Below are 102,789 nucleotides of genomic sequence, written 5' to 3' on the forward strand. Positions count from 1 at the left end.
CCTCTCTCTCTCTGCCCTTCCCCTGCTAATGCTCTGTCTCTTTCTCTCAAAAATAAATAAATATAAAAAAGTTTTAAATAAAGAGTTTTATAGTTTTACTTCTTAAATTCAGGTCTTTGATCCATTTTTGGTTAATTTTTGTATGTGGTGCGTCAAAATTCCAGCAACAGCAGAAGTAAAACCAGTGAATCACCAGAGTACTAATTAGTAGAAGTTTATTGTGCACACACAAAAAGGAGAGTTCATGAACTGGGAATACTCAAACCAAATATGCAGTGAGGCTCAGAGGTATATTGTTATAAAGCAGCTTGTATAGTGAGGAGGCAGTGACTGTTTATTCTTTGCAGTGACTGGTTATAGTGTTAGAAAGTTTTTAAATTAGGGAACAGGTTAGTGGTTCCCTCATATAAACCTTGGGGAAGTGTTGCTTATGATTTTCAGAGGCATAAGCAAGAAATGACCCAGGTCAAGTTAGTCTTACTTGTCTTGAAAAATAAGCTAAATGAAGCTTTGCCTTTATGATTAAATTGGTTTTGTCTGTTCAGGGAATTTTCAAGTCTGGTCTCTATTTGTGCTTGAGTTTAAAAGTTGTAACATAGGTGGCTCAGTTGGTTAAGCATCTGACTTCAGTTCAGGTCATGATCTCACGGTTCATGGGTTCAAGCCCTGCATCGGGCTCTGTTGCTGACAGCTCAGAGCCTGGAGCCTGCTTTGGATTCTGTGTCTCCCTCTCTTTCTGCCCTTCCCCTGCTTGCTCACTCACTCTCTCAAAAATAAATAAAAACATTAAAAAAAATTTTTTTTAAGTTGTAATATAAAAGTCCCACTTCATGCTTTTGTACGTGGGTATCTAGTTTTCCCAGCATCATTTATTGATACTGTTCTTTCTTTCTTTTTTTTTTTAACTTTTTAAAAAATGTTTATTTATTTTTGAGAGAGAGCGAGAGAGAGGGGGATAGAGAGCAAAAGCCAGGAAGGGGAAGAGAGAGGGAGACACAGAATCCAAAGCGGGCTCCAGGCTCTGAGCTGTCAGCACGGAGCCCGATGTGGGGCTTGAACTCAAGAACTGTGAGATCATGACCTAAGCCTAAGTAGGACACTTACCTGACTGAGTCACCCAGGCGCCCCCAGACTGTTCTTTCTTTACTGAATGGTTGGGTCAGTCAATGACAATCAATTGACCATTGAATGTTCATTTCTGGGCTCTCAATTCTATTCCATTGGTCTGCATATTTATCCTTATGCCAGTACCACACTGTTTTGATTACTGTTGCTTCATAGTAAGTTTTAAAATCAAGAAGTATGAATCCTCCACTTTACTCTTTTTTTTTGCAAGTTTGTTTTGGCTATTGGTAGTTTCTTGAGATTTCATATGAATTTTAAGATGGATTTTTCTATCTCTGAAAAAAAAGCATCATTGGGATTTTTTCCATTGAGATTTTTTAAGTTTATTATTTTTTTAGCTTTTTAAGTTTTATTATTTTTTTTTACACCCAATGTGAGGCTCAAACTCATGACCCTGAGATCAAGAATCACGTGCTCTTGCAACTGAGCCAGCCAGGTGCCCCTCCATTGTGGTTCTGATATGAATTGCATTGAATCCGTAGATGGCTTTGGATAGTATTGGCGTCTTAACGATACTGGTACTTTCAATCCAGGAACTTGGGATCTTTTCCATTTACGTAAGGTTTTCTTAATTTCTTTCAGCAATGTTTTGTAGTTTTCAGTGTACATGTCTTTTACCTTCTTGATTACATTTATTCCTAAAACTTTAATTTTTTTTTTGATGCTATTGTAACTGGAATTATTTTCTCAATTTTGGGATTGTTTGGTGGTAGTGTATAGAAATACAACTAATTTTTGGGTGTTGATTTTTGTATTCTACGACTTTGCTGAATTCATTTATTAGATAACACTGAAAATTTTTTTTGGTGTGGATTCGTTAGTGTTTTCTACATATAGGATCATGCCATTTGTAAAGAGAGATAGTTTACCTTTTCACTTTGGATGCCTTTTATTTCTTATTCTTGCCTACTTGCTCTGGCTAGGGCTTCAAGTAATATACTGAATAGAAATGGCAAAGTGGGCATCCTTATCTTGTTCGTGATCTTAAGAGAAAAGCTTTCGATCTTTTATTATTGTGTGTAATGTTTTTCATATAACAGTTTTATCATGTTGAGGAACATTCCCTTATATTTTTAGTTTATTGTTTTTATTACTAACAGGTGTTGGATTTTGTTAACATCAAACTTTTTCTGCATCAATTGAGAAGACCATGTATTTTTCTCATTCATTCTATTAATGTCACATATAACATTGATTTCATATGTTACATTCCTGGGACAAATCTTACTTGGTTATGGTATATTATCCTTTTAATATGCTGCTAACTTTGGTTTGCTAGTATTTTGTTGAGGATTTTTCTGTCTATATTCACAAGGGACATAATTCTATAGTTTTCTTTTTTTGTAGTATCTTTGTCTGGCTTTGGTATCAGGGTGATGCTGACCTCATAGGATGAGTTAGGAAGTGTTCTTTTGAAGAGTTTGAGAAGTATTAGGATAAATTTTGCTTTAAATGTTTGGTAGAATTCACTAGTGAAGCCATGTGTTTTTGTTTTGTTTTGTTTTCTTTTCTTTGTTGGGGAGTTTTTTTTTCTTTTATTAGGTTTTTATTTAAATTCAAGTTAGTTAAAAAATTTTTTCAATGTTTATCTTTGAGAGAGAGAGTGACAATGAGTGGGTGACAGGCAGAGAGAGAGGGTGACACAGAATCTGAAGCAGACTACAGGCTCTGAGCTGTCAGCACAGACCCCGATGTGGGGCTCAAACCCCCAAACTGCAAGATCATGACCTCAGCTGAAGTTGGGCGCTTAACTGACTGAACCACCCAGGTGCCCCTATATTCAAGTTAGTTAATATACAGTGTAATATTAGCTTCAGGTGTAGAATTTAGTGATTCATCACTGCCATACAACACCTGGTGATCATCACAAGTGCCCTCTCTTTAATCCCCATCACCTTTTTAGCCCATCCCTCCACTCTATTGGGAGGTTTTGATTACTGATTCAATATCCTTGTTATAGATCTACTTAAATTTTCTATTTCTTCTTGAGTCAGTTCTGGTAGAGATTTTTGTTTCTAAGAATTTTCCCATTTCATCTAGATTATCCATTCTGTTGGCATACAGTCGTTCATGTTATTCCTTTATAGCCCTTTTTATTTTTGTAAAGTTGGTAGTAATGTCCCTTCTTTTATTTCTGATTTTAGTAACTTGAGTCTTCTCTTCTTTTTTCTTAGTCAAGGTGCCATGCACGTTTATCGTGTTATATTCAGAGACACATAAAATCTGACCGTCTCTCATTTGGTGATTAAAATTAATTAATTGGGTTTGGGTATTGTGAGACTGGCTCATAATATTTATTTATTTGTTTTTTAAATGTTTATTTATTTTTGAGAGAGACAGGGTGCAAGCAGGGGAGGGGCAGAGAGCAAGGGAGACACAGAATCTGAAGCAGGCTCCAGGCTCTGAACTGTCAGCACGTAGTTGAATGTGAACCTTCACAAGGGCTTGAACTTGTGAACCATGAGATCATGACCTGAGCCAAAGTCACATACTTAACTAACTGAGCCACTCAGGCGCCCCCTGATTGGCTCATTATAAAACTCTCCTTCAGCTTTCATCAAATTGTTTTGTCAGCTTTTGACAATAATTGCCTATCCATTATTTCACAAGAGAATGCTGAATTTTAAAGAGAATACATTTTAATAAACTCAAATATGCCAAGACAGGATAAAAGGTGCATTTTCAATGTCCAGCTTTGCAGTTCTGAAGCTGAGTGTGGTGGAAAGGAAACACATCCAAGAGTGAAGAACCTGGGGATCAGCCACATGCTGTAAGATCTTAGATAAGTCATTTGGCCTCTTTAAGCTTCAATCTGCAACAGCGGGACACTGAACATGATGACCTGTGAAAGCACTTCACAACTTTGACTCTCCAGAAGTCTATTCTTTTTCTTTAACATGTAATGGCAGTTATGACTGATTAGCCTAGCTTTTGGGACACCAAGCCCTCAGTTCCTCCCTGTAGCCTTCAGGCCCAATGTGGGGCTTGAACTCACCACCCTAAGAACAAGAATCACAGGCTCTACCAGCTGAGCCAGCCAGGCATCCCTCCAAGAATGTTTCTTGTTTCAAAGATTCACTTAAGATTGTGGTTCAATCTATTGCACTTCAGTGGTTATGCTTATCACATGAGACATCACTCCAGACAAGCTGCTCAGAGAGACCATCCTTTCCTTTTATCAAAGTGCTCAGCCCCCCAAACTTGGCCCACACTTGGGCTGTGTGGAGAGAAATTTCTCCCAGCCTCCCCAAGAACATCAAGTGTCTTCACATATTTTATCCCTTGGGCAAACTTGTCAGGAAAGGATCTTACAAGTCAGTCACCCTAAGGTATAACTGACCAAGAGACTTTCCCTTTCAGAGGCCTTTTCAGTTTAATAAGAGATACAAACTTCAGTAAAATATATATATATATATATATACACACACACACACACACATATATATATATATATATATATATGTATGCATTTATAATGATGAAATTTTAAGAAGAATTTTTTTTCCGTGGAGGAAGGCAACTTTCTATCTCCCTGAAATCACATGCTTTATCGTCCTTAAAGCAGCAGGCCTGACAATGGTTCTAACAACATTTCTTTTTTTTTTTAATGAAACAAACAATTTTTAAGTTTATTTATTTAAGTAATCTCTATATCCAGCATGGGGCTTGAACTCATGACCCTAACATCAAGAGCCACATAGTCTTCCAACTGAGTCAGCCAGGTGCCCAGGTGCCCAGGTGCCCATCTAACAACATTTCTTTTTTTCTTTAAAAATTTTTGTAATGTTTATTTATTTATTTTGAAAGAGAGAGAGAGAGCAAGGGAGAGAGAGCGAGCAAGCAGGCTCTGTGCTGTCAGTGCAGAGCCCAACTCGGGGCTCCATGTCACAGATCATGAGATCTTGACCTGAGCTGAAATCAAGAGTCAGATGCTTAACTGAGCCCCTCAAGTTCCCCAAACAACATTTCTTGATCCATTGTTCTTCCTGGTGTGCTACAGCATCTGGAAGCTGTACCCAGGAAAGACCCCCTCCTTGGGAATATCTCCAGTTGGGGTTCCTCACCATCCTCTTAGGCTGGTGAATCAGGCGAGAAGCTACCCTTGGAGGAGGTGATAGTGGGTGAGCGTCCTACGGTCAGGTCAATCAGGGAAAGAGTGTCCTAGGAAAACTGGGGTGGGATATCCAGCCTTGGGAATGAGGAACCTTTTCAGTAGGAAGGCATTAACTTTTGTCAAATTCAATCAGAAGGGAGAACCACAATCGAATGAGTATCATGTCTGTAAGTTTGAATGTAACTAGGAATGAATGGATGAAGGTAAGACATCCAGGATTGAGGCTGAGAATGGTGAGTCAATGTCAGTGGGCCCTTTCCCAAGGTGCCTGGAGTATTAACCAAGGCAGGCAAGGCAGCTTAAAGAAGCCACTCCAATCCGGAACCTCCACACTTTTGCTTATGCCAGTCCTATCATCTGGTCTGCTCATTTTCCTTTTTCTATGCCTTTCTCCATCCTAATTATTTGCTAACTCTCAGCTCCAATTCCAATCTTCGTGAAGTTTTTTCCTGCTCGGAATCTGGCTCTCACTGATTCTCACTGCCCTCCTTCTGCCCTTGTCACGTGGCTGTTATTCTCTAGTTGTGTTGGAAGGGTGCTCTCATGTCCGATCCCTCTTGGCATCTCCCGCACCTGTCCTGGTGCCCAGCACACGGTTGTGCGCAGTAGTGCTGACTGATCAACGGATCATCGACACAATGGAGTAGGCATTCTTTCTCAGCCATCTTCTTGCAAAGAAAGGACTCTCCTGAGGAAATTCCCTGGGACAAATGACAATGAAACGTGGACAGCTGGCTAGCCAGTGACTTGTTCCCTCTGAGCAAGCAGGGCCGGTGCTGGGTTTAATTTAGGCTGCTTTGCCTTTCATGCTTTAAAAGGACTTTCCCACGACAGACTCGGGACCTGCGGTTCTGTGCCATTAGCACCACCACTGAGAGATGGGTGGTGAGAGACGCAGCCAAGTGTGCCGGCCTCTGACCTGGTTCTGCTTTTGCGCTGGGCTTGGAGCTTTTTGTAGCAATGCGGTTTGCGGTTTCCTTCCCAGCGCAACAGATGGAGCGTGCCCGTGTGGCGTACAAAGTCTGGGCTTCGGGGTGGGGGTGTGGTTTGCATCTACAAGTGGGTGGACTTCGGCTGGTCGCACATGAGTATGCATATGGATGTGATGACTCTCTTTGGGGGATATCTCAGTATCTCAGTCTCTGTAGGTTGTGTGCACGTACCTCCGAGTGTGTGTGACTCTGAAGATGGGGTGTACTTATCTGCACGTGTGTGTGTTGTGTGCATGTTACACTTGTGTCCATCTGTGCCTGTGCCTATCTGGGAGAGCTCTCCCATTTCAGTTTCTGCCTTTCTGGGTAGGCACATCAGCGTGTCTCAGCTTCCAGGATGTGTGTTCACCCAAAGCTCTCCAACTGGTTTTCAAGAACGATGGCTCCTTTTTGTCCCCGGATCCTAATCATGGCGCCACATGAAATGGATTCCAATTGGCCCATTGGCTCCTCCTTCTCCTTCCTGAGAGGGGAATGAAGGAATGGAGGAGCTCCCCCCCCCCACCCTCCCCCCCGCCCTGTGCTCCTAACAAGGACTCTTTTCCTTCATAATGCCATTTCTTCTCGGTACTCTGTGGTTCTGATAGGGCGCCGGGACCCACAGAAGCATCATTGGGAATCATTTGGCATCATTCAGAATATTTTAATGGGGTCCAGATGCCACAAAGGGAAGACCTTTTTAGAAATCCAGGGCTGTCTTCCACTGCCCCCACCTCCCAGGAGAGAGCTGACATTCTTAGCACTGTTTACATTCTTTTCCTCCTTGCCTCTCTGTTCCCCACCCCTTCCAAGACCTCCTCACTTGGGGTTCACCGATAAACTGTGCCCCTATAATCAAAGCCCTCCTTCCTGCTCTGGAGGAGCCCAGCTCCACCCTGACTTGCCACAGCTCAGAATCCTGCCTTTCCTTCATCCACTCTCCTTGGCCACCCTCCTTCACCACTGCATTAACCCCTTCGTCTCCTTCAGGGCATCAGGGTGGAATTCAAAATCTAGGAAGCAGAGAAGGTCAATGTTAATGACTTGCTTCCAGTCTCCAGCCCTCCCTCCACCTCCACTCCCCTACCCTACACCCCAAACCCCTTTCCAGCAGAGAAGGTAGGACAAGCTGCCAGCCAAAGTCAGAGGCTGGAGATCCAGGTCACCTGGCTTCTCTTCCTGGCCTCACCGTGCCGTTTCCTTTGTGACCCTCAACAATCTCCTTGCTTCATCTGAATAGCACAATTTAGAAAATATACGTGATCATCCCAGCCTCCTCCCGCTGCTAATATCTTGTGGAACATCCACGAAGCAATATTTTCACAGAAGCCCAGGACTGCTGGGGTCAAGCTTAGGCATGTGAGAGGTAGCATGTGTGACCCAGGATTGAAGGCAGAGGATTAAAGTGTAACTACCTTACTAGCAGTGGGAAAATACTTGTCTGCTCATGGGGGGCTGGGTAGAAGGTACAGCGGTCCCTCTTCTAAGATGTCACCTTGATGTCCCCAAGAGACGCCCTCCTTGCTTTCTTTCTTTTCTCTGTAATGGGATAAAGCCACCCTATCCAATGTCTATGCCCAAAGCTGCCTACCACTGGCAGGACGGCTTTGGGGGAGCAAAGTGAAACCCAGCTCCCTCTTTGGGGCTGGGAGCTCTCTACCTCGCAGGCAGGGGATGGGTCCTCGTCACCGGTCTATCACTGGGGACTGGCACAAGAGAAAGTGTGCCGAACAGTGACTGAGAGGCTGGAAGACCAGGCTGCCACACCTCCACCACCGAGGTCCTCCTGCAAAGACTCAAGCTGCATGACAAGCCTGAGAATGTCTCCTTTCCTCCTGTTGCCCATTTATCATGAGAGGGGAAGACAGTCCCCTCCCGACTAGAAACAAAATGTCTTGCCTCCTCTTGGGATTAAAAAAAAAAAAAAAAAAAAAAAAAAAGTGCCGTTTTCTCCATCCATGCCTTCTTCAAAAACAAGAAACACTTTCCTTTCTCCCCTGCCACAGCCTCTCCACTGGCATCTGGATCTTGGCTACCCCCAGACTTGATTCTTCCGTGATGGGCTTTTGGCAATCTAAAAGGATTTGTGGGATTTGGCTTCTTTCCTCTTTCCAGCCAGGATAGCTCCTCGTTGCCGGCTCAATTGGAGGGGTCGAATCATGTGAGGCATTAGTTTCTTTGTTGGAGGAGAAACTATCCTGCTTGTGTTGCTTCTTTTCCTTCCAGGCACCAGCCACCCTTTCCCCGGGACCTGCTTCCTTGGGGAAAGTGGGGGTCGATGTGAGAGAAGGGTCTAGAGCATGTTCAGCTTGAGTACTAGCCTCTTAAGCCAGACATGCTCCAGCCTTGTTTGAGTTTTCCGTCCCAAGGAGTAAGGAGAGAGACCACAGATCCAAGAAGCATGGCAGATATGACCTCTTCCAAGCTGAGTCCTTCTCCTGATAGAGAAAGGAAGTGCAAAGAAATCAGGCAAAGCGGTATCCAGGGGTGCCTTGGAAGGCCAGGAGAGAAATGTATCTGTGGGCTGGTGGGCAGCCTCTCCTGCTCTCTCTCTCCCACAATGGATTGATCTCACCCCATCTCCCTGGGTGGTGGTGCCTCACTGATCCTCGAAGAAAGTCTTGTCTGCACTGCAGGTGGGGTGTGTGACCTTTCCCAGCCCCTGGGGGACAGCTTTATCAAGAGTCAAGGACCTTCATGATTATTTAAGGAGACTAAAACAAATATTTCTTTTTCTACTTCAGGAGGGAAAGAAATATGTCCTGGTCCCTTCTTCTGTTGATGGCCAGGAAGAAAGAGAAAAGGCACTGTTAGAAAACCCTGAATGTCTACCCTTTCTCTGCCTGTATAAGGTCTGTCCCAGGCTAGCGCTTAGGCACCAGAGGACCTTTTGTTTCCAAAGAATGGAGGCCCCTTCTCTGCCTCCCTTCAAGCTCCTTGCCTTGGTAAACATCAGATGGGTGTAGAGTTGGCCACGCCATGTTGTAGAATATAAGGAAAGTCTTAGGTTGGGGACTTCTTTTCAGTTCCAGAGGCAGGGCAGTGGTCTGTTCTGGGGCCTTGGTGGGAGTGAGGGGAGGTGCTCTGGAAAACGATCCGGCTCCTTGGATGCCTGTGCATCTGACAGGAATGAACCTTTACTGTATGATCATGGCCAAGACTCAGTTTCCCCTCTGGGCCTCGGCCTTTTAATTCTGTAAAATGTTGGTGTCAGATTTGACCTTTAAGACCCCTTAGCTCCGATTCTATGTCACCACCATCTTATCCCCCTGGACTAATTGGAGAAGATAGGCAGGGTAAAGAGAGGGAAGAAACTTCCACCTAGTTTGTGGTTCCTTCCAAGAACTTTAAAGCAAGATGGAGAGATTCTAAATCATAGCCTATAACACCTCTAACACATTGGATGAGGTATGAGGCTCTCAGTCACCTAAACTCCCCTAGGCTTCTTTCTACTCTCTCTCTCTCTCTCTCTCTCACACACACACACACACACACACACACACACACACATAGAGTTGTGATGCACATAAGACTGACCACAAAAGCAAGGGAGGGACAGACTCCCTCTCCCACTATTAGAATCTCTACCCACCAGGCAGTCTCTGCCTCTTCCGGTTCTACTGACCGCATATTCTAAATCACAGACCATCACACAACTGCCCTCTTACACAACAGGATAACTTTCACCCTTGGAGCCCCCAACACATAAACAGCAACCCGGGGGGCCTGAATTCAGCAGATTAAGAAGCCCACATTCACTGTCTGCTTCCAAGGGCACAGAACAAAGGTCATTTGGGGGCCCAGGGCTCTCCCTGGGCAATGTATGCTTCTGCCCAGACTTGGATGACCTTTACAGACCAGGCAGCACTAATTCTCCTGGGGCCAGTCATTAGGACGACTTCCCAGAGGAGCAGGTCACTTGCCTCCAACCTCCAGCTGGCTAGCAAAAATGATGGCAAGAAAAAAAAATGATGGCAAGAGTATATACATGGGTACATTGCCTGGGGAGGGTAATTTGGCAGTAAATTCTAAATTGCAAATGTAAATTTATAAATTATGATACGGGAATTCTATCTGCAGGAATTTATTCTTTTCTTAATTAATTTATTTATTTTTGAGAGAGAGACAGAGTACATGCAGAGGTGGGGCAGAGAGAGAGAGAGAGAGAGAGAGAATCTGAAGCAGGCCAGGCTCTGAGCTGTCAGCACAGAGCCTGTCGCAGGGCTTGAACTCGTGAACCGTGAGATCATGACCTGAGCCAAAGTTGGATGGTTAACCAACTGAGCCACCCAGGCGCCCCTGCAGGAATTTATTCGATAAATATACTTACACACATGTGAAATGACATGTTTCAAGTTATTCACTGCATTATCATCTTTTAGTAAAGATTGGAAGTAAATTAGATGTCCGTCAGTAGCCAATTGTTTTCATAGGTTACGGTATAGCTATATTATGGAATATTAAAAATGGGAAGCTATTATGTATTGGTATGGAAGGATTACAGATATACATCGTTAAGTTAAAATAAGCAAGGTGCAGGGCACCTGGGTGGCTCAGTCGGTTAAGCATCAGACTCATGGTTTCATGGGTTCGAGCCCCACATCGGGCTCTGCGCTGATGGTGCAGAGCCAGTCTGGGATTCTCTCTCTCTCTGCCCCTCCCTTGCTCACGCTGTCTCTGTCTCTCTCTAAATAAATAAATAAAGCTTAAAAAAAAAGCAGGGTGCTGAATAGTGGGGATATCCTACTGCCATTTGTGTAGAAAAGAAAGGACAAAAGCACATGTACTTGTATTGATTTATTTACATATAACATATCACTAAATGGATAAAAAGAGACTAATGGTGGGTACTTGTGAGGGTGCTGAAAACCAGGATAAAGGGAACTTTCTATTACATGAATTTTGAATATTTTGATGGTTGAATAAAGTTGAATGCATACCCGGGGCACCTGAGTGGCTCAGTCGGTTAAGCTCTGACTTTGGCTCAGGTCATGAGCTCGTGGATCCAGAGTCTGAGCCCCGAGAGGGGCTCTCTGCTGTCATCGTGGAACCTGCTTTGGATCCTCTGTCTCCCTCTCTCTCTGTCCCTTGCCCTCCCTCCCTCTCTCTTCTCAAAAATAAATAAACGCAAAAAAGATTAAGTTGAAAATCACAAAAGCAAGAAAAACAGAATAATCCCATGGACCAAAGTGGCAAAAGAAGGAGCCCTTCTGGCTGTCAGCCTCTTGGGCAGGGGGAGGCCAGACTAGGAATGAGAGCAGGAAGGGCCAGAGTAGAGGGAAGCATGCCAGGTGCTTCGGCAGTGCCCTGCTTACTCATAAAAGCCTTCACTAACAGGGCCTGGAATCTCTCTGCTCACACTCTTCTTTGGTTATTGCCCTAATCAGTCCCCAAACTCAAGCACACTCATGTGGCTTTGGAAAGCTTGTCTTTTTGGAAAATGTAAACATTATTACACACTTGTTCGGAATAAAGAAGTCACCCCCTAAAGCAATGACAGCCTTTGAAGTTGCTTGACTTCCTAGCCCCCTTCCCCCACCCTGGCCCCCAACTGATGTCCTGGAAAAAAATTGCTGAATGATATGTATTTGTTTTAGAGATTACTCTTTGAGAATCTTACGACACCCCTTTGAGATAACTGGCAACACTCTGGGGTGTTGCAAAACCCAACTGGGAAGTGGACATCCTGATGATCAGCAAGAGGGCACAGCCAAGACTCAAGGCCAAGTAGGGCCTGCCCACTTGGGCAGGACTGGGGGGTGGAGGGCAGAGGACAGGCTTTCCACCTCCACCTAGTGGGCATTTCCTTGGATCCAAAGGTACTTGGGGTCCAAAGGCTTGGGGTACTGCATGGGCGTGGAAGGCATTTGCTTGGGGGCCACTGACAAACCCTGCTTGTGGGTGAGCTGCTGGGTCCCTGGGAGACAAAACTGGTTCTTTCTCCTCAAGGATAATTTTAGGCCCTCACGCCCCCTCCAGTCTTTCTTACTCCCAACCCCGGGCTCAGCCTCCCAGAGGGATTGCTTAGACCATACAGCGTTCTTTCGAAATATAGAGCTGTTCAAAAGAGACATGTGAGGGTATGGCCCCGGAGGCATTTTCCATGATCATTTTTTCCCCTTTTGTCCCGTTGTTACCCCGGGTGGAAGCAAGACTGCTCCAGGATCAGGTTGTGATAGGATTTAATAAAGGTGTTATGTCGGGGCGCCTGACAGTACGGAGTGGGCTTGGGATTCACTCGCTCTCCCAAAATAAATAAATAAACATTAAAAAATAAAGGTAATTTTTAATTTTTTTTAATGTTTATTTTTGAGAGAGAGAGAGAGAGCGAGAGAGCAGGGGAGGTCCAGAGAGAGAGGGAGACACAGAATCCAAAGCAGGGCTCCAGGCTCTGAGCTGTCTGCACAGAGCCCAAGGCAGGGCTCAAACTCACCAACCTTGAGATCGTGACCTGAGCCGAAGTCCCATGCTTACCCGACTGAGCCACCTGGGTGCCCCCAATTTTAAAGAAATTTTAAAAGCAGGGACCCATCTAGAAATTCTCTAGGTGGAAAGGTGTGTGGAAGCGGCAAGGGACAATGGGGAAGATGGAGAGATGGAAACTTTCAGCATCTTAGGCTGTGTGAAGCCTAATCAAAATTCAAATGAGCAGGCAAGTATAAAGACTCCAGGAAAACATCAAATTTCCCTGCTAACTGAAAAGAACAGCAACAAGACAACGGAGAACTGGAGGGGCAGGGCAGGTGAATGAAATAGAAGGGAAAGGGGCCAAGTCTCATTGGCGCGAAGTCTTGGGAAAAGAGAGAAGATACTTTGACTTACAATATTTTAGAGAAGGACCCTCAAGTAGGTGCGGTGCTAGTGGGGATCATTTTGCTGGCCCTGGGAGGGTTCCCTTTTCCTCTGACAAGGTAAGGCGGTGGTGGTGATGTCTTCATGACCTTTCTGCTAGCGAAGCTGCAGGACCTTCCGGGGAAATTGGTGCGGCCTTCCAGGCAATCAGTGCCGACGGAGTGTTGCGCTGAGTGCCTGCGGTGGTCACGGCAGGAGTGGGCACATGGTGGCAGAGAAGTCCGGGTGTTGGCACTCCAGATAAGGTTACAAGAAAACTCAGACATCCATCTCATTTCTCTCCCCTCCCTCCAATTCCCTTCCTGGCGCCCAGCATAGAGACTGTTGGCCGCTGCCCCTTTAAGGGCCTCCACTCCTCCCCACCCCAAGCAGTGGCACCGGGGCGGGTAGTGGGGAGGGGGGGAGGTTGAGCGTTCTCGCCCCGGTCAACTAGGGAAAATGGCCCAGGCCCGGGAAATCGCTCCCACGCCCCGCTGTCCCCGCCCCCGAGCCGGGTGAGCTGGGAGACCCCTTCTCTCTTTCCCTCCCGCCCCACGCACGCCGCGGGAATGGCTCCGTGGCCTCACGGGAACGGCTCTCTGGCTTCGTGGCCGGATGCCCCCACCCTGACGCCCAATACTGCCAACACGAGTGGGCTGCCGGGGGTGCCGTGGGCGGTGGCATTGGCGGGGGCGCTGTTGGCGCTGGCCGTGCTGGCCACCGTGGGAGGCAACCTGCTGGTCATCGTGGCCATCGCTCGGACGCCGAGACTCCAGACCATGACCAACGTGTTCGTGACCTCGCTGGCCACAGCAGACCTGGTGGTGGGACTCCTGGTAGTGCCGCCGGGGGCCACCCTGGCGCTGACCGGCCACTGGCCCCTGGGCGCCACTGGTTGCGAGCTGTGGACCTCAGTGGACGTGCTGTGTGTGACGGCCAGCATTGAAACCCTGTGCGCCCTGGCCGTGGACCGCTACCTGGCAGTGACGAACCCGCTGCGCTACGGCGCCCTGGTCACCAAACGGCGCGCCCGGGCAGCCGTGGTACTGGTGTGGGTCGTGTCAGCGGCGGTGTCGTTTGCGCCTATCATGAGCAAATGGTGGCGCGTGGGAGCCGACGCCGAGGCGCAGCGCTGCCACTCCAATCCGCACTGCTGCGCTTTCGCCTCCAACATACCCTACGCGCTGCTCTCCTCCTCCGTCTCCTTCTACCTTCCGCTCTTTGTGATGCTCTTCGTCTACGCGCGCGTTTTCGTCGTGGCTACGCGCCAGCTGCGCCTGCTGCGCGGAGAGCTGGTCCGCTTCCCACCAGGGGAGTCTCCGCCGGCCGCGTCTCGCTCTCTGTCCCCCGCCCCGGCGGGGCCGTGCGCTTCTCCCGCAGGGGTGCCCTCCTACGGTCGGCGGCCCGCGCGCCTTCTGCCTCTCCGGGAACACCGAGCCCTGCGCACCTTGGGTCTCATCATGGGGACCTTCTCTCTCTGCTGGTTGCCCTTCTTTGTGGCCAACGTGGTGCGCGCCCTCGGGGGCCCCTCTCTGGTTCCCAGCCCGGCTTTCCTGGCCCTTAACTGGCTAGGCTATGCCAACTCCGCCTTTAACCCGCTCATCTACTGCCGCAGCCCCGACTTTCGCAGCGCCTTTCGCCGCCTGCTGTGCCGCTGCCGGCGGGAGGAGCGCCACGCAGCAGCCTCCCGGGCTGGAGAAACCTCGGATGCCCCTGCGGCGCTGACCAGGCCCGCAGAGTCGGGTAGGTAACCGAAGCGAAGGGGTTGGCGGCTCAGGACCTGGAAGCATTCGGTGTCTCATGTGGCCATTTCTCAGAGTTTGGGGTTCGGGAGGAGAAGGTGGGGTTGGGGAGGTCTCTGCAGCGAAAGAAGGGGGACAAGGAGGACGGAACCAAAAGGGAACCCAGGACACTTTTTTCTCCAGCATCCCACCCACCTGCCCCAGGGTTGAAGCAAAGAAAGGCGGAGGATTGTTCTTCACCCCAGGACCCAGTGCGGGAAGTGTGGCCAGGAAGTGCGGCTTTACCGTGGGCCTGCCTGGTCAGCTCTAGATTTTCTAGCCCAGTTCTTTGGCCTCGCATATTTCTTGCCTGCACTTGGGCTGGCTTTGACTTGCGGAGAAGAATAGAGCACCCCCCCCCCCCCCCCACCCCGGCCCTTAGCCTCAGCTGTGGTTTCTTTGAAAGGTTTGATGGCTGTGGAGGTGAGACTCTACTTCGGCTATGAAGGGTAAACAGGAGTAGGGGAATCTGTGAGCCCCAGTTCTTCTCCCTGGCAGGAACAAGGCTGGAGATGGGGGTGGGTATTTTGTGGCTGGGTGGAGCCCGGATGCTTTTGTGTGATTACATACATATTCTTCCCAGGGTCCCTGACTTTCACCCCTGCTCTTTAGTGCTTCTGTTCCCACCCTGTGCCCCTCACCCCAAGATATATTATCTCCATTTTTCAGGGCTTCCTGGGGGAATTTCTTAGGTCCTGAACGACAAGAAACAACTCTGTTCATCCAGAACTTTTGGAAAGCCTCTGGCCTCTGTTTAGAATGAGCCCTGTGGAGTTTCCCAGCTGGAAATCTCTGACCTCCAGAAACTGGTGACTTGGCCTTGGGGTGGGGAGGGGGGCCGACTGGGGAGGGAAAATCTTTAGCAGGTGGGTTTTCACTATCCTCTCTGCCTCTCTCTTTCTGAGAGAACTTTTCTAAGCCCTGAACTTCACCACTACCTCAGCAGCTGAAGTATCCAGCAGCCTGGAGCAGCCAGACTAGCTTTGGTGGGACACCTGTCACCTTGCTCACTTCTGTGCTGTGTGCTTAGGGCAGAGACAGCACTCCTCCTTCCATCCCTCCTGCTGCCTAGACCTGACGGACCACTCAGTGCTCCCCACGCTGGCTGCTTGCTCTGTGGCCTAAGCTGGGAGCAGGAAGCTAGCAAAGGTGCAGCTTTGGGGTTTTGTCCCTGACACATCGCTACGGATCTCTAAGCACCGGCCTCCCCCACTTTGGACACAGGACAGCTCTGATCTACCTCACAGCAGTGCCGGAAGGACTTCTTCAGGGTTTTTTTTTGGAGGGGGGTGGGGGGGGGGTGGTGGCTCCAGGATTCATAGGAGGCCGAACCATTAGAACAGATCCCTTCTTTTCCTTTTAGCATCAAATGAATAAATATTACTGAATGCGATTCCTCCATTGCCTTCTTTTCTCCATCCCGCACCACCCCCTTAATCCACTTACACCCTTCTTAGAGCTGGCTTTTGACAGATGCAGTAAATTAGGACTAGTCCTTGCCCCTTTCTTCCTAATCCTCATGAAACAAAAAATGAGAAGTCTGTTTGGGTAAAGGGGAGTGAGTTTAAGCCTTTGACACTCCTGTATCTCCACCTTTCCAAAATTCACGGAACCCAGTTGCAAGTGGGTAGCAAAGCCATGCTACCCAAAGACTTGAGTGTAGTGCTCATAGGAGGACAGAGTTTGCTGTGCTCAGGATCAGGGTCTATGGGCATATGTCAGCTCCCATGCTATAAGCCAGCAGTGAATTCCTAAGATCCCATTGCCCGCGGGAACCAGTTTTGTCTAGTGTTGTACGTGTATGTGTGTCTGGAGGCCCAGAGTGTTGTCTGTGTTGGGCAAATGTCTTTGGTTACAAATGTATTCTGATGCTTCCTTTCCATAACCTCTACCTTTCCTGGGCTGCAGAAATCAATGTTATCCTCTTGAAGTAAAACTGGAGTCCCAAGTTTGAGCCAGTTGATAAAGTTTTTTCCTTATTTCAATTCTTATGAACCTTATCAGCAGTTTCCTATGGAAAGGAAATTTCTGTGGCAACCACTGAATCATTTTGCGAGTTCTTACTTAAACTCCATAAGCAGAGACGATTGCCCAGGCTGAGGTACAGGATGACCAGGAAATCATCAAATATTTAATGTGCTGTGCGACAGCGGTGTGCGGTGCACAAGGTGGGTTTGGGGGCTCCGGAGTTATGAAATTTTGATCTGTCCTGAGGATAAGCCCAGTGGATTTCCACATATGGGTGTTCCCTGTGAATTTGACCTGGGCTATGCGGCTCCCTTTTCCCCAGGAGCCCATGTTTTATTTCTCAGGATGTTTGCATACCAAAGATGACTTTCTCCTTTTGAATCCAGAGCAGTGTGAGATCTCTGGGGTCCGAGGTGTGTGGGAGGTTTCTTGGCAAGGACTCAACTTTTGAATGCTTAGTGGAGAAAGAAGTCTTGCTTTGGCCTGGGATAAGTAAGAGGGCCTCCTCTCTCCATCTCTGGATATTTTTGCAACATCACTGAGGAAAGTTGTCCAGTCATTCCTGGGCAGGGAAGAAGGATGATTTTTGGGAGGGGGGCAGAGAGTGGGGCTCTGGCTTGGAGAAATGTCCTTGAACGTTATCCAAGAGCTCATACTGCGTGAGTCTTGCTCGACACACACCCATGTGCCAGCTGTCAGGCTCCTTTAGAGTGTTTAGACTTGCACTGGGCTGTGGACTCCATCTGCAAATTGTCACCAGTGCATCTGACAGATGGAGAGTCAGCCATTCTGGTCGTCTCTCCGGCAACTTGTGGCCAGGTGTCAGGCTGGGGGAGATTTACATCTTGGATGCTGAGCAGGCTGCTTTTGCTAACGGGGCCTGAGCAAACAACCATCCTCTGAAGCTAGAGAGGTGAAGACTTACAGACCGATGAGACCGAGCGAGCCTGTGGACCCCTGGCCTTCCTAGAACCTGTTAGCAGGAGCTGGGCATGCACAGAGATGACAGCGCGAAGGGGGCGGAACTTGGCAGAGACCGGATGAGGAGTGACTGGCTAGTCCAGAGGTGACTTGACCTTCTGCTTCAGGTGGAGCCTCGAAGGAGCAGGCAGAATCAGGGTAAGGAGGAGGTGGAGAGCAGGCTTTCCTGGGAGGCTCCCCGTGGTAGATTCTTCTGGGGAACAATGGTCAGCGCAGGCTGTGGTTGTCACGGGCAGTCACGGGGCTATCAATCCCCACCAGCTCCATTCCTCAAGCTCTTACAAACTGGGAGCAGCCTTGCTCCTTTCATTCTGGGGGCATAGGTGAAGGCCATGGAAATCATGCTCCTTTGTGTTTTGATCCTAAAACCCAATCATCTGGGCTCCCTCTCATGCTTCCTGGCTGCGTGCATATATTTGTGTTTGCATGTCTCTCCAGAGGAGCGGGAACCTGCAATGGGGAGCACAGCTAATGCCCTCCCCGACGCTGTGCAAAAAAGCCCTGGATGTGGTCCACTACGGGACAATGGGTTGAGGCAACTCAGTTAAATTAGCAGGAACTCCAGGAGGCCATCTAATCTTTCCTAGCTCGTCCTATTATGATACGAAGGAAAAGCAAAACGCTTTCCTCCGTTTCCTCATCTATAAAGTAAATGGAGACAGGTTTACTTTCTCTCCTCTCTAGGGCTAGCTCTCCTAAAGCTCTGTGCTGGCTGAGGTCGAGCATCGCAGCTTCAGACTTTCCTCCACCCAAGGCGTAAACGGTGCTGGGCGCCACCTGATGGCGATGGCAGGTCCAACAGGTGTGGGCTTCGCAGGGTGGGTCCGTTGGGACCTGCGGCAGGAAGGCAGTGTTCAGAAGGCCACAGACTATCAGGGCTGGAAGAGACCTTGCGAATGATTTAGTCCAACCCTTTGATAAAGCGGGTGAAGAAACTGACTTCTAGAGAGGTGAACTGTGAGTAGCCAAGATCACTTTAGTCAGAGAAAGGCAACACTGGTAGTGTAATGAGCACCAAACTTGGAGCTGGAGAAGCAAGAAAGGGAGGAGGAAGGAAATGGTCATTTACTGAGTGAGCATCAGTCAATAAGCCAACGCTGTAAGAGGCGATCTGCAAATGGTAGGTGAAGTGATACCAAACAAACAGTAGAGCCTCATAGAAACCAAATATCTTCTTTTCTTCTTCTTTTTTTAAAGTTATTTATTTATTTTGAAGTGTGTGTGTGGAGGGGGTGTGGGGACTGAGAGAGAGGGAGAGAATCCCAAGCAGACTCCGCACTGTCAGCACAGAGCCTGGCATGGGGCTCGAACTCACGGACCATGAGATCATGACCTGCACTGAAATCAAGAGTTGGATGCCTAACCGACTGAATCACCCAGGTGCCCCAAAATCAGATAGGTTCTAACCCAGCCTACGAGACTCTAAATTTCATTTTCCTCCCCTCCACACACACTGATAATCAGTTATGTGACACCGAGCAGGTTACTTGTATCTCTGACGTTTTGTTTGCCTGTGAGTCGAATGGAATTCCATTATTGTTCTACTCAGCCCACGCAGACTGGTTTTGAAGACCAACTAAGAGGTGACATATAAAGCAGGAAACCGAAGGAAAACCTTTGGAAACCGAAGGACTCCTCCAGTGTAAGTGGAGTCATTGGAGTAGGCAGCGAGGACTAGTCCCAGGCCTCCGGGGTTTTGATTTGCGGATGGTCCTGCCTCCGTAGACAGCCTAAATCTTGGACTTGTCTTTGGCCAGGGTGGCCACGTCCCACCTCATCTTTCTTCTGCAGGTTCATCCGTGCCTCGGATTGATGCCCCTGGTTTCATATCCATGTCACATGCACATCTCCCCCTCTGGCTCCTTTTTCACACTTAGACTCTCATCTGGCCTGTGTCTGACGTTTCGGTCCTAGTTTGGCTCACCCTTCCATTTCCCACACAGCATTTGTAATGAGCTAATTTTTTTTCTTTAATTTTAGAAAGAGAGGAGGGAGGAGAGGGGCAGATGGAGAGAGAGAGAGAGAGAGAGAGAGAGAGAGAGAGAGGATCCTGAGCAGGCTCACACTCAGCACGGAGCCCAATGAGGGGCTTGATGCCACGACCCTGAGATCACGACCTGAGCCAAAATCAAGGGCTGGATGTTCAACTGATGGAGTCACCCAGGCACCCCAGTGATGAGCTAAATTTTAAGGAGGGACAGAAGTTTAGAACACAGAGCACTTCTGGATGTCAGGGCTTTATGGTACATTATAGCAAAGGTTCATTAGAACAAGGCCACGAGAAACCAGAAAGGGAGACAGTCAATTAGTTTGCTAGGGCTGGCATAACAAATTATTTTCCTCATAGTTCTGGAGGCTAGAAGGAAAAAATCAAGTATTGGCAGGATCATGCTCTCTCTGAAAGCTCTAGGAGAGGAATCCTTGGCTGCCTCTTACACGTTCTCCTGGTTGCTGGCAATCTTTGGCATCACAAGGCTTGTAGCTGTGTGATTACAACTCTGGGGGCGCCTGGGTGGCTCAGTTGGTTAAGCGTCCGACTTCAGCTCAGGTCACAATCTCATGGTTCATGAGTTCGAGCTCCATGTCAGGCTCTGCGTTGACAGCTTGGAGCCTGGAGCTTGCTTCCGATTCTGTGTCTCCCTCTCTCTGCCCTTCCCCCGCTCGTGCTCTGTCTCTCTCTCTCTTTCAAAAATAAATATTAAAAAAAACCCCAAAAGCTCTGCTCGTCTTCACATGGCCTCTGCCTGTGTGTCTATGTCCACATTTATAACAACACCAGTCATTGCATTAGGGCCCAACTTAATTCAGTATGAGCTCATTTTAACTTGATTACATCTGCAAAGACCCTATTTCTAAATAGGGTCACACTCACAGGTTCTGGGGGATAGAACTTCAGTGATTCTTTAAGGGGGACACAGTTCAACCTACAACAGAGGGTATGGGAAGGAGGAATACTATACTCCTAGCTTTTTTGTATTCATCTTATTCCTGCTGTTTTTTTTTTTCATTTTTTAAAGTATATTTATTTATTTTTTAGACAGAAAGAACACACAGGGGAGGGGCAGAGAGAAAAGAAGAGAAAGAATCCCAAGGAGGCTCCACACCGTCAGCACAGAGCCCGATGTGGGACCATAGCCGAAGTCAGACACTTAACTTACTGAGCCACCCAGGCACCCCATTCTTACTGTTTTTTTAGTTTGTTTACTTTGAGAGACAGAGAGAGAAAAAGAGAGAGTGAGGGAGGGGCAGAGAGAGAGAGAGAGAGAGAGAGAGAGAGAAGTCCAAGCAGGTTCTGCACTGTCAGCACAGATAAGCCCTGAGATCATGACCTGAGCTGAAATCAAGAGTCGGACGCTTAACTGACTGAGCTACCCAGGAGCCCCATTATCCCTGCTGTTTTAAACCCACATTTTCAAGGTTCTTCTTCATGCTGTTATCAGTTTGAAGGGTGGTAGGCGTTTGATCTACTTATGGATTTCCATTTTGGGGACTTTCCTCCCTTCTCCACTGGCCCCAGATTTGGGAGGCCACTGAACAAGTCAGACCTTGTGTTGTCTCCTGTGGACAGAAGTTGCTCTCCCCTCTCCGGTTTCCTTTATTCCTTAGGTTTTAGGAAGAAACTGGAGTCTTAGCTTAAGTGGTAGAACCCTTAGCTGGGTACCGGGTCTTGCTGAAGATACCCTGGAGCCTCGCTTGCAGCTAGTAGCTAGGTCTGACTATGTGACGGTTTAGGTGTGCAGCTTCCAGGTCTGCCATTAAAGGAAAAGGACACATCCTTCACATCCAACTTCTACCTTTTCCACTGGCTGGAATGCAGGTGTGACGGTAGGAACTAAAGCAGCCACCTTAGGTCATGAGATGGCAACTATGTGTTGCAAATGGCAGAAGAACGTGGGTGTTCAATAATGTGGAGTCACCATTTCCACCATGGACTGCCTATGTTTAAGACCCTTAAGTGAAGGAGAAATAAACTCTGATCTTGTTTAAGCCACAGTTATTTTAGCCTCCCCACATTTTTTTTTTAACATTTATTTTTGAGACAGAGAGAGACAGAGCGTGAACAGGGGAGGGGCAGAGAGGGAGACTCAGAATCTGAAACAGGCTCCAGGCTCTGAGCAGTCAGCACAGAGCCCGACGCGGGGCTCGAACTCATGGACCACGAGATCATGACCTGAGCCGAAGTCGGACGCTTAACCAACCAAGCCACCCAGGCGCCCCTAGCCTCCCCACATTTTAAACAGTAGCTGAATCAAACAAATTCATCAATGAAGGGATAACAAAAGAGGGTAGAAATGAATGGGCATCTGCTGACATTCCGTGATGAATGTAGCTTGGGTTGTAGAGCTGCCCTGCTTTGCTACCTCTTAGGGCACCTCTGATCTCTGGGAACTGGCATCTCTATCGAGTCTGAGTTCGTGTTGCACCTGAGACCATCAAGTCCATTTTTTGACGTTGATTCGCATGGGGACAATGATCAGTGAGTGTATTAGTTTTCCAAGTCTGCTGCAACAATTTGACCTTGATGACCTCGATGGCTTAAAACAACAGAAATTTATTCTCTCATAATTCTGGAGGTCAGAAGTCTGAAAGTAAGGTGTCAATAGGACTGGCTCCTTCTGGTGGTTCTGAGGAGGAATCCATCCCATGCCTCTTTCCCAGCTTCTGGTGGCCCTGGCAATTTTCAGCATTCCTTGGTTTGTAGACAAAAATCACTCCCATCTCTACCTCTGTTCTCACTTTCTCCCTGTGTCTGTAAGGGTCTCTTTTCTGTCTCCTATAGGAACACATGTCATTGGATTTGGAGCCTATCCTAATCCAGGATGATCTCATGTTAAGATCCTTACCTTAATTATATCTGTAAAGACGCTTAATCCAAATAAGGTCATATTCAGAGATTCCAAGTTGACATATATTTGGGGACTACTATTCAGCCCACTACAGTGAGAGACACATAAATCTTTTAACTCAGAGTTCCGGTCTCAAAGATCATAATCCACCCATTTACCCTTCAGGAAAGGGCTGTTCTCTCCAGAAGCTCTTGGACTCTGTGGTAGGCACAATTCTGAGAAACCCCAAGGACCCATGTCCTTGTATTATTCCCTCCCCTTGAATGTGGGTGGGACCTGTAATTTGCTTCTTTTTAAAAAAAAATTTAAAAGTGTTTATTTCTGAGACAGAGAGAGACAGCATGAGCAGGGAAGGGCAGAGAGAGGGGAAGACACAGAATTGGAAGCAGGTTCCAAGCTCTGAGTTGTCATCACAGAGCCCGGCGTGGGGCTCAAACTCACGAACCACAAGATCATGACGTGAGCTGAAGTTGGACGCTTAACCAATCGAGTCACACAGGCACCCCTGTAATTTGCTTCTAATGAATAGAATATGGCAAAGGTGATGGGATATCACTCCTGTGATTATGTTATATTATGTAGCAGAGGTGAAAGAATTTCAAAGATGAGATTAAGATCTCTACTCAATTGATTTAAGTTAATAAAAAGGTAGATTATCCTGGGTGGGCCTGACCTAACCAGGTGAGAGACCTTTAAAAGAAAGTCAGGGGTCAGAGCTGGAAGAAGTCAGAAAGATACTCTTGCTGGCCTCAAGGATGCTAGCCACTATGAGTTCCACAACTGCGAGGAAGTGGATCCTGCCAACAATCATGTGAGTTGGAAGAGGACGCTGAGCCCCAGATGAGACTGTAGCCCTGGCTGACATTGTCACTGCAGCCCGGTGAGACCCTGAGCAGAAGACCCAGCTCCCTCATGGCCAGACTCCTGACACATGGAAATTGTGAGTTAATAAATGTGTGTTGTTCTAAGCTGTGATGTTTGTAGTCATTTGCTACATAACAACAGAAAACAAATGTAGATTCACTGCACAATTCTGCCCAAGGCTGCTCTTTTTAACTGTACTTCTCTGGTGGTGGTTTTCTGTTTTTGTTATTTTTGTTTGTTTGTTTTGTTTTGTTTTTAAGTTTATGTTTCTTAAGCTGTCTCTACACCCAACATGGGGCTCAAACTCACAGCCCTGAGATCAAGAGTCGTATGTTCCACTGACAGCCACCCAGGTGCCCCTCTCTGGTGGTGTTTTTAAAGGTTTCCCATCAGAAACCAAAGACAATGGACCACAAGCTCAGGAAGATCCCATGATCTGCCATGGTTTACTATTCTTCCAAAGGACCATCGGAGACTCTTGCTTGGGTGTCCGAGGAATAGGGTCTTTCAGTCTTTGTTTTTCACGAAGACCTGAGAGAATGACCAGTCAGTCTCTGATTCCTTGGCCCCCACACACTTTTTAAGAAAATTAGGAGCTAAAGGTCCAAAAGCCATTTAAGTACAGGTTTTATTTCTGAGATGCTAGTGAGGAGACCCCTTTATACCACGAACACACAGCAAACACAGTTCCCAAAATCTCTTTAACAAAACACAAGATGAACTATTGTTGCTTCCGCTGTTAGTATTCCCAGAAGGGACAAGGGATGGGTCACTTCTTCCCAGGGAAGAGAGAAATGGGGACAGGAGAGCTTTGCATCAGCTCAGAGCCACCCACAGTGTCTCTGGTTTCTCTCTAGTCACTGGATCATGTGAGTGAGCCCTTTCTCCCAGGCTTCCCCCTGGGCCCAAGTCTAAGCCTAACTGATGTTGGAACATTCTCCCAGGACCACAGGGAGAGAGACTGGGGAACTAAGGGAAGCATAGGCAGCTGCTGTTCCAATGGAGAAATTCCTACCATTTTTGGGGAAGGAGAAACATATGGGGCTGATGGCGAACTTTACTGCTCCAGCAACCTCAAGTTCCAGAGCCTAGCTGAGTGATGGCTTCCTCCCATTTTCTGAGGGTAGAACTGGTCTTAAGAGCAAACTGTTTTTATCCCTACCCACGTCCCCTTGGTCTGGTTGGTAGGTACCTTGGTAGGGTTGCTGGCGAGCTGTGATTGACCTGGGTGGTCTGGTATTGGACTTCTGACTTCACGGAATGAAAAAAAATTTAAACTTTGCCTTTGCTGTCCTTTAACATTTCTTGCAAGTTGTAATGAAAAATATTTTTCTTTAAAAAACAATAAGGAGGCAGAGGGGTGCCTGGGTGGCTCAGTCGGTTAAGAGTCTGACCTTGACTCAGGTCATGATCTCACCATTCATGAGTTCAAGCCCCACGTAGGGCTCTGAGCTGACAGCTCAGAGCCTGGAGCCTGCATCAGATTCTGTGTCTCCCTTTCTCTCTGCCCCCACCCCACTCATGCTCTGTCTCTGTCTCTGTCTCAAAAATAAATAAACATTAAAAAAAATTAAAAAGCAGTAAGGAGGTAGAGAAGTTGTACCAAAATAAGTGGAAATTATTAGTGACACATAAGATATTGTTTATGTTAAGCAAGTATTTTTCAGAACTGCCCCTGCTCACCAACATCTCCCTCTTGCTTGGTTTGGTGCCTGGTATTTTTGTGTAGGACATCTGACAAGTCTACCCATTAGCGAATGCCATAGCTGAGGCCCTCATCACTTCTTAACCAAATTAACTAAAATAGTCTCCACTTGGCCTGCTGAGTTCTGGATACCCTCCAATTCATCCTCCACAAGCCCCAAGAGAGATTTTTATAAAATATAAATCTGACAATGTCATTCCGTTCTTAAAATCATTCAATGGCTTTCCTTTTTTTATTTTTTATTTTTTAATATGAAATTTATTGTCAAATTGGTTTCCATACAACACCCAGTGCTCATCCCAACAGGTGCCCTCCTCAATGCCCATCACCCACTTTCTCCTCTCTCCCACCCCCCATCAACCCTCAGTTTATTCTCAGTTTTTAAGAGTCTCTTATGGTTTGCCTCCCTCCCTAACTTTTTTCCCCTTCCCCTCCCCCATGGTCTTCTGTTAAGTTTCTCAAGATCCACATAAGAGTGAAAACATATGGTATCTGTCTTTCTCTGTATGACTTATCTCTCTTAGCATAACACTCTCCAGTTCCATCCCATTCAATGGCTTTTAAAAAGTGTTTCTTTATTTATTTTGAGAGAGAGAGAGCTCGCACACGCAAGTGGGAAAGGGGAAGGGAGAGAGGGGGAGAGAGAGAATCCCAAGCAGTCTCCACACTGTCAGTGCAGAGCCTGACATGGGGCTCGATCTCAAACTGTGAGACCATGACCTGAGCCCAAATCAAGAGTTGGACGCTCAACTGACTGAGCTACCCGGGTGCCCCCATTCAATGACTTTCTGAAGCATTTGGGGGTAAGTTTCAGAACCCTCAACAGAGAGATGTGGCATTAGATGGATAGTGCCTATCTTCCTAATCTGATTTCTCACCACTCTCCTCCCCCATACACTTTTATTCCAACCACACTTACATTTACTAAAGAACTCATGTTCTTCTTTGTCTTTGTATCTTCACACAGACTGTACACTCTGTCATCCATTTAAACACAGATTGTTCACTGTGTTCATCAACTCGTGCATCTCAGCCATGAATTTTTATTGAGTGAACAGGCTTTAGGTATGTTACAAAATAAAACTCACACAATTTGCCAAGGGCTCGAATGTAGGGTATAAGAGAAAAAGAGAAGTCAGGGATGAGACCAAGATTTTTGGCTTGACCACCTGGCACAATGACTTGCCACGTACCACAGTGGGGGGCGAGGGAGGTGCGATATGAAGCTATGTGTAAGTTTTTGGACACAGTAAATTTGAAAAGTCTATTAATTATTGGAATATCAATAGGCATTTGGATTTCCAACTCTGTAGGTTAGGAGAAAAGTAACTAGATATATAAATTTGACAGCTGGGTATTTAAGCTCACAGGAGTGGATAAGCTTACCTACATGGTGACTGTAGACAGAGAAGAGAAGAATTCAGAGTGCATCAAATCAACACAGGGGACACTTTAAACTTACCTGATGTCATATGTCAGTTACATCTCGGTAAAGCTGGAAAAAAAATAAAAACAACTCCAGGCATTAAAAAAAAAAAAAAAAAAAGGAACTCGGAGGACCGAGCCCTGGAGCATTCTAACATATAGAGGTCAGAAATAGAAGGAACCAGGGGTGCCTGTGTGATTCAGTCGGTTAAGCGGCCAAATTCGGCTCAGGTCATGATCTCTCGGTCCATGAGTTCGAGCCCCGTGTTGGGCTCTGTGCTGACAGCTCAGAGCCTGGAGCCTGTTTCAGATTCTGTGTCTCCCTCTCTCTGACCCTCCCCGTTCATGCTCTGTCTCTCTCTGTCTCAAAAAATAAATAAACGTTAAAAAAAATTAAAAAAAAAGAAACAGACTTAAAAAAAAAAAAAGAAATCGAAGGAACCAGCAACGCCAACTGAGAAGCTGCAGCAGGAGGGTTAAAGGAGAGGCAAAAGCAAGTGGCATTCTGTTTCCCAGAATTCATATTAGATTCTGGGGGTAGAGTTGTCCAAAGAGGAAAAATTTGCCAAGATATGAGAGGCAGAAGTGAAGTAGCACCCATTAATACCTGAAGGGCTTCAGAGTGAGCTGCAGAAAGCAGAGGTGCTGGTGGGTCCTGGTTTGCCTTCAGACTCTCCTCCATGCCATGTCCAGCTCTGCTTCCAGCCTGTTGACTCTGACAACTGTTGGCTGCAGACTCAGAGATGTAGGGAGCTGCACAGAAGCCGTATGTTCCCATAGACCTCTCCATGCATTTTCCCTTCTTAGTCCCAATTCTATAGCTGGAGGTGCCTGGCCTCTGGATTTCCCTCTACACTCTGGTTTGCCCACCTGCAGGTGCGTCAGACAGCCTGATTACTGATTTTTCTTTAATTCTCCAACTCCCTTCCATGGCCCTTTCTTTCCCTGGGTCCTCTTCCAATTGTGTGAGCTCTAATTCCTACAATACCCACACCACTCACCGTAGTTCTGCTTTAGATGAGCTTTGACACATGGGGTAACAGCTGGAGAAGGAAGGGGAGTTCAACGGAGTGCTGTCTGATTTTTAAGGTGGGAGTTTTGATGCCTGTTTGTATGTTCAAGAGAATGTTCTAGTGGAGGGGGCTGGTTATAGAGGAGAGGAAGGACAGCTGCAGGACAGTGTAGGCAGGACCTGGGGCACAAAGGCGAAGGGTGGACCAGGATGGGGCACAGAAGAGGTGGGCCCTAGCACTGCACTAAAAGATGGAGTAGGTGGGTACTTAGGCAAATAGATTGGCAGCTGTAATGGGAGTATGTGAAACTCTCTTTCCAGAGCTTTTCTGTCTCTGTGAAATAAGTTGAGACTCTGTGAAATAGTTGAGACTACTGGGAGGAAGTGTGGAGTATTGGAGTTGAGAGGGAAAAAGGTGATATAATTGTGAAAATTTGTCATTTTTTGCTGCCCAGACTGTGTACTTCTTGGCAAACTCTCCATTTTCTAAGTCTCCAAGGAAGGCAGAGCTGGCCTCCCACATTTGAAGCCATAACGACCAGGCTAACTGCTCCACCCGCTTAGCTGGGGGGGAGGGGGGCCGGGGGAGGAGGGGGAGGGGAGGCTGAGGAACACGTGAATGGGGTCAGCCAATCAGGTATGGACTTCCTGGTCCATGGCCCTTCAGGGCCTCCAGGTTGGGAAGGAAGTATCCCAAGTGTCCTGACCCACTCAGAATCTGTGGCAACAAAGTCCCATATCTGGGACCTGTAGTGGCAGCCAGCCTTCCCGAGGCCAAGCAGAGGACTATGAGGGTGGGGCAAATCACAGCATCATCTGCTGTTCAGCAGTAGAATCCCCCACCTGCTTCCTTTTGTGGTTTGACGGTGGCCATGCTCCTGCTTCCAAATCACCAACTTCCCTATCAATTTTGTCAGCTACCATATGTTTCCAGTAAATCCCTCTGAGACTTAAATCAGCTAGAGTCCATTTCTGTTGCTTGCAACCACAAATCTAAACTGATACAAGAATCAGAGACTTGAGTCATCTAACAAATGTTCTTTCTTCCAACTTCTCTTCACAAGCAGTTGACATCATTTTGGGGGGTTTCCTATATGACAGGGCAGTAGTTTCTGAAAGCTTCAGGATCATTTCCTTATAGCTCTATGACTAGAGAGTAATGAAAAGCTCTTCTCTTCCAGCTCCAACAAGACTCCAGCAGGGCAGGCTTGAGCCACATGCCTTTTGTCTGAGCAAGCACTGTGACTCAGGATTCAGGAACCAAAGCTGGGGAGTGGGGTGGGGCCTGCTACCAGAAAGAGCAGGAAAAGGGCTTCTGGGTGGACTCAGCAAAAAATCACCACCTTCCACCTTTTGAAATCACCACCTTCCACCTTCCACTTCATCAGCCCATACTTGTTTTCCCCAAACATGTAATTTTAATAATGGTTAAAACTAACAATAAATTTTTCCACATGCAAATAAAAACTCACTGACTCCTCCCCAAAGAGAACAACCCATACTCACATTCAACAACCAGCTCGGAGTTAGATCTCTGAGTGAGATGCATTTTCTTCATCTGAAAGTGGTTACCCATAATACCACAGCTTATGGACTAAAAATGAACTCAACCATTCCCAGTACATTCAATGTTTGATGCTGGGCAGGATAGTGCTATAAAGTCCATCTAGAAAAGTGAAAGGACAGCAACACACAGTGATCACTGGTCCAGACCTCATACCATGTTTATGTGGACATAGACATTAGGTGCAAACATTTTTTTGATCCACATTTCTAGCAATGGAATTGGCTCTTTGGATCAGCTAATAAGGGTGCGCTTCTCTTCGAACCTTCCTTTAAGAATTGTTTTTTTAAATCAATCAATCTTTCTTTCTTTCATTTTTCTTTCTTTCTTTCTTTCTTTCTTTTATATGTATATATATATATTTTTGAGAGAGAGAATTACATGGGGGGCAGAGAGAGGGAGAGAGAGAGAAAGAGAGAGAAGCGGGGCTCACCCAGGGCCGGTGTTTTACCTGAAGCGGGGTGTGTGTTTACCTGAAGCAAAACTGTAAAGTTTCGGGGCACCTGGGTGGCTCAGTTGGTTGGGCGTCCGACTTCGGCTCAGGTCATGATCTCACAGTCTGTGGGTTCGAGCCCCGCGTCGGGCTCTATGCTGACAGCTTAGAGCCTGGAGCCTGCTTTGGATTCTGTGTCTCCCTCTCTCTGACCCTCCCCTGTTCATACTCTGTCTCTCTCTCTCAAAAATAAATAAACACTTAAAAAATATTAAAAAAAACTGTAAAGTTTCAGGTTACCAAAGATTTTGAAAACTATCTTAACAATTACCCATGAAAACTTTGAGACAGAATTAACCATCATTTTAAGTCATGTTTTTGCTAACAAATTGCAATAGAGATAACAGAAGCTTATTTGACTTTTAATAAACCTTAGTAGAATAAAAGTTTCATATTTAATGCTGATAGACAGGTCTATCTCAAACCAGCAAACTTAAAGTAGCTTAAACATCAAATATGTTCCACCTGTGTCCACGTAAGACAATTTGTTCCCCATTGTCAGTTTTTACCTGGAACACTAGTGGGGAAAGCTAAAGTGGGCGGTCCAAGTGGGTGCTCTTTGTTCCTTGACACTGAGGGTGGGAGGAGGAGCCAATGGTGCTGCAGGCACCGAGGATGGTATAGAATCAGTTAGGCAGGCCGCACTCTAGGTGGTGCAGAAACAGGAGGAAGCAGAAGAGGCAAGATGCTGCCAGCAGGTAGGGAAAGGGTTCCTGGTTCTACATGTGGTCGGTGTGGACAGAGGAACAGGCACCATGTTTGTTTTCCTCCAAAGTGGAAATATGCAGCCCATGTCAGGCCAGAGAAGACAGGGAATTTCCCTGAAACAAAGGGAGTTTCAGCCGCTGCTCTGCTTGAGAATATTCCTTAAAGTCCAGGGATACTAACCACAGTTGGCTCCAATTAGAGCCATTACCTGCGATATGAATAGGGAGAAGCCCCCCTCTATTTGGAAGAGGAACAGAGAGAGAGAGTCAGCATCCCCTTCATCAGGGATGGCCTCTGCTTCCTCCAGGGATTGAGTTCTATCAGGTGGAGGCCTGTTTAGACATCCAATATGTCAGGAGGGAGTTTACTAGTTAAACATATTCAGGCAAACACATTCTGCAAGAGGCCCTTAAGTCTAGGTCCTGATTTAGAGCCATGAAGGGCTGGACCTAGATAGGGTATCTCTGTTCATTTGCCTTGTTTCCTGCAGGAGAGATCTAACTGCTGGATCCAATGAAGACCATGCAGTGTTAAAGAAGATCAGTACTTTCCCAAGTTTTGCAATTCCAATGCTTTCCAGTGGGTTAAAGAGGCATCCCAAGGGAGAGCCCCTGGGGACCAAAGAGAATCTCCCATGCTCCTCCTAGAGAGAGAAGGTCCATTACCAGAAAAATTCCCTCCGACTTGCCGGTGGTGTCCCGCACGCGGGATAGGTCAGAGGTTCCTGAGGTGTCAAATCAACCCAAGGTGTCCCTGGAACAAAATCACTATGATCACCAGCTGGCCACTAAGGGCCCCTGTAGAAGAGAGGCTGGCTCTCCCCTCACTTCCCCATTGCATTCTAGAGTTGGGGGGAGGCAGAATCAAGGAGAAGTTTCCAAAGGGATTTTCATATGCTAAAGAAGACTCACAGGATACTGGAGGCCTAGCTATTGTCAAGCTAAGGTTGTTTTTCCCTCTAGCAAAGGATTAGCATTAACATTAGACTACAAATGGGTGCTGGCATATGAATGGCATATTGCTGTGCTGAGAAGGCCATGAAGAACCCGCTGGTATTTTTTTTTTAATTTTTTAATGCTTATTTTTGAGACAGAGACAGAGACAGGATGCGAGCGGGGGAGGTGAAGAGAGGGAGAGACAGAGAATCCAAAGCAAGCTCCAGGCTCTGAGCTGTCAGCACAGAGCCTGATGCAGGGCTTGAAACCACAGACCTCGAGATCATGACCTGAGCCAAAGTTGGATGCTTAATCAACTGAGCCACCCAGGTACCCCAGAATCCACCATTTTTAACCCACAGAAAACACTGGAAAAGTTTTACAAAATTACCCAATTCTGTAGTTGAGGACAAGGATGGAAAATAGTAGTTAGAAATCCATCATGATCTAAGTGACATTTCAACACATGTAGTCCTTACAGCTGGCTTCTTAGGAAATAGTCTCCAGCTGGGTTTTAATTCAATTGGGTACTGGTTTCAGCTGGCTCCCAGTGGAGTTCCCATGGTCAGAAGCAGCTAGACCAGAGATGTGGAGAGGATCACGTTAGACCAAACAGGAGGAAAGCTCACACGGGAGTCTTAAGATTGGCAGCCATGCTAGTCACTTAGGTGGCTGTCCCATGCCCAAGACAGACAACTTGTATAAGGACAGGAATAAAGACAGGGCATCAAGTTTCTGAATCTTATTACCAGTGTGGCCAGGGTACTAATTTCCAGCCAAAAGGCAGACTTTCTCCTCTCCATAGAGTAGCCACAGGCAAGAGGATTGCAGCCTGAGCAATCGACCTGAAAGTGTTCCAATAAGACCATACTTCTCAAAAACAACAACAACAACAACAACAACAAAAACAACCCTGAAATGAGAGTAAAAGAGGAAAAGAGAAAGGTACACTCACCAAATTTGTACGAAGGCTTAGAGTCCAGATGAAAAGACTCATAGTCTCACGTTGGGCACCAAATGATGAAGTTTTGAAGTGATGGGGGGGGTGGTTCATGGGGTCCATAGCCAATGGCCAAGAAAGAATTCTTGAAGATGTCTTTGGTGCAAAAGGTTGATTTTATTAAAGCATGGGGACAGGACTCATGGGCAGGAAGAGCTGCACTGGGGTCCTGACAGGTAACCCATTATATATCCTCAGGTTGGGAGGGGGTCAGGGATAGAGTAAGTCTCTAAGGAATTTTGGAAGCAAGGTCTCCAGGACATTGAGGGGCTAGTTGTTGCTAGAGAAACACATTTATCACTGCTTAATAAAATCTCAGTCATGAGACCCTTCAGATGTATATTGGCGGGCCATAAGCTTGGAGCATGATTGCCAGCATATATCTTGGGGGAGTTGAGATAAAGGAAGTAGACTTACAGGATCCTCGAGGTTGGATTAATGTTAAGCTAAGGTTCTCTTTTGCCCTTAGCAAAATGTCATCATCGAGGCAGCTGAGCTCCTAGAGGGAGGTCACTCTGCCAGTTCAAGGACTTGGCAATCAGCAGTAGGCAGTAAGGGAATTTAATTTTTCATTTACCTTAGTTTCCCACATTACCATGGCAAACACTTAAACCCCTTTCCTTTGTTCTTGGGTAGCCAGGAGTGTCTGAGGAATATCATACATATTCCACCTGGTGGTGGTGGGTGTTGGGAGGGGCAGATGGTGGGTGCTACCTTGTGCTCAGCCTGCCTCATTCTCCTTCATCAGTATTACCATTTCAACTAGGGTATTAACTTCCAGCCAAAAGGCAGGCTTTCTCCTCCCCATAGAGTAGCCACGGGCTAAAGGATTGTAGCCTGAGCAATTGACATGAAAGTGTACCAATAAGACTATATTTCTCAAAAAGCCCCTGAGATGGAGTAAAGGAAAAGAAAAAGTACTCACCAAGTATGCACCAAAGCTCAGAGTCCAGATGAAAAGACTCATAACCACACGTTGGGAATCATATGATGAGGTTGTGGGGTGATGGTGGGGTTCATGGGGTTCAGAGCCAACAGCCAAAAAAGAATCCTTGAAGACGTCTCTGGTGCAAAAAGGTGACTTTACTGAAGCACAGGGACAGGACCTGGGGACAGAAAGAGCTGCCCTAGGACCTTGAAGAGAGACTGGTTATATACCTGGGAGTTGGGGGAGGTCAAGTCAAGGGGAAGTTTCCAAAGATTTTTCATATGCTAAAGAAGACTCAGGATACTGGAGGCCTAACTATTGTCAAGCTAAGATTGTTTTTCCCTGTAGCAAAGCATTTACATTAAGTGAGTAGGGAGTTCCTGGAGAAATGTTTTATTCTGCCTGCCTCAAATATTTGCCAATGGGTTGCAGGTTATACGGAAATTTAGTTTTATCTGCCATTTCCTTCTGCCTTTGTTCTCCACATCACTATGAAGAAGAGGGTGATGTTGAGGCTCCAATAAACTGAGTCTATAAGTTTCTGGAGATTAGGCTATTGATAAGATCGTCCTTTTCTTTTCTTAGGCATCCAGGAGTGCCTGAGGACTATCACATATATCTCACCTGGGGAGGGGGGGATGTGTGTGCTAGCTTGTGCTTTGCCTTCAGCTCGCCTTATGCTCCCTCATCAGTTCTGTACCTGTACTACATTTGCTTTTGCTCCCATGCCCAGAGTCAGCTGGCGAACAAAGCTGAAGATGCATCTAGAAGAGCACAGCCAAGGAAATCACAGAGAATGAAGCCGGAACCCTGATGGCACGTTGACACTCTGGACTGAACAGCAACTGAAAACAGAGGTATCCTGGTCTGATCAGTTTTAGAGCCAATAAATGATCTCTCTGCTCACGCTATTTTGGGCTGGGCTTTTTTTTTTTTTTTAATTACCTGCAACATAAACAGTTCTGATTGGCACACATGTTAAAATTCTCACAACTGAAATGTGAAGTGGGAATTCATGTAAATTACATGTAAATTTTGATATCAATTACCTTAAGACATAAACATCATAGAAAAGAAACCAGAAGGGGATGCACCAAAATGTTAATAGTGGTTATAAATTGACTGTAGGAAATCCGTGCTCTTCATTAAAGTTTTTTGGGGTTTTAAGGTTTTCTATCATAATAGGGATAATTTTCATAATCATTTGTCACAAGGCAGAATTTGAAGCAGGCTCCAAGCTCTGAGCTGTCAGCACAGAGCCGGATGTGGGGCTTGAACCCACAAACTGTGAGATCATGATCTGACCCGAAGTCGGATACTTAACTGACTGAGCCACCCATGCATCCCTTTAAAAAAATTTTTTTTAATGTTTATTTTTGAGAGAGAGAGAGAGAGAGAGAGAGAATGCAAGCAGGGGAAGGGCAGAGAGAGAGGGAGACACAGAATCCGAAGCAGGCTCCAGGCTTGCAAAGTTATTTTTGAAAAATAAAAGAAGAGGGATGCGTGGGTGTCTCAGCTGGTTAAGTGTCTGACTCTTAGTTTCGGCTTGGGTCATAATCTCACCGTTCGAGCCCTCCCTCTCTCTCTGCCCCTCTCTTGCTTGCTCTCTCTCTCAAAATAAATAAACCAAAAAATAAAATAAGATAAGATAAAATAAATAAAAGAAGAAAGCAAAATGCAAGACTGATCCTACAGAGACTGGCTCTTTCTGCCCTTGATATCTGCCATCTACACTTGCTGCTTGGTCTACCGCTGAACCAGTTAACACATGTAGAAGTCTTGGCTCTAGAACTGAGAGAAAATAGGATTGGCTTACTGAGCTGCCTATGATACTGTTTCTTTTTTTTAAATTAAATTAAAATTTTAAAATGAAGTTTATGTATTGATTTTGAGAGAGAGTGAGAGCGCAAGTAAGCATGTGCTCGAGGGAGTTGTAGAGAGAGAATCCCAAGCAGGCTCTGCACTGTCAGCACCAAGCCTGATGGGGGCCTTGAAATCACAAACTGTGATCATGGCCTGAGCCAAGATCGAGAGTTGGATGCTTAACCAACTGAGCCACACAGGTACCCCGTATTATACTGTTTCTAAACATAGTAGTCTTATTTAAAATAACTATGGAAGAAAACAGTGCTCTCTTTCCATTCTTTTTAAAATCTGGGGCCCTTAGCAAAATGAAAGCAGAAACTTTTGAAATGTATCCCTCAACCTGCGTCATGGCTGGGTCTGAGGTTCTCACTTCTGCAGGAGAAGCTCTCCCCTGGCTCAGAGGCCTTGTTGCCTTGCCCTTTCTTCCAAGGGGCTGCCTTGTTATTTTGGATTGGGCAACTGGGGGAAGAGAAAGCAGTGAGGTAGAGAGAGGTGCCTAGGAATTCCAGGTCCTCCCACCGCCTGCTCTCTGCCCACTCTCTCAGGGGATCGTCCTCAACTGCCATGGCATATTCCCATAGCCTTCTGGAATCACCCTCTCAGAGACCAGGACTTGTAGGGTTCTGTTGCTCTGGTAACCAGCGATCTGGAGCCTCTGCATTGGACCTGCTGCAGTTCTGGAAAGAGGCAGCCCTGGTTGGGCCAGGCTTGGGGGAAGGCTTTGGGGCAGGAGCAGGGGACAGCACAGGCTTGGCCATACTTGTATCTCAGTGATGCCCACCCTTTCAGTGTTCTTGGATGTGCCCCTAGCCCAGAAGCTAGAGGGCAGCTTATTAAAGACCTACAAGCAAGACGATTGTCCTAACAAGATGTTCCTGGCCTATAAAGGTAGATGTCTCATGGTTTTGGAAAAAAGCAGAAAATGTCCTGGATCATTCTGTGCCCTCTGCCTTTCACTAGGGCTTCCAGGGATGGGGTAAGACCTATGTCCTCTACCCTGGTTCTATGCTTCAGGGTCTGCTTGGGCACTATACTTTTTCCCTGATCCTCTCCCCTTTTCTGTTCCTGAACTAAGAATGGCTCCCAAAATGGACTCTTGTGAAATGCAGCCAGCCCTTGCCACTGTGAAAGTCAGGGTTACCTTTGTTCAGCCTTGTATATATACGGCACGTGTGGTGTATCATTTTTGCCCTTTAAAATGGCATAGATTTAGGGGCACCTGGGTGGCTTGGTCAGTTAAGCCTCCGGCTCTTGATTTCAGCTCGGGTCATGATCTCACAGTTTGTGAGTTCGAGCCCTGACAGTGTGGAGCATGCTTGGGATTCCCTCTCTGCCCCTCCTTCTCTCTGTGTCTCTCAAAAACAACAACAACAACAACAACAACAACAAAAACAAAAACTTTAAAGAAAGTGACGTAGGTTTAAAAAAAATGGCATAGGGTTCACTTGTCTTTAAAAAGACAAAAATTATACACATTCACTGACAGCATGTTGTTTTTATAAAGGGGAGGGAAGAAAAAAGTTGTCTTTTCCTAGGCAACTTTCCAAAGCCCCAAGAAAGCCAAGACAGATGAATTGTTTGTGGGCTATCTGCAGAGCCCAGACCTGGAGGCCCCGAGGCAGGGCATCCAGAGCTCCCTCTGTGGTTTTCCCTCACAGTCTGTATGAGTAACAAAGGCCAGCCCTGGGTTTCTTCCGTGGTGCGCAAGACCCGACTGCAGATTGCACAGGATCCCTCTTTGAACTACGAGTACATGCCAGTGATGGGCATGAAATCATTCATCCAGGCCTCCTTGAAACTCCTCTTTGGAAGGCACAACCAAGTCATTGTGGAGAACAGGGTGAGATGAAGGGCCCTTTGTTTATTCACCCAGATACAGGGAGTGGGGCTCTGGGGTTGCACAGTCTTAAACCCGGAAGGGGCCTTGGAGGGCTCCCTGGCATTGACAGAGGACACCCCTGAGACTCAGAGTCCAGAGACTTAGTCTGTGAAGGGCAGAGCCAGGATCAGAACCTGAAGCCACTGCTCTTTGCACCAGCCCACACTGCTGATGTACAAGCTCTTTTGAGAAAGGAATAGTCAGGGGGTGCTTGGGTGGCTCAGTCGGCTAAACGTCTGACTCTTGATTTTGGCTCTGGTCATGATCTCACGGTTCATGGGATAGAGCCCCATGTGGAGCTCTGAGCTGACTGTGGAGCCTGCTTGGGATTCTCTCTCTCCCTATCTGTCTGCCCCTCCCCTGCACACTCACATGCTCCCTCTCTCTCTCAAAATAAATAAATAAACACTAAAAAAAAAGAAATAGTCTGGATTTGAGGCAGCACTAGTATCACTATTACTCTTTTTTAAAGAGTTCATTCTTTTGTTTAAAGTGTATTTATTTTGAGAGAGAGAGAGAGAATGAGGGGAGGAGTAGAGAGAGAGGGAGAGAGAGAATCCCAAGCAGGCTCCATGCTTTCAGCATGGAGTCCAACTCAGGGCTCAAACCCACAAACTGTAAGGTCATGACCTGAATCAACATCAAGAGTCAGACACTAAACCGACTAAGCCACTCAGGCTCCCCTCAAGAGTTATTTCGGTTTATTTTCTGCTGGCAGGTAGGGGGTGTGCACACTGTTGGTGACAATGGTGCCTTCCAACTTGGGGCCCAATTCCTCAAAATTTGGCGTCAAGATTCTCAAGTAGTTTACATTATTTCTTCTAGAAAAGGTGAGTATTATGCAAAGTGAGGGTGACAGAAGATTCTTCTCCCCTGTTCCTGATTCCTGCCCCATTTGCAATCTTCACTGTTGTCCTTCTCACTCTCTGTCATGAACAAAATGGTGTGGATGAGCCAAGTATGTTTGTCCTTTTCCTGTTATTGTCCCACCTTCAGCCATTGACCTTGAGGCCCATTCTCTGGCATGTCTGCCGCCATTTTTTCTGTACCAACTGGAGGGGGGCTGTGTTCCCACAGAGCCACATGGACTCGTCTTCCAGGACATGGGCTTTAAAGTTTCCGAATACTCCTTCTGGGACCCCAAGAAGCTGCGCATGGACCCCAACGTGCTTCTCAATGTGGTGGAGGTAGAGGGGCCCTGCTCAGAATCTTCTCCCCACACCTGATTACAATTTTATTTTCCTTTCCTCCCCTCCACCCCTGTCATCATGAAAGACCTTTTCTAGGCTTGGATTTGCCTAGCCCTTTAGTAGGAACCAACATGGAGGATCCCTTCTCCTCCATGGGCCCTGGTACCACTCCCACTTGGTAGGGGAAATGCCTGATGAGACAATGTCTACCTGCAGCAGGCCCCACATGGCTGTATCTTTGTGATTGGGAACACTGGTGACTGCAAGTTGACACAAAGTCAGTGGGCAAGGTTGATGGCCAGCATGAAGGTGAGGCCAGTATCCACCTGACTTTCCTCCCTCCCACCATCCACCATCTCCTCCACCAATCTCGTCCTTTTCCTGTTCTCCTTTCTCCTACAGAGAAAGCAGATATTCCCATTTTTTGACATTCCCTATCAAGGCTTATCCACCGGGGACCTGGAAGAAGATACTAATTTCTTACAATACTTTGTGTCTCAAGGCTTTGAGTTCTTCTGCAGCCAGTCTCTGTCCAAGACTTTTGGCATCTATGGTACGGTATGGGGAGAAGGGCAAGAGAAGGCTTAGTGCTGAAATGGTGCCACAGCCATGGCACTAACGATGTATTTGACATCTCTACCCTCTGGAGAGAGCCAAGACCTCCAGGGAGAGCACCATGGAGGCAGATGGGAAGAACACCGAGCTACAAGTCAGGTTCTGTGATATTGTCTCCATTCAGCTACTAAAACTAGCCACTAAAACTGACTCCAGTGAAATCATTTTGCCCCTTTGGGCCTCTGTTTCCTCAGCTATAAGATGAAGGGGTAGGACTTAGTGATCCTTCAAGTGCCTCCCATCTTTGAGACACTTACTTATGGCTACTTTTTCTGGAAGAAGAGCCTCTGGCAACTTCCTGGGGCCTGGATAGCTGCTTGGCTAGGCTACAAGGAGGAGGGCCCTGTAGTCCAACCCTCTCTTCTACAAGGTTGGAGGTAGGGTCATAAAGGAAGGCTCTGGTAATGGAGGAGGAGACTGAGGGGCTATCTGTTTCAATGCTGCAGATGAAGGAGTGGGGATCCTGGTCGTGGTGGCACTCAACAACCAGCTCCTGCTATGTGTCCTCTCCCAGCTGATGACACTCACCCGGGCCCTGTGGCTAAACTCTCCCAGTAGGGGTGCTCGCATTATCACCTCCATCCTCTGTAACCCTGCTCTTCAGGGAGAATGGTAAGGGCAGAGGGTGGGGGCAGGAAGGGGGATGGCAGAGCCTCTAGACATACCTGTAGACCTGCCAATTCACAGGATTCTTCCTTGCCTCTTTGACTCCATTCATTCATCAACATTTGCTGAGTACCCACTGTGTACTAATTATAGGGGCCATGCCAAAAGTTGCCTTACCTTGGGGGAGGGGGTAAGAGGACATTCTTTTTGGACACAGTCCAGTGAATTATTTGAACTCTTTCAGATTGCAGGAGGAGGTTAGGCAGCATCAAGGGTTTGCTACTCTGGCAAAATCTGCCTACAAGCCTGCTTGGCTTGCTTTAATTTATATGGGCTGAAACTCTCCTCCTATTTATAATCATTCCAGATCCCTGGCTCTCCTAGTGTGCCCTCAGGCACCCTGGTTGGGGCTTATGAAGGGAAGAAGAATGGAATGGCAATGAAGAGGTTGAGAGCAGGGGGAGGGTGGAACCTCACACTTTAATTCCTTGCTGTCTTTCCTTTCGCAGGAAGCACAGCCTGAAAGGACTTGTAGAGGACATCATGCTGACCAAGGAAAAGGTGAAGGAGAAGCTCCGGCTTCTGGGAACCCCTGGTTCCTGGGATCACATCACGGACCAGAGTGGGCCCCATAGCTACCTTGGACTCAACTGTAAGTATCTAAGAGGGGGTAGCTCACCCTTTCTGGCCTTGGGCTTATAATTGAGCATTAAACTTCACTGACCTGTCCCTAGCTTCACCTCAGAGTCTGATTCTTTCCTGAGGGAAGTAGAGCTGCTTTAAAGACCCTTCTGGATCCCCAGAAATGCTGACACTCCCTATTCTCTGTAATCCACCCTGGGCTAGAAGAGAGTTAGAGGTGGCCACCTTTGTATCTCAGACCCTGTGATTATCACCAGCTGAACAGGTGGAGTACCTGGTCAAGGAAAAGCATATCTACATCCCCAAGGATAGTCAGATCAACTTCACCTGCATCAATGCCTGCAATATAGATTACATCACTCAGAGCATCAATGAGGCTGTCCTTTCCATCAAGGGCTCACAGTAATGTCTTCAGACAGTCAATGTCTTCTGGTCAGAATAAAAAGCTTTAGTCTTTGCAAAAATTCTGTGCTGATTATTCATTGCTGCAATTCATTTCTCTGCAAAGCACTCTCTCTTTCTGTCTATTTATGAAGCATTGGTCTGGAATCAGCAAGGAAAAAAGGCCCAGAGAGAAAGGGAATGTCTATCTTCATTGACCATCTCATGTTTATTGAACGCATACTATATTAAGGCCCTGATTTGGTGGTGTCTTTGTTTGGGTTGTTATACCAAAATACCAACAAATTTGGTGTCTGGGGAAGGCCCACCTCCTGGTTCATAAACAGCATCTTCTAGCTGTAATATCACATTGTGGAAGAAGCAGGGGATCTCCCTAGGGCTTCTTTTATAAGGACACTAATCCCATTTATGAGGGCTCTGCCTCTATGATCCAACGACATCCAAACACCACCACATTGAAGATTAGGTTTCAACGTGTGAATTTTAAGGTGTCATGAACATTCAGATAATAGTATCTGGGCAACAAAGGGAAAATAAAGAGAAGGCAAAAAAAGCCAGGTACAATCCAGTCCTTTTTCTCCAGAACAACACAGGTGCCTTTTTTTTTTTTTTTTTTTTTTTTTGAGAGAGAGAGAGCACAAGCAAAGGGAGAGTGAGAATCTTAAGCAGTTTCCAAGCTCAGTGTGGAGCCCATTGTTGGGTTAAATCCCTTGACCCTGGGATCGTGACCTGAGCTGAAATCAAGAATTGGTCGCTTTGGTAATGCAAGCTGGTGCAGCCACTCTGGAAAACAGTATGGAGGTTCCTCAAAAAAATAAAAATAGAACTACCCTATGACCCAGCAACTGCACTACTAAGCATTTATCCATGGGATACAGGTGTGCTCTTTAGAAGGGACACATGCACCCCAATGTTTATAGCAGCACCATCAACAATAGCCAAAGTATGGAAGGAGCCCAAATGTCCATCGATGGATGAATGGATAAAGAAGATGTGGTATACACACACACACACACACACACACACACACACAATGGAGTATTACTTGGCAATCAAAAAGAATGAAATCTTGCCATTTGCAACTACGTGGATGGAACTGGAGGGTATTATGCTAAGCGAAATTAGTCAGAGAAGACAAATATCATATGACTTCACTCATATGAGGACTTTAAGAGACAAAACAGATGAACATAAGGGAAGGGAAACAAAAATAATATAAAAACAGAGAGGGGACAAAACATAAGAGACTTAAATATGGAGAACAGACAGAGGGTTACATGAGGGTTTGTGGGAGGGGGGATGGGCTAAATGGGTAAGGGGCACTAAGGAATCTACTCCTGAAATCATTTTTGCACTATGTGCTAACTAATTTGGATGTAAATTAAAAAAAATAAATAAAACAAGTTATTAAAAAAAAAAAAAATTGGTCGCTTAATCAACTGACTCACCCAGGCATCCCTGCAGGTTCTTCTCAAGATTCCTTTGGTCCTTAGCTTCTAAGGGCTTCTAGCCTCAATGTCAGAAGAACTCTAGAGGAACGAACCCTCGGTGCATATGGGTGGCATGTTTTAACCATTCTCAAAGGTGTTTTAGCATGAGGATAGAATTTATTCAACCAGGTTCTCCCCAACATTCTGAGCCTAAGAAAATAATACTAGTGACTTTTAGATTATATAGGCTAGAAAGCATTGAACTAGCAGAGCAAAACCACTGCCTGTGACCTTTTCTACTAGTGGCTTACATGAGATACAAGGGGTTCTAATGCCCCAGCCCAGGATTCTGGCAGCATTTGAGGGAGGAATAGTTGTCCTCCCACACTTTGTTTCTAGTTGACTTCAGGACCCCATTTAAAAATTTCTTACTGAATGTTCATTTAAGCCTTCCTTGAAACTAGTTTCTGTCTTGATCACCTCTTATTTAGCATCAGATGCCTGATCATTACTCTTTTTTTTTAAATTTTTAATTTTTATTTTTTCCTCAAAAATTTATTTTATTTTTTTATTTTTATTTTTATTTATTAAAAAATTTTTTTTAACATTTATTCATTTTTTTTGAGAGGCAGAGAGACAGAGTGTGAGCAGGGGAGGGACAGAGAGAGAGGGAGACACAAGGTCTGAAACAGCCTCCAGTCTCTGAGCTGTCAGCACAGTGCCTGATGAGGGGCTTGAACTCATGAACTGCGAGATCATGACCTGAGCCAAAGTCAGCCACTTAACCGACTAAGCCACCCAGGCACCCCTTTTTAAAATTTTTATTTATTTTTTAATTTTATTTTTTTTAAATTTACATCCAAATTAGTTAGCATATAGTGCCACAATGATTTCAGGAGTAGATTCCTTAGTGCCCCTTACCCATTTAGCCCATCCCCCCTCTCACAAACCCTCACATAACCCTCTGTTTGTTCTCCATATTTAAGAGTCTCTTATGTTTTGTCCCCCTCCCTGTTTTTATATTATTTTTGTTTCCCTTCCTTTATGTTCATCTGTTTTGTCTCTTAAAGTCCTCATATGGGTGAAGTCATATGATATTTGTTTTTCTCTGATTGACTAATTTCGCTTAGCATAATACCCTCCAGTTCCATTCACGTAGTTGCAAATGGCAAGATTTCATTCTTTTTGATTGCCGAGTAATACTCCATTGTATATATATACCACATCTTCTTTATCCTTTCATCCATCGATGGACATATGGGCTCTTTCCATACTTTGGCTATTGTTGATAGTGTTGCTGTAAACATTGGGGTGCATGTGTCCCTTCGAAACAGCACACCTGTAGCCCTTAGATACATACCTAGTAGTGCAGTTGCTGGGTCGTAGGGTAGCTCTATTTTTAATTTTTTGAGGAACCTCCATACTGTTTTCCAGAGTGGCTGCATCAGCTTGCATTCCCACCAACAGTGCAAAAGAGATCCTCTTTCTCCGAATCCTAGCCAACATCTGCTGTTGCTTGAGTTGTTAATGTTAGCCATTCTGACAGGATATTTCAGTGTGGTTTTGATTTGTATTTCCCTGATGATGAGTGATGTTGATCATTTTTTCATGTGTCGGTTGGCCATCTGGATGTCTTCTTTGGAGAAGTGTCTATTCATGTCTTTTACCCATTTCTTCACTGGATTATTTGTTTTTTTGGGTGTTGAGTTTCTCTTTCTCTCCCAAAGATAAATATTAAAAAAATCTTTAACTCTTAAACACAGAAAACAAACTGAGAGCTGCTGGATGGGTTTAGGGTAGGGGGATGGGCCAAATGGGCAAGGGGCATTAAGGAGGACACCTGTTGGGATGAGCACTGGGTGTTATATCTAAAGGATGAATCACGCTCTACTCCCAAAATCATTATTGCACTATATGTTAACTAACTTGAATGTAAATTTAAAATAAATAAATAAATATTTTAAAAATCTTTAAAAAACAAAACAGGGGCGCCTGAGTGGCTCAGTCAGTTAAGCGCCCGACTTCAGCTCAGGTCATGATCTTGCAGTTTGTGGCTCCCAGCCACTTTTCTGGTGGCAGTCGAGTTCCTCCCCGGCATTGCTGGCGGCTAGGACCTGGCTAGCCCTGGCTTCTTCAAGTATCTGGTGTGGATGTGTGTGTGCTCGGGAGGGAGGATTCCAAAGTGCAGTAATTGCTTCACCGCGATCTGCCGTCCGGGGAGCTTGATCTTAAAGTGAGTCCGCCTGTGAAGGTGTCTGGCAACTCCGAGGTTCTCTCGTAGGAGCACGCTGAGATTCCAGAGGGTTCTGTTGCATCCCGAGGATGTGCGCGGGAGTGTTTGGCCAGCAGTTTGTGGGGGTGTGTGCTGAGCTTTACCTAGCACTTCTTGGGCTGCCTTCTCCCCTTTTCCATCAGCTTGGGTCCCGGCAAGACCTCGCAGTAAAAGAAAAGGAGGTAGGGGCAGGTTGGCCTTCTTTGGTTCTCCAGAGGCAGAGGCGGCCCCAGGGTCGGCCCTGAATCGGGGGGGGGGGGGGGGGGGGGGGGGACGTGGAAGGAAACCCCAGGGCGAGGACGCTAAGAAAAACCGAGGATTCTGTGACAGGGCAAGTGTGTGGCCTCCAGGACAACGTGGACCGCGGGGACTGGAGGAGTGACTCACGGCCTGGCTTTGGGATCCCATCACGGGCGCTGGAGCCAATGAGCAGCCTGACCCACAGGTGGAGCCCAGGGGTGGGAGGGAGGCGTTCTCTACCTAGGCATGTGCCTGGGGCCCTGGGCTAGCCTGGGCTGGGGCTCCTGTCTCCGCCCAAGGACTGGAGGGCGGAGGAAACCCCACAGCGAGCCCGGTTGGACTGGGGTGGGCGTGGGGGTGGGAGTGAGAAAGGACTCGGAACTGCTCTTGAGCGCCCGCAGCGGGTCTTCGCCTTTGCTCCCTGTTTCCTCTAGGCCTTCCATGGCAGCCAAATATGTGTACTCGCCCACTCACTCCTCTCCCATAAACCTGTAAGAGGGGACCTTAACCCTACTCTGTGATATAAGATTTAGGCCTCGTTCTCTCGCTTGTTCACCACACTGCAGCCACACCGGTTTTCTTTCAGTTCTTGGAACATAAATAGGTCTCCCTGTCTCAGGGCCTTTGCACACTCTCATGCCAGGAACACTTTCTCTGCTTTTTGCAAGGTCAGCCCCTTTCTCATCGTGTGGGTCTCACTTCTCAGCTTAAATGCCTCCTCCTCACAAAAGCTTTTATCCGACTCTCCTGCAAAGTAGGGTCTCTGCTCCGCACAAACATATTTATTTCCTCTTTCTTGTTTCCTTTATACCTCCTTGTGTGCACTTTGTGTTTATTTTATTTTATTCTCTGACTTTGACAATTTGATGTAACATAAAGCAGGAAACGTATTTGCCCTGTGACCTGTGACCGGCATATAACAAGCTGTCAAATGTTTGTGATAGCACTTTTATTAATTAGTTGACTCCTGGCTCCATAGACAGAGCCAGAAAATGCCTCCTGGGATAGGGCACTCTAGCCAGTTCTGTAGAAACCAGCACTTTTGCAGAAGCTCCAAGTTGTCAGTGTGTAAGGTGGGTGCCTAGGTGTAGTCTTTATTCCCTGAATTTTCCCTTAAGAGACCTAAGTCAGTTACCTCTGTAGGGCAGTATTCCTAGGCTCTCATACAGGGTCTGGCACTCCTAGGAACTCAACAAATATGGGACACTGAGTGGGGGTGGGCCTCCCCCCACCTCTGCCTTGGTTCTTCACCATTCTCCCTTTGAAGCAAATTCAGCACATCACCACACTTTTCTAACACTGATCTCACACCACGAAGCTGAAACTGTCATGGGGACAGACATTGAATTTGCCCCCTATGGAAAACTTTTTTTTTTTTTTTTTTTGGCCTTGAAATGCCAGGATATAACAGTAGCATTTTCTTAGAATGCAAAAGATCATTGATCTACCAAAAATCCTTTTTAAGTTTACAAACATGTGTATCTTTTTAAATTACATTTAAAACTTTAATTCCAGTATAGTTAACATACAGTGTTATATTCATTTCAGGTGTTCAATATTGTGATTCAGCAATTTTATACATTACTCAGTGCTCATCATGATAAGTGTACTCTTTAATCCCCATCACTTATTTCACCCATCACCCCACCCACCTCCCCTCTGCAACCATCAGTTCTCTATAGTTAAGAGTCTGTTTCTTGATTTCTCTCTCTCTTTTTTCTTCCCTTTGCTCATTTGTTTTGTTTCTTAGATTCCACATTTGAGTGAAATCATATGGTGTTTTTCTTTTTCTGACTTATTTCACTTAGCATTATACTCAGCTCCATCCATGTTGCAAATGGCAAGATTTTATTATTTTTTATGGCTGAATAATATCCCACTGGGTATATATACCACATCTTCTTTATCCGTTCATCAGTCGATGGACACTTGGGCTGCTTCCATGATATGACTATTGTAAATAATGCTGCAATAAACATAGGGGTGGATGTATCCCTTTGAATTCGTGTTTTTGTATTTTTTTGAGATAAATACCCAGTAGTGCAATTACTAGATCATAGGGTGACTTTATTTAAATTTTTTCATTCTTTTTTTTAAGTGTTTATTTATTTTTGAGAGAGAGAGAGCGAGGGAGAGAGAGAGAGACAGAGCATGAGCAGAGGAGGGGCAGAGAGAGAAGGAGACACAAAATCTGAAGCAGGTTCCAGGCTCTGACCCATCAGCATAGAGCCTGATGCGGGACTCAAACTCACAAACCTTGAGATCATGACCTGAGCCGAAGTCAGATGCTCAACCGACTGAGCCACACAGATGCCCCTTATTTAAAAAATTTTGAAGAAGCTCCATGCTGTTTTCCAGAGTGGCTGCACCAGTTTGGATTCCCACCAACAGTGCATGAGGGTTCCTTTTTCTCCACATCCTTGCCAATCCTTTTTGTTTCTTGTGTTTTTTAGTTTAGTCGTTCTGACAGGTGTGAGGTGATATCTCCTTGTAGCTTTGATCTGTATTTGCCTGATGATGAACGATGTTGAGCATTTTTTCATGTGTCTGTTGGCCATCTGGATGCCTTCTTTGGAGAAATGTTTGTTTATGTTTCTGCCTACTTTTAATTAGATTATTTGTGTTTTGGGGGTGTTGAGTTGTGTAAGTCTTTATATATTTTGGATACGAACTCTTTACAGATAGGTCATTTGCAAATATTTTCTCCCATTCCGTAGGTTGCTTTTTAGTTTTGTTGATTGTTTTCTTAACTGGGCAGAAGCTTTTTATTTTGGTATAGTCCTACTAGTTTATTTTTGCTTTTATTTTCCTTGCCCCAGGAGACATATCTAGAAAAATGTTGCTACAGCTGATGTCAGAGAAATGACTGCTTGTGCTGTCCTCTAGGATTTTTATGGTTTCATGTCTCACATTTAGATCTTTAATCCATCTTGAGTTTATTTTTGTGGATAGTGTAAGAAAGCGGTCCGGATTCATTCTTCTGTATGTTGCTGTCCAGTTTTCCCAACACCATTTGTTGAAGACACTGTCTTTTTCCCATTGTATATTCATTACTCCTTTATCAAAGATTAATTGGCCATATAATTGTGGGTTTATTTCTGAGTTTCTGTTCTGTGCCCTTGATCTATATGTCTCTTTTTGTGACAGTACCATACTGTTTTGATAACTACCACTTTGTATTGTAATTTGAGTCTGGAATTGTGATAAGTCCAGTTTTGTTTTCCTTTTTCAGCATTGTGTTGGCTGTCTTTTGTGGTTCCATAAAAACTTTAGGGTTGTTTGTTCTAGTTCTGTGAAAAATGCTGTTGGTATTTTGATAGAGATTGGATTAAATCTGTAGGTTGCTTTGGGTAGTATGGACATTTTAACAATATCTGTTCTCCCAATCCATGAGCATGGAATGTCTTTCCATTTCTTTGTGTCTTCCTCAATTTCTTTTGTCAATGTTTTATAGTTTTCAGAGTATAGGTCTTTCACCTCTTGGGTTAAGTTTATTCCTCGATATTTTATATTTTTGGTGCAATTGTAAATGGGATTTTTTTCTTAATTTGTCTTTCTGCTGCTTCATTATTAGTGTATAGGAGTGAGACAGATTTTTGAACATTGGTTTTGTATCCTGTAGCTTTACTGAATTAATTTATCAGCTGTGGCAGTTTTTTGGTGGAGTCTTTAGGGTTTTCTATATGTAATATCACATCGTCTGCAAATAGTGAGACTTTTACTTCTTCCTTACCAATTTGGATGCCTTTTCCCCCCCTTATGTTGTCTGAATGCCATAGCTAGGACTTCTAGTACTATGCTGAATAAAAGTGGTGAGAGTGGACTTCTTTGTCTTGTTCCTGATTGTAGGGGGAAAGTTCTCAGTTTTTCTCATTGAGTAGGATGTTCACTGTGGGTTTTTCATATATGGCATTTATTATGTTGAGGCATGTTCTCTCTAGACCTACTTTTTTTTTTAAATCACGAATGGATGTTGTGCTTTGTCAAATCTTTTTTCTGCATCTATTGAAATGATCATATTGTTTTTATCCTTTCTCTTACTCGTGTGATGCACGGTGTTGATTGTTTTCTGGATAGTGAACCACCTTTGCAACCCAGGAATAAATCCCACTTGATCGTGGTGTGTGATTTTTTTCTAATGTATTGTTGAATCCCGTTTGCTAGTATTTTGTTGAGGATTTTTGCATCTATGTTCATCAGAAATATTGGCCTGTAGTTCTCTTTCTTCGTGGTATATTCATCTGCTTTTGGTATCCCACATGGCAAACTTAGTGAATTCCCTATTAGACCTTCCTGTTCCCTCAAAGTCCCTGGCTGATTACCAGCTCATTTTCCTCCCCTTCCTCTCTCCTATTTATGCCTCACAAATTTCTTAATGATCTTGAGCAGCTTAGTTCAGACCCCAAGCTTATACTCTCCATTCCACAGAGTCCAGTCTTTAGAAGGCGGCTCAGAAAGTACCTCTTATTACTGGAGCGCACCCCCTGGGGGTATCATCTCCCTCTACACACACCTGAGCAGGTTATTTCGTATTTCCCCAGTGAAAATGGATTTCCCTGGAGGGGGCTGGGAGGACGTAGGGTATATTCTGTACTTAAGAAAAGTACAGGCGCCCGAGTGGCTCAGTTGGTTAAGTGTCTGATTCTTGGGTTCAGCTCAGGTCATGATCTCACAGTTTATGAAATGGGCCCCGCATCAGGCTCTGTGCTGACAGTGCGGAGCCTGCTTGGGATTCTCTCCCTCCCTCTCTCTCTGCCCCTCCCCTGCTTGTGTGCTCATGCTCTCTCCCTCAAAATAAATAAACATTTAAAAATAAATAATCTTTTTTTTAAATGAGCTTTTCTTCATTTTATTACAATTAAAACAACAAGGGATAGCCTACTGGTCAGGAGGATGTGCTCTGAAGTGAGGCAGACCTGGGTTCAAATCTGTGTTCTGACCTTGGGAAAATTACCTATTATTCCTAAGGCTTTGTTTTCTCCTTTGCAAAATGAGGATTAAAATACCCACTTTGATGAGTTGTGCTGAGATGAATAAGGTCATGTCTGAAAAGAGCATAATAAGTGCTCAATAAGAGTTATTATTAGCAGGAATCTTCCAGAAGGTTCTATGGTGACTAAAGTCACTAGGTGAGAACTCAAAGAGCCACCCAAGGCCACACTGGGGGTAAAAAAAGGCCTCTGTGTAGCCTTCTTATCTCTCTGGCTTCCCAGGAATATTGGCAGATTCTAACCCTCCCCTCATGATTCCACTTCAATCTTTTTTCCGAGCTCTTTGCTCCAGTTTTCTTCTGTGATGTCCTTGCCACTCTTTGATGTTTTCCCTCACTCAGTCCACACTGTGGTCAAAACAAGGCAAGGATACTGTTGGGCAACATGTAGTTCACAGCCATAGGCTGTTCAAGGAAGGAACTGGATAAATGAAATCTCCAAGGGTGGGTGTCAGTGGTTGGTGGCTTTTAGGCTTTTCTGGGCTAGGGACCCCTTTGAGAATCTGAGGAAAGTTAGAGAATGTCTCTCTGTCCCTTCACACACACACACACACCTACATGCACTCCCACAAGCACATACAATTTGCATACAATTCCAGGAGTTCTTGGACTCAGGGAACCCAGTCCAGTGCCCCGGAGGGATCCTCAGGACCCAGGCAGCCCAGATGCCCACTCTTTAACTCCTTCCTGGGCAGACTCTTCACAGAGCTGTAGCAGCAGAAAAATGGGCAAACCTCAACTCTTCTCTTTTCCTGCCTTCTCTTTGTCAGAAGGAACTAAAACTGCCTTAAGGAAGGGAGAAACAAGAGTGAAATAAACCAGCGTTGAAACATAGCCTGTGGGAAATTGAGAGATGGCTAAGCTAATGGAGTAGATTTTGTGAGCTCCATGAAGATTCATGATGTCAATTAGGGAAAAGAAAAAAAAGTATGACACCGGGCACCTGGGTGGCTCAGTCAGTTGAGTGTCTGACTTTGGCTCAGGTCATGACCTCACGGTTTTGAGTTCAAGCCCCCCATCAGGCTCGCTGCTGTCAGCAGGAGCCTAATTCGGATCCTCTGTCCATTTCTCTCTGCCCCTCCCCTACTTGTGCTCTCTCTCTCTTAAAAATAAACCTTACAACAAACAAACAAAAAATGTATGACAATGCAGAAAAAGTTGAGATATGAGAGGGGACGGGAAGGTTGGAAGAGGGGGGAAGGCTGATGTCAAAAATGTTACCAGGGTTAAGATGAAAACAGTTCTGGACGCTGTGAATTACTTACCCCTACTAAACTGTACACTTGAAAATGTAAATTTTATGTTATGTGTGTTTTGCCACAATTTTTTAAAAAAAATTACTGGGGGGCGCCTGGGTGGCTCAGTCGGTTAAGCATCGGACTCTTGATTTTGGCTCAGGCTGTGATCTCATGGTTCGCTGGATTGAGCCCTGCATCAGGCTCTGTGCCGACAGTGAGGAGTCTGCTTGGGATTCTCTCTCTCTCTCTCTCTCTCTCTCCCCCTCCCTCCCTCTCTCTCCTCCTCCCTCTCTCTCCGCCCCCCCCACCCCTGCTTGCGCTGTCTCTCAAAATAAATTAAAAAAAAAATTTTTTAAGACAGCAGGCAACATGTCCTTATGAGAACTTTTAGGGGTCTACCACCGTACCAGACTCGAGGCAGTTGACCACCTCTTCCTACCAGGAAGTGCAAAAGTCAGTGACAGAATTCGGGTCTAGGACCCCCTTTATGGATGGTAAGTGGGTGTTGGGGGGATGGTTGAGGTGGTGCTGGTGAGGGAGTTAGCGTACAGCTCTGGGAAATTGGTGGGTTTTGACAGGGGAGGGGTGGCGTGGAGGAGGCAGGGGTGGTGGAGGAGAGGGTGTAAAGCTGGCCTGCGGTGTGGGGGGTGGGATCCTGCCCCCTTTCTGTCTTTTCTGAGCCTCTCCCAGTGAGGGGGACACCTGTTCCATCCCAAGCAGGAGTCTGCGAGGCTCACACCGGTTTCCTGCGGCTCTCTCCGGTTTCCTGCGGCTCTCTCCGGTTTCCTGACTTTGGAGACAGCAGGTGGTGCTGTTTAGTAAACTTGGGAGGCGAGGAGGGGAAACCTGAACTTTTCACGTGAGAAGGCATCTCTACCCTGGTGACTCTCTCCCTTCCAGCTGCCACAGCAGAGGAGGGTGTGGGCGATGGGAAGCATCTTCCTCCTTGAGCTTCTTTAGAGCTCCTCAGCTGGCCCAGGGAGGAGGGAGGGCTGAGATCTGCTCTCTTGTGTGTTTCCCACGTGCGCTGGTATCCCAAATGTCTTTGGAATGTGGCTCAGGTGAAATCCTGGGTGGTGGCCACCGGTAGTTTGTCTGGGAGGGGTAAAGAAATTCAGAGGCATTCTTACACACCCCTCCATCAGCCTTGCTGACTCACCCTGTCCCCAGCTGAGGGTAGCTTCGATGGCTTTGCCTGCTCCTCTCGCTCTTGGGATTCCCGTCTCCCGAGAAAGCTCAGAGTGCTCTTAGGGGTCTGGGACTCCACAGTAAAACAGACCAGACACTTGGGAAACATCTCTTCAATTGTAGCTTTAAATTTCAGGCTTCTATCCAGTGAGCTCAGGTTCCAGAAAGCATCCATGGGGACTAGTTAGTGAACTGGGTGCTTTCTGCTGAGCTGGGGCATTGGGTTAGGTAGGAGGTCTCCTTCTATCCAGTGAATCTGGACTTGATTATTTCACTGGGCTTTGTCCCCAACAATGGTAGGATTCTGGGGAATGCAAACACAACACTGGTTTGACAGCTTCAGCAAGTTTTAAAAAGCCCAACACACCAAAGCCCCGTGTGCCTTTGGGACTCCACATTGCCAGTCTCGCTCTTGATAGGCTTTTATGTCCCTACCCTTGTTTTTCCTCTGCCACACCTTACCATGGTGTTCTTATTTGATGCTGTTGAACTTCACTTACGGGATTTTGTAAATGGTCTTAAGTCCTTTTTGAGACAGGGCAGGGTACAAATAAATAGAAAGAAAAACACGACTCTGAAAGGTCAGATGTTTTGATATTGGCTAAACCTTGGGCTAATATAAGAAAATGACTGCACTCCTTACTGACCATAACATCCAGAATCTTCCACGACTCACAGAAGAGAGAGGATCTCCTCATGGAAAGAGGTGACAGGACCGCACAGGCTTACCTTTTGACTCCTGGCATTCCCGGTGCCTCTCCCCTCAGCATCTTTCCAGGGTTGCTGCTGTTACCACTAAGCTTTGGGGTGGGGTGAAGGCTGGGGATTGCTGTGACATTAACCATTTGCCACTGTGGACTCATGACCTTTCCCTAATACTCCCTGCAGAGCCCCTGAAGCTCTAAACTCATAAGACCGGAACATTTGAAATGACCTAAAAAAGTCTATTAGATGAGCAAAACGTAAGCAGAAAATAATGTGAAACTAAGTCATCTGAGCGATAGTTCATGATTTTTTATTTTATTTTCCATTACGCACCACATGGTGACCACAACATTCAGACGAAGGCCGATCAGGACAGTGGTCATATTTTTATACCAGCTACAAACCTAAGTAATTCTCAAACTGCAGGACCCTCTGTTCCCCTTCCTCAAAAGGGTGGTCCTTCTAGCACCCCTGCCTAGAGCAACTTTCAAGCCAGATGATGCTTCGTAACTTCCAGCACCAATCTTGGCTTTCAGTTTTAACTCACGCCCCCACCTCCGTCCCCCAATGGTCCCTCCCCCCACCGCAATCTTAAAAGATGAATGTAGCTCTACCAAAGACTTAGAAGTATCTCCCTGCCTTCTCTGACGTGTTTCAGTCAAAGGTGTGTGGTCAGAGGCATCTAAGTGTTGAAAAGCCATTTTTACTATCAAATTGGATTCCAAAACATCTTGGAGATGTAAGAGACCATTTATAGCCATTCATACAGAGTACTCAGGCTGGAACTGATTAAATGACTTACTGAAGGTCCCAGAGCTAAAGAGTCTAAACTAAGATTTATGCCTATTGCTACCCAGACCACTCTGTTTCTCATGGAGATTGGCCTCTTGCACATCTAAACAGAAGTGTGATCGTGACTGGGACTTTCTTACAGAAGAAGATGATATATGTAGATGCAAACACATATGCATATATACACAGGCAAGGTAGTGGAATTAGGAATGCAAGTAATAGAGGAATGATTATTTGCGCTATGTGCACAATTTTAACTGTTTGTCCTGAGTGTCTTAAGGACAAATGCGGACCCCTAATAAATGAAATGAATGAATGAGACTGAGGGAGAAAAAAAATTAATTTTGTGCACCGAATGCAGAACTCTAGGGCAAACAATGAAATTTAGGCAGGGTCCTACCCTCTAGAAGTTCTTGCAGGGTAGACATATGCTTCAATAATTCTAATATAAAGCCGACTTTGATCAATACTCTCACAATTTAATGAGGAGTTTAGCATCACAGTATGTGAAAAAAATAGTAACTCTACCAAACAACGAAACTTATCAGCAAGTACCAGCAAATTGCCTGTGTGCAGGTATGTCGTGGGTGTGCATATCCATGCGTACAGATATGTAGTAGCTGCCCACAAACATGTTAGTTTTCAGTGTATTGCAAGCGTGCAGTAAATTTGGGATGAATTCTTGTACAACTTCCAGCCCCGCTTTATGCACACAAAGATACTTCCTGGTGTGTCTCTTATCCCTTGGTTCGGTTCTAGGTCTGATGAAGAAAATATATTTCCAGGCCAGACCTCTCCTCTGAGTTGCAGACTCATATATCCATTTACCATCCTCTTGGGTGTTTCAAAAGTACCTAAAGCTCAACGTGTCCAAAATAGCACCTGATCCTGCTTCCAGGATTCCCTGTCTCAGTCAATGGCATCATTGTGTGCACAGTTAGGCAAGCCAGAGGCCGGGAGCCAGAATATAATCTTCCTAAGGGCAGGGACCTGGCCTGGCTTGTTTTCTGCTGTGTCTTCATGACCTAGAACAGAGCATGGCACAGAGCGGGTATTGATTGAGTTCTGTGGGATAACTGCCTGCGCTCATTTTCCTCCATCTCCACCACTACTATTCAGTCCAGGCTGCTGTAACTTCTCGCCGGCACTGCTGCAAGAGCCTCCTGACTGATATTTCTATATATCTTCCACTCTAGCCAGTGATCGTTTCAAAACAAATCTGAATCTAAGGCAAGCGTTCTTGCCGTGGACTCTGAGGTCACACATGGTATGCATCCTATGACTCTTCTAGCCTTGTCTCATATCACGATCACCCTTGCTTTTGAGATCCAGCCAAGTAGCCTTTTTTACAGTGCTTATCATTGCTTGCTCTGTCCTGCCACAGGGCCTTTGCACGTATTGCTTTCTCTGCTTGGAACATTCTTCTTCTCTTTACCCACTTAATTTCTACTCATCCTCCTGATGTCACTGTCAGAGCTTAAAGTACTAGTTCCTGTGTGTCCTGATGTCAAATGTATTTGACAGAAAAATCGTAGTCAAAATAACTTGAAAAATAAAAAACTGCTGACAAGAGATAGCTCCATAGCACTTGTCATGGTTTCATTTTTACATTTGTCTGCATAATTACTTTCTGCATGAAACTAAGTTTTTGTCTGTCTTCCTGTATGAAGACGAAGATCTAGTTGAGGACCATTAAAACATAAGCCAACCTTTCTTTTTCTTCATGTATTTTTGGAAAGTACCATTAAATATATTTACCTGTATTCTTTTTTTCTATTGGATATACATCTTCAGAAGATTACTAATGTTTGATTAAAATATCCCAGGAAGCTTTTCTCTCAGTGAGTTCCGCCTTAGTTCATGAATGCTATGGGATGGTTTAAGTGTCGTTCATCCTGGAGACAGGCTATGGACATTTAGAAGATAGTGCTTTTGCCTGTGATATCAGGACTCAATAAAATCAAGCAAAGAGGGCTCATCCAGGTTACCTTCTCCACTGTATATCTTCTCTTTTCTTGAAAGTTCCCAAAATGGGTAAGTTGACGGAATCTTATATATTATTAAGATGATTAGAATCACTCCGGCAGACTAGGTGTTTCAAACAGACCCTGTAAATATAAGAATTATATGATAAGGAAGGATTATAAATCCAATTAGGGAAGAGTCAGGTTATTCAACAAATTCCGTTTGAATATTTAAGTAGCACTTTGTGGGAAAAAGTAAAATTTATCTTTAAACCACATCATATACTAATATAAGTTCCTGAAAGATTAACATGTAAAATGGTAAAAACTTAGGCCAAAAAAGGCTGTATGAAAACCTAAGTGAATCGCACATCCAGAGGAAGACATTCTAAGCTTGAGAGCAATGGAAAACATGGCTTTCATCCCCCCAAGAGAAAATGTTTGACTACATGAAAATGAAAAATTAATGACGAAGTTAAAAGGTAAACAACAAGGGGACCCTGGGTGGCTCAGTTGGTTGTCTGACTTCGGCTCCGGTCATGATGGTCATGATCTCATGGTTCATGAGTTTGAGCCCCGCGTCAGGCTCTGCGCCGACAGCTCAGAGTCTGGAACCTGCTTCGGATACTGTGTCTCCCTCTTGTGTCTGCCCCTACCCCTGCTCACACTCTGTCTGTCTCAAAAATAAATAAACATTAAAAAAAAAAAAGGTAAACAACAAAATGGGGAAAAAATAGGCTATCAGAAACTATACAAAGGGTTAATGTCTGTATTACATAAGGACATTTATAAATCAGTAACCAAGTGCTAAGACCCCAGTAAAGAAATTGGGCAAAGGATACGAACAGACACTTCGCGTGTAAGATAAAATAATTGATCTGACTCGCAAGAAAATATTCAAACTTGCTAGAAATCGGGGGAGCCTAGGTGGCTCAGTCGGTTGGGCGTCTGACTTCGGCCCAGGTCATGATCTCGCAGTCTGTGAGTTCAAGGCCCGCATCCGGCTCTGTGCTGACAGCTCGGAGCCTGGAGCCTGCTTCAGATGATTCTGTGTCTCCCTCTCTCTCTGCCCCTCCCCTGCTCATACTCTGTCTCTCTCTCTCTGTCAAAAATAAGTAAACATTAAAAAAACAATTAAAAAAAACCAAACTTGCTAGAAATCAAAGAAATGCAAATTGCCTATTTTGCAGTCGCATAAATGCAAAAATTACCATTTTAACCTATCAAATTAACAGAAATAAAAAGTGTATTATACTCAGTATTGGAGAAGGATGGGTGAAATAGCTTTTCATCCAATACATTGCTGTGGGGAAGTGACATTCATCATTATGTATAATGAATATTAAAAATGTTCACAACTTTTGATCCATTTCCCAGAATGTATCATTAGGAAATGTGTTAAGGAAGTAAGTCTAAATATAAGCAGTGTTTTATGCACAAAGATTTTCATGGAAGTATTACGTATAGTATTATGTGTAATAAGAGGGAGATCGCTAAAAAACGAGGGGACATTCACATAATGAAATTAAACCACCATTGGAAATTAAATATATGAAATTTTCCAATAAAACGAGAAAACGTGGGCACAATGGGATACAAAAGTGTGTGCACCATATACTCTCAACTACATAAAAGACAAGTGGGCAGAGAGAAACACCGGAAAGAAATACACTGAAATGGGAACAAAACCAGTCATTATTTTTCCAAGGTAGAATATAAGTGAATTTTTATTTTTACTTGTTTCTCTTTGTTTTCAAGATTTCCTACGAACCAATCCTCACTCCCTTCCTGTGGGAAAACAGAGGCAATGCCATAAAAACGAATCAAGTACTGACACAGGCTACGACCTGGACGAATCTCAAAGACACAAGGCTACGTGTAAGAAACCAGACACAAAAGGCCACATATTGTATGATTCCATGTACATGAAACGCAAATCTACAGAGACAGAAAGCAGATTAGCGTTTGCCAGGGGCCGGGAAAGAGGAATTGGACTGATTGCTCATAGGCATGGGGTTTCTTTTTCAGGTGATGGAAATGTTCCGGCATCAGTGGCGATGGTTACACAACACAGCGAAGATTAACCACTGCACTGCACACTTGAACATGGCTAATTTTATGTTATGTGAATTATATCTCAAATAAATAAATAAAGCTTGATATTAAACAAAGACAGAAACCGAAGTAAATGAGGGCTTTAGGTGAAGAACTAAAAGTCCATTTTCAAATGGTCATCTCTGCATTCTCAAGGGAGCCTCTCACTTTTTCCTGATAGGCGTCAAGGACCTCACTGGGTGGTGTGTAGTTCAGAGAAGAAGACAAGGAAAATGAGGGGCGTCTTGGTGGCTCAGTTGGTTGAGCGACCAACTCTTGATTTCAGCTCAGGTCATGATCCTAGGGTCATGGGACTGAGCCCTGCGTAGGGCTCCGCACTGAGTGTGGAGCCTGCTTAAGATTCTCCTTCACTCTCTCTTTCCCTGCCCATCCCTCTCCCCCACCATGCTCCCTGCCCCATCCCTCTGTTCTCCCCATGCCCCTCTTTCCCCCCACCATCTCCCCCTCTCCTCCTACCATCCCTCTCTCTCCCTCCCCCCTCTCCCCCATTTATCTCTTCCCACCCCACCACCCTTCTCTCCCCACTCTCCCTCCCCCCCCCGTGCTCTTTCTCTCAAATAAAAAGTAAAAAAATGGAAAAAAAGAGAGGAGGAAGGCCAAACATTGCTTTGTGTTTTTAAGATTTAAAAAAAAAAAAAATTTAACATGAGACAGAGCACCGTGGGGAAGGGGCAGAGAGAGAGGGAGACACAGAATCTGAAGCAGGCTCCAGGCTCTGAGCTGTCAGCACAGAGCCTGATGCGGGGCTTGAACCCACGAACCGTGACATCATGACCTGAGCCAAAGTTGGACGCTTAACCAACTGAGCCACCCAGGCACCCCTTTTAAGATTTTATTTTTAAGTAATCCCAATGTGGGGCTTGAACTTACAACCCTGAGATCAAAAGCCATGTGCTCTACCCACTGAGCAAGCCAGGTGCCCCAGGATCAGAGAGACTTTACAAATTATGAATGGCTATTAAAAATGAAAATGTAAAGTGATACTGTTTACAATAGAATCAAGAACATCAAATACCTAGGAATAAACCTAACAAAAGATGAACAAGACCTACACAGAAAACTATAAACATTGAGGGAAATTAAATTTGAAAAGGGTATATCTTGCACATTGTTTAGAAGATTCAATATTATAAGGATATTAAATTTCCCCACATTGATCTATAAATTCAATGCAATCTCAATCGAAATTTGAGCAAGTTTTTGTTGTTGTTTTTGTTTGGTCTTGTTTTGTTTTAGAAATGAACAAGTTGGTTCTAAAACGAACATGAAAATGGAATGGGCCAAGAATAGTCAAGAAATCTAGAAGGAGGAATGACAAAGCTGAAGGCTTTACATTAGTAAATATCAAGAACTATTAGAAAGCTATAATAATTAAGACAGTGTGGTATTGGCTCAAGAATAGACTAATAGACCAATGGACCAGAATAGAGGTCAGGAACAAATCTGACATAACTGTGACAGTGAAGAGCTAGGTTTTTCAATAAATGGTGCTGGGTCTATGGGATATATTTGTGAAAAAACTAAAAAAGAATCTTGATTCTTATCTGATACTGTATGGTAGGAAAAATTTATGCTTCCGTGGAAAACTGCGTTTTTGTAGCATACCCTCTGGGTTATCTGATTGTGATTTTATGGCAACCGTTTTATAACTCTGTAACTTGTAGATAACTGATAGCAAAGCAAAATTCATGAAAATAAATTCTGTCTCATGGAGGGATACCATCTCCCCCAGAGAAAAATTTATTTTGCCTCAATTTGCATATTCATTTCAATATTCCTGATCTACCAATGTGTCTGTTCTTTGGACTCACCTTTGAACAGGTTGAAACACCTTGCCAGTTTTTCTTCTTTATAAGTTAAATAAAATTTTAACATATGTTTATTTTCTTTTAAAAAAATTTTTTTTAATGCTTATTTATTTTTGAGAGGGAGAGTCAGAGTGTGAGCAGCGGAGGGGCAGAAAGACAGGGAGACACAGAATCTGAAGCAGGCTCTAGGCTCCGAGCTGTCAGCACGGAGCCCGACACAGGGCTCAAACTCACGAACAATGAGATCATGACCTGAGTCGAAGACAGACGCTCAACCGACTGAGCCACCCAGGCGCCCCTACATGTGTTTATTTTCATATGTGAATGAGTGTCATGATTTTATGTTTTAAAATTTTTTTTAAGTTTATTTATTTGAGAGAGAGACAGCACGTGTGTGCGCACATGTGGGGGAGGGGCAGAGAGAGAGGAAGAGAGAATCCCAAGCAGAGATCCACTGACAACAAGAAGCCCGATGCAAGGCTTGATCCCGTGAATGGTGAGATCACGACCTGAACTGAAATCAAGAGTTAGAGTCTTAACTAACTGAGCCACCAGGTACCCCATGATTTTATCTTAAAAAAAAAAAAATTATCTTTTAACAATACATGCAGATTAATTCCAGATGGATAACGAACCTAAATGTGAAAGGTAAAGCAATAAAGCTTCTAGAAGATTATAAAGGAGAATATATTCATGACTTTGGGGGCAGCAAAGATTTCGTAAACAGGACACAAAAGCACTAACCATAAAAGAAAAGATGAATAACTCAAATTTCATTAAAACTAAGTACTTTTTGGGGCACCTGGGTGGCTCAGTCGGTTAAGTGTCCGACTTCAGCTCAAGTCATGATCTCATAGTCCGTGAGTTCGAGCCCCGTGTCAGGCTCTGTGCTGACAGCTCAGAGCCTGGAGCCTGCTTCGGATTCTGTGTCTCCCCCTCTCTCTGACCCTCCCCCATTCATGCTCTGTCTCTCTCTGTCTCAAAAATAAATAAACATTAAAAAAAAAATTAAAAAAAAAACTAAGTACTTTTTACCCAGGAACACCACTGAGAGTGAAAAGGCAAGCCACAGAGTGGGAGAAGATATTAGCAAAGCATTTTTATATATTACATATACAAAGTATTATATATTATATGTATGATATAATAGAAATATATATATTATGTAACAATACAAATATTTATTACAAATCAATAAAATAGATAACAGAAAAGAAAAATGGACAAAAGACCTGAATAGCACATCACAAAAGACCGTATCCAAATGGCTAATAAACAAGTGCTCAACCTCACGAGTCATCAGGTAAATACAAACTAAAACCACCGCGCATCTCCCAGAAGGGCCACATACAAAAGATTGACGATGCCAAGGTTGACAAAAATGTGGAGAAACTGGATCTCTCGAACAGCACTGGTGGGAGTATAAATTGGTGTAACTGCTTTAAAATATTATTTGGCAATATCTCCGAGTGCTAAACATATACCCAACCCTACGACCTGGCAATTCCATTCTTAGGGGTGTGTGTGTGTATGTTTATGTACATGTACATGTACAAAAAGACACATGAGAATGTACAGCAATTTATTCTTAATAGCTCTTTGTTGGTTTCCCGTGGCTGCCATAATGAACTACCACAAACTCAGTGGCTTAAAACAGTAATTAAATCTCTCTCTGTTGTCTCTGGAGCTCAGAAGTCTGAAGTCAAAATGTCAGGGCTACACTCCTTCCAGAGGCTCTAGAGGAGATTCTGTTCCTTGCCTCTTCCAGCTGCCAGTAGTGGCTATGGGCATTCGTTGGCTTGTGGATGCCTTTGCCTCTTCTCATGGCCTTGGCCCCTTCTGTATAACCTCTGTGACTCATTCCTTTAAGAATGTCTGTCATTGGATCTAGGGCCCACTTGGACAATCCAGGATGATCTCCTCATCTCAAATCCTTAATTATATCTGCAGAAACACATTTTCTAAACAAGTAGCATTCACAGGTTCCAGGGATTAGGACGTGCATACATTTGTTTTTTTTTTTTTTTTTTTTTGGTGGCGGGGAGAGCGTCATTCAACCCACTACAAGCCATGTCTATCAACTGTAGAATGAAAAATAAATTGTGATGTATTGCTATAAAACAATAAAGATGAACAAATTACTATACACGAACACCACTGGTGACTCTCGTAATACTGAGTGAAAGGAGCCTGACTCCAAATAAATACCTAATGTATGATTCATTTATACAATGTTCAAAAATAGCAAGACTAATGTAGAGGACAGAACCTGGGATGGTGGTAGGTACCTTATGGAAAGGAAGGGACCCAGGGACTGAGAGGGACTCTAGCATGGTTTCTGCAGGTGTGGATCCTGTGCTGTTTCCTGATCTGGGTGCTGAAGACTCACCAAGCTGAACGCTTTTCTGCTGATAATGTTTATAGTACATTTTCCTTTTCACCTTCTTTCCTTTACTATGGCTGTGGTTTAAAAAAAAATCTGTTTCTATGTTATACATTTTCTTCTATTTTCTGAATATATTAGATTCCAATACCTATGTTTATGAAAAATTATGAATGGAGGCACCTGGGTGGCTCAGTTGGTTAAATCTCTCAGTCTTGATCTCAACTCAGGTCTTGATCTCAGAGTTGTGAGTTCAAGCCCGGTGTTGGGCTGCAGCTGGGCATGAAACCTACTTAAAAAAAAAAAATTATTAAAAATTTTTTTTTAACATTTATTTATTTTTGAGAGAGAGAGAGAGAAGAAAGGGCAAAGAGAGAAGGAGACACAGAATCCGAAGCAGGCTCCAGGCTCTGAGCTGTCAGCACAGAGCCCAATGACGGGCTCAAACCCACGAACTGAACTGTGAGATCATGACCTGAGCCAAAGTCAGATGCTTAGCCAACTGAGCCACCCAGGTATTATGATTATTGACAATATTTTCTTTCTCATTTTCCGAAGGTGGGCAGAGATTTCATCAGAGGGACTATAAGGGCAGGTAAGAAGAGGGTGCTTAAAGATAGGACCTGGTTTGAACCTGGTTCAAAAGGTTGCCTCCTAGAGGGAACCCCTAGGTAAGGAGCTTTATTCTGGCTGTGCTCCCCACCCCCAACCTTGGACTTAGTGAACTGTCAAATGCTGGGCTTGCCTTGAGGCTTCCCGGCCTGCGTTATAGTTCCTTAGGGTCAGCAGTCGACATGCCCGTCAGCGCTGTGCCGTGTGCTGTGGCGTTGAAGGGGAAGCGAAGTGAAGGGACGGTGGGCTGCTTACACCACGTCTTGGCCGGCTCTGCCTCTGCAGGTCTGTGTCCAGGGGCCCAGCGGTTGAGAAAGCGGAGGCTCATGGACCAGGCCAGGAGAACAAGGCTCTGAGGGGTAGCTTCCAATGGGACAGTTTGCAGAGGGGTAAATGCTCGGAACTTCTGCCTTCCTTCCCCCTATGCCGTGACACTGATTATGGAAAGATGAAGCATGGCTTGTATCTACAATGAACACATATTTCTTTTATAATCAGAAAGAATCAACCTATGTTTTCAAAAGACGGTTCTATTGGGTTCTGCTACCAGTGGCCTTGACTGGACAAATGCTGGAGGCTTCAAAGGCTTCTATGCCTCTCCTGCCTAACCTGACCTGCCTTCTGCTAGCAGGGCATCGGGAGATCTGGAAATGGTGAAGCCCACATTTCCTGCTTCCAGATGCTTACAGGTGAATGAAACAAGTGCCGAATCAGAGCACAAGAAATAAGCTAGGAAACCAGAAGGAATTTCTTAAAGGGAGAGGTGAAGGGAAAGGTAAGGGGTCCACAGTCTCTAGACAACTTTTCACTTGGAAGATTCCAGGGCCTTCTCTGAAGAGACTTGGCAAATTAGAAAGAGAATGCCTTTGTGTCTTTCATGACGCAAGCTTTGTTAAACAAAGTAACATTGCCAGCAAGACCACAGGGGGAAATGTTAGCCATTTGCCTCTTGGGACCATCCTCTGTCCAGTGTGGCCACAGTTTTAACCTCCGCATTGCCACACCCACTGGGGCAGTGGAAAGAGAGCCTGATGTTGGGGACTTGTTTCCCTGGCTCGCTGAGCCCTGAGAGGGGAGCCCCTTGCTCACAGAGCCTATGCACCTTGATCGTCTCCTTGGTCAGAGTGGGCAAGAGTCTGAGGCGGCTGGACTTGAAGCCAGAAGGCTGTTTACCAAGCACGGCAGTGAATGAGTCATGTGTGGACATTTGTCACCACACCCCAGAGTCCGAGGCAAAGGAGAAACACGAGCAGCCATTACCGGCCTCTCTCTGCTCCTCCCTGGGGCTGGCTAGCACATTAGCTCGTTCAGCGCCTCCAGAGGTGGGTTTTGAGTTGGATCTCTTGCAGTTGGGGGTGGACTGAGGAGCTGTGGGCAGGAGTGATTGGTTGGCAGTGGCAGAGTAGTGAACGGCTCTCCCTCTGCTCGCTCTTCCCACCCCCAGCATGACTCTACCGGAGACCTCATCCTGGGGGATTGCTCCCGGCTCCTCCTAAAAGCAAATCCCCCCCCTGGTCACCCAACCGCACAGCTGGTGTCTGAAGTCCTGGTGTGCTCCTCTGTGGAAGGAGGGCAGGAGGGCTAACCTGTCCAGTCCAACCTGCCAGGCACCTTGTCCACGTGCTCAGGTCTCACAGAAACTCTTTTCCTCTTTCCATCAGGGCTAGAGGCCGGCCGGCCAGAGGAAGGAGAAGTCATCTTGCCCCACCCCGGCTGTGGAGGTGTTTATAAACACTCCTGGAATGCAGTGAACCTGCGAGGGGTCAGCCGCCCCAGGACCGCCCAGGCTGCTGGAGAGGGTGGGAGGGACGCCCAGGTGGATTCCTCCGAGTGCAAGTGGGGAACAGGGCTTCTGGTCCTTGTCATTGCACCTGCACACCCCCCGGTCTGGACTGGGGGGCTGTAATATTGGGAGAAGACAGGCTCACCCCCCGGTGGTCAGCAAGTGAGTCTTGAGGGACAATGTGCTCTGGCTGGAGGAAGGGAGAAAACAGCCACCAAGGCGTCTAGCAGGCGGTAAGCCAGCTCCAAGCACACCTTGTGCTCTAGCTCCTGGCTTCTCTCTTCTCCAACAAATCTCCAGTGCCTGGCTCTGGTGAGCCCACACTCCTCTGAGTGAGCCCCTGCCAGTGTCCTGTGTCTGGAAGGATCTTGATCTTGATTTCTTGAGGTTGTAGGGCAGCCATGTCCTCCCCAGCCTACCTACCACCTCTGCTCTAACCACAGAGCCTATGTGTCTGACAGAAACCCAAACACATGACGTCACAAGGTGCTCATAATTTTTCCTCCCTCCTTCCCCCCCTCCCCACACTTTGTCTTCTAATCCTGTCCATGAATGGAAGGGATGTTTTGTGTCATACTCAGCCAATGAAGCTCTCCAGCTAGGTTTAATTCCTTGCTATCTTTATTGTGGGGCTGCACTAACAATGTGAGTGTGGGGGAGGATAGGAGATGAGAGCTGAAAAACTTTATTCCCAGGGTCAGCTTTTTTTTTTAATTAAAAAATTTTTTTTAATGTTGATTTTTGAGAGACAGAGACAGAGCGCGAGCAGGGGAGGGCAGAGAGAGAGAGGGACACACATACACAGAATCCTAAGCAGGCTCCAGGCTCTGAGCAGTCAGCACAGAACCCCATGTGGGGCTTGAACTCACGGAGCGGTGAGATCATGACCTGAGCTGAAGTCAGACGCTCAACTGACTGAGCCACCCAGGTGCCCCTCCCAGGGTCAGTTTTGACCCCAAATCTCTGACTTTGTTCAGCTGGGATGTAGTTGAGCAGTGCACAGGTAGGAAATCCGGGAGGGAAGTATATGCCTTATTTAATACGGTACCAACTTGAAATAGACCCTGAGGATTAGTAAGTGGCAGGGTGGAATGGCACCAGAGGCAGGCAGTCCCCAGGTGAAAATGAAACCATCTGGCTGTGACCTGCCATGATATTGGCTGCCAGGCTACTTCAGCTCATACCTGCCTTACAACTTGAAGCACAGCCTCATCACGCCAATGCTCAAAACCCTCTGAAGGTGGCTCACCCTGGCCTAACACAGTGGTATAAACTCCTTAGCCTGGTGTTCATGATCTACATGATCTGGGCTCACCTACCTCGGCTGTCTTACCAAGGTATCTCTACAACCCACCCCCAGTGTCCTCCTAAAATATCCCACATTCCAGCCCCAATGGGGTGTTCATAACCCCTGCACATGTCATGAACTCTCTGGCCCTCATAGTTTGCATAGGCTGTTCTTTCTGAAATATTCTTCCCCCGTGCCCCCCTCTCTGCCTGTCAAATGCGGTATATGCCTTAGGGCTCAGCTCAACCACACTTCCTTCATAAAAATCCACCCACCAAGAAAAATCACTCCAACCTCAAAACCCCCAAAGCATTTTATTAGTACAGAACTTCCTTTACAGCAGTTGTCAGTGTGTGCCTTGGAACTGGATCTTGTTCAGAAGGCTTTGTGCCCTCCATAGTTCCTAGCACATGCCAGGCACCAAGTAAGTTCTCAATAAACCTTTATGATAGTGAATGGAGTCATGAGGTTGAATGACACTAATATATTGTCAAGAAAGGGAAATGGTTGGGGTGTCTGGGTGGCTCAGTCGGTTAAGTGTCTGATTCTTTTTTATTTTTTTTAATTTTTTTTTTAATGTTTATCTACTTTTGAGAAAGAGAAAGCCAGAGCATGAGCAGGGGAGGGGCAGATAGAGAGGGAGACATAGAATCCAAAGCAGGTTCCAGGCTTTGAGCTGTCAGCACAGAGCCCAATGCGGGGCTCGAACCCACGAACCGCAAGATCGTGACCTGAGCCGAAGCCTGGGAACTGAGCCACCCAGGTGCCCCAAGTGTTTGATTCTTGATTTTGGTTCAGATCATGATCTCACCATTTGTGAGTTTGAACCTGGCATGGAGCTCCACGCTGACAGTGTGGAGCCTGCTTGGGATTCTCTCTCTTTCCCTCTCTCTGCCCCTCCCACGGGCTGTCTCTCTCTCTCTCTCAAAATAAATAAACTTAAAAAAAAAGGGGGGGGGGGAATGGCACCAAAACAACAGAGTTCTGTTAGGCTTTCCCATCACTTACCTGTCTGGTGCCTCCTTTCTTTTCCCTTTCTATCACCATTAAATATTTACAATGTACTGAATAGGTCTTACCCACAGGGTAGCTACCCTCCCTTGCAAACCTGAGGCATAATGTATCTTCTAATCTCTTCCATGGTAACAGGAAATGCTATGTACTGATATAGGCTGGAACAACTTGCAAACTCTTCAATTCCACGGCACTTTGTGAGTACCTACTGTGTACCCAGGTTTCTGCCAGGGGCTATGGAAGACACAAGTAAGTTACCACCTGGTCCCCGCTCTGACAGGGACTACTGGAAGCTAAACCGTGGGGGAAATCTAGGTGAAATGTCGCAGGACCTGGGTAGGCAGAGGGGTTGGCAGGGCAGCCACAGGACAACCGAGTGAGCACAGGCCTGGAGGTTTGTTTGGGAGATAGAGAAGGATGAGTTAGGGTGGGGACAAAATAGGAATGCCTTGAAATCGTAAGTCTGAAGTATATGCAGTTGGTGGTGAGGCAAAATTGCAGGTTTACGCAGGTCAGTGAAGCAATGTGTAGTGTGAATTGAAGGGAGGATAGCCTAGTGATCAGGTGAGAAACTAGCAGCAATTCAAGATTGGAGTTCTGTAGCAAAAACATTGGACAGGAGTCAGGACACCTAGGTTCTAGTCCTGGCTCTGTTGTGGGACCCTGAACGAGTTACTTCTCTCCTCTGGGCCTTTCCTTAGCTGTATAACCTAAAACGTTCAAAGTGCCCTTTCCAATCTGATGGCCCGCCCATGGTTGAACCTTTGAGGTAGCATATTGGGAACGAAGGGAATCTGCCAATCCAATGGATATCTGGAACAAGGAAGTAAATGATTGGGAGCTGAGAGATAAAAAGAAGAAGGGAGAGACTGAAAAGGATCCAGCCAGGGAGAATTGGGGAACTGTGCGGGGGGGGGGGGGGGGGCGGGGGAATGGCACTCTGTTCCTGAGGTCTGGTTTAGCAATCCTAATTTCACTTCCTCTTTCATTCTCCTTCCCTAATTTAGCCTCTTAGCCTCACCTTTTTTGGTGAGGGCAGGGCAAAATAAGACACTCCCACACCACCTCCAGGCCGTCTCCCCCCCCTTACCTTCCCCTTTTCTGGCCCTCGAACGATCCTCCTCCTCCCCCGCCCACCTGGCGCCATCCCAGAACCCACCGTTCTCCAGAGTAAACCGCCGACTGTCCCAAACGGAAAAGGCGGTGAATTTGGAATCGCGTTCATTATCACCCTCATAGCTACTCTTGATTGAGAACTCACCGCGTGCCAGGCTACGTTATTATTATTATTTTTTTACAGCACTTGTTTGAGGCGATTGTTATCTCATTTTATGGATGAAGAAACTGAGACCAAAAGATGTTAAGTAACCTGTGCCAGCTCACACACCTGCCAATTGGCGGTGCCAGATTGGAAAAGAGGTCTGACTCCCAAGGCAGTGCCCCGGCCAGTTCCGGTTGGGCCGTGCGACCTTTGGCAGTTGGGGACCTTGTCCCTTAACTAACCACACCTCTCACGCCGGAATTCTCCAAGTCCCCGCCCCCGCCCGGCCGCGCCGGCCTCCCGCGCCCCGGTATTCTCCAGCCAGTGCGGCGGAGGCCCGGCCCGGCGCGGCAGGTGGGGCGGGCGGGGCAGGCGGGGCGGCCGGGCTGGGGAGGCGGGCCCTGGGGGGGGGCGTGGCCGGAAGCCTTAAAGCGGCTGGGGCGGCGGGGTGGGCCGCAGGGGCCGCACATCCCGGTGATCTTCTCTTCGTTTCAGAGCCGGCCGCGGCGCGCTCACCATGTCCCTGGCGGCCTCGGCTGGCCGGGGCCCGGGGGCCGTGTGGTCCCCAACGCACGTGCAGGTGACGGTGCTGCAGGCGCGGGGCCTGCGGGCCAAGGGCCCCGGGGGCACGAGCGATGCGTACGCGGTGATCCAGGTGGGCAAAGAGAAGTACGCCACCTCGGTGTCGGAGCGCAGCTTGGGCGCGCCGGTGTGGCGGGAGGAGGCCACCTTCGAGCTGCCGCCGCTGCTGTCCGCCGGGGCCGCGCCCGCGGCCGCCGCCACCCTGCAGCTCACCGTGCTGCACCGCTCGCTGCTCGGCCTCGACAAGTTCCTGGGCCGGGCCGAGGTGGACCTGCGGGAGCTGCACCGGGACCAGGGCCGCAGGAAGACCCAGTGAGTGCGGGCCGGGGGAGGGGACGCGGAGCGGGGAGGTGCAGGGCGAACGTGTGGCTTGGCGCTGAGATCCACTTAGAGAGCGCGCGGCAGACCCCGCGCCGCTGCGTCCCAAAGGGACGGAGGGAGAGAGGCCTTTCGAGAGGGATCTCCCCGGCCGGTCACCGTATTCTCACCTAACTTCATCTCCTTCGGCTGTCCAACCCCAGCTCTCCCAGCGTGTGGGCTCTTTGCGGCGGGCGTGCGGGGTGGGGGCGGGGAGTACCTGGGGTAGTTTTGAATCTGCAGGGAGACGCTCAGCGCCCGGAACTTAGTAAGCGCTTAATGAATTTTTGATGAATTGAAAATACATGTGGGCTGACGAATTCTTATTACTGTGGGTAGTGTGTATGTGTGATACACACATTAGCTTCTGTGGAAAGGCTCCTGGGTATTTCACTGTCCTAGCCACTGAGCTGGGAATGGCGGGGCCAGAACGCAGGGAGGATTAAGTGGAGGAGTGAAACCCAGAGGCTCACCGAGGGGCAGAGCAGAGGCATTGCAGTGTGACCGCACTGCTTAAGGGGTTGGTGAAGAGAATTTGCCTGTCTTTCCTCCCCTTTTCAACCCCCTCCTCCCCTGCCTCCCCAAAGCATGCTAAAACAATTTAACTTTTCAGACTGAAAATTATTAACCCTGTTTGTCCTGGGCCCCAAATTAGTAAGGTGTGCTGGTTGGAGCCAAGGTCTGCCCTTGGCCAAGCTAAAGTGGGTGGTAGGCACTGTTTCTCTTTGGAGTTTGTCAGGTTCTCTCTGGTCCTACTCAGAATGGATGACTGCTCGCCTGTGGCTTCTCAGTGGCTTCTAGGTGTGGAGTTCTGTGCTAGGGTATCTCGCTCCCACAGGGAAAGCTGGACAACACCCAGTTCACTTCAAGGTGTCACCCATTTGTTTGTTCTCTTTCACAGGTGTTTGCCATGGAGCATTTGATTATGTTCATATCTTATACCAAAAGCTGGGCTCCTTAGCTTAATTGGTTACTTTGTGCTGGACGGTAAATAGGCACGTCAGTCATATTACCACAGGTCCTACAGTTGGTGAAGCATACTGATTCACATTGGGTGTTTTAGATATACACGGCATTTTCACTTTCCCTTGTGAACAGGACAGTAAAAGCCAGAGGGTTTGAAGTTACCAGATTCCCTTTTCTGCAGGGTGGGTCCAATTTCAGCTTGCATGCTTGTGAATGTATTACCCGATTCACTTATCTGGCCAAAGATGAATAGGCATTTTCTGAATTCAAATCAGATAAAAATAGAGAGCCTTGAGGTGAGGATGGATAGGATATCTCTTGGCATCAACTTACAAGCCAGAAGGTGAGCAGTGTCTTTGCTAAGGAGGTGCTGAAGCAATGCTAATTTTCCATTTGATTAAATGACATTTGGGGCCTTGGGTTGGCTTCCTTTCTGGCTTCAACTGGGCGCCATTGGCTGTCCTTTGTCTTGTCCCATCCCAAGATGTGTGGATATTATCATCTGTTTCTGCCGTCTGTTTCTGTTGGAACATTTTATTCCCTTGAAGGATAGATCACATGTCCCTGCCAGAGATGAGGGTTCCAGATTCCTGGGTCGGGTGCCCACTCTGGTCCTGACTCATTGTTAGGCTTCAAGCGACTCGATCTCTAAACACCCAAGTTTCCCTATTTATACGTGGAGCTTGTTACCGGCTTAATTGATGTTTATAAGATGTTTCCAGGTTCCTGGATTAATGGGGCCTGGGTATAGGCTCAGAAGGTTCTGTTACTGCTTTGTGAGGAATGAAAACCTCCTTAAGTTCCCTATTTCAGAAAGGGTTCAGAGGTCTACATCTTCCTTTCTGTCATTCTCTCCAGTGTAATCCTAAACCTAGATGGTTCCTCCTGTCTACTGTAGGAGCTGATTACCACTTAGTCGCAGTATCAACTTTGTAGGAAAATGATGCTTAGTTGATGTGTATTTTTTTTTTTTTTTTTTTTTTGTAACTGCAAAGGAAGTCTTTGCCCCATCAGCAGTAGGTGAAATTGCAAGCTTTCCATCTGCCACTTCCTGGGACTTTCCAGGGTGCTAGGGAACCTAGTGAAACCGAGCTTCTCTGATGCCTTGGTACATCACTTGGGTGCTCAAGATGGCTGACATGTGGAGAGTGTTGCATACCGAGAGAGGTGGAAGTTTACCAGAAGGAAACTGGTTGGGCTAGGAAAATCATTTGAACTAGTTATTAATGGTTTGACTACACCTTAGACATTAAAAACCAAAAACAGGGGCGCCTGGGTGGCTCGGTTTGTTAAGCGTCCGACTTCGGCTGGGTCATGATGTCACGGTGCGTGAGTTCGAGCCCTGTGTCGGGCTCTGGGCTGACAGCTCAGAGCCTAGAGCCTGTTTCGGTTCTGTGTCTCCCTTTCTCTCTGCCCCTCGCCTGCTCATGCTCTGTTTCTGTCTCGCTCTCAAAAATAAATAAACATTAAAACAGAATTTTTTAAAAAATAAAATAAAAACTGGAAAGAAAACATAAGTTCAATTTTGGTTTCCAGGTGTGTGTGTGTGTGTGTGTGTGTGTGTGTGTGCACGTGCGTGTGCATGCATGTGTGTTAATCTCTAGCAAAGAAGAGTTGCTGCTATTTAGAGTATGACTTTTGTCACGGGTCCAGAAACTCAAGACGTTAAGAGTTAACTGTGCTCATACTTCCCTTTGTTCTCTTGATAAGCCCTCATCCATCATATGTTTGGAGTTCAGAAAATATGTTTTTCATGACTCAAATTTGGGGGACCTCAAATTTAGTGTGATGACACACATCTTTAAAATACCAAGTGGAGACTGACATAGAGGTAGGATACTTCTAATAGGGAATAGTGTGTGGCCCCTTTTGCTAAGAAGAAATTGAAATGGGGGCACCTGGGTGGCTCAGTCAGTTGGGCATCTGACTTTGGCTCAGGTCATGATCTCACGTTTTGTGGGTTTGAGCCCCGCGTCAGGTTCTGTGCTGACAGCTCAGAGCCTGGAGCCTGCTTCGGATTCTGTGTCTCCCTCTCTCTCTGCTCCTACCCCACTCATGCTCGCTCTCTCTCTCTCTCTCTCTCAAAAATGAATAAACATTAAAAAATATTTAAAAAAAGAAGAAGAAATTGAAATGTGTTTCTTTTGCACTTATTAAAGACCTGGGGTCACAGTTGGGCCTTGGTGAAATGGGAACCAGTTAAGTCTCACGCTCATAAAACGGACCTGAAGCTGAAAGGCCAGAAGGGTGGGGGGTACCTTTTTAGGATACTAAGAGCAACAAAATTTGGGGGAAATAATCTGTTAAAAACAGATTAAAATAAACATCCATTCAGGCTAGTGACTGAAAGGCCATTGTGTAACTAAATATCATGACACTTAATACTGTAATAGTCTTCCAGCTGTGAAGGGAGAGTGAGTGATGGAGAGTCATTTTCTTATGTCTCTTGAAGATGCAAGAGGGAGTTTGGTTGCACATGAAAGATTTGAGATTTTGAAGAACTATAAGTGTAGTAAGCTGCTATAATAAGTTGCCAGAGGAAATCCGGGCTATTAAAAAGAAATAAAGGCTCAATGGTTGTTTTCCTGGGAGAGTTGGATGTGGAGAAATGATTTAATTGACCAGAGAGATAAATAATAAGCTGTCAGGGGTACCTGGTTGGCTCAGTTGGTTAAAAGTCCGACTTTGGCTCAGGTCACGCTCTCACGGTTCATGGGTTCAAGCCCCGAACTGTCAGCACAGAGCCTGCTTCAGATCCTCTGTCTCCCTCTCTCTCTGCCCCTCTGCTGCTCTCTCTTGTAAATAAATAAACGTTAAGAAAAAAAAAAGCAGTCAGTGTTTGTGCTTATACTGTTAAGTTTTCTAAGTGCAGTTAGGTTTTTTTTGTAACCGATTGGAAAATTGGAGCAGTGTTACTGATTAAATTTTTCCTTTCTTGGGATTCCCCTTAAAGGTAACATTGGGCCTTTCTGGAAACCCTCCTGCCTCTCACAGTCCCCTCCTACTCCAGTGTAGGAAACTGACAGCTCAGTGCTTGAGACAGAGTTGTCTGTCAGCTCTGAGACAAGTAACCCCAACCTGGTTGTAGCCATGGAATGAAATGACTAAGAAGGGGAGAGTCATTGTTCCGGTGATGGGAAAGATGCTCCCTCATGTTCCTCATGGTATTATTTGTTTATTATTATTTTTTGAGGGGCGGGGGACAGAGAGAGAGAAAGGGGGGGGGGAGAGAGAGAGAGAGAGAGAGAGAGAGAAAGAAAGAGAGAAAGCCCGGGAAGGGGAGAGAGAAATCCCAAGCAGGCTCTGGGCTGTCCGTGCAGAGCCAGACTGAGGGCTCGAACTCAAGAACTGTGAGATCATGACCTGAGCCGAAACCAGGAGCTGGACGCTTACTTGACTGAGCCACCTGGGAGCTCATGGTATTGTTTGGTTACGACTTCGTTTATAAGATATTTAGTTAGCTTGGGGAAAGTTCCAACCGCCCCCCCCCCCCTTTATTTTGTCTTTAAAGTCCATATTTTTAGTACTTTTTTTTTTTTTTTTTTTTTTTACTGTAGTTGACCCACAATACTACGTTAGTTTCAGGTGTATACCATAGTGATTCGACAGTGCTATACGCTGTGCTATACTCACCGCCATCCGTCAATGCAGTGCTGTTAGAGTACCACCGACTGTTCCCTATGCTGCACGTTGACGGCTGTGACCGATGCCTTTCACACCTGGAAGCCTGTATCTCCCACTCCCCTTTACCCCTTTTGCCCATTGCCACCCCCTCCCTTCTAGCAGCCACCACTTTGTTCTCACTGTATTTATGGGCCTGTTTCTGCCATTTGTTCCGGTTTTTAGATTCCACATAGAAGTGAACTCATATGTATTTGTTTTTCTCAGTCTGACTTATTTCACTTAGCATAATACCCTCTAGGTCCACCCATGTTGTGGCAGATGGCAAGATCTCATGCTTGTATTTTTAGTAAATGTATTTTAATACCTTCTAGGTGCCAAGCACTGGGGTGTAAACAATAGTGACCAAAACAGACACGATCCTTGCTTTCAGGAAGTTCAGAGCCTTGTGGGGGAGACAGACGTTAGGCAAATGAACACATAAATAAATAATCATGGATTATGATAAGTACTGTGGAGGAAGAGAACAGGGTATCATAAGAGGAAAGAACAGGAAGGACATGGCTTAAAGAAGGGGATGCTTCTCTGAGGCAGAAACCTGAAGTACAAAGAGATTTTTCTGGTGACAAGTAGAGGAAAAGGGCCCGAGGCAGAGGGAACAGCCTGCACAAAGGCCCTGAGGCTGGAACACCTGGGAAGCTGGAGGGATTGTATAGATGGAGGCTGAAGAGGAAGGCAGGGTTTTATTTAAAAGCAGCGAGAAGTCACGGAGTATTAAAAGCAAAGGGTGTTGTGATCCACGTTGTCAAAAACCACTGTGGCCGTTGGGTGGAGAATGGATTCAAAGCAGGCCTAGCCTGGAATTGGATAGACAAAATGGGAGGCTGTTACAGTAATCTAGGCCACCAGTGGTGGTGGCTTGCACTTGGGTGATGGCCATGGAGGTGGACAGAGGTGGTGGATTTCAGAGATATTTTGGAAGTGTAGTTGGCCTGATTTGTGATAGATTGGATGTGGGTGGGGGGAGAGAAGAGGAAGTGATAAGAATGAACTAATAAAATAAAGAGAGCTTGCTGTTGAAAATGAACCAGGAAGTGATGGTGTCTTCTTTCCCCAGCAGAGTGAGGTCACCACTACAAAGACAGCTTTGGGCAGTGACACCTGTGAGTTGAGTCTCCTGTTGGAAGGAATTAGTAGGAAACACCATTGAAACCAGGGTGGAAACCAGGGTGTGTATATGTGTGTCTCCAAGTATTTACAGTTTTAAAACAGGCCGAGTCTTTGTTTTGTAATAGTGTACGTAGCTGGTAAAATCTCACCGGTGCACTCTAACACAGCTGATGAGGTCACTGCTTCAAGGAATGTAGGACTAAAAAAGGGAAAATAGTACATAACATTAGGAACAAGAAAACTATAAGTGAAAAATAAAACTCTAGTAAGCTAACCATTTACATGTTTTTCACATTAGGGAAGGTGAGCATACAGGAGAGTCTTGTGCCTTTTTTGTTGTGCTTAAACTTCCTTTTGGTTACAAAGACCTCTATTGTAGTTCTGTAACTACCATCGGAGGGAGGTTTTTATGAATAGTATTTGATATGTCATTTTAATTGTAGCGATTAACCAAAAAATGTTATAATTACATGGAAAGCAATACATGTGCTTATTAAAATGTCACCCACTCTGACATAGGTTTGCTGACCTTACCCTTTTCGCCCTTAACAGTAATCTTAGGTATCTATTAAAAATAGTACAATTTTAGTTGCCATACATCCTAGAAAACTGTGCTCCTCACTCTACACTTTGGAGACGCCAGCCCTGGCTAATTCCAGAAGGATGAAGCCCTAGGCTAATGGAGAAAGTGATAGGAGGTCATTTTGGGCTTTATTTTCATCTCAGAGCAGTTCCTTGTGTGACCTTTGGTTCTGGGTCTTGTGCAGATCTCTAAATCTCTGGGCCTTTGAATTCCAACAAAATCAACACCGGGACCCTTGTATTGGCTTTTGAAGAAAATCGGTCCACTGCCAAGATATTTGTTTGGGAAAAGACTTGGCAGTGAGAGCTTCTCCTCTTAAGGTGTCCTGGGTCAGATCTTGCGCCCGAGCTGTGGCTTAGGAGACCAAGTCTGACTCTGCCTGCCTTTCCCTTGGCCCCGGACCACTTTGGTCTTGTTCTTTGTTGTGTGACCCAACGCAGGAGCTCGTAACATCTGTGTGAGTGAGTGAATGGTTGAGGTCCCTGTAGGCACAGAGCGGGCGGTTGTTTGCCTGCGTGGACACGGAAAACTGTTTAATCTTAGAATTAGCCCAGTGGATCAAAGACCAGGGGTGCCGGAGGTATGAGGTCAAAGCTCTGCTCTTTCAGTTTCTTAGTTTGGGCTGTGGCTTGTCGGTTGCCTTTTCTTAACACCAAGGAAGCAGGTTCCCTTCTGCTAATGATGCCTTTGGCGAGGGAGCTGCAGTTAGCCACTAATGAGATGAGAAATTCCTTTCCTGCAGAGAGAAGGCTGTAGATCTTCTGTTAGAGAAAAAGCGAGGATTTTAGTCTCCAGGGTGTCCCTGAGGGACACATTTAGGAATGTGCCTGCAGAGAGAAAAAAGGCAGCACTAATTAAGTGTCCTTTCCTGAATGCTGGGCTTTGAATGGAGTAGAGGGGAGGCATTTATAAGAAATCCCAGAAAAATGTTTCTAGAGGTGTGGCTGCTGTACGCTTCACCTTTTAAACACTCTTTTATGAGAAAGGACTTGGCTAACCTAGGTGGAACAATTCAGGCTTCCAGAAAGCCTGGTCTGAAAAGGCCTCTTGTGATCATGAAGAATGGATGTCCTGTGTGGAGGGCACCAGGCAGCACGCTGGGTCCCGGGATATTTCTTCAAGGGTGTTGCCTCTTCTAGCACCAAAACTGGGGTTTTCCTTTTATGCTAATGGAACTTTGCATTTTTGCTAGTCATTTGTTGTTAAAACAGGATTTTAAAATGTGGGTTCCCCTCCTCCTCTTTCTTGGGACTTAGCTGATTACACGATAAATCATAGACACTCTGCTTTCTTGCCAGGAACTCTCATAGAAAGAGTGTGAACCTGTTTGTGGGGTGGGGAGTGGACTGTTGGATCCCTTATGCTAGAGTGTATTTGTTTCCTTTTGTCCTGGTCCTTAGAAGGTGAACAAAAACCATTGCATGTTTGTCCCAAGTCTCTTTGCATGAATAATAAAGGACCCTGTGGTTGCCGCGACATTGTTCTTTGACGGACCAATTGGGCAAGAGGCGAGATACCTGATCTGATGGTAGAATATTAACATTTGTGGCTTTTTGAGATATGATCAAGTAAAAAAAAAAAAAAAAACGGCAAGTAAATGAATACAGGAGGGGTGCACTTCCATGTTTAAAAACGAGTTGATGTTTTTCTAATTTGTAGAGAATCTTAAAATACCGATACTTGCTATTTCTTATAGTCTTCACCTATAAGGAGTCTAGCATTGAGTGATTTCAACTTAGAAAACATGTCTTGATCCTTATACTTCAGTCACGCCATCTCAGCATATCCGTGCAGTAGTTTGGAAGCCCTGGGTCTTGTCTGCTGTGTAGAAACCCTGAAGGGTTTGATCTGAGGATCGTTACATCTCTCAGTAAGTTACAGAAAATACACACTGACTGGTGTTTTAAAAGACTCTCGCATACTTTTTAATTTTGGAGATTGCATAATACAGACTTACTTTGTAACTGAGCCATTTCCTCCTCCCTTCAAATGCAGATCTTTATTGTTTGTGTTTGTTGGATAGGTTTGGTTATCTAGGGGCAGAGCCAGTCAGAAATGTTGAGATCTTAAATTCCCTTCTGAGAACTATCTGCGGGGGTAAACCACGGTATAGACGCATTTGGCGGGATATCATACAGCCACTAGAAATGGTGGGTATGAAGACTGTAGGGCAAGAACGCACCACACGCTATAAAAATAAAATCACATGTAAACTCTGGTTACAACCAAGTAAGGATTATAGCTAATACTTATTGAATGCTTATTAAGTGCCAGGCACTACATATATTAAGTCCCTTAATCTTCATTAGCATCCTTGTGAATTAGGTGCTTTCAGCCCTGTGTCAGAGGAACCTGAGCCACAGAGAGGTTAAGTAACTTGCCTGAAGTGTCTCAGCTAGTGGTTGTTAAAATGTACAGGAAAAACACTTCAAGAAGATATGTAAAAAGGGATAATGGTCACATTAGCATGAAAGTAAGCCCATTAAAAAAAAATTAACAAAAAATTCTCTGTAACTTGTTGTGCTCACTTTCTAAGAGAATTTCTGTAGAGCAAATAATAGGGAAGGGACCCAGGGCGTTTTCAACCTGCTTTTTCTGTTCTGCCTCCTTTAGCACACCACTTACCAGTTTTCAGGATGGAGTTTGGTGGCTACAGGTGGCCTTTCAGTGCCGCTAGAATGGCTGTTTTAGGGGTTGGGGTAAAAAAATGAGCCATTTGCCACTCTCAGGAGTTCTTCCAAGTTGTTAACAATGCGCAGAGGGGAAGCGTCACTGAGGGAGGCAAGGTTGGCCGATTGGTCATTCTGTAGTCAGAGTAAGGTAATCAAGACCAGCTACAAAGGGCAGTAACAAAACATGTGAAACTGCCTCGCCCGTGTAGGGAACACCACAGACGTTTTATAGGCCATAAACATTTCTGTCCCTGTTTGCTCTCCATTGCTTCTAGGCTACCGGGAGAAGAGTCTGGACATTTCACCCATATGGAATCACTCCTTTTCAGAACCCCATTCAGATGTTCTCAACTGCTAACCCCACATGTGCAGCCTTCTTTTTATTCCCTGGGGAAGACAACGAATGAGTTGCTTTTTAAAAATTCTTCATCTATGAAAGATTGAGAGTGTCCTCTGTGTCAAACACTACATCAGGTGCCTTTCTGTTCTTCCTGCTTCTTCCCTCACCTGAGGCCATAATCCCCTGTGTCATGATGCTTGGTTACCATGGAGATGACTCATGCTATAAGTCACGGTTGAGATTTTGCAGGGAACAGGTTGGGGCGGGGGCCAGTCTACCACTGACCCTGAGTCCAGACCAGACCCACAGACGGAGAGCCCTGGAAATTAACACACATGAAAATGTTGAAGTGACTCGTAGAGCCATAGTGGTCTTTCTTTCCCTGCCTTCCCTGGAGCCTCCTGTGTCTAATACAAGTATGCAGTATTAATTCGTTTTGCTGGAGCCCCTAGGTAGGTGGTTCGTATTTAATTTTGCTGAGGACCTTATTTGTGTGTGAGAGCCCTTATTTGGGATGAAATTGTATGCGTTAGCAGGCATTTCTTTCCGTGTCTAATTATTTTCTCATGCTTCAAAGTCAGAAAGAAAAGGCAACAGTGGTTCTAATGGAGCACTTTGTGATGTTTGGTGAGCCAGCTCTCTCTCTTTCCCACTGGAGGGTATGCCTTTTAGGGCAGAATCTGGCCTTTTCATTTTGTATTTCCAGTGGCTGCTATGTAAGAAAAAAATTGGAAGCGAATCTTTGAAGTCATCATTTCTTTGTACGTGTCTGCCCTGCGGAATGTTTCAAAGGAAAAACATGTTTGTTTCAGCTGCAGAAAGGTTATTTTTGAGACATACCGGCCAGTCCTTTACAAGGATAATCCCGAAAGCCTGCATTGCTGCGAGACTTCTCATTTCCCAAGAGTAGGAACCATACTCCCCTCACCCTGCCGCATTCCGATGGAAGGCCCCCTGTGATCAGCTTTCCACGTATTTTGAGCCCCGGAGTGAGACTCGGTGCGTTCTGAAAGCAGACTGGCCCTGAGAATTGGGCATGGTTGGATAATTCTAGCTTTTCTCAAAATGACTATTGAAAGGCCCAGAAGATTTGACGATGCGGGCCCAGGCAATAGAAGACATAAATGAATTTTTCTGTATTTTTAGCTCTTGCCTTGTCTTGTGTTCGATTAAAAAAGCCTAAAACCCCAAAGCCCCCAAAACTCTAAAGTAGCAGGGTAGCCTGTTTGGATAATGGGCGTTTTTGTTTTTGTGTGCCCAGGACCATCATCCCTTGACTGAGGGGCATGGAGGGGTGGGAAGATTGAAGTTTTCATTTTGTACCATTTTGTATGATTTGAATTTTTACCCTATGCCTGTTATTACTTTCGAATATAGTTTTTTTTTATGTTTCCTATCACTTTTTATGTATTCAGAGATCCTTTTAATTTCCAAAGAATTGAATTTTTAATTATAAGTTAAAATAATTATTTGATTACAGAAGGGATCATTTGATTTTTCTTGATAGGTTGCAGGAATTTTTCAGAAATACGGGCTTAAAACAAACTCACTACCTTGGGATTATGGCTTTCTTTCTGTACCCTGCCCTTTGGACTAGGAAAATCAACCCAGCCCTGATTTTAGAGATAATTCAAGCTTTCTGGGCCTACCTGAAAGGTAATGCTGGAACACACCCACACTGCCACCTTACCTACACTGGGTGGCTTTGCTGAGACTTTGTTATTCAAAAATTGCTTCCGTGAGGTGCTGGAATTAAGTGAGCTAAAAAACAAATGCATAAAAAAGCACTTAAAATAAAATTGATGCTTGAATGTGGAAACCCACAAACGTATATCTGGTTTGGGATTTCTTAGGGTGAGAGACATTTATGAATCATGGCTTTCATTTATTATAAAATTATCCTTGTGCCAAAGATTCCTTGCTTAAGTGGTTTGAATGTCATGTTGATAGATGGAACAATTCCTGTATTCTTTTCCAGCTTTAACAAATCCAGCACAGATTGTTAAAAATTCTGAACGTTTGCATGGGACGCTTACCTGTGATTCGGTCTGCTTTTCACATCCTTAAATAGCTCTGTGGCTGTTCTTGGCTACCTGGTCTTTGGTTTGAGGTTTGCCTGTGAAAATAAAGGATAGGAACAGTTGCTGGAGCATCTATTCACACCTCCTAGTGGTTTTAGAAGTTCCCCAAACAGATCCCACTTTAGTTCCCCGGGGACTGATCCTGGGCATAGGTGCCCAGGGAGGATTCCAGAGTCGGTTGTAGCTTCGCTCAAAGTAAACAGACTGGTGGTGATACTTTTGGAAAGGAGGGCTGGTCCCAGGAACTGTCGATGGCACGCTCTGAAGGTCATCTTTGCATCCCCTGCTTGGCTAACAGTACGAGTTGTGTGGAGGAGGCTGGGGAGAAGGCCGGACTGACCCCGCTTCCGTGGGCAAAGAGGTCAAACTTCTTGCGGCCGGTGTGGTCATCTGAACCTCTGCATTCAGCTTCAGCAACTTCCCCTTTCAGGTGCCTGCAGTGGGTATTTACCAAAGCTAACCACCCTTCATCACCAGGGCTACCATTTAGCCGCATGACGGGCAGATGACAAAAAGAAATAATCCTCTGGACATCTAAATGACAAATAAGCAAGCTATTCCAGGCTAGGTCTTGGAAAATATATTGTGAAGACACTAGGCTGGCAGGGGTGAGGTTGTCCATAAACACCTTGCGTCTCCCCTGCCCTGCCCACCCCCCCCCGGCCCCCCAGCTGTGGATTGTGGTTTTAAAAACCATAAAAAATTTCCTCTTAAAAGTCCAGAATCGTAGCTTATATCATTTTCTCCAATTTTTGGATGTATTTTTAAAATCAAGTTTAAGTTGTTTTTTTTTTTTTTTTTAATTTTTTTTTTAACGTTTATTTATTTTTGAGACAGAGAGAGACAGAGCATGAACAGGGGAGGAGCAGAGAGAGAGGGAGACACAGAATCTGAAACTGGCTCCAGGCTCTGAGCTGTCAGCACAGAGCCCGACACGGGGCTCGAACCCACGGACCGTGAGATCGTGACCTGAGCCGAAGTCGGACGCTTAACCGACCAAGCCACCCAGGCGCCCCAAGTTTAAGTTGTTCTTGATGACTTTGTATACTGGACTCTATATGTAATCTCATGATTTATGGTTGGTGGTGACTGTGGTGGGATTTCCCCCTTTTCTTCCTAGAACATTTCTTAGTACTTTTTTCCTCGGTACTTTCTTTCTTATGCTAGGGCCTTTTAAATGAGAAGCTTAAACCTGCCTCAGAAAGAATTTATTTATTTTCTTAAGTTTTATTTATTTATTTATTTGTTTTGAGAAAGAGAGAGAGCTGGCGAGGGACAGAGGCACCTAGAGAGAGAGAATCCCAAGCAGACTCACCACTCAGCACAGAGCCCAACACGGGTTCAGTCTCACAACCTTGAGATCGTGACCTGAGCCAAAATCAAAAGTCAGCCACTTAACCGACTGAGCCACCCAGGCACCCCTCACAGCACCCCCCCCCCTTTTTTTTTAAGTTTATTTATTTAGAAAGAATTTAAATTTGAATCTCCTCTCTGTGTGTTGTGAACATGGCCCATGGGAGGTGAGTTAGCAAAGAGTGTAAAGCAGGAATCTTGGGGTTAGAGAATGAATAGGACCTTTGGAGAAATGCAGAACTGATTCAGAATCCTGGCTATGCCCCTTAACAGTGGTAAGACCTTGTACGAAACACCTAACTTGTGAGCCTCAGTGTCTTTGTAAAGTGAGTATAATGTCTACTGTGTGTCATTCTTGGGACACTAATTCCAGGATGTTCCTAAGTGTGCACAGTGCCAGGTTATGTTGTAGATGCTATTTAAGTGTTAGGTTTCTGCTTCCTTCTGCCCCTTTCCTCTCAGTTGTAAAACGAGCTAAGGTAGTGGGGCAGGGATCTGCCCTGCGAGCAAGACAGGCTGAGAGTGAAGGAGGAAACTGTGTTCTTTTGAGCAAACCCGTCATTTCCTTTACGTCCACGGCCCTCAGCTCTTAAGTAGGTCACTCCAAAGAACATCCAAATGCGGTTTCTCAGTTTGTACGGTAACGCCGGGGATGGCTGTCGGTGGACCGTGGATTCAGACCTATTTGCTCTGTAGTGGTCATGCCACGGATCCGCCTCGCCTTCTTGGAGGTCACCAGATGGAACATGCCAAGGGGAGATTTCTTTTTCTGAAGTTTGTCTTTCAGTCGAGTTGGACTGATACAATACTTGCCCTGTCTTGAAGTAGTTTGCAAATGACCCATTGAAATACTTGGATAATGTTTGAAATCTTCTCTTTTTAGGAGTATTAAGCTAGGGAAGAATGCCTCCTTTCCACTTCTAATTCTTATTATTTTTTTAGCGTGGTAAAATATACGTAACAAAATTTACCAACCGTTTTTTAGTGTACGGCTTGGTCCAATACATTCACACTGTTGTGCCACCGCCAACCGTCCTTGTCCAGACTTTTTTATTTCCCGAAACTGAGACTGTACCCATTAAGGACTAATTCTTATTCACTTCTGGCCCCGGCCCTGGACAGCCACCGTTCTACTCTGTGGATTGGACTGCTCTAGGTACTTCATAGAAATCGAATCATACCATATCTGTCATCTCGTGACTAGCTTATTGCACTCTTTTTGAAAAACAATTTTTTTTTTATTCTGTCCTGTGTTTTCTGTCAACTCCCCGGCAGGGATGGTTCTACAAACCCTTGCCCTTTTTTCTGAGATTTATGTGTCAATTTCCATTTTGCCTTCTGTTTGTGTATGATCTTTGCATCTTTCCCCTATTGAAGCCAAATACCAGCCCTAGGAGAGGATTTGATGGAATGTTTGTTATATTTATTTTATTTTTAGAAATAGCTATCGAATAAAGATTTTAAGTGACTGTACGTTCAGTACAGAATCAGATCCTATCTTTGCCTACGGGATGTCTTCTCAAAAATAAAACTACAGGTTCTGCCTTCATTCCCCACCCCACCCTCTACTCTCCAAAGAGAGCCCAAGAATGCATTTATGTAAGAGGTTGGTAGTAGCAGAGAAGAAGAGAGGCCAAGTTAATGGACATTGTGAACATTGTTTTAGGCCCAATTCAAAGGTAACCTCTCAGCCTTTCTCCTTGTAGGTGGTATACCTTGAAATCGAAACCAGGAAAGAAGGATAAAGAGCGAGGCGAAATTGAGGTTGACATCCAGTTTATGAGAAACAACATGACCGCCAGCATGTTTGACCTTTCCATGAAAGACAAGTCTCGGAATCCATTTGGGAAGCTGAAGGACAAGATCAAGGGGAAGCATAAGGATAGCGCGTCCGATACTGCTTCAGCCGTCATTCCCAGCGTCACACCCTCCGCCGACAGCGATGATGAGTCCACTTCAAAAGACAAGAAAAAGAAGTCGAAGATCAAGACCTTGTTTTCCAAGTCAAATTTGCAGAAAACACCACTTTCCCAGTCCATGTCTGTCCTGCCTACTTCAAAGTCAGACAAAGTGCTGCTTCGTCCTGGAGGCTTTCAGTCCCGGTGGGAGGATGATGAAAATGAGGATGAGTCCTCCTCTGCCTCGGATGGTGAGTTTTCTCCTCCTCCTTACTTGGCTCTCTCTCTCTCTCTCTCTCTCTCTCTCTGTCTCTCAGTCTAGTTTGCTTTAAGAGAGAAGAAACAATGTGGTGTCCGGGTGGCTCAGTCAGTTCAGCATCTGGTTCTTGACTTTGCCTCAGGTCATGATCTCACGGTTCCTGGGATCGAGCCCCGCATCGGGCTCTGTGCTGACAGCATGGAGCCTGCGTGGGATTCTCTGTCTCCCTGTCTCTCTCTGCCCTGATCCCGCTCACCTCACTCGCGCTCTCTCTCTCTCTAAGTAAATAAATAAACTTAAAAAAAAAAAGAGAAGAAACAAATCTTAGGAGAAAGATTTTAATTCAGTTCCTCAGTTACTAAAATGGTGATGATGCTCATGATGATGGATGATCTTGGTTAGAAAGGCTTCTTGGGCCGCTTGGGTGGCTTAGTTAGTTAAGTGTCTGACTCTTCATTTCGGCTCATGGTCATAATCTCATGGATTGTGGGATTGAGTCCCGCATTGGGCTCTGTGCTGACAGTGCAGAGTCTGCTTGGGATTCTCTCTCTCTCCCTCTGTCTCTGCTTCTCCCCTGCTTGTTCATGCATGCACTCCCTCTTTCTCTCTCAAAATAAATAAGTAAATAAATAAATAAATAAATAAGAAGAAAGGCTTCTCTATTTCTAAGCACTCTGGTTTCTTTTCTTTTTTTTTTTTTTCAACATACGAAATTTATTGTCAAATTGGTTTCCATACAACACCCAGTGCTCATCCTAAGCACTCTGGTTTCTTTTCTTTTTTTTTTTTCAGTATATGAAATTTATTGTCAAATTGGTTTCCGTACAACACCCAGTGCTCATCCTAAGCACTCTGGTTTCTTTTCTTTTTTTTTTTCAGTATATGAAATTTATTGTCAAATTGGTTTCCGTACAGAACCCAGTGCTCATCCCAACAGGTGCCCTCCTCAATACCCATCACCCACCCTCCCCTCCCTCCCACCCCCCATCAACCCTCAGTTTGTTTTCAGTTTTTAAGAGTCTCTTATGCTTTGGCTCTCTCCCACTCTAACCTCTTTTTTTTTTTTTTTTCCTTCCCCTCCCCCATGGGTTTCTGTTAAGTTTCTCAGGATCCACATAAGAGTGAAACCATATGGTATCTGTCTTTCTCTGTATGGCTTATTTCACTTAGCATCACACTCTCCAGTTCCATCCACGTTGCTACAAAGGGCCATATTTCGTTCTTTCTCATTGCCCTGTAGTACTCCATTGTGTATATAAACCACAATTTCTTTATCCATTCATCAGTTGATGGACATTTAGGCTCTTTCCATAATTTGGCTATTGTTGAGAGTGCTGCTATGAACATTGGGGTACAAGTGCCCCTATGCATCAGTACTCCTGTATCCCTTGGGTAAATTCCTAGCAATGCTATTGCTGGGTCATAGGGTAGGTCTATTTGTAATTTTCTGAGGAACCTCCACACTGTTTTCCAGAGTGGCTGCACCAATTTGCATTCCCACCAACAGTGCAAGAGGGTTCCCGTTTCTCCACATCCTCTCCAGCATCTATAGTCTCCTGATTTGTTCATTTTGGCCACTCTGACTGGCGTGAGGTGATATCTGAGTGTGGTTTTGATTTGTATTTCCCCGATGAGGAGCGACGTTGAGCATCTTTTCATGTGCCTGTTGGCCATCCGGATGTCTTCTTTAGAGAAGTGTCTATTCATGTTTTCTGCCCATTTCTTCACTGGGTTATTTGTTTTTCGGGTGTGGAGTTTGGTGAGCTCTTTATAGATTTTGGATACTAGCCCTTTGTCCGATATGTCATTTGCAAATATCTTTTCCCATTCTGTTGGTTGCCTTTTAGTTTTGTTGGTTGTTTCCTTTGCTGTGCAGAAGCTTTTTATCTTCATAAGGTCCCAGTAGTTCATTTTTGCTTTTAATTCCCTTGCCTTTGGGGATGTGTCGAGTAAGACATTGCTATGGCTGAGGTCAGAGAGGTCTTTTCCTGCTTTCTCCTCTAAGGTTTTGATGGTTTCCTGTCTCACATTCAGGTCCTTTATCCATTTTGAGTTTATTTTTGTGAATGGTGTGAGAAAGTGGTCTAGTTTCAACCTTCTGCATGTTGCTGTCCAGTTCTCCCAGCACCATTTGTTAAAGAGACTGTCTTTTTTCCATTGGATGTTCTTTCCTGCTTTGTCAAAGATTAGTTGGTCATACGTTTGTGGGTCTAGTTCTGGGGTTTCTATTCTATTCCATTGGTCTATATGTCTGTTTTTGTGCCAATACCATGCTGTCTTGATGATGACAGCTTTGTAGTAGAGGCTAAAGTCTGGGATTGTGATGCCTCCTGCTTTGGTCTTCTTCTTCAAAATTACTTTGGCTATTCGGGGCCTTTTGTGGTTCCATATGAATTTTAGGATTGCTTGTTCTAGTTTCGAGAAGAATGCTGGTGCAATTTTGATTGGGATTGCAGTGAATGTGTAGATAGCTTTGGGTAGTATTGACATTTTGACAATATTTATTCTTCCAATCCATGAGCAGGGAATGTCTTTCCATTTCTTTATATCTTCTTCAATTACCTTCATAAGCTTTCTATAGTTTTCAGCATACAGATCTTTTACATCTTTGGTTAGATTTATTCCTAGGTATTTTATGCTTCTTGGTGCAATTGTGAATGGGATCAGTTTCTTTATTTGTCTTTCTGTTGCTTCATTGTTAGTGTATAAGAATGCAACTGATTTCTGTACATTGATTTTGTATCCTGCAACTTTGCTGAATTCATGTATCAGTTCTAGCAGACTTTTGGTGGAGTCTATCGGATTTTCCATGTATAGTATCATGTCATCTTCTCTATTTCTAAGCACTCTGGTTTCTAAGAATGCATAAATTCTTTTCTAAATCAGTCTGGCTCTGTAACTGATATACATTAATATAAGCTTTTGGAATTAACAAAATGTATGCATCCGGGTTTTTTTTTTTTTTTTCTAATTAAGGGTAAAATCATGCAACCTTAGAGTAATTCTGATATTTCATTTATTCATGAGGTATTTATTGAGGTCCTCTTGATGTGCGTAACCTTCATGGGCTACATCCTTCATGAAAGTTGAGGAATTCGGTTCCTTTAACTGTGAATTAAATGTGTGTTTTGAACTTCAATTTCAATGACCAAATCGTTACTGTTGGCCAGATTCTGCCCTTCGCATTGGTTTAATGCAGGGCTTCTCAATCCCAGCACTATTGGTAGTTTGGGCCAGATAATTCTTTGTTGTGGGGCTGCCCCCTGTGCTGTAGGATCTTTAGCAGCAACCCTGACCTCTACCTGCTAGATGCCAGTAACACACCCGATGGCGGTTTACCAAAAATGTATTCAGACGTGGAGAGACGGACCCCCTTCCAGTTGTGAACCACTCGTTTAACATCTTGTTTCCTTTGGATCTTTGCTTTTCTTCCCATAGTCCTGTCTCCCAAGAGAACAGAGAGTGCACATCCTAAGCAACTGAACCAGATCAATTTCAACCTTCCCAAGAAGGAAGGAGGACTCCCCTTTCTTGGTGGCCTTCGGTCTAAGAATGACTTCCTTTCTCGCTCTAATGTCTGTATCAACGGGAACCATGTTTATGTGGAGCAGCCAGAAGCCAAGAGCGAGACCAAGGACAGCACCCCTTCTTCTTCCCCGTCCCCCCAGGGCTTCAGGAAGAAGCATTTGTTCTCCTCCACCGAAAACCTGGCCACTCGGTCCTGGAAGGAGCCTGGGGACGTTGGGGCGGTGTCTTCTGACAGACAGTTCTCTGAGTCTTCCACAAAAGACTCTCTGAAATCTATGTCTCTGCCATCCTACCGGCCACAGATCAGTGGGGACATTCAGGAGAACACGGCTCCAGTGAGCTTGGAGGCGGCAAAAGAAACCAAGGAGAGCAAGAAGCAGGAGAACAAGAAGTCCTCTTTGCTGTCTCTGGTGACAGGAAAGAAGGATGCGGCTAAGGGCAGTGAAGGCGGAAGCCCCCCTACGGTCCCAGGAAAGGAGAAGGAAGGCACACTTATGGAAGTCACACCGAGGGGGGACCAGGCGGGGCCTGACGGAGACCTAGTAGAAAGATCCGAGAAGGATACTACAGCTGTTGTCTCCGGACGCGGTAAATCCCTGAATCCCTTTGAGGACGTGCAGATCACAGAACCGGAAGCTGACCGAGAGCCCAAGTCTGAACCTACACCACCTGCTCCCTCTGTAAGGGCTCTGCAGACCAAAGCTGTCAAGCCTCGGTGAGTCTTGTTCCTTCTCATGCAGGGCCTGCCCCTCACTGCTCGTTGTAGTCAGCGGGGTCTACCGTTACAGCACCTCTTGCTCGTCATTCTATGGCGGTCCCTGTGTGTGGCAAGCATTTGATAGTCTAAGTGGTTTTCGACCAGCCCGGCCTGCCTGCCTGGCCCGCCCTGCACAGACGGCAGTGATGCGTCCCGGCCCAAAGCCACGGCCACCATGTGTGGTCTGCCCGTCTCAGTAGGACGTTCAGACCCCGATGGACTGCCGCAGGGTGTAGCAGATTCTGAGTATTGCAAGTTGGGAATACCAGATTGGGGTTGTGGTTATGCGCAGAACATGTGTGTATTTAAAGTTCTTACCACATATTTCCATTTGAGGCAGATGTTATCTCTCCTCCTTGCACTTTGGCTCTGGTCTGCTGGCACCAGAGACCCTTGATCCACCCTTGAGTTCTCAGAGTGTTTAGGGTGCCCCTCGTGGCAGGAGCCCGGTGGGGGGGGGGGTGGTGCGTCGGGAACTTTCTGCTTTCAGCATGATTCACGTTCGCACAAACAGTATTTCTGTGGTCTGGGGTGGGGGAGACTTTTTTTGAGATTCTGCTTACTTTGATTTCAGACACACAGACACATACACGCAGGCCATTCCTCTTCAAAATTTGTGCCTGTTGCCTTGAGGTGCCTCTTGGACTGCTTTGAACTTTTTAGATGCTTTTTGTTTATCACCAAAAGACACTGTAAACTGTTGCTTTACCTGGAGCTTTCTCTTTCTGTGGCAACAGCCCTTGTGTGGCAGGTGTGCTTGGTGATCAAAGTGTCCCTTTTATGGGGCACCTGGGTGGCTCAGTCGGTTGAGTGTCCGACTTTGGCTCAGGTCGTGATCTCACAGTTCATGGGTTTGAGCCCCGTGTTGGGTTCTGTGCTGTCAGCTCGGAGCCTGCTTCAGATCCTCCCTCCAGCCCCTTTCTCTGCCCCTCCCCTGCACGCTCGTGCACTCTCTCTCTCTCAAAAATGAATAAACATTTTTAAAAAATGTTTTAAAAAATGTCCCTTTTATGTGTTAAATAATTCGTGTTTCTTCCTTAACTTCTTTTTGTTGTTGTTTCTTCCTTAACTTTTTTTTTTTTTTTTAAAGTTCACTTATTTATTTTCAAGAGAGGGAGAGGGAGAGAGAGAGCAAGGGAGGGGCAAAGAGAGAGGGAGAGAGAGAATCCCAAGCCAGCTCCACACTGTCAGCAAGGAGCCTGATGCGGGGCTCAAATTCACAAACCATGAAGTCATGACCTAAGCCAAAACCGGAAGTCAGATTCTTAACCAGCTGACCCACCCAGATGCTCCCTCCTTCTTTAACTCCTTAAGATACTGCCCCAAGTATAAAAAAGCTCTCCCCTTTGGATCAACTTTATTTTTACATGTTTTTGGGTTTTTTTTTTTTTGCCTCTTCTGATGCATCTGCAACTGACCTGCAGATTTTATTTTGTCCTTTTTGCAGACTGGAAGTGTCTCCAGAGGCTCAACCCACAGCCAGGCTTCCTTCTTCCCCTGAGTCTCCTCTCTTTTTTTCCGCTCTTCTTTCCAGTTCTGGCCAGACACCTGTCCTTTCTAAACCGGGTCATGGCTCAGAGACACTGTCCTCTGAATCTCCTTCTGTCTTCTTCTCTTTCTCATCTCCCATAGCGGCCCCCATTTCCACATCCACGCCGGTTGAAAACTGGCCTTCCACAGACAAGGGCCAGGCCGGTCCTGAAGAACCATCCTTACTCCTTAAAGCAGAATTGCAAAAGGAGAGTTTAACACAAGTTCCAAAGACTGTTTCTTGTGCCTCGGGGTCACTTTCTAAACAGCTACCCACTCCAGTGAGGAAAGGGCCAGAAGATTCTCCGAGGAAGACCAGTGAGGTAGGCCCGGAGAACACCGTCAGTAATGACTCAGCAAAGTCTCTCCCGAAGCAGCCTGAGACCGAGCCACAAGAAGTTCTGAGGTTGTCCCCCTCAGAACAAACCTCTGTCCCTTCATCTCAAGGGACCCAAGAAATGACATTCGCCCTTTCACCCCCAAGTGGCGAGATTGAAAGCCCAGCTGGGAAGCCTCCGATGGGGGAAGACACAGACGTTGCAAGTCCATGTGGGTCTTGTGGGGAGAACAGAGTGAAGGACGGCAGAACGGCTTCTGCGGTTCCAGAAGCAGTGTCCCCTCTTCAGATGGCAGAATCATCCCCCACTCTTGGCTGTGCGATGCAGACGCACGAGGAGAATGTCCATGAGGGCCGAAAGAAAATCAAGAAGCGGGTGTCATTTTCTGAGCAGCTCTTTACGGAGGAGGAGTTAGAGAAGTTCCCTGGGTCGGAGGAGGAGGATGAAGGGAACCTCCAGGAGCCGCCACGGGAAGGAGCCACGGCTGGAAATGGGTCAGATGGGGAGCCTGCCGGGTCTGTCCACACAGAGGACTCCAAGAGGGAAGCGGCCAGTCAGGGTGCGCTAGCTTCCACGGCTGATCCCCTTGCCCTCCCCTGCGAGGAGAGTTTCTCAGAAGGCCCTGTGAGTGAAGCAAGCTCGGGGCAAGACCTTCCCCTCTGTGGGGTCGAGGGAGACCATCTGCTCATGGCCGAGAATCAGAGCAAAGCCAGTGATCACGAAGGCTTATTGTCCGACTCCCTGGGCGGCCTTCCCTCTGCCCCAGGTGTTAGCTCTCCAGTCCTGGCTGACCTGGGCTTAACCCTTCCTTCCATCCCCGAAGTGGCATCGGATGATGAAAGAGTGGATCAGGTTGAAGATGACGGAGATGGAGAGACGGCCCGGGTGGCAGCCCCGGAAGCCGGGCCTTCTTCCTTGAGCGTGTCACCTGCCTGTCCTGAGATGGGAAAGGGGCCGAGAGGCCAGGCGGTTGGGTGGGTGGCGCCCACCGAGAGCCTGCACGACCCCCAGTCGAAGGCGCCCAAAGCACCCGTTACAGCTTCTTCTTCGGACCACAGCTTCCTGACCACAGCTTTGGGAATTCATAAACCAGATCATGGCAAGAGTTCACGCTCGAATAAACAGCGGTCAGGTCCTGGTGGTGGCGAGAAGGAAGAGTTGCCGGGAAATGGGGGGCCAAGCCAGTGTCCTGAAGCGGCCCTGGATTCTCCTGTACCCAGCCCCTCCTTTTCTGAGACCTTTCCTGTTCCGCACTCTTTCCCTAGCTACCCACACGCTGACACGCACCACACCAGTACAGCAGAATCTCAAAAAAAAGCAACAGCAGAGGGCCCTGCTGGTAAGGTGGACAATTCTGGCAAGAGGAAGCCGCTTCTTCAGGCCTGGGTCTCACCCTCAGAGACACATCCAGTCTCAGCTCAGCCGAGCACGGGAACGGGGTCAGCCAAGCACAGGTGAGAGTCGGGAAAGGTTGTTTCCACGTGAGCGATGTCCCCCACCCTGCCCACCCTGCCCTTTGCTTTTTGCCTGCCGAGGTTCTGGCTTTCTAACCGCACAGATATCTTGATGGTACATACTGTGCATTTGGCTGGTAGGGGCTGTTTTCAAAGGGTCTCCCCCTGCGGTGGGAATCCCTCCCCTAGACACTCCTACGTTTGTAGGGAGGACATAGTGACAGGCTTCAAAGCCAGTTTTGGAATAGTTCACCATAGTCAGATTTGGGGCTCTCAGACTGCAGAGATGTCTCGTGACCAGCATCTTCCTAGTATCAGAAGCCAACGGAGACAGAGTGGTGGAACCTAGCAGGGTTGAAAGCTTGCGTTAAGCACTGGCCGATGTGAAGCGGGCGTATTTGTTCCGAACTCTTCCTTTACTGTTGAGGAGCAGCAGGCTCTGTAGGGACTCACACGGTGCAATCTGAGGCTGTCGTTGTCTCAAAAGTAAGAGACCGTCTTTAATGTTCTTCTGACAATGATCAGGAGACCAAGGGTCTCGCGAGAATGTCAGGACCCCTGGCTGTCAGGTGGGTGGGCTTTGTTGACCCTGTGGCTGCCTTGTGCTGACTGCTTTCATTTCCACAGGAACATTGGCGTGTGTTGGACTGGGGGTGTGAACACAGTGTATCACCACTCTGTCCCCTTGTCTGTCTTGCTGACTGCCATCTGTGAGATGGACAGTTTCTCAGTTTTGTCATTACAGAAAGGTCTAAGGATCCTATCCCCTTCTCTTTAGACTTCATCCCGTGAAGCCAATGAACGCAGCAGCCCCCAAGATTGTTAATTCCAGCTTGGGCACTGCCACCATCATCAGTGAGAACATGATCAACGAAGCCATGATGAAGGTATGCTTTATCCAAGAAATAGGCATGCTAGGGGTGCCTGGGTGGCTCCTTCGGTTAAGCGCCTGACTTCAGCTCAGGTCGTGATCTCACGCTCCGTGAGTTCAAGCCCCGCATTGGGCTCCGTGCTGACAGCTCAGCTCAGAGCCGGGAGCCTGCTTCCAATTCTGTGCCTGCCTCTCTCTGTTCCTCTCCTGCTCGTACTCTCTCTCTTTCTCTCTCTCTCAAAAATAAATAAACATTAAAAAAAAAAAAATTAAAAAAAAAAAGAAATAGACATGCTAGTTAGGGATCTATACAAAACCCGTTTCTAGAGCCACCATTATGTACATCTCCTTGGGTAGCAGGTAATGCCAGGAGCAATTTAACCTTATGTCTGTGTCTTTGGATAATCTTTGGGAGCTTCTACACTTTCCATTGGATAATTACTATTCCCCTTATGGTTACTGACTTATTGTCCGATTGTTTGTTGTCCCCAAGCAATGTGATTGATACTGTTACTTCTTTTCAGTAAGAAGAAAATGTCACCCACCATCTGGTCCATTCAAATTCGATATTTTCATTTCCCCGTGTATCTTTTCTTATCTTTTGGCACGAGTGTAAAATTCCTGGGGTTGTAATCATGGCATAGATATAATTTTCTGAAGCTTTATTCTGCAGTCATTTCAAAATTAAAAGTTGCAAGAATAGAACAAAGAACTCCTATATACCTTTCATCCCAATTCACCAATTGTTGACATCTTACTACATTGGTTTTATCATTGCCACCCTCTCTCTCCCCATCCCTGTCTGTTCTGTCTTTGTATATACATACTTTTTTTTTTCTTCTGAACCGCCGGAGGGTAAGTTGCCTACCTCATGCCCCTTTTACCTCTAAAATACCTAAGCATGTAATTCCTAAGAATAAGGACATTTAATCAGGATCACGACTTTTAAAATTGGCGTAATCCTCTTTTCTCATCTCTAGCCCAAATTTCAGGTCCACCCGTTGTCTCATTAGTGTGCTGCTTCGTTTTTCTGTCTTTCTTTCTAGTCCGGGATCCAATCCAGGATCTCTCGCTCTTATGTTGCTGTGTCTCTCTAGACTCTTTTATCCTGGATCCCCCGAGCCTTCTTTGTCTTTCAAGACCTCGGCATTTTCTAAGACTTCAGATCAGTTGTTTTGTAGAGTTCTCCTCAGTTTGGATTTGTCTGCTCAAAACCTCATGGTTTGGTTGAGGTTATGCTTTCTTGGCAGGAATTAACCATGCAAGTCATGTGTCCCTTCCCGGTACATCGTGTAAAGAGGCACATGGTATCAGCTTGTCCTGGTAGTAGGGGTGTTAACTCTGATGACTTTCTGTAGGTGGTGCCCACCAGCGTCTCTAGGATAGCATTGCTATTTATCCCCTTTACAATCAATAAGAATTTGTGGGGAATTAATTTCAGACTCTGTAGGTATCCTGCTCCTCACCAACCTTTCATTCTCAGGCTTTTGTATCCACTGATGAATACATCAGTGGCCAAATTGGTGGTTTTCCAGCCCCATTGCCTGCATGGAGACACTGGTTCTCTTATTCATTTGGTGGTTTATCTAGTATACCATAAGCATTTTTGTATGTTGCTACTTAATTCTTTGAAATGGTTATATCAATATTTACTTAACCTGTTCCCCTATTATTGGATATTTGGGCTGTTTTCTGTTTTTCAGTGCGAATGCTGTCATAGTCAATAATTTCTTGCATAGAACTCTTTCCCTTCTTAAGCTAAATCTCCAGGAAGAATATTGCTTGATTAGAGGGTCTCTTCTCTTTAAAAAGCTTGGGCTAACTTTAAAACAACAACTCCCCACAAATCAAACAAAACCAACCCCTCCCTCCACCCCCCCCCCCCCCCCCAGAGCCCCAGATGATCTCTGCTATAGAGTTATAGAGTGTCTCCATTCTGCCCTTTCTGGTTCAAAAATCAGGAGGATTTAGAACACTGCCTTGTTGCAGACCTCTGGTCTTTGACTCATTGTCACGTGGGCTGGAGGAGAATGATTTACTGAGGGACTGGTGGGCAAGGATGTGTTGCATTTCAAATATGTGGAGAGGAATTTCCTAACTGACTCCTGGGGTAGTCACTGTCAGTAGAAATGAACCTTATTTCTATTTTAGTTTAGGGCATCTAGAAATTGCATTCAATCAGAGATCTTACAGTCTTGTGCAGTGTAAGACATCAAGTAGCTTTTCTGTTTTTATTTTTTATTGTTTAGTTTATGTTTTAAAGTTTATTTATTTTGGGGGGGGTGGAGCACGAGCAGGGCAGAGAGAGACAAAGAGAGAGAGAGAGACTGAGAATCCCAAGCAGGCTCCATGCTGTCCACGCAGAGCCTGATGCAGGGCTGGATCCCATAAACTGAGATCCTGACCTGAGCCTTAATCAAGAGTCGGACGCCCAACTGACTGAGCCACCCAGGCACCCCAGTTTTTGTGTTTTTATTCTTTTTTTTTAAGTTTATTTATTTATTTTGAGAGAGAGAGAGAGAGCGAGTGGGAGGGGCAGAGAGAGAACCCCAAGTAGGCACCACACTGTTAGTGCAGAGCCTGATGTGGGGCTCGCACTCACAGAACATTGAGGTCATGACCTGAGTTGAAACCAGGAGTTGGACGCTTAACCAGCTGAGCCACCCAGGCGCCCCAGTTTTTGTGTTTTTAAAATAAAAACTTTTCGCTCATGCCTCCTTTACTCCCGCAAGCATTTTTAAAGCATTGGTTAGTCTGTATTACCTCTGGCTCCATTGCACCTGTGCCACCAGGAGCTGGGCTAAAGGGTCCCTGAGATCAGAGATTCAGGTAAAGAGGCTGAGCGGTGATGACAGATGGTTGCTGCGAGCTGTTTAGCATCTTCCAGCCGCCTCGCCTTCTCTTCGCTTGTACTACATGCTTCCAGGGCCGCCGGTAAGTAAGCATCATTCTCAGAATGATCAGCTGTGGCCAGTACGGTGTGCCTGCTGTGTTTTAGCCATAGCCTAAAACCACACCATAACTCGACCAACGCAGCTTGGCTGGCTTCTGTGGGTGTGGAGAGGAGGCCGCGTTTATCTTCCTGGAGTTAACGATATTTACCAGGAAACCGGGCAAAAGGACAGCATAAAAGGGACAGTAATGAAAACCAGGGTCGTGGAGCAGCCTCCCATCCCTCCTTCCTTTTACTGTGGAATGCAGCTGGGCTCCAAAGAGAAACAAACACCTAGCTGTCGGGAAGTGAGCAAGACCCTTGGCTCCCATTTTATTTATTCTTCAAAGCTCATGTAATCAGGGGCTTATCTCCTGGCCCTGATTGAGAGAATAACTTGCCTTACAACAAAGGCAACTGCTGCTTATTTTGCTTACGGTTTGTCCGACCCACCGCTGCCCCTCTGGCTGACTGCAACAAAGCGCTTGGTCCTGGACCATGCCTCGTAAATATTCTGAGTAAATATGGAAAGTTTCCTGGAGACTGCTATTGGCCCTCTGTATAATAGATGCTTTGTACTAAGCCGTAAATAATATTTATAAAAGTAACTACTCTTTGGAATGTTGCAAAGTAAGACAGAGGTTAGGGAAAGAAATTGCATAGCTAAAGTTATGAAAAGATAGCTGAAGCATTGCTACAATGGCTTTTTTTGGGAGGCAGGTTCCTGTTTTAGGGCCTCCGTTCTTTCTAGATGATTTAAAACTTAGTGTATTATTTACCCAAGTGGCTTTAACACTTACATTTAAAAATAATACAGCCACCTGGGGCGCCTGGGTGGCTCAGTCGTTTGGGCAGCTGACTACAGCTCAGGTCATGGCCTCGCGGTCGGTGAGTTCAAGCCCCACATCGGGCTCTGTGCTGACAGCTCAGAGCTGGAGCCTGCTTCTGATTTTGTGTCTCCCTCTCTCTTGCTGCTCTCTGTCTCTCTCAAAAATAACAAACATTAAAAAAAAATTTAAAAATAATACAGCCACCTAGATCCAAAAATCATCTGTCCTATTAATATGGAAACAGTTGGACCCAAATTTGAATAGACATCATCATCATTATTATTATTATTACAACTATGGGAGGGGGAGTCCAATGCAAAAATCCTGGAAGGAAATATGTGACAAGGAATTAACAGATATTTTCTTTGTACGTCTTCCTCACCATGGCTGTTGCTCACTTTTTGTAATGCTGGATTGTTTTGCAATTTTTTAAATGATCACATGTCTAGGATCGTGTAATGATTTCAAAGTCTTACATTCTTTCCCCTTTGGATTATGAAATCAAATTGAATCGCTGTTTCACAGTTTGTAAGGTATGAAGTATGCATGCTCTTTCAATCCTCTGCATCTATCGTAAGGAAATATTTTAGAGATATGATCAAAGATTTCTGCTCAGGCATTTTAATAAAAACTGTTATGTATAATTTTTAAAACAACCTAAATATCCAGCAATAGGGAGATGGGTAAAGTATAACGAAATTTTAAGCATCTGTTAAAAAACGTGATTTTTGCCAAAATTTAATGATGGGAAAATGCTCACAAAACAATAATTTTAAAATGCTTTTAAGCCATATTCTGCGTGATGCTTAAAGTTTGAAAACATACCATAAAGAAACCAAGGAAACAATAGGAGACCCAAATGTTAAGTGTTGGAGTTATAGGCAATAATTTTTTCCCTCTTCTGTAGTTGAGATTTTCCATTAGGAAGGAATATTCCCTTTAAAGTGAAAAACAGGATTCTGTTATTTTGGGGGGGAAATCAATTTTAATCCATGCCCAAAGTCTAGTTGACTCGTCACTCCCATCTCTGAAGTTTGTCATGATCTCTTGTGTGACAGTGGGCGCTTGGTTGTCCAGCTCTCTGGACTCTGAGCCCCTGAACCCCTGCGCATATCTGGTCCCTACTCTCGAGGAATCCCTGCCTGTCCCTCCCTCCAGGTGACAGCTTCTTCATGTTTCTATCTCACAAACTGTCTTACAGAGAGTATCTTCTGTGATCCACATTTTTTAATAAATAAAATCCTTACATGACAGAGTTATGATTTAAAAACCCTTGAGAACATAGTCTTCGCTATTGTGTCCAAAGAGTACTTTTTTTCTTGATAGGATGTATCAATAGACGTGCAACTAGTTTTTTAAAAATTGTGGTAGAGACACCTGGGTGGCTCAGTCAGTTGAGTGTCTGACTTTGGCTCAGGTCATGATCTCACAGTTCATGAGTTCGGGCCCCGCGTCAGGCTTGCTTCTGTTAGCGCAGACCCTACTTCAGATCCTCTGTCCCTCTCGCTCTCTGCACTGCACCACCCCTACCTCCCCCTCCACCCCCCGTGCTCGCTCTCTCTCCCTCTCAAAAATAAATAAACATTAAAAAAAATTGTGGTAGGGGTGCCTGGGTGGCTCAGTCGGTTAAGCATCCGACTTCAGCTCAGGTCATGATCTCACGGTTCATGAATTCCAGCCCCACTGCAGGCTCTGTACTGGTAGCTCAGAGCCTGGAGCCTGCTTCAGATTCTGTGTCTCCCTCTCTCTCTGCTCCTCCCCTGCTCATGCTGTGTCTCTCTCCGTCTCAAAAATAAATAAAAACATTAAAGAAAATTGTGGTAAAATAAACATAAAACTTACCATCTTAAGCATTTAAAATTTTTTAAAATTATTTTTTAAAATTAAAGTGTAATGGCATTTAGTATTATATTAGTTTCAGGTGTACAGTTTAATGATTCATCAATTCTGTACATTAGTCGGTGCTCATTATGATGTACTCTTAATCCCTTTTGCCTGTTTCAGCCATACTCCCACCTATGCCCCCTCTGGTAACCACTAGTTTTCTATATTTAAGAGTCTGAGGTTTTTTGTCTCTTTTTTTTCTTTCTTTGTTTTGTTTCTTAAATTCCATATATGAGTGAAATCATATGGTATTTGTCTTTCTGTGACTTATTTTGCTTAACATTATACTCTCTAGATCCGTTCATGGTGTTGCAAATGGTAAGGTTTTGTTCTTTTTTTTGTGGCTGAATAACATTCCATTGTATATATTACCACATTTTTTTTTTAACCCATTTATCTATTGAGGACACTTGGGCTGCTTCCATGGTTTGGCTCTTGTAAACTATGCTGCAGTAAACATAGGGGTGCGTATATCTTTTTGAATTAGTGTTTTTGTTTTCTTTGGGTGAATACCTAGTAGTGGAATTACTGGATCAGTTCTATTTTTAATTTTTAAAGGCACCTCCATACCATTTTCCACAGTGGCTGCACCAGTTTGCATTCCCACCACAGTGTACGAGGGATTTTAAGCACCTTTAAGCATACAGATCAGTAGGGTTAAGTACAGTCACATTGTACAGCCAGTCTCCAGAATTCTTTTCCAGGCATGCAACTTTCTGGCTGAAGGTTGTTTTAGAATTACAAATAGAGCGATTGAGGTCTAGAGGGATGTATGCCTTCAACAAGGTAAAAAACAAAAACAACAGAAAGATTAAGGGAGAAGTTGTTTTTTGAAAAGTAGTCCAACATCTCACCTGTTTCTGTGCAGCCTGTGGTAGGTGAAAACCTGCTCTGCGGATGGAAATGTTGGTGTGGGCTTCTAAGCCAGTCGTACAAGCACTGAGCTTCCCTTCTGAGCCAGGATGGGAGAGGTGGCCTATCTCTCTGATTTCCGGCTTGTGTGTAGGCAGCTTATGTCATGGGACTGAACAGAGCCGTCTATATGTTTTTGTCAAAGAGTGAATGATGATTCTTCTTATTTCTTTATTATAATATATCATAAATAAATATGTTTGTTTATTTTGAGGGAGAGAGAGAGTGGGCAGGGAAGGGGCAGGGAGGTGGGGGAAAAAAGAGGATCCCAAGCAGGCTCTGTGCTGCCAGTGCAGAACCTGATACGGGGCTCGAACCCTTGAACCATGAGATCATGACCTGAGCCTTGGTCATGACCCGACCAAGAGTCGGATGCTTAACCAACTGAGCCACACTGGTTCCCCATGAGGATTCTCTTGACTTAGCTTCTTGTAGAAGGTGGTCTCTTAGCCTTCCTAAGTGAAATTATTTGACCCTCAGGGTAGTGAAACTGATTGCCTCCGAGTTCTGCAGGCAAAAGTGTCTTGAGGTGGCTCTAGGAATTTGTTTCTTTAAACTTCTAAATCCTCTGAACTACAAATTTCAGGAAAAGTTAAGTTGCATTGCCCCCTCCCCCACACAACTGGAGACTTGGTATGATTAGGTGCTTTTTATTCAGTCCTTACCTAGTGTTTCCTCACCATTTGGGCCTGGTCACTTTACAGGTGGACATCAGTCATCCCTGGTGTTCACAGGCCTCCAGTGACTACATTGAATAACAGGCAACAAAGGCCCTATGTGGCCTGCAAGGCCTAAAATATTCACTGTCTGGTCCTTTACAGAAAACTTTGTCAATAACTGCTTTTCCACCAGAACTGAAAACATGTTCCCAGGAGGCTCAGACGGCTAACATTTTCCTCTTTTGTATTTCTTTTAGATATTTGACTTCTTTGCTGACTTTACCACTTTTTCTCCCCCTCTCTCCTCCCCCTAAAGAAATACAACCCGTCAGACCCTGCCTTCGCTTATGCACAGCTAACCCACGATGAGCTGATCCAGCTGGTCCTCAAACAGAAGGAGACGATAAGCAAGAAGGAGTTTCAGGTCCGCGAGCTGGAAGACTACATTGACAACCTGCTAGTCAGGGTCATGGAGGAGACCCCCAACATCCTCCGGATTCCTGCTCAGGTCGGCAAAAAGGCAGGAAAGATGTGAATCGTCAGCCTGCGACACCGAGACTTCTTTGTGAGTTTGTTTCCACCTGCCCCGGAGGTCAAGGACTCAGCATGCCTGATAACCGGCACACAGGCTCGAAATCATCTATCTCCCTTGTGTGTTATCTGGCAAGAGTCCGTTCTACCAGTTGAGACCAGGTTAATTATTACAATGAATCTTTTACTGTACAGTCCCAGGGTTTTGTTTTTAAATCCCACTGTGCCTTTGACTATCCTGTAAATATTTTATGCTCTGATCGGAGACATGGTCATAAGATCTGCTCCTGGCCCAGAGATTCAGATGGCGCAGGGGATATTCATGTATTTAACATTGGGATGATTTTCTTTCTTTGATATTGAAATTTAAAGATACGTACCCCTTCCCCCCCCAGTCAGTAAAGCGTGGGGTGAAATGAGAAGGACCGTGTGGTTGGTGTTGCGTTACACACACTTGCTTGGCTTTTGAGTAGCTCAGGGTGGCTTTTGGCTGCGGGTGCTAAATTCTGATACCGTGTGAACCTTCTGGGCTTCTTCGACTTGGTCTTGTGGATTTGACTGGAGCAGGGGAGTTTAAAGAAAGCCCCTGAGTGTGCCTTGTAGATTTTGAACAAGCTGCCTTTTCTAAACATTAGCTACCACTACTCTCTAGCCTTAAGATGTGCTCTTTATCAATCCTTAGGGCGTGTCTGTAGAGACACGAGAAGTAGAATAGGGAATTAGAGAATCATTTTGCACTCACTTAATGGGGTTGGTCAAAGTCTCATGATAGCCGGGTTCCTAGCTGGCTAGAGTAGTCTAGTCGGTGCCTTGATAAGGGATTGGATAACCCATACACTCACTAAAATGGTTCCGCCAGGTACGGAATGATTTTAGTAGGATTCCTTTGGCCTTGCTTGGCCCCCGGATTTCCTCAGCAGCACTTCCCGGCGTTTCCCCCACCTTATTATAAAATTATGAAGAGCAAGAAGATAACACTTAGTTTTGGTTTGCTGTATTTTTAAATCTAGGAGGATACCCCCCCTTTTTTTTTTTTTTTTTTTTTTTCTTTTTTTAAGCTAGGACACGTCTTCACTAATAGCACCCAGTTCCGATCCTTCAGGTAGTTTCATTGTCCGGAACCTAATACTGGAATTAGAATATTTCTGCGTTGGTCAGTTTTTTCTCGTGGTTGTGACAGGATCTGATCAAATCTTTACCGCTCTCCCGGGGGAAGAATATCTGAGGCTAGCGTGGTGGGCGGGGCTTGAGGATTGGCTAGGGATCGCTTCTCTGTCTGTCCTTGTTATATGGAGGTTAAGAGGCAAGATGGTTGTCAGCAGAGGCCCTTTTCAGGATCACGTTTGCTGCAATGTTAGTTATATCGGAGCACTTTAATCTGAAGGATGATACTGTAACTTGATTTATCGAATTAGCTGTTAATTATCTTTAGCTATTTTATTTAATACTGTCTTACAGTAGTGGGGACCACTGTAAGCCTCTCAGATGCCTTGTATTTTTGGAGTGCTATGAAAGTTATTTACATACCTGCAAAAAGAACCTTATATTCCACTTGAACTCTGAAAATGTGCGTGTATATATTTATTCTGCAATATATTTTTTACTTATAAGTGTATTTTGACTGTGATAACCCAAGTGTACTGGGGGCAGGTGTGGTCTGAATGATTTCTCCTTAGAAGGGCTGGTGTGGAGACCTGTTCACGAGAGGTGGTTGGTCTGGAGATAATCTGCTGGAGATAATGAGAGGGAAGTCTGGGTAGAGGAGTGAATTCCTGTACTCTGAAATGCCACTTGGGAACTCTGGAGAATGAAGGACAATTTACTTCAAGGGTGTCTGGCTTCTACCACTGCTGGAAAAAACCCGAATTCATAGCATTCCTGTACCTCTCAGCATAGATCACCTGGAGGTCATTAGTTAACGACTGTCCTTGAGGACTCTCGTCTCTGGGGGAGAATTTATCTAGGAAGAATTTTAGTCTGCTCTGAGCCATTAGCAAGGGTTGGAGCTCCTCTAACTGGCGGGGGTTGGGGGGGGGGCACACACCCAAGTACACAAAGAGAGCTGGGACCCGCCTCTGGCTGCTGTAAATGCTAACCCAGTTGAAGGACCCTGGGAGGCAGCTGTGTTCTGGAGAAGCTGGAGCAGCTCTCCTCTTCCTGGCCTTGCCCGGCTGCCTTCAGAAAGAGTAGTCAGGACTTTAGGGAAGCATCCGATTAAATACCAAACACCTTGCAGTGAACTTCAGTTGGTGGTCAGACTCCTGAAAAAATGTCAGTCCTTTGCCCGACTACTTGCTGTCCATCTCATTGGACTTTGACAGGTTTCTTGCCCTCCGTCTTATTCCTGTGTGTTAGCCACATCAGGGTGGCAGAACGGAGGAGCAAGAAAGTCTGCCCTTTGCCTCTGCCGAGTGGAGAGGTGTGTGTACGGATGGGGTGTACGCATGCCGTTTCCAGCTTTGCCCGCAGCGGGCGGCGCTCAGAAGGTCAGAGAGGAGGGAGGATCCTCGCCCCTCAGCCACATACTGTGTTGAAGTCCAGAGGCAACTTAATGTTAAATTAGGATATTCCTTCCCTGGGTCCTTTTTCCCAATTGACCTTTCTGTTTTCTTTCTGAGAACTACTAATGAATTATCCCTCAAGGCCGAAAGAGTCATTGCCTTAGGTGGAGAACTTAACCTCCTACTAGTCACATGAACGGCAACTCTGGTTTCTCAGTATCTACTATGGGAGCGACTGACTTGACCTCTTCCTCCCTCCGATTGCAGGATTGCCCAGCATTTTTGGATTGTAAAACTATTCCCTGCCTTGTTACTTCGGGAATTTTTAACTTCTTTGGTTTCGTTTTTAACAAGTAACCTAAAATTTCTATAACACTAAATAAAATGGTACTACCTTTCAAAGATTTGTGTCTGTACTTTTGTGTGGGTGCAGCAAAATGTCTTCCGTCTTCTAGAAAACTTCTCTTGGGGAATGACCAGTGTTTCTCACCCCATGAAGGGTCTCTCACCTGGATTCCTGCTGCTTCCACCTTGCCTGGTGCCCAGAGGTCCCAATGCCCTTTCTCCCACAGAGGATGGGACATCTCTGATCCCTTCCCTACGACACGTCCCTCAATCTTGGCCTGCAGGGACCGTGGCATTTAC

General features: G+C 45.7%; 3 protein-coding genes across 9 annotated transcripts; all 3 read left to right on the top strand.

Moving 5' to 3' along the window:
* Positions 1-13,610: 13,610 nt before the first annotated feature.
* Positions 13,611-16,114, top strand: ADRB3 (adrenoceptor beta 3). Its single transcript, XM_042982658.1, has 3 exons — positions 13,611-14,784; positions 15,492-15,631; positions 15,730-16,114. Exons 1-2 carry the CDS (start codon positions 13,611-13,613, stop codon positions 15,512-15,514), a joined length of 1,197 nt encoding a protein of 398 aa, XP_042838592.1. The 3' UTR covers positions 15,515-15,631; positions 15,730-16,114.
* A 19,665-nt stretch (positions 16,115-35,779) lies between these two features.
* Positions 35,780-57,382, top strand: GOT1L1 (glutamic-oxaloacetic transaminase 1 like 1). Of its 3 annotated transcripts, none has more exons than XM_042983485.1 (9): positions 35,780-36,006; positions 36,777-36,958; positions 37,716-37,827; positions 38,075-38,184; positions 38,404-38,496; positions 38,590-38,740; positions 39,249-39,414; positions 39,918-40,060; positions 57,030-57,382. In XM_042983485.1, the coding sequence occupies exons 1-9, from the start codon at positions 35,892-35,894 to the stop codon at positions 57,353-57,355; spliced, it is 1,398 nt and encodes a 465-aa protein (XP_042839419.1). In that variant the 5' UTR covers positions 35,780-35,891; the 3' UTR covers positions 57,356-57,382. The 3 variants fall into 3 exon arrangements, with proteins under 3 accessions (XP_042839419.1, XP_042839420.1, XP_007097147.1); XM_042983486.1 differs by having other exon boundaries at positions 38,407-38,496; XM_007097085.2 differs by lacking the exon at positions 57,030-57,382 and adding an exon at positions 40,308-40,500.
* Positions 57,383-67,984: 10,602 nt separating this feature from the next.
* On the top strand, positions 67,985-102,546 carry RAB11FIP1 (RAB11 family interacting protein 1). Of its 5 annotated transcripts, none has more exons than XM_042983487.1 (6): positions 67,985-68,429; positions 82,967-83,409; positions 86,856-87,660; positions 89,150-91,024; positions 91,803-91,911; positions 99,429-102,546. In XM_042983487.1, the coding sequence occupies exons 1-6, from the start codon at positions 68,053-68,055 to the stop codon at positions 99,645-99,647; spliced, it is 3,828 nt and encodes a 1,275-aa protein (XP_042839421.1). In that variant the 5' UTR covers positions 67,985-68,052; the 3' UTR covers positions 99,648-102,546. The 5 variants fall into 5 exon arrangements, with proteins under 5 accessions (XP_042839421.1, XP_042839424.1, XP_042839422.1 ...); XM_042983488.1 differs by lacking the exon at positions 67,985-68,429 and adding an exon at positions 78,106-78,278; XM_042983489.1 differs by lacking the exon at positions 67,985-68,429 and adding an exon at positions 78,106-78,242.
* The last annotated feature ends 243 nt before the right edge of the window (positions 102,547-102,789 follow it).

The sequence above is a fragment of the Panthera tigris genome, chromosome B1 (genome assembly GCF_018350195.1).
Source record: "Panthera tigris isolate Pti1 chromosome B1, P.tigris_Pti1_mat1.1, whole genome shotgun sequence".
Classification (NCBI taxonomy): Eukaryota; Metazoa; Chordata; class Mammalia; order Carnivora; family Felidae; genus Panthera; species Panthera tigris.

Excerpts from the sequence above, each read along its gene's own strand:
- GOT1L1 (XM_042983485.1), top strand. The coding sequence starts at position 35,892 with ATGCCCACCCTTTCAGTGTTCTTGGATGTGCCCCTAGCCCAGAAGCTA. Across the intron at positions 37,828-38,074 it reads CATTATTTCTTCTAGAAAAG|AGCCACATGGACTCGTCTTC; the intron begins GTGAGTATTATG and ends GTGTTCCCACAG. Across the intron at positions 40,061-57,029 it reads TAGCTACCTTGGACTCAACT|ATTTCCTACGAACCAATCCT; the intron begins GTAAGTATCTAA and ends TTTGTTTTCAAG.
- RAB11FIP1 (XM_042983487.1), top strand. The coding sequence starts at position 68,053 with ATGTCCCTGGCGGCCTCGGCTGGCCGGGGCCCGGGGGCCGTGTGGTCC. Across the intron at positions 91,025-91,802 it reads ACGGGGTCAGCCAAGCACAG|ACTTCATCCCGTGAAGCCAA; the intron begins GTGAGAGTCGGG and ends CCTTCTCTTTAG. Across the intron at positions 91,912-99,428 it reads TCAACGAAGCCATGATGAAG|AAATACAACCCGTCAGACCC; the intron begins GTATGCTTTATC and ends CTCCCCCTAAAG.
- ADRB3 (XM_042982658.1), top strand. The coding sequence starts at position 13,611 with ATGGCTCCGTGGCCTCACGGGAACGGCTCTCTGGCTTCGTGGCCGGAT. Across the intron at positions 14,785-15,491 it reads GACCAGGCCCGCAGAGTCGG|GGCTTCCTGGGGGAATTTCT; the intron begins GTAGGTAACCGA and ends TCCATTTTTCAG.